This window comes from Quercus robur, chromosome 3 (assembly GCF_932294415.1).
Source record: "Quercus robur chromosome 3, dhQueRobu3.1, whole genome shotgun sequence".
Taxonomy (NCBI): domain Eukaryota; kingdom Viridiplantae; phylum Streptophyta; class Magnoliopsida; order Fagales; family Fagaceae; genus Quercus; species Quercus robur.
In genome coordinates this window covers 17,570,926-17,715,104 of record NC_065536.1, presented here as the reverse complement: position 1 = coordinate 17,715,104, position 144,179 = coordinate 17,570,926, and the positions used below count along the sequence as shown (strand labels likewise).

Sequence of the window (144,179 nt, the reverse complement as noted above, 5' to 3'; positions counted from 1 at the left end):
GAATTCCAAAATTTTTCCAAATCAATTGATTGGGCTATGAGAAACAGCGTGGAAATCATGTCCTATCAATTTCAAATTGTTATTTGTAGCCCCAGTTGGGTACCAAATCCCAACCATTTACTTTGTAATCTAAATTTCAGGGTGACAACGGTTTGGACACTCTGAAGTCTGAAACCTTAGTGGGTTCCACTTTAGGATTGGCCAAATTTATAGTTTGGTACATGTGGAAAACAAGAAAAATGGAATCAATTCACTTGGCTTTGAAAGTTTCTCTAAAGATGGATAGGAAAGCAGTACATTACATTCAGTTCAGCTCATTATCATTGTTTGTTTTTAAGATGAGATATGCATGAAGGGGATCGTTTCTTTTCTTTTCTTTTTAGTCAAATAGCAAAGTATTAAATAATGTCAGAGGAAGATAGGGATGAAAAATCGGTGAAAAAGCAGGGAATCTACTTTGCAAAATCTTTTGTAAGCCTTTACCAACAAGGAATTGCTACATATTTGTAATATTGCTAAAGAGCTTTAGACCAACACTGGAATTCATTTTTTAGCATCAAAGTTTTTTAATGCCTTGTTCTAACTTATAATAGAAATAATGTTTTGTTCAAAACCCCTTCCCACAGTAATTATGGATTTATCAAGAAAAAAGAGAGAGAAAACAAGTTAATAATAATCATAATCATTCAAATTTGATGTCTTTATTAAAAATTCTAAGCAATGTCGTTGAGTTACAAAACTCTTGGAAAAAACTTTATATTTTTTTTTTGATAAATACAATAGAATTTCAATTTATGGTGCAAGTCAAGATACTAATGAATTTTTGGTATAGACGGGATTCAAATTCAAGTTCTCTTATTTGATGACACAAGACTTTCCGTGGCAAAACTTGCCAAACAGACCATCTAGCTTGATTGCTTGATTGTGTAATTAACCACTTCCATTTCCGTGCATTTTGGTGGAAAAGAAGGCTAGTGCTTTGCTCTTACGACAAGAAAATTAGGCTGAAATTTTCCCTTATCAATCTTACAATAATGTCACAGTCCAATGCTATTGCTTGTGGGGCTTGTAGTCCTCTTAGTTGGCATTGCTTGTGGGGCTAATGGTTCTAACTGAGGTCGGTTTGACGAGTTTTCAGTTTTGGACTCTGGATATATATATATATATATATATATATATATATATGCGCATAAAAATTGGTCGGTAGTCTCGGTACCATTGGTATTTCACTTTTTGCTCCGTATCACTAGAAACCTCTATTTTTGGTTATGAAGCGGATCATTTCGTCAAAGAAATAATGCAAGACTGCATATTTTATCAACTGCATCTTAATACCAAACTTCTCAAGTGGTCTTTCGTTTTTAAATTTGTTTTTTTATTTTATTTTATTTTATTATGTAATGTAATTTTAAGTAATGTTACACTACACAATAACTTAATATAGAATTCATATTTTAAAAATCTCACCATTGTTATCTCTAAATTTGTCTCCAAAATTTTTTTTTTTTTTTCTAACCCTATGAAATCCAAATCCACTATAGCTTGCAGTCAAAATTTATTAGACACTTGACAGGTTTGTTTTTTTCCCTGGATTTGACCGGGTCATATATTAAACAGAGTTTGAAGTGGTGGTGTTTTATGGGTTTAATGTAAACCATTCCCTAACGCACTAGGAAAGAGCCTAAACTGGACCTTAAATCTTAAAACATATTTTTCTATCTCTATATTCAAATGCTGGACCTTAGTATTGCTTGAACGATAATTCTAGTGACATTGACCTTTTAACAATTTTTTCTTTGTTTAAATTCACAATTGCTGGGTAAGTATGTTGCATAAATTAATTACCATAATTGTGAGAAAATTAGGAAAAAAATTTTATATCCTTAGCATTATTCCTTCCTTTTTCCCTAATGTGAAGCAATGAAAGTATTGCTTTCCTTTTCTTTTTTTGTTTTTTCGGAAGATTACTTTTCTTGTTGATAAATTCATGGCTAAATTGTGTTTGTTTGTTGCGGTAGCATAGCCCTCTTTCAATCCTTTGAAAACTATGCCAATATTATTCCACGTGAATTGAATGAAACATTTTGACTCTCACCAAACAGGAGGTCAAGATTCCAAGTCTTGATAAAGACACTGAATGGGGATTAACTCTAGGCCTAGGAGTAGGGACCCCAACCTGCAGGGTGGATTGGAAGACAAAATCATTTGAGATTTACATGTACGATATATGATCTTTTTAGGTGTGAAAGTGTAACTTTAAGATGGTTCATCTTCATCATCTATTCACATTTTGGTTCTGCCTCCTCCTATAAAGATCATATACAATTCATAGTGTTCAGCCAAAAAAAAAAACAAAAATTAATCATGTTGAGCCGCCCATACACACCATAGGACATACATATATAATAAAGGAAAGGTGCTAACTGTGTTTCACACAACAAAATAAAAAAGTCCCATACATTACGAAAGCTGATTATATTTTTTTTTTTTTTTTGAGAAACAAAAGCTGATTATATTGGTTGATCATAAGTCATTACAAAAAATAAAGTAGAATAAGTTGTCCTCTCGCCAAGAGAAGAAGAAAAGGAATAGGTGGTACACGGCATATTATCTTAATTTTTTATGGATAAATCCTTTGCATAATTGGAAAAACATATCCTGTAATGATGGTAACATTCTGTTTGGCTATGTGGAATCTAGTGTATGTTTAATACGAATTATGATCTGACATAAAAGTGTTATGGTTTTTAATGAAAGATTTTTTGAGGATTAGTTTATAGAGCGGAGGCTTGGGCCGAGCTTGAAGAAATTTTTTTGGCTTGCTTCTTAGTCCATTGTGAATCCTTTGCGTGAGATATAAATATCGTTGTTTCATATTAAAATTTTGGTGTGTTGTTTTGAGAAAGAAAAACTATATTGCCGCATCTTGTATTTTTTCTTGAAAATAGTAAAATTATTGTAATTCTGTGGATGTAGTCAAATTACCGAACCACGTAAATATTGTCTTATATGATTTTTTTTTTTTTTTTTTGTGCACATATTTTCTTTTTTTTTGCCTTTCATGAGTCTGTGAAATCTTGTAAATTCCTTACACATTCCTATCACACCTATCACATGAGAGGTGCCTTACATATTCCTATTACACCATATAGGCATATATCCTTTTATATAGGTTTTTTTTTTTTTTTTTCATTTTTTTTATAATTCATTGCTTGAGGATAAAATAATTTTAATCTTAGATGTTTTTGTTGAAAATACGAGGAAATGACAGCCACTTAAACTACTACCCTCTTGTATAATTGGTTTTGGCTTATAAGAAATAAATAAATAAAATTAAAACGAAATGTAATATTAAATATTATGGTAAAATGCAAAATTGATTTTCTAAGTTTCTTTATATTTCATTTCAGACCTCTAACTTTACTTTTGTTCATTTTAGTCCTTTAACTTTCAAGTTTATTCAATTAAGGCTTTTTTTATCAACTTTTGTTATATGTTGTGTTTAATTTTTTAATTTTATAAATTTTTCTTCAAATTTTTTAAATTAAAAAAATTTAATTAATGATTGAAAAATATTTTTCAAATTTTTTTTTTCAAAAAATTTTAACAAAAATTAACAAAAAAACCTTAATTAAATAAATCTAAAACTTAGAATACTGAAAAAAAAAATCTAAAAAAAGGTTAGAAGATTACTTTTGCATTTTAGTCATATATTAGTACTCAGTGGTCAAAATAGTAGATAACCTAACTCACAAGTTACAAAAGCACCGACATCTCTCTCTCTCTCTCCCTATTCTTGTCCTGACTTGTGCAAATCCAAGTCTTTTTTTTTTTTTTGACAGCTGTGCAAATCCAAGTCATCATGTTAGCTAGCGGGTCATTCATAACTTCATGCACTGATGACTGATCTCTCTCTCTCTCTCTCTCTCTCTCTCTCTCTCTCTCTCTCATGTGAGGATTAGGTATAGAACTATAGAAGTATTTCCTCTAGAGTGGAGGGCTTAGTACTAGTGGGAAAAGAATATTAATTAGTTGCATAGGTATTTCAAGATAAGCATAATAATATATTAAACTAAATATGAGGATTGGAGGGTTTTTCCAACTTTTTTGTGGATTGTACATGCATATTCTATGCTTTGTAAGAAAGTGGGTTTTCATCTATTATTTTAATAAATTATTATCATTCATATAATATACTTAAATTATATTCTAAAATTTCAAATTGATCAAAGCTAATTCTCCATATACCAAAATCATTCAAACTAAAAATATAAAATAAGAGTAATAAAATAAACTTATATACTTGATGGGCTAGGTTAGGTCAAATTTGTCAACTCCTTATTCCAACTCAACCCATCTTAATGAAAACCAACCCAAGGCATCAGATTAATTTAGGTCAGGTCAATTTTATCGAGGTGGTGGGAACTACAAAATACTCAAAATGTAATTCCCCTTAGAGCCTTTTTATTCTTCTTGTTTTTTTATTAGTCAAAAGCTTCTTATTCCCTTTTTAATTATGAATTATCAAAATTCAAAAAGCATCTTGTTCATTATAAAGGAAAATCCCCAAAGGTGTTGAAAATAAATTTATATAAATAAAGTAAAGAATAGGCTATTAAGTGCATTTACTAACCTACTAAATATCCTGGTCCTGGACACATCTTGCGTCTAGCCTCACCCAAAATTGGACATGTGAAATGTTCCACATGCTTGATCAAGTGGCAATCACCAAAAAAAAAAAAAAAAAAAGGCAATCACAATGCTATGGCTACTGGCTAGAAGCATGCCTTTATTTGTTTCAAAGAGCAATTAATTAAAAAAAAAAAAGAAAAAAGAAAAAAAGAAAGAAGGCATGGATCATCTTCATCATTTTTCTACCTATCAATGATAAGCAAAGTTTTGAATTTCATTTCAAATGTTGTTCTGAAATGTTTACTTGAAAGAGAATATTTCGATATCAGTATAACGGTGTATCATTTTAAGATTATTATTATTTAAAAAGGTTTATAAAATCTCATACATAATTAAACAAATCAAATGGTCATAAAAATCTCTACATAATTTAACAAACTAAAAATTCATAAAATCTCTTTTTTTTTTTTTTTGGTATAAAAAATATTTTATACTAAACAAACCAAAAAGATTCCTAAAATCTTATAAAATATATATTTTTTCATTAAAAAAATTATAAGAAAGAAAGAAAAAAAAAATTTGGTCTTGAATGCATATTCCACCTAAAGGTCGAAATTGTGTCTGAATGGCCGGTACAAGCCAAAATTTTGACCTAGACATAATGAGGGGTTTAATATACCGGTTTACGTATCAAAATTGATTTTATTTTTATTTTTATTTTTTATTGGAACCAAATTTAAAACATTAGTGACAAATCCATTGTAAAAGTTTGCAACTTTCTGACCCAAATTCAAAGTAAATTTATTTTATTTTTATGATTGCAGTTTCAAATTCCCTAACTAGTAACTACACTAGTTTAAGAATACATCAAACAAGATCACTCTTTAATTACCACCACACATCTTTGGTGCGATAGTCACTCTATACTGCTTGTGGGATATGGGGGATAAGAGTCTGGGTTCAAGTTTTCAGGAGGGAGTATATACTTAGATTAGACTAGAGTAGAATTCTATCATGTAAAAAAAAAAAAAAAGGACCACTCTTTAATTTAGTAACGTGTTGCCTAGAGTTTTGTGGTTTTAATGATATTGTTTTGTCTTTCTATTGAAAATAATGTGGATGCAAATCCCCCATTCTTTATAAGGAAAAAAAAAATTGCCATGTAAATGATTGTAGTTATTTGGATCTAAGTATATTTTGGATTACCTTACTGATCAATGAGGTTATAATTTAAAAAAAAAAAAAAAAAAAAAATTGAAGAAGAAGAAGAAGAAGAGGAAGAAGACAAAACATAAAACACCTAACAAATTTTCTAATAGGCTTTACCACACATTGATTAGGCTGCAAATCAAGTTTGCATTCATTTCCCTTAGACCCCTTATCCTTGATACGGGTGAAATGCAATCTCACACACTAAAAATTAAAAAATTTTACCAATTGCAGGAGGTAAAAAGTAAAATACTTTGGAAAGAAAAAACAATGTTAGAATGGTGGTCGGTTTTAAACTACAAAAACACTAACACAAATTTTTGGAGTTCACTAATGACACTCTAATGATAAAATCAAGATAAGTTTAGATCAGTTTAGTGTTTTTTTTTTTTTTTGGGAGAAGAAAAGATAAGTTTAGTTCAACAAAGTAACGTTTCTTTGTTTATATAAAAATGGATGGACTATTTAGATATATCTACTATATCTAAATATTTAATTGTAACATATTTATTTTTTCTCGTGTCATATTTATTCATTCTTTTAAACTGAATAATTGACTAAACTCTGCTCAATTGTGTCTGTCTTAATGAAACAATCATTTCTGGCTTTGCAAGTTACAAACACATGTTCATGTTTGAATTTTTATCTCAAAATTCACCTAAAAAAGATTAAAAATAAAAATAAAAATCCAACCCCACTAGAGAGTTCTCAACAATCATTGTCACACTCACACGTCACACCCTTGGCTTGGTTGGTCAACTGTAATATTCTCCATTTGGCAATATTTAATTAGCACTCATTTCACAAGTTCACATGCACTTACTTTTCATTTCTTTTTCTACATTTATTTACTGTAGGTCCTGTTTGGTTAGTGGGAAATCGAATTCCAAACGTGGAAAAACCCGATTCCATAAATCTCATTCTAAATTTTAAAATCTTTGGTATATTCATAGGATATGTGATTCTAACTAACAAAGTAACAAGGCAGTAGCTAGGACTAGACTATTAAGAAGTAAGAACCTCGTCCCAGTTCTCATTCTCTCTCTCTGTTTCTGTCTTTCTCTCTCCCCAAACTATATAAATATTAGTACAATACGTGGACCAGTTTTTCTTGTCTTCTTTTTCACACAATCTCTTTTTCTCCTATTTTCTCTCAACACTTTTCTTGATTACCCATTTTCTTAAATCCTTCATTTCCCTCTCATTCTTCTCAGTTCCAATCATGGAGGAGGCCAATGGTAAGTTTCTGTACAACTATTTTTCTTTGTTTTAATTTATTCCTCCTCTTGTTCTACATGTAAAAATATGAACTTTCTTAACTTTGCAGTCTGTATTGGTTTTCATTCTCTCTCTTGAATTATAATCTAGAGTTTTCTTTTATGGGAGTTGCCATGTGGATCCATTATCATCAACATGATGTGTAACATGTATGTATCATGTATGCATGCATGATACATACATGTTTGTGTTTGTGTTTGTATTTGATTTTGCATTTGTGTATGTTTGTGTTGTTGTTAGGCACAATTTGTGATCACAAGCTATGGTTCTTTGGATTTTTGGAAATCAGGTGTTAGAATTTTAGTTGGGTCTGTTTTGTTTTCTACTTTTTCCAGCAAATCTGTTTCTGGGTATTAGCATAGATGATAGGCATGGTAATTTCATTCACCCTTTAACTTATTTGTACTTTTATGGTGTGTGTGTGGTAATTTCACTAAGGATCGTTTGGTTATCACTTTGAAAGTAATTCTCTCTCTTTGGAAGCAAAACTTGCTTTGATCATTTGATGAACCTCAAGAACACAAGAAAGTGCCTTTTGGATATTGCTTAACGTGTACCAAAATTAGTTTTTTCTTTATTAGTTTTAATTCTTGTTCCGAGAAGTGAGGGATAAAAGTAAAACAATGTGGTAAGCATGTTTGAAAACTCGTTTCTGATAAGTACTTTTTAGCATTTTTTTTTTTTTTTTTAATATGGCCCTGTATAAGAAAGGTCAAAGAGAAGTGTCCTGCATATTTTCTTCAAATTCTGGCGTTGGTTATCTAGTAGGTTGGAAACAATTGAAAAGGACATACTACAAAATATTTATTGATCAGTTGACTGAGTTCGTCCTTCAATTGAAAAGGGGGCCGTGTGGAAAAGAAATTCCATAAATAGTAAAAATTGGTAATGACATTATTATTGTAATTTGAAATGGGTGAGTTTCTGATATTTGGAGTGAGGGAACATAGTTTATGTGGTACTCCTATTATGGATGGTGCTACCATGAGATGGATGTAAAATTATGCAAATTGCTTCTAGTCTGAGAACAAATGACTTTGTTGGTGGTGAGAGATAGGAATATGCCAGTCCAAGGGATTCCTTGAGTCCTCTTAGTCTGTTTTAGGAAATTGCACACAACTACTGTTGTGTGTCTTTGTGAACTTTTCTTCCTCATGTTCCACCTAGCTATTGTTTTCTCCTCCTATGGCCGTTTGAGGATAATTTTGGCTTGTGTGTGTTTTTATTTATATATTGGAGTCTGCAAATGGTTAGACTAGCAGTCTTGGTTTTAATTGATTGTTAATTTTCCCCTCAAACTGTTTTTAGCAATACATATTGATTAAAACAGTATATTTATTGAAATTTGGAATTATTAGATGATGATACTTTTTGTTGATATATGTTTTATGCATATGGAAAACTTTTTAGTTGATGTTACCTACTGTCTTTTGCCCTCTTTCTGTTCATAGTGCTGGAAGCTAAAGATGGAACAATTTCTGTGGCTTCTGCATTTTCTGGCTATCAGGAAGGTAATTTCAAAGTTGTCTCTTATCTCATCTCCTCCCACCCCTGAAATGAAGATTTAAGAATTAGCGTATTTACGGCTGATCATATACTTTTTGGTGATCAAGTCAGTTGGTCTAGTTGCTATTTTTCTTTTTCTTGAATTATACATGACATCATACCATATTATAGTTTTACTTTTAGTCTTCATTACCACAAACTGACTCTATATGGAGACGTTTTCTGACCCTTTTTTGAGCCCATTTTTACCATTCATCAGCTGGTAATCATCTTTAAAGAGCTGTTTTTTACTTGATCAGTGTATTTGTGGAAAAATGTTTTTATAAAAGAATTATATCTTGACAAGTAATTTCATCAGCCTCATATGTAGTCTACCAACTGATTGGTTACATTTATTCTGTTTATTTCAATCAATAGAGTAATGATTTGCAAACTATGTACACCTAGTCTTGTGACATTATCATGGTGTCCTTTCCTTGTGATTGTCCAACCAGTTGTACAAGATAGAGATCACAAGTTTTTAACCAAAGCGGTTGAAGAAGCATATAAAGGGGTTGACTGTGAAGATGGAGGCCCATTTGGTGCAGTTGTTGTTCATAATGATGAGGTAGTTGTAAGTTGCCACAACATGGTTTTGAGAAACACTGACCCGACTGCACATGCAGAGGTTACTGCAATAAGAGAGGTTAGACTAAGAAATTATCCTGTTGGCTTGTGTGGGTTATTTGATTACTTGGAGTATGGTGGTGTCAGTTTTCTAGGAGTTTTTCAGTTGAAATTTTATGTTTATATTGAAGGAAAAGATGCTATTGATAATCAGATGAATTTTAAAAGCTTATTTAAAAATCTTCAGTTGATGGATGAAGTTGAAAATATCCTAGAAAAGAGCAGGTACTTGGTATTAGTCAACATATCCTTGCCATAATACCTTGTTTGTCTATCTGTCTATCTCTCACTCTCTCTCTCTCTCTCTCTCACACACACACACACACAAATGCGTGTTGCTATAATTGTTTAGAAGCATTTATTGGTAGATCTTCCATTTGCATTGTGCTTCAAATTGATTCTCATTTGATGATGTTGATGAAATGATGGTTTAGACTTGTAAAAAAGAAAAAGAAAAAAGAAGGGTATAGTCATATTGTTAGGAATAAGTGGTTTGTATTGCTTTGTTTCAAGTTTACATATAAATAATCTTGTTTATATTACAAATGCCTAATCATTAACATTTAGTTCAATCATTGTCATTCAGTCTCTCTCTCTCTTGATGTATAAATTTTGAGATTTTTGGAATTGTGAAATCATATTGTAATTCTCAAATGCATGGACTTGTGGGAGTAAATTATTGTACATACTAAATAGGAAAAAACAATCTTTGAAAATACGTTGTCTTACATTACCAGTGAATTAGGTCCAGCCCTTAACATGTTAGCATCTTCTTTGAGCACCTACATGCTAGAGCTTTCCCAAAATTAACCTTCATTAAACAAAGGTCTGAACCATGTGTAATCATTTTTTCCCCTTTAGTTTTTTAAAATGATGGTCAGTGAAGGAAACTGATAATAAATAAAGCATTTTATTGTTCTCATCCTGTTTGTTGGGTCTGTTATCCCTAACTTAAGTGACGCTGTGATGTTCAATATCTAAGAGTGTTGAGTGTTCTCAATCAGTAAGTTAGGGGAAATAAAAATTAAAAAAATTTGTGTTTGGTGGTTTGTGTTTTTATAGTAAGGTTGCCAAAACAATTACTTGATTATAAGCATGGGTATGCATATAATTGTGGCTATTGGAATAATGCTTATTCTAAATATGTTTTAAATTTTCTCTTTTTAAGTTTTTCATGCGTGCAATTCCTCCTGTTCATTCTGGACTTTGAAAGTCTATCAACTTTCTAGTATCTTATTTTGTTCTTTGACACAAATTGATCCCATACTTGGAATGGACTACTCCCTTAGGCCTGTAAAAAGCTGAAGAAAGTTGACCTCTCAGAGTGTGAGATATATGCATCTTGTGAGCCTTGTCCAATGTGCTTTGGTGCTATCCATCTTTCAAGAATCAAGGTCTAGTTTTTGGAACTCTGTTTATTTTTTTATGAGGATCACTGTCATTATTATTATTTTATTTCACATTACCTTACATTTCTGATATTTTCTTTTTAAGCAGAGGTTGGTTTATGGAGCAAAAGCTGAAGCAGCTATAGCAATTGGGTTTGATGATTTCATTGCAGATGCATTAAGGGGTACTGGATTTTATCAGAAGGCTAACTTGGAGATCAAAAAAGCTGATGGTTCTGGAGCTATTATTGCAGAACAAGTGTTTGAGAAGACAAAAGCAAAATTTACCATGTATTGACTTTTTTTTTAGTTTCCTTGACATTCAGAAAAGTCACTTACCCAAAGAAAACATTGGGGCAAAGCTATAATAATAATAACTAAAAAGCCAATTGTTGGTTCAACTGCCATGGGAGTTCTGCACTACTCCAGAGAGAGAAGATTCTAAAATCACAATCTGGTTTACCCAGTAGGGGCATAAAAATGATGTATAATCTACTATCCTTTGGAAATTTGATTTTCTAATTTATTTTTATGGTTTAATTTTTGGAGAATGAATTTGGTTCTATTATTTTATTAAGATAAAATGTTCTGAAAGAACTAACAAAATTCAAGCCATCAACATTTAGAATTGCATTTCATAATAATTTCATAACAAGTTTTATGTGGTAAGTTATTATTGGTTTTAATTTGGGTCTATTATTGACATTATTTTTTAATCCATTAACAATAGCTTGTCACTTAGGATACATGAAAATATTATTTATCAGAAAACACTTATTTTTCACCAAGTTATAAAATCAAATTCTGACTAATTTAATTTTAGTTCTGCTTATATAAATTGCAAAGGTAGTCAATTTTAGTTACTGCTATTGTAAATTGAAAAGGTGAGAACTAGGTTCCTTTTTACGGTGGCCTTGTAACAAGTATGGTGCCCCAAAGGCTAAAACTCAAACAACACAAAATGTTTGATTTTGAAGGCAATGCACATATGACATAACAAAAGCCTAACACACACACACACACACACAAATTGCTAAGACCAAAAGCACACACAATACAGGTTTATCAAGGCTACGCACATAACGAGAAAAATGCATAGCTCATAGAAACTGAAATAATATCACTGAAATGGATTGCAATATTCTTGTTGGTGTACACCATAAAAAAATTCATAGATAGGCCATAGCCATATTATAAATTGGTTTTGTTACTCACATTACCTCCTCCATTCATAAAAGCTAGGGTCCATTTGCCAAAGATTATTTTTGCTAACTTATTTTACTATTCAGCTTTTTTTTACTACTATTTATAGGTCTTACTGTATTACTTCAATTAACTTTTATCTTTATCTAAAGTACTTTCAGTAAAAAGTTTTCAGTTTTAACAAAATAAGTGGTTCCCAAATGGACATTTGTATTACGATATTCTACAATCGAATGGCCTTAGCTAAAACCGTGTTTATACAAGCGCCATTGATATGCAAGGGTGTTTAGTAAGGTATTTAAATAACGATTTTCAGTGTTTAAACAATATTATATGTATTTTAACATATTTTTTCACCTACACGTATTTCCAAAAAATACAAATAACATTACTAGAATAACATTACCAAACACCCTAAGCAATTACCAATTATGTGCAATTCTTATCTGTAAACAGGAGGATCTCTTGTTGTTTAAGCAAAATTTCAATCCAATTTTCTACTCTTCATGTTAAAATTATGTTACGCTGTTTTTTTTTTTTTTTTTTTTTTGAGGAACATATATTACACGGCTTAGTGCACAGTTTACGCTAATTGCTAATTTTTTGGCAATACCTCTGAATATAGAGAAGTTATCATGATTAGTGCATTTTCAGATTTATTATTTTTTGAAGTGGTATAAGATGATTATATATATATATATATATATATATATTTTGAATGCACGCACGTATGGAAATTCAAACACAAATGCACATATACATATACACACACGTATAGGATAAGATTCAAGTTATATTTGCTATAATTTATATCAATGTATACCATTTTATAATTTTTCTATTGGATGTATTTTTTTTTTAATAAAATCATTATTAGATTATATTTTTTCTTTATATTCTTCGTATTTGCAAAATATCATAATGATCAATTGTTTTAAGTTTTAAGGTTTTGTATTCTAAAATTATATACAAAACATGAATTTATGATTAAATAACATCTAATTAATGTGATATTTGATGTATGTTAAAGAAAAAAAAAGAACACATATACTATCAAATAATACTATTTTAAAATATTAATCCAATATAAAATTATTAAATTGTATAATGTATTGGAAATTAACTCTTAAAGATCATGCACGTTCGTGAATAATATGATGCAACCCTCAATTGTTGTGGCTTGATTGTTTTGGTTTTTTTTTTTTTTTGGATGGAGATTGTTTTGGCCTTGTATGCAGTAAATCATCGGTTTGAAATTTTAAGGGTCTGTTTGAATTGAAGGGGGGGGGGGGGGAGAGGGAGTGGAGGAGAGTAAAGTAGAGTAGAGTAGAGTTGGCTGAAAGTATGCTAAGACCAATTTCACTCTACTCTACTCTACTCCCCCTCCCTCCCTCCCTCTCCCTCCCTCCCTCCCCCTCAATCCAAACTAGGGTTGTCCACGGGTCGGTCAGGGTCGGGTTTGTGCCCAACCCGCAACCGACTCGATCTGAACGGGTGGAGAAGTTCCAGACCCATCGTCGACCGTGAAAAGCCAACGGTCGAGTCGGATCAGGCTCGAGTGGGCGTTGGTCGGCTTTGATTTCGACTGAAATACAGTGATCAAACACTAAACTTCAATTCTTGAAGAACAAAATCAACAGATCTACAAACCCAAAGAGAAGATCTACAAACCCAAAGAACAGATCCATAAATCCAAAGAACAAAAACAACAATAGACAGCAATTTCATAGATAACCGAACCTAAGAGATGAAAATTTCAAGGAGGCAAAGACGAGCTAGGGACGTTGAGGACGAAGAGCGAACGTCGACGACGAAGAGGTAGAGATCGATGATGGAGAGGCCGAGAACGACGACGAGCAGGATTGGCGATGGGTAGACATTGGCGAAGTGCAGATCGTGAGATTGAGACTTGGTCATATCTCGGTTCGGTCGGGTTTCTTTGGGTTTTGGGGAGAAAACCCACCAACCGACCCGCCGTTTTCGGGTTCTGGAGTCGAAGACCTACCGCCAATCGTCACCGGCATCGGGTCGGGCGGTTCTTGAGCCGGATCGGACGGGTTGGGCGGGTGAGTCGGGTCTCGGTTTCTGTTGGACACCCCTAATCCAAACAGATCATAACAGAGATGATGTGATATTTGTTTAACTAAGGGCTATTATTTTTTAGGCAATTTATATTCTCTTACAATCGTTTATATCCACTATTTTATATAAATATCTACAATTGATGTATTGATGTAAAAATTTTAAAAGCAAAAAAAAAAAAAAAAAAATCCACATTTAAAGCAAAATGGATGTGAGAATAAAAGCCTTAATTTTTATTGCCTAAACTATTGGTGTTCTAGACAAAATTGAGAATTTGAGATTAATCAGGCTGTAATTCAATTCACCTAATCCAACGCTTGGGCGTGTATAAGCTATACCTCTCAAATTTAGTTTTAGTTTCAAGTTTTGTAACTGATAGAGTAGTTATTATGATTATGATTATGTTCATGTAGGAAAATCATGGTAGATTGCCTTCAACGGTTCAACCCCTATTTTATTCGATTAAGGAAAGAATAAATAATCTCTATTTGCATGGATAATACATGATTTATTAATTATTGAAAAATGTGAATTCCTTTGGTGGAAGATTTTCATGCAAGGTTCTCTCCTTTGCTGCAATGGTTAAATCATCCCAAGGGCATAACGGGATGAGTTTATATTAGAACTCCAATCTATAACAAAAAAAACCCGGAAAAATAAATGTGAATATGTAGCCTAACATGCATTCTAGCTTGTAATTAAATTTACTAAAAGCAAGGTGAAAAACTCACCAAATGTGAAGCCTCCAGGGCTATATTCATGCATTACCCTGTTTAACTTCAAATTAAACATGAAGCTCAATTCTGGTAAATCATTGATCTGATATATAGTGATTTGAATAAATGATACATACTCATAATTTTTTAGAAATCTAGCGGGACAGAAGCTACATGGAGAAAATTGTACAGTACAAAGAAGGTGCTACAAATCTAGCGGGACAGAAAGCTAAGCTTTTTTTTTTTTTTTTGGTAAATATGGGACAGAAGCTAAGTTTTGTCCTTAAAATAAATTTTGCTTTATGATCAAGTTTTTTGACAGCTATATGCTAGTGTATACCGCACTCCGATTTGACATAAATGGACATGCAATCAATTGATGGATAATGGCAAATTTGATTTCCTAACATAAATATTAGGTGCATTTAAATTCTTTCTAAGTATGGTATATTCGTAATTTAATGGTGTAATTTTTACTAATTATTTTTAGGCCAATAAAATGAATACAGGTTAACTCTTATTTTGTGACAATTGTGATTTTAAATACAATTTTCATGCAAACAATGTGCATCAGAGACAAATTCAATGGTTTATTGCTATTTGAATTCTTACCAGAAAAAAAACATTTATTATGTTGCAATTTTTTGAAATTGTAATTATTTTATTATGTTACCAATCATGACTTTTACAGTAGATTCCAATTAGCTCAATTGGTAAAGTTTCTGGTAATTGAATAAGAGATTTGGGTTCAATCTCTGCTTACATAAAAAACTAATTACTGTCTTAGCTGATGTTAAAGAACTATCATTAGAAACGGACGTTATAAGTTGAAAATCTCACACAAAAAAAAAAAAAAAAAAAAAAAACAAAAGACTTCCACACATATTTTGTTGTATTCCTTCTTCTTTTTTTAGTAACCAAACACCAAATTCCTTTCTTTCAGATAATTTTTTTTTTTTTTGTTGGGGGGGGGGGGGGTTAAAAGATAACATAGCATGTGCAAGAATGTGAATTTATATTTTTTCTATAATTCAAAAGGTACACCTTCATTCTTTTTACGAGTGCGTCTACAATATTTTCTGATATTTTGGAACTCTATTTATTTTTTAATGAGGATCAATGTTATTATTATTATTTTATTTCACATTACCTTACATTTCTGATATTTTCTTTTTAAGCAGAGGTTGGTTTATGGAGCAAAAGCTGAAGCAGCTATAGCAATTGGGTTTGATGATTTCATTGCAGATGCATTAAGGGGTACTGGATTTTATCAGGAGGCTCACTTGGAGATCAAAAAAGCTGATGGTTCTGGAGCTATTATTGCAGAACAAGTGTTTGAGAAGACAAAAGCAAAATTTACCGTGTATTGACTTTTTTTAGTTTCCTTGACATCAAGAAAAGTCACTTACCCAAAGAAAACACTGGGGCAAAGCTATAATAATAATAATAACTAAAAAGCCAATTGTTGGTTCAACTGCACGAGCATTACCAATTGTCATGGGAGTTCTACACAACTCCAGAGAGAGAAGATCCTGAAATCACAACCTGGTTTACCCAGTAGGAGCATAAAAATCATGTATTATCTACTATCTATTGGAAAATTGATTTTCTAATTGATTTTTATGGTTTAATTTTTGGAAAATGAATTTGGTGCTATTATTTTATTAAGATAAAGTGTTGGGAATGACCTAACAAAATTCAAGCCAACAACATTTAGAACTGCATTTCACAATATTTTCATAACAAATATGATGTGACAAGTTGTTATTAGTTTTAATTTGGATCTATTAATGATATTACTTTTTTATTCATTAATAATAACTTGTTACTTAGGATATGTTGTGAAATTATTATCTAAAAAAACACTATTATTTTTCACCAAGTTATAAAACCAAATTCCGACTAATTCAATTTTAGTTACTGCTTATATAAATTGCAAAGGTGAGAACTAGGTTACTTTTTAAGGTGACCTTGTAACAAGTATGGTGCCCCAAAACCGAAACAATACAAAATTAGTAAGTCAAATGTTTGATTTTGAAGGCAATGCACATGATATGTCATGAAAAATGCCTGACACACAGTACAGGTAAATCAAGGCTACGCACATTCGAGAAAAATGCATAGCTCATAAAAACTGTAATAATATCACTGAAATGGATTACAATATTCTTGTAGGTGTACGCCATAAAAGAATCCATAGAGAGGCCATAGACATATCATGAATTGGTTTTGTTACTCACTTAAATTACGTCCTCCATTCATAAAAGCTAGTGTCTCTGTGTAAGTAACAGCGACGGACTCGTAAAATTGGTTCCCATATTTTGCAAATTTCCTTAGTTCTTGTGTTTTGCGGTCATATACTGCCAAGCTTCCATCATTTTTATGTAAAAGAACCAACCCATCCTCTCGAATTTCTAAAAGTCTATCACCAAAAGCAAGCCCAGATCCCTCGACCTTGAATTTCTTAGTCCAAGTCCTTTCAACACCAATTTCACTACTCATCACCCAGATATCAAACCAGTTGATATCTAGATTCCTAGTATCACAATATCCTACAATCAAGGATACAGAATCATTGATAACAGCAATATTCTGTCCTATGAAACCAGCTGCACGTGGTACTGTGGGAAGCGGTGTCTCTAGGAATACCTCATTACTCATGTCAAATGAAACTATGAACAAGCGAGTAGGCCCATGTTCAGGGAACAGCTTTCCCTTACGTCTAGCTTTCATACAAATCTCTGCAGCCTTCCAATGATGAAATCCATTTAGGTATGATGGAAAACTAGGAGAGTATATGTTATAAAGTTTGCTAAGGGAACTATCAATCACTCTCCAAGAATCGGTACAAAGGTTGTATACCTCAAATTGGAGTTGCTGGCGACCATAGAAGTCCACAATCCTAAGCACCTTGTAATCATTGGTGTTGGGATCAATTCCGAAGCCAAATTTGAAGCAAAATTTTTTTCCTGAATCATAACGACGGCTTCGCTTTATTTCGGGAAGCACCTTTGATTCTCTTGTGGCAGGGTTCCACAACACTAAATCCTCAACATTTTCACCCTTATATAAACCTTGCAGAAAAAATATTCCATTGTATGGACCATAAATACAGTGTAGGCCGTCAATCTTGTCTGGGAACAATGACAATAAATCTACATCTCTGGAAACCTCTAGGGTATCATTAGACAGCAATGAGACACACAGGTGTCCCTTGGACGTCCGATATTTAAAGACAACACCGCGTCCCAGATTGTTAGAAGTGGCAAATTTGTGGTGCTTGGTGATAAAATGATGGCTTCTCATAAGAGCATACCAGGATTTATGTACGCAGTTGAATCGCATCAAGGATTTCACTGGCAACCTTGATAGGATTTCCACTACCACATCTTGTGGAAGGTCGTGGCGCAACATTTTCTTGGCCTAGAATAGAATAGAAGAGAAGCTGCATGTGTATTTCAACGAGGATTATAAGGACTAATAACAAGTCAAGTTTTGTTTCAGATACTTGGATTGGAATGTGAGTGACAATGAAAATATTTAAAAAAGTATCCATCTTTCAACAATGCGTGTAATGATGACTTTGTCTTTGATAGTGTAAATTTTCAGATTATTTGAACAAATTATCCTAACACATAAATAGTAATTGAAAAGACTCCGTATGTTTGTTTAAGCCTTAAAATTAAAAACCCATCTCATATTTGAACCGCAAAAAAAGATCCCATCATTCGCAACCGAACAAATTAAGAGACAAACAATCAAAATTGTAATGGAAAACTTGAAGAAGATAGATGAGGGGAAAAACACTGACCTCGCAGCAACTTCCCGATTGTTGTTCTGCTTACTACTTTGGCGAAAGAGCAAATGGAAATAAATAAAATCAGTGGGTTTTTCTTTTGTCTTTTGTTTTTAATTCCAAGCGATTTTAGGTGAAGGTATTGGTCGGCCGGGGGAAAGAAATAAAGAGTCTCACACACACAGGGACGAAGGGGGAACTTTTTTGTTTTGCTAGGTATTTCGTTCCGCCGCGATAAATAATACGGAGTAATAGGTTTTCTATTATTATTTATAAACCTTTCTCCTTTGTCATTTAAAAAAAAAAAAAAAAAAACTTTCACAATTTTTTTTTTCCTTTGAGAAGAATAAACTTTTACCACGCCAAACAATATCTTTGATCATTTTAAGTACCAATTGCAAAACTAAAAAAAATTATCTAACAATTTTACTGAAACAAAAAATTTTACCCATTAAAAATATTTAAACAAAATAATTTTACCCCTATTCGACAATAGATGCATGTCAACTTTCCCTTTTTAATATGTGATTAATGATTTTGTATGTTTGTCTTTGTTGGTGATTTGTTAATACTAAACGGATGTTTACTTAGAATTTTATAATGATTTTTTGTTTTTGGGTTTATATTTTCACTCCTTTAAATTCAACTCCTGATTACATCCCTATGTTTCATTACAATGGAAATTTAGAAGTTATTTTTCTGCAATTAACCGCCCCTCACTTGCTAGTGGGGTGGTTATGGGTTGGAAAAAATCACCATCCTTACCTATAAAATAGAAGACTTGACACTACAAGAAGGCCCCTTCAACACAAAGCACAAATCATAATACATATCTAAGCACTAAACCATAGCACATTCAACCGCACTTTATAGGGACCAGTAGTGTAGTTTCTTAGGTTTTTTAGTCTCTTAGATCCTTAGGCATGTAAATAGTTCTTCAATCTTATGCTTGCAAGCTCTTGTCCCTGTAATTGTGAATATTGTGAAGCAAAAGGAATAGCTCTTATATATTTTGTGACAAGTATGATATTTTCTTCTTCTTCTTCTTATTTTTGAGTAAATGACAAGCATGATCTTAAATGCAATTTTTTATGCCAACAATGTGCATCGTGGATAAATTCAATGTTTTATTGCTATTTGAATTCTTACCAGGAAAAAAAAAAATTTATTGTGTCACCATTTTTATAAATATTTGTTTCTAGAAAAAAATTTATAACTATCTTATGGTATTACCAAGCATGACTTCCGCACTTCCATTAAAAAAAAGAAAAAAGAAAAAAAAAAGACTTCCACACATTTTTTGTTATATTACTTTCTCTAACATAATATACCATCTGTAAGAAAGTATAAGAGATCTGTAATTCAATCTCCTACACAAAAAATCGATAAGTATTTTGGTTTAATGATAAAAAGTAAAATCATCAAAACTAGATGTCATATGTTGAAACTCTATAAATTAAAAAAAAAAAAAAGTGCAAAAAGGTGAATTTATATTCGTTCTATAATTCATAATGTACACCTCCATTCTTTTACACCTCACTAAAATCTTATTAAGGACAGGATTATTCCCATTTCCCAGATTTATAACAAGAAGCCAAGAAATTTACGAATTGAAACAACTCACACACTTTAAATAATTTGTCCTTCCTTATTTTAGTTTCTGGATTCGGGTCCATATGGACCACCTACGTACAAACGTGTTACGCTGCATCTCTCCCAATTTTTTTAAGGCACTACAATTTCAATAAAGCTATAAGGGCAATACAATTTCAGTAAAGCTATTGACACTATAAGGGCGATTTTTGAGGCCCAGGCCCAACAAGCAGGCGATTCTGGCCTAGAAGACCCTCAACAATGAATTTGTAGAGAGTGGGTCACAGAACTAGGTCTTGACAGAGTAACGTAATTATTTAGTAAGCCATGCAACAATTTGGACGTGGAGATGTTTCATTAAGTTTCATGGGATAACAATCCGTGGGGCTGTATGAATGCTTCTTGTGCTCTGTTTACAGAATTCCTTTCTCTCTTTCTCTCTTCCTTTCTTTTTTCTCTCAATCTTCCTATCCCTTAGTCATGGGGATTTTCTTCTCTTATATAGCATCCTTCAATTGATAATGGCCCTACACTTGTTAACCATCCGGGCCTCTACTTGAGTGCCTGTCCCATAGGATATCCTCCTTCTTTTCTGTGAGTTGCACTGGCCAAGATAATACTGTTTTTCTGTCCTCTCTACATTAATGCGGCTGGAAAAGTAGCTTCCTTACATTTAATGCGGCAGCTGTAGTTGCCCCCTGAACGTCTAGCATTTCCCTTTGATTTGGGATGATTTCTCATCATGTAAAGGGTGTGAGTTGGACTCCCATTTGGTGCGTCCGAGGAGACACTCCTCCTCGGACGCTCCTTAAACAAGCCCGGCCCAACAGGATTGGGTTGGGAGTCCTCTAGCCGTGTCTTCACTTCCTGTTATGGCTGGGCTCCGCATGGGTACCAAGGCCCACTGTTGACTGATGAATTTTACCCCCACTATAGCCCCTCAAAATTCCGGCTCTTTCTTCTTGGTCCGAGGAGGAAAGGCGGGATTTTGATACCTACTGGACAGTTCGTTGTGGATTCCTACTTCACACGTGCGGGGGTGTGCCCTCACGTGCCTCATTAATGCTGAAGGCATTTAATGACCCAGGGGGAATTAATTGCAGCTTTTTGGAGTTTTACGCCCTTTCAATCCAACGGTTGGAGACCAGATCAACGGTGGACAATGTTTTATTTGCTCTAGGCGGGAGTGTGTCTGTCCAACTCCCTCTGAGTATATAAAGTTTTGAAGGCGTTCATTCCTCACTTTTGACGAACACTCCAGTACTCAGAACATCTCAGTGCCTTCTCCTTCAGCACGCTCTTACCTTTGCCGTCATTCTCTTGAAGATTCCGTCGAGTTTCTTACCCGTAAGTGCGCGCTTCTTCTTCGTTACTCTTTTTTAGGCAAACTGCCTTCACGTTGTCTAGGATTAGAGGGAATGGGTAGGCTTGAAAACATGGTAGACTCTCCGGCCGGTATGGCGGGCTTCAGGGCGAAGTATCGTATTCCATCGGAGGTAGGTTTAGAGTATTGCCACCAGGAGGAAATTTTGTTCAAGAGGAGAACAGGGGAGGTCGCAATTCCAATGATAGCCTTCGTGGAAGGAGGAATGACGATTCCAATGGGGAGAATAACTAGGGACCACCTACGTGGTCATAGATTGGCCCCCCACCAGTGCACCACGAACCTGTTCCGGATCTTGGGGTGCACAGACGCCTTAAACGACCAGATGAACCTCGGCCTTTCATGGCACGACGTGGTTCATCTCTATGAATGCCATAAGCTCGGTGACTCATACTACTTAAAGTCCAGGACCGACGAAGTGAGGTTGATATCCTGCCTTCCCAAGTCCAGCAAAGGCTTGAAGGACGACCATTTGATCGTCTCCGGACCATGGCACGACGGCATTCACTGTCCGACTAGGGCAGGAACGCCAGGTGAGGTGTCATAGAACTAGATTTCGTGGAGAGGACCTTAGTTTTGAGCTCTCCCCCTCTTCTTTCTTTCTTTTTTTTTTCTTTTAAATTATTGGTTTGGTTGCATGCCTCCTCGGACTAACGTAACCCTTTTAACGGTCTTTGCAGACAAGGAGCGAACATCCCCTCGGCTGAGCTTGGTCAACGTCCCGACTCTAAATTACCTCCTGAGATCTGAGATTTTCGTAAGCGAAGACGGACAATTACGGTCGGCTCCTTTGATTTTGGACTTTGTTCCCCTTACTCGATCCTTGGTAGACGCCGGTCAAGCTATAAGGGCTAGCAGTCCAAGATTGGCACGTATTGACGTATCCATACCAGGGTTTCTTGCTTCGACAGACTTACCTCCCGTTCAGCTGCCTGCCCAGCGCGCCCTTCCCGCAAGGATTGTCCCGGAGGAGGAGGCTGGTTCTTCGCATTCATCCCTAGAAGAACAAATAGACCAGTTTCAATTTACAGACGAGGGAGAGGTGTCGGCCAGGGTAGTAGAGCTCTCGGACTCCGACACAGATTTAGACCGTGCTTCAACAGCTCCTGACCTTGGTTTAGTCGTCGCACAAGTTGATACCAGCCAAGAGACTGAGGAAGAAGGAATAGCCTTGAAACCAAGGTCTGGCCTCAGGAGCCTTCTATCCAACAGGAACAAGGGGAAATCCTCTAAGGACGTCCAGAAGGAACAAACTGCCCCTAAGGCTCCTACTCCTCCTCTCCCTCCCACATCGGATGCGGCGCTACAACCTATGCCTAATTTAAGGCGAAAAAGGCCTGTAGAAGAGCCGGAGGAGGGTGAGATTGGCCGCGAAAAGGCCCGGCCACAAAAGAAGGGCAAGGAGATGAAGGAGCCCCGAGACAAGAGGACTAGGTCCGTCGATAGCCGAGATGAGGCGGCCATCCGGAGGGAACAACGAACATGGTCGCCACGGCTCGAATTAGACGGCGCTCCTATCTCCTAGGATGCGACCCTGTGGGAATCCCAACGAGGGCAGGCATCATTTTTGGCTGAGGCCTTGCAGCAGCCTCTTCTCTTGCCTCGTGATATGGAGGGTCTCAGAAATACTTGGCAACCAGACCTCTTCATGTCATTGAAGAGGGACATGGCCATGGTAAATGGAATCTTCTATCTCGTTCTCATATTATGTACCCTCTTATCGTCAAGTTTTAACAAGGTCTTTATTTCCTTTTGGGCGCAGGTCACTCAACAAATTTATATTGCTGAGGAATGGGCCAAGAAGGCTCGTGAGGACTTGCATAAGGAGGCTCAGTCCCGCTCTGCCGCTGAGAAGACCACTGGCGATCTCAAACAGGATTTTGATCGCCTGAATAATGAAATAAAGGAGGTGAAGAAGGCTCATGCGAGCGCGGAGGCCGGCCTTAAGAATGCCACAAAGCAGGCTAACGATCTGCGCATACAGCTCCGCCAATCTGAGGAGAAACTCACGACGGAGCAGCAGGCGGTTTCAACGCTCAAGGCTGAGCTTGCAAGAACCAAGGAGGAGGCCCGCTTGGCCAGGGAGGCTGCCGAGAAGGCTGTGGCGGCCTCATATGATCGTGGAGTCCATGATACTGAGGTCAGGCTGGTCGAGGAAGTGGCCACCGTTTGCAGGGAATACATCACCACGTCCTGGGGTGTAGCCCTGGATCGGGCAGCTGTCCCGGCAGACTCCGATCTTAGGAAGGCTGAGAACATCTTCTTCCCAGAGGACATACGTGAAATTCTTGACGAAGTTGCCTCCGTAGAGCCTTTTCCAATGGACTCCTCCATTCCCAAGGCTGGGGGTACAAAGCAGGCCACACAGGGCAAGTTACCCGAGGACAGCCTTTGTATTAGTGAGATCATTGCACAGGCCAAGGAGACTGCCCCGGGAACCCAAGCAGCAAATGATCAGTTCGCTCCTACTCAGGGCTCTTAGGAAAGTAGTGTAGGACTTTATTTGTTTTACCTTTTGTATTCTGTTTTGTTTTGCCTTGCTAATGTTTGTAAACAGAACCACTTTTGGGTTTTAATGATAAAGGTTATTTCCCTTCAAATATCATTGTTTTCTTCTCTTTTGCTTTCATCATGAATGGACGTCTATTCCGTCACTAACTGTTGAAAACCAAGCATAAGCGAATGAATACGTGAAAAGAACGATAGTTAATAATTAGGCGAAATGGCTGCGAATCTAAATTTCCCCTAAGTCCTTGGTCCGAGGAGCCTGGCAGGACTTAGGTTCTATTTAGCACTTAGTGAGAATCCCTTAATGGTTAATTTCTCCCAAGTCTATGGTCCAAAGAGCCAGGCAGGACTTGGGTTCTGTTTAACACTTAGGGAGAATGACTAAGCGATTAATTTCCTCCAAGTATGTGGTCCGAAGCGCCAGGAAAGACTTGGGTTCTGTTTAACACTTAGCGAGAATGGCTTAACGGTTAATTTCCCCCAAGTCTGTGGCCCGAGGATCCAGGCAGGACTTGGGTTCTGTTTAACACTTAGCGATAATGGCTTAACGGTTAATTTCCCCCAAGTCTGTGGTCCGAGGAGCTAGGCAGGACTTGGGTTCTGTTTAACACTTAGCGAGAATGGCTTAACGGTTAATTTCTCCCAAGTTTGTGGCCCGATGATCCAGGCAGGACTTGGGTTCTGTTTAACACTTAGCGAGAATGGCTTAACGGTTAATTTCCCCCAAGTCTGTGGTCCGAGGAGCCAGGCAGGACTTGGGTTCTGTTTAACACTTAGCGAGAATGACTTAACGGTTAATTTCCCCCAAGTCTGTGGTCCGAAGAGCCAGGCAGGACTTGGGTTCTGTTTAACACTTAGCGAGAATGGCTTAACGGTTAATTTCCCCCAAGTCTGTGGTCCGAGGAGCCAGGCAGGACTTGGGTTCTGTTTAACACTTAGATTAAGTGGCTGCGCAGTAATACGGCATCAAGAGTTATATCTTTCATTAATAGTAGTACCTTTTCAGGTTGTTTACATTCCAAGGGCGTGACACTACATGTTCATCCAAGTCTTCCAAAAGGTAGGCCCCTATGCCTGCTACGGAAGTGATACGGTACGGTCCCTCCCAGTTTGGTCCGAGCTTTCCCCATGCAGGGTTTCTCGCGGTGCCCAGGACCTTCCTCAGTACCAGATCCCCTGGCGCCAATGGTCTGGATTTTACCTTGGCGTCGTAACTTTGCTTGAGTTTCTGCTGATAGTAAGCCAAATGGACCATCGCACCTTCCCTTCTTTCGTCGATGAGGTCTAAGCTCTTTTCCAGAAGTTTGTCATTGGCAGCGGGGCAGAAGGCGGTAGTCCTCTGTGTTGGGAAGTTCACTTCCAGTGGAATGACAGCCTCGGCTCCATAGGTCATTGAAAAAGGGGTTTCCCCTGTGGACCTTCGAGGCGTGGTGCGGTATGTCCACAAGACATGGCTAGCTCCTCAACCCATCTTCCTTTCGCGTTATCTAGTCTCTTTTTCAATCCATTCACTATGGTTTTATTGACCGCTTCTGCTTGTCCATTACCTTGTGGGTAAGCTGGTGTGGAGTACCGGTTAACAATTCCCAGCTCACTGCAGTATCTTCTGAAGGTTTTGCTGTCAAACTGTACCCCGTTGTCCGACACCAGGGTGTGTGGGGTGTCGAACCTGGTGACAATACTTTTCCAAAGAAACTTCTTGACATCGACGTCCCTAATGTTTGCCAGCGCCTCAGCTTCCATCCATTTGGTGAAGTAGTCGGTGCCGACGAGAAGAAATTTTATGTTCCCTGTTGCCTTGGGGAATGGACCAAGTATATCTAGGCCCCATTGCGCAAACGGCCAGGGACTGGACAATGGGTTCAGCTCTCCACCAGGCTGGTGTATGTTCGGGGCGAATCTCTGGCACTGGTTGCACTTCTTCACATACTCCAGGGCTTCTTTATGCATGCTCAGCCACCAATAACCCAGCGTTAAGGCCCTGTGAGACAGAGACCTACCCCCCGTGTGGCTTCCGCAAATTCCTTCATGTAACTCTTCCAGGATGAGTTCAGTAGCCTCTGGGTGCACACACAGCAAATACGGCCCCGAGAACGAGCGTCTGTAAAGCTTAGAGTCCTCCGACAACCAGAATCGAGTAGCTTTCCTCCTGATTTTGTCAGCCTCAACCTTATCATCTGGCAAGGTGTCGTGCTTTAAGTACAGCACTATAGGGTCAATCCAGCTCGGTCCAGTCCTGATGTTATGTACTCCAATCCCATTGGCTTTCTCTGTTAAAGGATGGATGAGCTTTTCTACCAAAATGACTCGAGGAAGGGGCTGAGCCAAGGAGGTAGCCAACGTTGCGAGAGAATCAGCATGAGTGTTCCCACTTCTAGGTACGTGCGTCAAGCGGAAGTGATGAAAATGGGTTTGTAGGTACTTAACCCGAACCAGATAATCTTTCATTCTTTCGTCCTTTGCCTCTATGTCTCCATTTACCTGTCCCACAATGAGTTTTGAATCCGAGAACATGTCCACGGCTTTCCCCCCCATTTTCCGGATCATCCGTATTCCCTCCAATAGCGCCTCATATTCGGCTTCGTTATTCGTGGCTGAAAATCCGAGTCTCAATGACTTCTCTATGGTTATCCCTTCAGGTGAGAGCAGGACAAGTCCTAACCCTGAGCCCCTTTGATTCGCTGCGCCATCAATGTATGCTTTCCACCAAGTGGGTCCATGCGGAGAAACTGTGCTGATCACTCTCTCATCAGCCCCTAGTAATATCGATACTTCTTTTCCTTCTAGTGTGGGCTCCGCAAATTCTGCCACTAGGTCGGCGAGAACCTGGCCTTTTACAGTGGTGCGAGGCATGTATCTAATGTCAAAGGCGCCCAGAATCGTTCCCCATTTTGCAATTCTGCTTGTGTAATCGGCGTTGCGCAGGATGGACTTTAAGGGGAGTTGAGTTAACACTACTACAGTGTGTGCTTGAAAGTAGTGGGGAAGCTTTCGTGTGGCCTGTACGATGGCCAAGATAGCCTTTTCGAGGGGAAGGTAACGGGTTTCTGCCTCCTGCAGTGATTTGCTAACGTAATAGACTGGTTGTTGTGTGCCGTTGTCTTCTCGGATTAGCACCAAGCTTACTACATGTGGGGCTACTGCAATGTAGGCAAACAAAACCTCGTCGGCATCGGGACTAGACATAATCGGTGGTTGGGCGAGGTATTCCTTTAGCTGTTGGAAAGCTATAGCACACTCCTCATTCCACTCAAATCCTTTCCACTTGTGTAATAGGAGAAAAAATGGCCTGCATCTATCTGCTGAGCGCGAGATGAAACGGTTTAAAGCAGCTATCATACCAGTAAGCTTCTGGACCTCTTTAGGGTTCCGAGGAGGCTGCAAGCTATGGATGGCTCTTATTTGGTCAGGGTTAACCTCTATGCCTCTGTGAGTCACCATATAACCTAAGAATTTTCCTGATCCCACTCCAAATGAACATTTAGTTGCGTTCAGCCGTAGTTTGTACTTTCTCAGTATTTGAAAAACGTTACCGAGGTCTTCAATATGGTCGGGAACCAACTTACTTTTGACCACCATGTTGTTTATGTACACTTCAACGCTTTTACCCATCTGCTGTTCAAACATCCTAGTCATCATCCTTTGATAGGTTGACTCGGCATTCTTCAGGCCAAAGGGCATCACCTTATAATGATAATTCCCAACTGGGGTGACAAAAGCAGTCTTCTCCTGGTCTTCGGCAGCCAAGGATATCTGGTGGTAGCCCTGAAAGGCGTCTAGAAAACTCATTCTAGGGTGTCCGACAGTTGAATCTACCAACCGGTCTATCCGGGGCATAGGGAAGGGATCCTTTGGGCATGCCTTGTTTAGGTCTATGAAGTCTACGCAGACCCGCCATTTCCCGCTCTTCTTCCTTACCACTACCGTGTTGGCTAACCATTCGGGATAGAAGACCTCTTTGATAGCCCCTGCTTTCTTCAATCTTGCGACCTCTTCTCTCACGGCGTCGGTATGTTCTTTCGACGGTCGTCGAGGAGCCTGCCTCTTAGGGGTTATAGCCGAATTCACATTAAGGTGGTGGCAGATGAAATCTGGGTCAACCCCGGGAGCCTCATAGGGGTCCCAAGCAAACACATCTACATTCTGTGGGAGGAAAGAAATCAGTGCTGACTTCTCCTGGGGGCGGTAATTCTGAACCAATTTGAAAAAACCTCTTAGGGTCTGATCCGACGAGTACTTTCTCTAGCTCCTCACAGTTCACATCCACGGCCGGTCCTCCACTACTCGCAGTTGGGACTGGGGTCATTGATTGCTATAAGCCATTCTCGGCTGAAGTGGAAGGCTTGCTACTCGGCCGTTGTGAGATTGCCGACACCATGCATTGTCTAGCCATTCCCTGGTTCCCTATTATTTCTTTGATTTGACCTCCTGACGGATACTTCACTTTTTGGTGCAAGGTTGACGACACAGCCCCTAGTGCATGAAGCCATGGCCGGGCCACGATAGCTGTGTAAGGGGAGTATGCATCTACGACAATGAAGTTCACTTCTACCACATCCGAGTCTGTTTGCACAGGCAACCTAATCATGCCTCTCGGGATGACGATTTTTCCTTCAAAGCTGACCAGGGGGGAATCGTATGGCGACAGGTCTTCCTGCTTCAAGTTTAGTCCCTTATACAAATCAGGATACATTACTTCCACGGCGCTGCCTTGATCAACTAACACCCTTTTCACGTCATAACCTCCTATTCTGAGCGTGACGACTAGGGCATCGTTGTGGGGTTGAATAGTTCCTTGTTTGTCTTCCTCCGTGAACCCGATTAATGGCGTGGCATTCACTCTGGCTCTCTTGGATTCTCTGTCGTCTGGCTCAGTTGGGAAACTACTCACTGACATTACCTTGAAGGGGGCAGAGCCTGTCCTTCCAGGTGCGGCGAGAATGACATTAATTGTGCCAATGGGTGGCCTCAACGTACTTTGCCTGGTTTCATTGTTCGATGGTTCCTGCCATCCTTCAGGGCGATGCAGCAGATGTCTCAGCTTCCCTTCTCGGACGAGCCGATCTAAATGGTTCTTCAGGTTCCTGCAATCATCAGTGGTGTAACTTGGCTCCTGATGGTATGCGCAATACAGGTTCTGATTACGCTTCAAAGGATCACCAGCCATCTTGTTCGGCCACTGAAAGAAAGGTTCATACTTCACCTTCTCCAGGATTTTGTGAAGCGGTTCTCGGAATACAGCATGAACTGCCTGAGCCCCAGTAAATCCGGGCTGCTCTATATAGTCTCTTCTCGGTCTGTTACTGTTGTTAAATCATTCCGACCTGAAGTCCCTCCTCTTCTGAAGGACGACCTTCGCTTTACCCTTCCCCATCTGCTGGTCCTCCTCGACCCTTTTGTACTTGTCAATTCGGTCCATGAGTTGGCGCACGCTGGTGACTGGCTTTCCAGTGAGGGACTTTCTTAAGCCATGTTCTGTCGGCAAGCCCCTTTTGAACGTACTGATGGCGACGTCATCATAATTCCCTTCTATCTCGTTATACATTTCCCAGTATCTATCCGAGTAGGCCTTCAGCGTCTCTCCTTCCCGCATGGACAAGGATAGGAGGGAATCGAGGGGCCGAGGGACTCTAGTGCTGGTGATGAAACAGGAACCAAAGGCCTGCGTCAGCTGTTTAAAGGAATCTATGGAATTCGGCTGGAGGGCATCGAACTATCTCATCGCCATGGATCCCAAGCTAGATGGGAATATCTTACACATTAACGCCTCATCCTTGGAGTGGACGACCATCCTCTGATTGAATTGGCTTACATGCTCCACTGGGTCGGTCCGACCATTGTATATGGCAAACGTTGGTTGATGGAACCGCCGAGGAAGCACTGCCCTCTCTATTCTACGCGTGAACGGCAACTGGGAGATGCGATCCAGGGCCTTGCTCATGGCATCGTTGGCCAGGCCTTGGTAAGATGGGCTTTTGTGGCTGCGTTTGCGAGGCCTCTCTTCCTCGTAGGAAAAGGTCTCGCTCGGAGGGGTTCTTGATCTTCGCCGGTATTCGTTATCCTCGTCACTGCTAGTGCCCGAGCCAGGTGAAGGACGTTTCTGCTGTGCTCGGCGCAGCTTTTTCTTCAAATCATCAATCTCTTGTTGTAAAGCCTTTCGATCGTTTTGCTTATGGGATGCATGATCCTTCCCTTTTGAGCGGTTTTTACTCGTGTGAGAGGTGTTTACGCTGCCCTCTCGCTGATTATCTTGGTCTTTCCCTCGTTCAATATTTAAAAAATTGTCCTGCCGTTGAGAATCTGCACGTCCGGTTTGGCGCGGGCCTGATCCTTCCATTTCTTACTGTTTCACTTGTCAAGACACAAATTCTCCCCACAGACGGCGCCAATTGTAAGGGCGATTTTTGGGGCCCAGGCCCAGCAAGCAGGCGATTCTGGCCCAGAAGACCCTCAACAATGAATTTGTAGAGAGTGGGTCACAGAACTAGGTCTTGACAGAGTAACGTAATTATTTAGTAAGCCATGCAACAATTGGACGTGAAGATGTATCATTAAGTTTCATGGGATAACAATCCGTGGGGCTATATGAATGCTTCTTGTGCTCCGTTTCCAGAATTCCTTTCTCTCTTTCTCTCTTCCTTTCTTTTTTCTCTCAATCTTCCGATCCCTTAGTCATGGGGATTTTCTTCTCTTATATAGCATCCTTCAATTGATAATGGCCCTACACTTGTTAACCATTCGGGCCTTTACTTGAGTGCCTGTCCCATAGGACATCCTCCTTCCTTTCTGTGAGTTGCACTGGCCAAGATAATACTGTTCTCCTGTCCTCTCTACATTAATGCGGCAGCTGTAGTTGCCCCCTGAACGTCTAGCATTTCCCTTTGATTTGGGACGATTTCTCACCATGTAAAGGGTGTGAGTTGGACTCCCATTTGGTGCGTCCGAGGAGACACTCCTCCTCGGACGCTCCTTAAACAAGCCCGGCCCAACAGGATTGGGTTGGGAGTCCTCTGGCCGTGTCTTCACTTCCTGTTATGGCTGGGCTCCGCATGGGTACCAAGGCCCACTGTTGACTGATGAATTTTACCCCCACAGACACGATAAAGATTCACAATAATTTCAAATTAACATTCCACCTCATGCGTGGATCTACCACAATTTTCAATTTAATTTTTTTTTTTTTTTTAAGTTCAAGTTTGAATTGGTAAACTAATTTGGGAATGTTGTAATTATTTGTGAATTTTTGTTGTATATTTAAAAAGACTCGTATCATTTAATTGAAAACTTTTTATTAGATGCATTTTTCAATAATTCTATCATTAGATTACATAATTTCCTTATATCTTACATTTTTGTAAAATATCAAAATAATTAAAGATAAAAAACTATCTCATGAATGATCATTCATTCTACAATACACAAATTTTCTTTTAGGTACATATCATACCTACCTAATCTCTTCAGACAGATATTATAATAAAATATATATTAAATAAGGCAATAACATGTGTTAACAATTAAAATTGGGTAGGATATATATGAAAAAAAGAAAAAGAAAAGATAAGAAAAGAAAAGGACGAGGTCCGTATAGTACATTAAAAAAAAGTGTGTACTGTAGAATTTTCATCTCATCTATAAAAGGTTTCGAGTTAAGCACAAAAACATAAATTTATGGATTCGGTTATAAATAATATCCGATTTGTTAGGATTTTAGTTGGTTGAATCCAATACGTAGAATCTTGCTCAAGCAAGAGCTCTGTAACAACGAGCAGTAATAAACATAAGTGCTGCCTATGGGCTGCTCAAGCAATTGATGAGGCCTGCTAAAGCATGCTTGAGCAAGCCCTTCAGAATTTCAATTCCACGTAAAGTTTCTGAGGAAGCCATGGGAAGTTTAATTTCTTATAACGCATTCCACTCCACGAAAATCAAAATTTTGTCTCAAAATCTCCCCCTTTTTATTTTTTATTTTTATAATAATAATAATAATAATAATAGACATAACTCCTAACATGTACATCATACACCAAAAAAAGTTCATTTTCTTAGGAAACAAGGGGATGCAAGATTTTCTACCCTCTCATACATTGAATTCCATGGCTTTATATGCAATAATAGACGAAGAACGAATTTGTTTTTAATAAAAAAAATATTTTTCAGCAACTCAATTTACATCTCTCATTCTCTAAGAGTACAACTAATTTCAAAATTAACAAAATTACAATAACCTTTCATGAGGTTTTGAAAAATCAATAAAACATCATTTCATAAACAGACTATTCTTTGAGATTTTGATATATGTGACAGTTACATCTTGACATTTAAAAAAAAAAAAAAAAAAAATCTTTTTGAAGACAAAAGATACATTTCAACTGGACCATTGGGTGAGAAGTAAAAGCTATGCAATATTTAATTATTGTTGAAGCAGGCATATTCTTTTGGTAGAAGATTTTTATGCATGATGCTCTTGTTTGCTGCAACTGTTGAATCATCTCAAACGCATAATGTAATTGTTCGATATAAGAACTCCAACCTGTAACAAAAACCCAAAAAAAATAAATGTGAGGTATTTAGCCTAGCAATCATGTAATTGGATTACAAAAAGCAATATTAAAAACTCACCAAACTTGAAACCTCCAGGGCTATATTCATGCATTACCCTGTTTAACTTCAGATTAAACATGAAGCTCTATTCTGGTAAATCATTGATCCGATATTGTGATCTGAATGGATGATAAATATAATTTTTGAGAAATATAGATGGAGAGAAGTTAACATGGATGAAAACTGTATGGTACAAAGAAGGTGCTACAAATCTATTTATAATAATAAGAATTGTTTCATGCATGATCAAAGCTTTTGACAGCTATAGCTAGTGTATACTGCACGCCGGCTCTGGCATAAATGGAAATAAAATCAATTGATGGATAATGGCAAATTTGATTTCTTGACATAAGTGTTTCGTGCATTTAAATTCTTTCTAAGTATGATATATTCGTAATTTAATGGTGTATTTTTTTTATTAATTATTTTTAGGTCAATAAAAGGAAAAAAGACTAGTTCTTATTTTGTGACAACTATGATCTTAAATGCAATTTTTATGCCAACAATGTGCATCATAGACAAATTCAATGGTTTATTGCTATTTGAATTCAAAACAGAAAAGGCATTTTATTGTTTTGACATTTTTTACAATTGTTTTATCGTGTTACCAAGCATGACTTCCACGCTTTTTTTTTTCTTTTTTTTTTGGGGTCATACCATATCCTATTTTTTTTTTTTTTTTTAAAATCATTAAATACCATGTGCAAGAGAAGGTGAATTTATGTTATTTATAGAGTAAATGTTCTTTCAATAATTCATCATGTACAACTCATTCTTTTAGACCCTACTAAAATCTTATTAAGGATAGGATTGTGCCAAAATCTTTGAATAAAAGTCAAGAAGCTTATGAGTTGAACCTTGAAACAAGCTAAACACTTTTATGCTGTAATATTCAGGTGTAAATGATGTGATTAGTATATATAGAAGCTAAGTCTTATATTGGTCCAATACTCAATTGGAATCTCTTCAAGGTATTAGCTTAGCTTCCCAACATTTGAAATAGTCTCTTTTTAATTTTTTATTTTGTCAGATGGTGGTCAGGGACAATATCAGTATATCACTCACAATTTTTTTTTTTTTTCAAAAAAATAAAAATGTGTTAAGCTAAAATTGCTGACTTAGCTAGCTCAAATTGCCCAATTAGTGCTGGCCAACTCAATTAATCAACTCAACAAGCCCAATTAGTGCTTTCCAACTCAATTAACCAACTCAACAATAAATTGACCGAACCCAAAAACCCTCTCTTCCTCTACTTTACTTTCTTTTTCTTTTTCTTTTTCTTTTTTTAATCATTGTTGGAAATATATAACTCTAGATTGGGTTTGGTTTATCTTTAGTACTTTTTTTAATTGGACACCTCCTTTTGTTTTAAATAACAATAGCAAATGGTAACGGGTTTTAATCTCCACATTTTATTTATTTTGTGGGTGATGTGGCATTTTCTCATTAAAACAAAATGAGATTTTTTAAAAAAAAAAAAGAAAGAGCAGGAGGTAAGCCAAACCCCCTTAAATCTACTGAGTCTTGAAACATAAATCCCCCTACTAAAGATATCTTTGGCGGTCTTGTTCATGTGCGGTCTTGAAAGAAAACTCTTTGTCTGGGTTGATTTTTTCAAGAACTCTTTTGTAGTTTCTCTTTAACTTGCGGAGCTTATCAGAAAGCTGGTTCTTGTTGAACTCAACCTGAAGTTTGGACCTGATTTGATCGTAAAATTCTTTGGTGACATTGTAATTTGCAGACGTCATAGGTTAAAAATTTCTAAAAAAATAAAATAAAACTTCCACACATATTCTGTTGTATTCTTTTTTTTTTTTTTTTTTTTTTTAGAAACCAAACACCGAATTCCTTTGTTTCAGATAACCTTTTTCTTTTTTTGGTTAAAAGATAACATAGCATGTGCAAGAATGTGAATTTATATTTTTTCTATAATTCAAAAGGTACACCTTCATTCTTTTACGAGATGTGCATCTACAATATTTTTTGATATTTTGGAACTCTATTTATTTTTTAATGAGGATCACTGTTATTATTATTATTTTATTTCACATTACCTTACATTTCTAATATTTTCTTTTTAAGCAGAGGTTGGTTTATGGAGCAAAAGTTGAAGCAGCTATAGCAATTGGGTTTGATGATTTCATTGCAGATGCATTAAGGGGTACTGGATTTTATCAGAAGGCTCACTTGGAGATCAAAAAAGCTGATAGTTCTGGAGCTATTATTGCAGATCAAGTGTTTGAAAAGACAAAAGCAAAGTGATAGGCCAAGAATGTATTGACCTTTTGTGATGAATTAACCAATTAATTAGCCAAGTTAATTAATTAATTCAATTTGTATGTAAAAAGCGTGGTAACACAAACAGATCACCAATTAAATTAAAATACAGTGGAAAATAAATTGACGTAGTAATTTGTTTATGAATGGGGAAAACCTACACGGCAAAAACCCCACCGGGTGATTTTAAGGTCACCACTCTTAAGAATTCACTATTATCATAACAAGCGGTTACAAGTAAAGAAATCCTACCAACCTATAGTTCAACCTTTACCTCAATACCGGCCCAATTGGACTTGTTTTGCAGTGGTAATCTCTCATTTCAATGCACGGCTCCCAATACGTGACTATCCAATTAGATGTACGGATCTCAGTATGTGGCTTACACACCAACTTGAGAAGGATGTTGGTTGCAAAGTTCTTCAGTTCATCACATGATGAAGGTCACGAAACTCTTTGGTTATAAAACTCTACGGTGTACAAACACAGCAGCTTTTTGAAGAGAAAGATGAACTAGGGCATATGTCTCCGGTTCACAATATGCTTGTGAAAAACTTTTGCATTGAGGTGCATCAGCCGTGATGGCCCTTAAAATAATCCTTATATATGTTTAGGGTTGTGAGAAAAGAAAGACCAAACATCTATACAAGGATTGGATGAAAATCAGAACTGAAAATCTGATTTTCTTAAATCTCGATAGATACCCTATCTATTAAGCAGTTGTTGAGCATTGGGCTTAAACAACCTTTTAAACCTCGATAGATACTAGCTGTTGAGCTAGCTGTCGAGTTTTAAAATCCAGTACTTCTTCACTTGATTCTTGGATAGACTTGCATGGTTTTAACACTTGAACTTGAAACCTTATTTCTTGAAACATTAAACACATTCTAGACCTACCTAATAACAAGTAAAGTGCGTTTTGTCAAAAGATTAGCCAATACTATATTGACACATGTTCTTAACATAATTCACATATGTCCTAACACAAAGTTTACCATGTATTGACCTATTTTAGTTTCCTTGACATTCAGAAAAATCACCTACCCAGAGAAAACACTGGGGCAAAGCTATAATAATAATAATAACTAAAAAGCCAATTGTTGGTTCAACTGCACGAGCATTATCAATTGCCACGGGAGTTCTTCACTACTCCAGAGCGAGAAGATTCTGAAATCACAATCTAGTTTACCAAGTAGGGGCATAAAAATCATGTATTATTCTACTATCTTTTGGAAATTTGATTTTCTAATTTATTTTTATGGTTTAATTTTTGGAGAGTGAAGAGTGAATTTGGAGCTATTATTTTATTAAGATAAAGTGTTTGGAATGACCTAACAAAATTCAAACCATCAACATTTAGAACTACATTTCACAATAATTTCATAACAAACCTTATGTGACAAGTTGTTATTGGTTTTAATTTGGACCTATTACTGATATTACTTTTTTATCCATTAATAACAGCTTGTTACTTATAATATGTTGTGAAAATATTATTTCTCAGTAAACATTATTATTTTTCACCAAATTATAAAACCAAATTCTGACTAATTCAATTTTAGTTACTGCTTATATAAATTGCAAAGATGAGAACTAGGTTACTTTTTAAGGTGACGTTGTAACAAGTATGGTGCCCCAAAACTGAAACAATACAAAATTAGTAAGTCAAATGTTTGATTTTGAAGGCAATGCACATGATATGACATGACAAAAGCCTAACACACAGCACAGGTTAATCAAGGCTACGCACATTCGAGAAAAATGCCTAGCTCATAAAAACTGTAATAATATCACTGAAATGGATTACAATATTCTTGTAGGTTTACACCATAAAAGAATCCATTGAGGCCATAGACATATTATGAATTGGTTTTGTTACTCACTAATATTACCTCCTACATTCATAAAAGCTAGTGTCTCTGTAACTAACAGCGAGGGACTTGTAAAAATGGTTCCCATATTTTGCAAATTTCCTTAGTTCTTGTGTTTTGCGGTCATACACTGCCAAGCTTCCATCATTTTTATGTAAAAGAACTAACCCATCCTCTCGAATTTCTAAAAGTCTATCATCAAAAGCAAGCCCAGATCCCTCGACCTTGAATTTCTTAGTCCAAGTCCTTTCAACACCAATTTCACTACTCATCACCCAGATATCAAACCAGTTGATATCTAAATTCCTAGTATCATGATATTCTACAGTCAAGGATACAGAATCATTGATAACAGCAATATCCTCTCCTAATGAAACCAACTGCACATGCTACTGTAGGAAGCGGTGTCTCTAGGAATACCTCATTACTCATGTCAAATGAAACTATGAACCTGCGAGTAGGCCCATGTTCAGGGAACATCCAACCCCTATGTCTAGCTTTCATACAAATCTCTGCAGCCTTCCAATGATGAAATCCATTTAGGCTCCGTTTAGGAGGAGGGAATGGAATGAAAAGAATATTTTTAGAATATTCTTCCCTCTCTCTTGTTTAGGAGTTTTAACGGAGGGAATGAAAAATTTATTTCCTTGTTTGCGAGTTTAGGTGAGAGAGAATGGAATGGTTAAGAGGGAATGCTCATTCCCTCTTAAGCCCTCAAAATCTCAAATTTTTGTTCCCTTCAAATTGGGAGGAATAAGAGGGAATGGATTTAGATTTAATGAAAATTTTATTGAAATTCCTAAATTACCCCTTGAATCTTAGCCCTCTTTATTCTCAACCAACCGGACCAATATTTTTGCTCTCTCTTTGCTGCTCCTTTCTCATGCTGCTGCTAATCCCAACTGTGAGTTTTTCAATTGTTTTGATTTCATCAATTTATTTACTATTAAAAAGTTTTTCAATTGTTTCAATTTTTTTTTTGCTTTCATTGTTTCAAAAAAAAAAAAAAAATTTCCCTTTCATTACCTTGTATTCAGTATGCTGGAACATGGTATGTATTCTGTAAGTTACATGAAACAACCATGTGATATGACTAGATTGTTATCATTTTCGTGAAAGCTTCAAACTGATCTCTAAGCAAATGAGTGGGTGAAACTATATGCCCCTTACAAAAGATTGGGGGGGGGGGGGGGGGGGCTAGAGATTTTACTAAGCTTTGCTTCAAAGCACCCATGATAGCATCCTCATTGGCATCCAGAGACATTATTGGCCTTGCCAAACTTGGGAGGGCTGATTCAATCAGACAAAAGAAAATGCAAATATAGGCTTGGAAGCATATTGCACCCACAGATGATTAACTAAGATCAACTAAGGGAAACAATGCTGGACAAAAACTAAACCCAGGGTGCTACCATAAGCTAAACTAGCCAATACAGGTTAATAAAAATATAACTAAATCAAACAAATGGTCAATAGTTTGTACTTAGTGAATTCTTGTTTGCAATAATAAAAAGGGCATCCCAAAAAATGATGAGAAGTAAGCTATACAAAATTTATTAGTGTGAGAAAGGAGAAAGAAATTCCAGTAAATCTATTTGCGTCCCATTTCTTTGATACCAACTTCTCAATACTAGAGTATGGATGAATTGTTAGGCCAATTTTTCCTATAATATTTACGTCTTTTCTATTGCAGAGCTACAATGCTTGGGACTAGTACTGTGCTTATTTTTATCATGGTAATGCATAACATGAAATTATTGTGGGATAGTGTTACAATTTATCTCTTAAAGACATTAATGTACGTGTACTTTGAGAGATAATGTTATAATTTAACACTTTGAATCCCAAACAAAATTAATGTTTATAGTTTAATAGTTTTAGTTTTAGATAAGTTGTAACACATTCATAATTAGTTAAACTAATAACGTAACTATTTTTTTTAGAACATGTGCCCATAATTTTCTAAGTTGGACTAATAACATAAATATTTTTTTATTTAGATAAATTTGAATGATGAGGTACTTAAGACCATAATTTTTTCGGACTTTATGCAGAAACTAGCCTTGGTTCATGCTGCATGCCGTTATTTGTGTTACATTATCCATCAAAGGCAATGACTAAAAAGAAGACGTGTTCCCCACATTCCTACACAATCAACCATAGAAAGACAAAATGTTTGTGATGAAATAATGTCTCGACTTAGGAATAGTGAAAAATGCTATGATGTAATACGCATGGGTCCAGAAGCTTTTCAAGGTCTATGTGACATTTTGCGGAAAGATGGTGATCTTCAAGTCACACAGCGTGCCATAGTTGAAGAGCAAGTTGGGAAGTTTCTTCACATGCTAGCACATAATCAAACGACTCGTACAATGTCCTTTTTTTGTCGTTCAGGTGAGACCATTATTTGTCATTTTCATAACGTGTTAAGATCAATAATTATGTTAGAAGATCAATTCCTTCGACAGCTTGATGGAACCCAAGTGCCACTTGAAATACTACAAAGTAGTAGGTTCAACCCATATTTTAAGGTAAATATATCATGCATATAATTTATATTTGATAGCAATTTAGTACAAATATATTTTTAAGGTAAATGTTTATGAGAGATAATATTAATCTCAAGATTGTATTGGGGCACTTGATGGAACATATGTTCATGTCAAAGTGTCTAATGAGGATGCACCAAGATATCAGGGTAGAAAGGGTTACACAACACAAAATGTGTTGGCGGCATACTCATTTGATTTAAAATTCACATACGTATTACTAGGTTGGGAAGGAACTGCTTCAGATTCAAGAATAAAAAAGAGTGCTTTAATTAGAAACGATAACTTGAAAACCCCACAAAGTAAATTTAATTCAAATACGTATTAGGGTGTATTCTTTATAATTAAAAAATTTGTAGTATATAATTAATAGTTGTTATTTTTTATTAGGTAAATATTATCTTGTTGATACGGGATACATGAATAGAAGTCGTCTGATTGCACCTTATAGGAGAGTGCGTTATTATTTAAAAGAGTACTTTGTTCATCCCCTTAAAAATGTTAAAAAAAATTTTAATTTGCGACATGCGTCATTGCGCAATGTTATTGAAAAAGTATTTGGTGTACTTAAAAAGAGATTTCCTATCATAGCAAGTAGTATAGAGCCCAATTATTGTGTTGACACACAAAATGAAATCATTTTAGCATGTTGCATGCTTCATAACTATTTAATGAATGTCGATTCTGATGAAAGTCTTATTGCTGAAGTTGATGAAGATGTTTTGCATTCTCATCATAAACATGTGGCCCCTACTCCAAGAGAAGATGATGAGGATGCTAGGCAAGGAGATATTATAAGAGATTATATAGCATCAACCATGTGGCAAAACTATGTCCAAATGTGATAGCTTTTGGGTTTATTGTTGTCATATCATTTAAGACTATGCTATGTTTCAATTACTTAGACCTAAATGTTATGCATTCATGAAAATTCTTCTTCAATGTCTTTCATCATCTTCTCTTGGAGTAGGGGCCACACGTTCATGATGAGAATACAAAACCTCTTCATCAACTTTAGCAATAAGACTTTCATTAGGATCAACACCCATTAAATAACTATGAAGCATGCAACATGCTAAAATGATTTCATTTTGTGTGTCAACATAATAATTAGGCTCTATAGTACTTGCTATGATAGGAAATCTCTTTTTAAATACACCAAATACTCTTTCAATAACAGTACGCAATGACGCATGTCGTAAATTAAACAATTCTTTAGCATTTTCAAGGGGACGAACAACGTACTCTTTTAAATGATAACGCACTCCCCTATAAGGTGCAATCAGACGACTTCTATTCATGTATCCCTGCAACAAGATAATATTTACCTAATAAACAATAACAACTATTGATTATATACTACAAATTTTTTAATTATAAAGAATACACCTTAATACGTATTTGAATTAAATTTACCTTATTGGATTTTCAAGTTATAGTTTCTAGTTAAAGCACTCTTTATTATTCTTGAATCTGAAGCAGTTCCTTCCCAACCTAGTAATATGTATGTGAATTTTAAATCAAATGAGCATGCCGCCAACACATTTTGTGTTGTGTAACCCTTCTTACCCCGATATCTTGATGCATCCTCATTAGACACTTTGACACGAACATGTGTTCCATTAAGTGCCCCAATACAATCCTGAGATTAACATTATCTCTCAAAAACATTTATCTTAAAATATATTTGTACCAAACTACTATCAAATATAAATTATATGCATGATATATTTACCTTAAAATATGGGTTGAACCTACTACTTTGTAGTATTTCAAGTAGCACTTGGGTTCCATCAGGTTGTCGAAGGAATTGATCCTCTAACATAATTATTGATCTTAACATGTTATGAAAATAGTGACTAATGGTCTCATCAGAATGACAAAAAAAAAAAAAGACATTGTACGAGTTGTCTGATTATGTGCTAGCATGTGAAGAAACTTGCCAACTTGCTCTTTAACCGTGGCACGCTGTGTGTCTTGAAGATCACCATCTCTCCGCAAAATGTGACACAAACCTTGAAAAGCTTGTGGAACCATGCATATTACATCATAACATTTTTCACCATTCCTAAGTCAAGACATTATTTCATCATGAACTTTTTGTCTTTCTATGGTTGATTGTGTAGGAATGTGGGGAACACGTCTTCTTTTTAGTCGTTGCCTTTGATGGATAATGTAACACAAATAACGATATGCAGCATGAACTAAGGCTAGTTTCTGCATAAAGTCCGAAAAAATTATGGTCTTAAGTACCTCATTATTCAAATCCATCTAAATAAAAAAATAGTTATGTTATTAGTCCAACTTAGAAAATTATGGACACATGTTCTAAAAAAATAGTTACGTTATTAGTTTAACTAATTATGAATGTGTTACAACTAATCTAAAACGAAAACTATTAAACTATAAACATTAATTTTGTTTGGGATTCAAAGTGTTAAATTATAGCATTATCTCTCAAAGTACATGTACATTAATGTCTTTGAGAGATAAACTGTAACACTATCCCACAATAATTTCATGTTATGCATTACCATGATAAAAATAAGCACAATACTAGTCCCAAGCACTGTAGCCCTGCTGTAGAAAAGACGTAAATATTATAGGAAAAATTGGTCCAACAATTCATCCATACTCTAGTACTGAGAAGTCGGTATCAAAGAAATGGGACGCAAATAGATTTACTGGAATTTCTTTCGCCTTTCTCACACTAATAAATTTTGTATAGCTTACTTCTCATCATTTTTTTGGGATGCCCTTTTTATTGCTAATAAGAATTCACTAAGTACAAACTACTTACCATTTGTTTGATTTAGTTATATTTTTATTGACCTGTATTGGCTGGTTTAGCTTATGGCAGTACCTTGGGTTTAGTTTTTGTCCAGCATTGTTTTCCTTAGCTGATCTTAGTTAATCATCTGTGGGTGCAATCTGCTTCTAAGCCTATATTTGCATTTTCTTTTGTCATATTGAATCAGCCCTCCCAAGTTTGGCAAGGCCAATAATGTCTCTGGATACCAATGAGGATGCTGTTATGGGTTCTTTGAAGTAGAGCTTAGTAAAATCTCTAACCAATGAAAAAAAAAAATAATAAAACAATGGAAACAATGAAAGCAAAACAATTGAAACAATTGAAAAACTTTTTAATAGTAAATAAATCAATGAAATCAAAACAATTGAAAAACTCACAGTTGGGATTAGCAACAGCGTGAGAAACGAGCGGCAAAGAAAGAGCAAAAATATTGGTACGGCTGGTTGAGAATAAAGAGGGCTAAGATTCAAGGGGTAATTTAGGAATTTCAATAAAATTTTTATTAAATCTAAATCTATTCCCTCTTATTCCTCCCAATTTGAGGGGAATAAAAATTTGAGATTTTGAGAGCTTAGGAGGGAACCATTCCATTCTCTCTCACCTAAACTCGCAAACAAGGAAATTGACTTTTTATTTCCTCCATTAAAACTCTCAAACAATAGAGAGAGAAGAATATTCTAAAAATATTCTTTTCATTCCATTCTATTCTCTCCTCCCAAACGGAGCCTAAATCCTCAACATTGTCACCCATCATATATAAACCTTGCAGAAAAAATATTCCATTCTATGGACCATAAATACAGTCTAGGTAGTCAATCTTGTTCGGGAACAACGACAATAAATCTACATCCCTGGAAACCTCTAGGGTATCATTAGATAGCAATGAGACACGCAGGTGTCCCTTGAACCGATATTTAAAGACAACACCGCCTCCCAGATTGTTAGAAGTGGCAAATTTGTGGTGCTTGGTGATAAAATGATGGCTTCTCATAAGAGCATACCAGGATTTATGTACGCAGTTGAATCGCATCAAGGATTTCACTGGCAACCTTGATAGGATTTCCACTACCACATCTTGTGGAAGGTCGTGGTGCAACATTTTCTTGGCCTAGAATAGAATAGAAGAGAAGCTGCATGTGTATTTCAACGAGGATTGTAAGGACTAATAACAAGTCAAGTTTTGTTTCAAATACTTGGATTGGAATGTGAGTGACAATGAAAATATTTAAAAAGTATCTATCTTTCAATAATGCGTGTAATGATGACTTTGTCTTTGATAGTGTAAATTTTCAGATTATTTGAACAAATTATCCTAACACATATATAGCAATTGAAAAGACTCCATATGTTTGTTTAAGCCTTAAAATTAAAAACCCATCTCATATTTGAACCGCAAAAAAAGATCCCATCATTCGCAACCGAACAAATTAAGAGACAAACAATCAAAATTGTAATGGAAAACTTGAAGAAGATAGATGAGGGGAAAAACACTGACCTCGCAGCAACTTCCCGATTGTTGTTCTGCTTACTACTTTGGCAAAAGAGCAATTGGAAAAAAATAAATAAAATCAGTGGGTTTTTCTTTGTCTTTTGTTTTTAATTCCAAGCGATTTTAGGAGAAGGTAATGATGGGGGAGAGAAATAAAGAGATTCTCACACACACAGGGACGAAGGGGAACTTTTTTTTTTTTTTTTTTGGATCAACGAAGGGGAACTTTTGTTTTGCTAGGTATTTCGTTCCGCCGCGATAGATAATGCTAATAGGTTTTTTCATTTATAACCCTTTCTTCTTTGTCATTTATTATTATTATTATTATTATTATTATTATTTTTCTTTAAAAAAAATTAATGAGCTTTCACATTTTTTTTCTTTGAGAAGAATGAACTTTTACCACCGCAAACAATATCTTTGATCATTTTAAGTACCAATTGCAAAATTAAAAAAAAAAAAAAATTATCTAGAAATTTAACCCAAAACAAAAAATTTTACCCATTAAAAAAATTTAAACAAAATAATTTTACCCTTATTCGACAGCAGATGCATGTCAAGTTCTCCTTTTTAATAAGTGATTACATTTTAATGTGCTAATAAATAATGAATTTGTGTCTTTGTCTTTGTTGACAACTTGTTAATACTAAATGGATGTTTATTTAGAAATTTATAATGATTTTTTTTTTTTGTTTATATTTTCACCCCCTTTAAGGTCAACTCTTGACTACATCCCTATGTTTCATCACAATGGAAATTTAGAAGTTATTTTTCTGCAATTAACCGCCCCTCACTTGCTAGTGGTGTAATTATGGGTTGGAAAAAATCACCACCCTCACCTATAAAATAGAAGACTTGATACTACAAGAAGGCCCCTTCAACACAAAGCACAAATCATAATACATATCTAAGCACTAAATCATACATTCAACCACACTTTATAGGGACCAGTAGTGTAGTTTCTTAGATCCTTAGGCATGTAAATAGTTCCTCAATCTTATGCTTGTAAGCTCTTGTCCATGTACTTGTGAATATTGTGAAGTGTGATGTATTTTATACCTATTTGTAGCGAGAAACAAAAGGAATAGCTCTTATTTTGTGACAAGTATGATATTTTCTCCTTCTTCTTCTTCTTAAATGCAATTTTTTTGCCAACAATGTGCATCGTGGATAAATTCAATGTTTTATTGCTATTTGAATTCTTACCAGGAAAAAAAAATTTATTGTGTTACCATTTTTAAAACTATTTGTTTCTAAAAAAAAAAATTATAACTATTTTATGGTATTACCAAGCAGGACTTCCACACTTCCATTAAAAAAAAAAAAAGACTTCCACACATTTTTTGTTATATTAATTTCTTTTAATCATTTGTAAGAAAGTATAAGAGATTTGTAATTCAATCTCCTACACCAAAAATTGATGAGTATTTTGGTTTAATGATAAAAAGTATAATCATTAAAATTGGATAACATAGGTTGAAACTCTATAAATTAAAAAAAAAAAAAAAAAAAAGTGCAAGAAGGTGAATTTATGTTCCTTCTATAATTCATGATGTACATCTCTATTCTTTTACACCCCACTAAAAACTTATTAAGGATAGGATTATTCCCATTTCCCAGATTTCCTACAAGAAGCCAAGAAATTTATGAATTGAAACAACTCACAAACTTTTAAATAATTTGTCCTTCCTTTTTTTAGTTTTTGGATTCGGGTCCATATGGACCACCTACAAACGTGTTAAGCTGCATCTCTCCCATTTAATTTATATTAAGGCAATACAATTTCAATAAAGCTATTGACATAATAAAAATTCACAATAATTTCACAAAATTTTCAAATTAACATACCACCTTAAACATGGATCTACCACAATTTTCAATTTAATTTTTTTAAAGTTCAAGTGTGAATTGGTAAACTAATTTGGGAATGTTGTAATTTTTTGTAAATTTTTGTTGTATCTTTAAAAAGACTCATATCATTTAATTAAAAACTTGTTATTAGATTCATTTTTCAATAATTCTATCATTAGATTACATAATTTCCTTATATCTTACATTTTTGTATAATATCAAGATAATTAAAGATCAAAAACTATCTCATGAATGATCATTCATTCTACAATACACAAATTTTCTTTTAGGTACATATCATACCTACCTAATCTCTACATACATATATTATTATAAAATATATATTAAATAAGGCAATAACATGTGTTAACAATTAAAATTAGGTAGGATATATATGAAAAAAAAAAGAAGAAGAAGAAAAGATAAGAAAGGAAAAGGATGAAGTCCATATAGTACATTAAAAAAAAAAAGTGTGTACTGTAAAATTCTTATCTCATCTATAAAAGGTTTCGAGTTAAGCACAAAAACATATATTTATGGATTCGGTTATAAATAATATCCAATTTGTTACGTTTTTAGTTGGTTGAATCCAATATGTAGAATCTTGCTCGAGCAAGAAATGAATCTGCTCAAGCAAGCTCTGTAACAATGAGCAGTAATAAACATAAGTGCTGCCCATGGGCTGCTCAAGCAATTGAGGCCTGCTTTTGCTTGCTCAAGCAATTGAAATTAAAGCATGCTTGAGCAAGCCATTCAGAATTGGATTTAGATCCTCTAGGAAATCTAGAGGATTTGAATCTATTTGGTAGATTATCTTAGAAAATCTAGAAAATCTGAATTCTTCAAAATTTCAATTCCAAGCAAAGCTTCTTGAGGAAGTTGTCGGAAAGTTAAAGCCCGTTTGGTAATGTTGTACCAATAACGTTATTTAAATATTGTTGAAATATATGTGAGTGAAAAAGTACTGTGAAAATACGTGTTGTGTCGTTTAAACAACGAAAACTGTTGTTTAAATAACACTAACAAACAGCCCCTTAATATCTTAAAATGCATTCTACGCAAATCAAAATTTTGTCTCAAAATCCCCCCCCCTTTTGTTGATAATAATAATAATAATAATAATAATAATAATAATAGACAACTCCTAACATGTACATCATACACCAAAAAAAAGTTCATTTTCTTAGGAAACAAGGGGATGCATTATTTTTTACCCTTTCATACATTAAATATTTTTTTTATTAAAAAAAAAAATTCATTCTTCGTCTATTAAAAAAAGTTCATTTAAAAAATATATTTTTCAGCAACTCAATTTAGATCTCTCATTCTCCAAGAGTACAACTAATTTCAAAATTAACAAAATTACTAACCTTCCATGAGGTTTCGAAAAATCAATAAAACATCATTTCATAAACATACACTCTATTCTCTGAGATTTTGATATATGTGATAGTTACATCTTGACATTTAAAAAAAAAAAAAATCTTTTTGAAAATAAAAGATACATTTCAACTGGACCATTGCATGAGAAGTAAATGCTATGCAAAACTTTATTTGCATGCATGGCTATCTAGTAACGATTTAATTATTTGTGAAGTAGACATATTCCTTTGGTGGAAGATTTCTGTGCATGATGCTCTTGTTTGCTGCAACTGTTGAATCATCCCAAGCGCATTATGTGATGGTTTGATATAAGAACTCCAACCTGTAACAAAAACCCAAAAAATATAAATGTGAGGTTTTTAGCCTAGCATTCATACTAGCAATTGGATTATTACTAAAAGCAATATTAATAACTCACCGAACTTGAAAGCTCCAGGGCTATATTCATGCATTACCCTGTTTAATTTCAAATTAAACATGAAGCTCTATTCTGGTAAATCATTGATCCGATATTGTGATCTGAATGGATGATAAATATAATTTTTGAGAAATCTAGAAGGAGAGAAGCTAACATGGATGAAAACTGTATGGTATAAAGAAGGTGCTACTAATCTATTTATAATAATAAGAATTGTTTCATGATCAAATCTTTTGACAGCTATAGCTAGTGTATACCGCACGCCGGCTCTGGCATAAATGGACATAAAATCAATTGATGGATAATGGCAAATTTGATTTCTTGACATAAATGTTAGGTGCATTTAAATTCTTTCTAAGTATGATATATTCGTAATTTAATGGTGTATTTTTTTATTAATTATTTTTAGGTCAATAAAAGGAAAAAAAGACTGGTTCTTATCTTGTGACAACTATGATCTTAAATACAATTTTTATGCCAACAATGTGCATCATAGACAAATTCAATGGTTTATTGCTATTTGAATTCAAAACAGAAAAGGCATTTTATTGTTTTGACATTTTTTTTTTACAATTATTTAATTGTGTTACCAAGCATGACTTCCACGCTTTTTTTTTTTTTTTTTTTGGGGTCATACCATGTCCTATTTAAAAATAAAAATCATTAAGTATTATGTGCAAGAGAAGGTAAATTTGTGTTATTTATAGAGTAAATGTTCTTTCAATAATTCATCATGTACAACTCATTCTTTTATACCCTACTAAAATCTTATTAAGGGTAGGATTGTGCCAAAATCTTTGAATAGAAGTCAAGAAACTTATGAGTTGAACCTTGAAACAAGCTAAAGACTTTTATGCTGTAATATTCAGGTGTAAATGATGTGATTAGTATAGAAGCTAAGTCTTATATTGGATACTCAACTGGAATCTCTTCAAAGTATTAGCTTAGCTTCCCGACATTTTAAATAGTTTCTCCTTCTTTTTTAATTTTTAATTTTGGCAGATTGGGGTCAGGGACCATATCAGTATATCACTCAATATTTTTTTTCAAAAAAATAAAAAAGTGTTAAGCTAAAATTGCTGACTTAGCTAGCCCAAATTGCCCAATTAGTGCTGGCCAACTCAATTAATCAACTCAAAAAGCCCAATTAGTGCTTTCCAACTCAATTAACCAACTCAGCAATAAATTAACAGAACCCAAAAACCCTCTCTTCCTCTACTTTACTTTCTTTTTCTTTTTCTTTTTCTAGTCATGGTTGGAAATATATAACCCTAAATCTACCCTCAGGTCTTGAACCACGGTCCACAAACCCCCCTACTAAAGATATCTTTGGCTATCTTTAATTTGTAACATCTTCTACAAAACCTCCGAGAGAGACTATGAGACAAGGAGGGCTGGGAGATTGGGATAGTGAGCGTAACATAGAGCTTCAATATTCCGTCCATGAAGTCCAACACCGCCTTCTATGGGTCCCTCTCGCGGGTGCATGGAGTCATTGCGTCGGCAATGCTTCGAGGAGGGGGATCAGTGCTAGTGGCTTCACTCCATGGACCGCATCTAAAACCGTGTGTATGGGATCTCTCTGTTGCGGTAAGGGCAGGAAAAATCTGCGTAAGCTAATGCATGAAAATAAAAACAACCTGCTTCAAATTAGCCTTAAATTGTAACTTGGACACGATCTTTGGATGAATACTTGAATTCAATGAGTCTAGCTAATGCATGAAAACAAAAACAACCTATGCATGGGATGATAATTAATTGGGCAAATTGTATCCAAACAATATTAATATGACCATACTATCAAATTTCAGAAATTATTGTTAAAAAACTATTTTAATAAACCCAGTAAGGATATATAAACCAAAAACTCAATTATTTCTTGCTACGTGCACTATCAACTAGTGACCAATCACCAAGAAAAATTTGTGAAAAAAGTAAAAGCTTAAGACCCAAAAAGTCTGCATATGTTCGGATTCAAACCCGAATATATCCTCCATCAACCTCCCATAGACTTCAATTCCTCCAATGTTGCTTTAATCTGATCCTGCACCAACTCCAAACGCTTTGAATAAACCTCCAACTCCTTAATCTTTTGCTCCTTCCACTTCTCATCCACCGCTTCTCCACTCTGCATATTCGTCGTCGACACCCCATCAGGACTCAATTGCGTTGGACTCAATGCATTGCTCAACAGCTCTTGAAACAATGGTGATAAACTCTTCACCGTATCCTCAATCAAGCTCGCTACGTCATTATTCCCATTTTCAATGTCATTTGGCAAAGTACCATTGTTCGAAACGTGCTTCTCATTGATTTTCAAACTTGACAGAGACTTTGGTCGCTTCCATGGCCTAAAATCACCCATAACTTCCTCATCCTCCACCTTAACATTGACAAGATTAATGTCATTAAGGCTAGAACTCGGTTCATCCTCATCCAACATGTTATCTTCAACGCCAATTCGGCCAACAATATCACCCCAGATCTTACGAGAAATTTCAAACCTGGCTTGTTCATGTGCGGTCTTGAAAGAAAACTCTTTGTCTGGGTTGATTTTTTCAAGAATTCTTTTGTACTTTCTCTTTAACTTGCTGAGCTTATCAGAGAGCTGGTTCTTGTTGAACTCAACCTGAAGTTTGGACCTGATTTGATCGTAGAATTCTTTGGTGACATTGTAATTTGTGGAGCCACGCTGTGTTGTGAACTCAAGGAAGCCTCGTAGGAGCTCAATCTCATCCTCGTTAGTCCAAATCCGTTGAATCAGTCTCCGAGAACAGTCCACATGCCTTTTCTCTTCCTGCATGGCCCATGCATCGTTCTTGTTCTCATTCTCAACACGCTGTCGTTTTGAATTCACAATTATGGTAGTGGTGGTGGTGGTGGCTGTGATCGGAGGGTTGCCTAGAGGGGCGGCCGCGGCGGCAGGAAGTGCAATTGTGACTATAGGGGTGGAGCGGACGGCGATTCCAACTGGAATTTTGGGATCGTCAATGGATTCATCAATGTTATCGATAGGTTTAGCAGAAATGCTGTCGTTTTTTGTGTTGTCATCTTCTTTTTCGTCGTTTTGGGAGGAAGAAGAGGAAGAGGAAGAAGAAGAGGGTATAATCCAGCCAACCAATGAAGAAAGCATTTTCATACATTTTAATGAAAAGATATGAATTGTTTTTATGAATAAGGGTTGGAACTTGTCAGCAAAAAAAGAAAAAGAGTTGGTATGGACGGTTCAGCAAACTTCTAAAAGGTATTAGTGATTTGGAACCAGACAAAAATAAAAGTTTGTTGGAATTTTCTATTTAAACAAGACTAGAATTCCGGCCACAAAACATTGCACACCATTGGTTGCAAAACAAAGGAATCGAACACTTGTTAGCTACTATCTGTTTGTGGTCCACGTGCGATTCGCCTCAAAAAGGCTTTATATACTACTAGCTAATTATTGTCATACATATTATAGTTAAAATCATGTTTTAAAAATAAGATTTTAGTTACAATATGAAATTGTAAAATTATGTGCAAACGCAATTGTGTAATTGTACAATTTTAGTTAATGAAAACACGATTTTAACTACATGTCCCATAGAGACAGTGTGTAACTATTATCACATGTACTAATAATTATAATTGTACACAAGAATTTATATGCAATGATGTGGAAGTACTATGTGAACTAATTAACATGGCATTTAATTATTATAAGTGGATTGTGACGATTTTAGAACAATGATATGAATCTGGTCAAAACAGATTCACATAAAAAAAAAATGGTCAAAACATTCAACATAGCTAACACGTAATTCATCTTTGCTTTCTTTTGCTCTGTGATTTTATTAGCGTTAAGGTGAAGGGAAAGAACAGTTTGGACCTCCTATAATTCGGCTCAAGTGTAGCGTGGAGATTTGGAGCCATAGTTTTATGCTGGTCTGATTGTCAAACCAGTACTGGAAATGGAAATGGTAACAGAAACAACTTTTCCATTGGGAGATACTGAGCTATATATAGCCTGAAGTGACTTTTTCTTTTTTCTATTTTTCTTTTCTTGCGGTAAATACTAAAGGATAAGGTTTGGTTTAGTATTTAATTAATTACACTGAACTTATCAGGATGATGATACATGTTTGAAAGTAGACACATATTATCATCTGGATGAGTTAAATGTGACTGAACATAAGACTCAAGCCAAGTCCAATACTAAATACAACAAAACTGTGTCCAATTTTTTGGTTGGCGTTAGACTTGGCATTTGATTAGCATCAAAGAAAAAGAATGACAGGAGCTTATACCTAAAACTACTAAGAATTACTAACAGGGTAGTTTTTTAGAGTTAATCTAACAGGGTAGTTGGGACACTGATTTGGAATGTTGTTTGATTGGTCGGCTTGGACTTATGCAAACGAAAGTGCTTCCTTGAAGAAAAAAAAAATCCATATCTGTATAATTTTTAATAACTTTGGAACTTTTCACTTGGCATGGCGTGCATAAGCAACTTTCATATCTTAGTTGACTAGTATGACTGTATGAGGTATCTAGAGAAGACTTCTAGAAATTTTTTTTCTCTTTTTTTTTTTTTTTTTTTTGGGTTGATAATTCGATAGTTATAACGTAAAGGGAGGTTCGAATCCTGAATGTCTCCTTTCAATTGTTATTATTATTGGGAAGGAGAGTTCGAATCCTAGATATTTCTATTAGAAATACTAATAGATGCCAACAAATTGTACTACAAAACTCTTGGCTAATTAAGGAGACTTTTTCAATTGTTGTTATTTTATTATTATTTTTTTAAAATAAAATCAACGGAACTCTTTCTTTTCTAGGGATGGGAAAAGGAAACCATTTCTACAGTTAAACGTATTGTGGATTTGGGTATGAGTTTGGACGTGTCTTTAGAGTTTTTCTTTTGATAATTAGTACAAAGCTTCGAACCATATCGCCTTGGAGAGTCTAACAAGTATATTGCACATCGGTTTAAATATATATATAGCACATCATTCTACATATTAAATTCCATGTAACTATATAATGGAAACACTTGAAAGTTGAAAGCAATTTGCTTCGCCAACTCTATTTATAAAAATAAAAAAGTATAATTAAAAATGTCATGTGATCACATGCTAAACATTTATTACAATAAAACCAAATATCTTTTTTTTATTATAAAATGTTAGAACTGAAACCAAATAACTAATATATAAGAAAATTAATATGTAGAATGATATGCAGAAAGTGTGAGAAATAGTAGCGTCCAAAGACTCAGTATATCAGGCATTGAAATTTCTAAATCTAGCCTATTTATTATATTTTAGATGAGATGGCTTTTTCTTTAGCTTCTTTTCTTATATCTCTCAATAAAATTTAACTGAAATTATACAGAATGTTTAGGCTACACACGCTCACTTACTTACCTTCTTCTCAATCAAAAAAAGAAAAAGAAAAAAAGAAACCTACGTCCTACACGCCTTTAAACTCGTATTCTTTGAGGGCAGCAATAAAAACAAAACAGAACTGAGTAATTCACACTCTTATTACTACTTTTTAGTGTAAAATGAAAATATTCATCCTACAGAAATTTGAGAATAGGAGTGTGAATTAATCATCAAATACAACAAGTCTAAACCAATCTGTCCAATCTAAAGTCTTGGATTTGTTATCATGGCCGGATTGAGTATTGAGTTCCCAAATTATTTTGAAAATTGGATTGGGTAGAGAGCTCGAGTTGACAAATTTTCAACCCAAGTAACCTGACCCAACCTAGAATATTATTTTTGAAGTTTAGATTTAGTTTAAATTTGTTAGTTTAATTTATTTTGATTTTTAGTATATAATTTGAAAAAATTGAAATATTAGGCTAAATTTCATAAATTATAAATAATTTATTGAATAATAGACTAAAATAATTGAATGAAAACCCAAATTTCTTATTGGATATGACAAAATTAGCCTCAATTCAGTGACCCATCTTACTTTGTTCGGTTGAAGATTTCTCAACCCAACTCTACCCATGCCCTCCAACTAATAACTCTTGACATAATTCAAAAAGCCAACCCCAGTGACCTAATCCTACCTTGTTGGGTTGAACATTTGTCAAGCCAACTCTACCCATGCCTTTCTTGGTGAGAGAAGTGTTATAAACTAATAACTCTTTCACATAATCCAAAAGGGAAACTGACTTATATGAGGTTTTTATTTTTATTTTTTTATGGGAAAGGTTTGCTGTATATTAGTATGCAGTAAAAAGAAAGCAATTGCACATGACTCTTGGATATATATATATATATATATTTTTTTTTTTTTTTTAATTTCATGCCACATAACCCATTATGTAGCAAAATTTTCCCATTTTTTTAATGAATGTTATGAGTTACTATAGACTTCTAAATCAATTTATTGATTTATTGTTTTGGTTAGAAAGTTTGGTTTAGAAAGAGCTAAGTGGCAAGAGATTTTTAGGGCTCAATTGGCACAACTTAATATATTCAATAGAAACATGTAGGGTTCAAATCCGTCTAATATTAATTTTTTTTAAAACTCTTTTCCTCTTCAATCAACTAAAATGTCACCAATGGTCTAAATTAGTGTTATATATTACACCTACTGTGTTTCTTTGTGGAGGTTATCACTTTTTAAACTTCAAAAGGGACGTTATTTGTGACGATGCATGAGAGATCAATGACACATGTTCAACTCGGGCTTAGGACAATCCACTTAAATGAAATACTAAGCTTTTCCAATGATTAAGTTAATAACGGTAAAGTTTATGGATAACAAAAGGTGTGTGTGGTGTAATTTTTCATACCTCTCAAGCTCCTAAGAAAGACCATATATTTCATGCAATTTGCTTGCTTCACAATTTCGAGAACTTCCATGATTGAGGTAGCGAGACATCTCTGAATGTTGTGGGTATGATTCATGGGAACCTATACCACGATTTAGCAGAAACCTAAGTGTAGTCCATTTTCTTCCAAAGATTTAGCCCACATATTTTTTGGGCTTATGCCTCCCTCAATTAGGAAGTTGTCCATTCATCGAGCTTATCTCATCATGATAATGCTTGTATGCTTTTCTTTTGTCTGATAATTCGATATTTACAATATAAAAGAAAATTTAATCCCTAAATATAATGGACATTTCAAGAAGTATAAGGGCTTGTTTGGTAACGTTATTTGTATTTTTTAGAAATACATATAAGTGAAAAAGTGTGTAGAAATACGTGTAATGTTGTTTAAAAACTGAAAATTATTGCTCAAAATCACATACCAAACGGCCCCTAAACCGCTTAAATTAAGTGGGTTTTAATTAGTTTAACTGGTAAAATCTCTAATTATTAAATAAGAGATTTGTGATTCAATTTTCGTCTATACCAAAAATCAGTTGGTGTCTTAATCTGATGATAAAAAATTATTATTAAAAAAAGCAAACGTTATAGATTAAAACTCCCTCTCTCTAAAAAAAAAAAAAAAAAAAAAAAAAAAAAACCCACTTAAATTAAAAATCAATTGGCTAGGTGAGAATACTTAGGATAAGCTTATTCCCAAGAATTTATAATGGTTGGAGAATTTTTTTTTTTTTTTTTCTTTGAGAAACAAATATACACACAAGGAAAAGAAAAATGAGTTCTAACACAAAAACACACCACAACTCCACTCAAGAGACATGGTTAATGTTTGGAGAATTTAAGGACCATAACCCAAATATTAAAGTACATAATATTGCAATGATATTGTTAAAAAAATAAATGGGATTCATTTAATTTGATCAAAAAATGTGATTGCTTGTACCCTCCGTTCATTCCTCATCAAGAATGTCGAATTCTGCACTCCTCCACCTATTAAAATTCTGAAACGTTCGATCTAAAAGTTGACTTTTGACATTTCATTTTACACCAATAAATTATAACATTTAATAAAAAAAAACATAATAAATAAATAAATAAAAGGTAAACGAGATACAGTGATAGTACATTGTCATTCTCATCATCATCAATCATCAACGAGAGTAAAAAAGAAAAGAAAAAGGGTTTGTTACAGGAGTATATTATTATTAAACAAAGTACAGAGAGAAAGGCTTTGAAATCTCTCCCATAATAGTTAGTCATAGTCACACATCCAATCCGTTCAACACGTATACGCGTGTGTGACTTCATAGGTCTGGTCCCAACCCAATTCTCCACTCCCCAAATTAACCCATTACCTAGTCCACCACGCAACCGTAACCTTAGCAAATACAACGAAGCCACTTCTCTCTCTCTCTCTCTCTCTCTCGCCCCCCTAACCCAACCACTCTCGCCCAACCTTAGCCCCACAACTAGTCCAAACTCCAAACCCACCTTTAAAAAAAAAAAAAAAAAAAAAAAAAAATTTCAAAGCCCCCCCTTTCTGTGTCTCTCTCTCTAAAAAAAAAAAGGTTTTATAATGGCCTCGGAGGAAAACGACACCGTCTTCGCCGAAGAAGACTTCGATGACGACGATGACGAATTATCAGAAGAGGAAGACGAAGAAGAATTAGACGACGACGAAAACGACGACGTTCTCCCCGATCCAGAGGACGATGACGTCATCAACTCCGCTTCTCCCTCCACGTCATCCCCTACCGTCACCGTCGCCGTCCCTTCCTCCTCCGTCTCCAACGCCATCGTCGCCGTCGAACCGCCAATTGCCACGTCAGCAATCACCACGACGGTCATAACAACCTCCGCCGCGGCCGCCGCAGCCGCAGCCGCAGCCGCAGCAACAGCAACCACCACGCCTTCCCCGAAACGACAGCGTATCACTATCGAGCCACACCTCGAGGAGAAGAAGCCGCAGCCAATTCCTATCGACGATTCGCGGAGACTTTTTCAGAGGCTGTGGACCGATGAGGACGAGATCGAGCTTCTCCAGGGGTTTTTGGACTACACGACGTCGCGTGGCTCGACTCACCACAACGACACCGCTTTGTTCTACGATCAGATTAAGTCGAAGCTCCAGCTCGATTTCAACAAGAACCAGCTCGTCGAGAAGCTGCGTCGTTTGAAGAAGAAGTACCGAAACGTTGTCGGCAAAATCAGCACCGGCAAAGATTTCTCCTTCAAGAGCCCTCACGATCAAGCCACCTTCGAAATCTCGCGCAAGATCTGGAGCAATAGTAATATCAATAACAATTCGAATAATCGCTTCGCTGTGGTGGTGGATGATTCGGTTTTCGACGACGAAGATTCGAAAAACCCTAATTTGTTGGAGGAGAATGCGAATTACAACAATAGCGGTGAGAAGAAGCCGAATTCGTCGCGAAAAAGGTCAAGATCGCGGGTTCGGACCGAGGAGAAGGCGAATAATGGGAATGAGAATGTTGTTGGGAGTGGCGGTAGCGGTGGCAGTGGCGGCGGCGGCGGCGGCGGTGGTGGTGGGAATTTGGGGGGAATGATAGAGGAGACGGTGAAGAGTTGCTTGTCGCCGCTGTTTAAGGAGTTGTTGAGCAATGCAATGGGGGGGAGTGGATTTGGAGGGAGGGGAATTGGGTTTGGAGGGATGGGAATGAATGCAATGGCGATGAACGCTATGCCTTTGAATTTCGGGGGAGGGGAGAGTGGCGGTGTGGTGGATGAGAAGTGGAGGAAACAGCAGATATTGGAGCTGGAGGTGTACTCGAAGCGGTTGGATTTGGTGCAGGATCAGATTCGGGCCGCCTTGGAGGAGTTGCGGTCAATGGGGGGGTGATTGATTGGTTGATTTGATGATTCTATTGGGGAGAAGGAATTGGATGTAAGTGGGTTGATTTTACTGTTTTTAGTTGATGAATATTTATTGGTGTTTATTGGTAGTGTAGCTGAGTTAATTGCTTTTGGATTCTTATACTTTTTTTTTTTCCTTCTTTTTTTGGTTTTTGATAGAACAGTTGTTGAATAATGATTTCTAATTGTTTAGTGTCTCCCATATTTTGTTCATAATCTTTGGATAGTTGTAGATATTAGATTGAAATGAATGAATTGGTAGCATAATGACACGGTTTTATGTTGAGTTTCTGTTTTTTTTTTTCTTTCAATAGTTTTAGAGAATCTGATGCAATCTTGTGTGAATAGTTGTAACTTGAAATTTTATTGTGTTCTTCATGTTTTTGGGCGTGATAGCGGCCGTGAGGCAAAATTAGGGGATTTTGGGATGTGGGGTTTGTTGGTTTGTTATATTTTATTGAGATGATGAAGGTTGCATTCGTTTCATTTTCAATCTGAAAGATGAGTAGCAATGATGTATTCAGGCCGTGGCTGTATTTTCATTTTTCAAAGCTGGATATAATTTCATTGATTTTTTGCTTCCCATGAGCATGAATTTTTGTTCTAAATGTTTTTGCATTAGGCAAGCTTGTTAACCTCTGTACTGTTTGAGAACCCATTCCTTTTTTATACTTTATGCCCAAATGAAGGGTTTACGTTTCATGGTTATAGGTGGGTGAAGAAAACCCAAGGGAGTTATTGTTTATTCTGTGTCTAAGAGAGAGAGAGAGAGGAATGGTGGAAATGGAAACAGGATTATTCTATTACAAATGTGTGATTCTCTATGCAACGACATAGAATAATTAGACTTTTGGACACAGATTTATTTTGGTAGACGATTCTGATTATGTGACTCTGAAAGCAGATCAACCATATTTTCCTTTCCTGCACATTTAAGCACAAAGTATCTTTTCTCTGATATTATAGTTTACTGTTTGACTAAACAGGTAACAGAAATTAGATAAAATCTGAACTAGAGCAATTTGAGTGAATGACCTAGATACGTATTTGAAAACTTGGTCTAGTTGTCTGGGTTTTATGTGGGTTGGGGAGAACTTAGGTGGATCTTACACTAGATTTGATTACCTATTTTTTATGCCCTTAATCTTTAATTCTCTCTCGCCCTCTCTCTCACCTTACTCTATGATTATATGGGCAAAAACGTGAAATAAGATGTCATTTCATTGAGCCGAGAGGCTACTAAAGATTCATTATGCTCTTCCCTTTACTTTGTGCATGAGGAATCCACTTTTCTCCCAATTAAATTTGGCTATCTGAACTACCTTCGTGTTATTGATGTTCTTTCAATCAAATCATGTGTGGGTGCATACTAAAAGCTAGTGATGGTTGATGTAATTTATTATGTATAACAACCATTAAGGCGTGCTGCTTTTTGTTAACTATTAGCACTAGAAACTGAAGCGTACACTGAAATGTATTATTTTTTTAATGGAAAAGAAGACTTTATTGAAAAGAGAAACATAATACACTGAAATGTATTATTTAGTGATGGTTGATCGGGTACGCGATATGTATTATAGTTGGAATTAGTTAGACATTAAAATATTACCTTTGCATATAAGAGGTAGCAATTTCATATTAGAATCTATTGGAGTTTCCTAACGCCAACAACTACAACCCCTCACGCCCCACTTTTCTTCTGTGGGTGGATGGTTGGTATGGAATTTCTAGCAACTGTACTTAGGAGTTTTAACAGATGGAGAGCCTTTGGGTGTGTTGGGATCCCATGGGCATTCTTGGAATTTTGAAATGTTACTAAGTTTGTCAAACCTGGACCGGACCGGACAGTCGTACCCGGGAACTGTGGCCTAACCCGGTTCTTTTGCAAGTGACAACTGGTATAGAACCAGTGACCTTCGTCCAGCACATTAACTACCGAACTAATTAGCTTAATTGTGTCACATATGGAATTTATATTTTATTTATTTTAATTTGCTAAATTTAGTTGTGTTCTAGAATTTTGCTTTTACATCATTACATGTGAATATGAATTTGTAAAATTATGTTAAAAATGATTTTATTTTAATTAAAATGTTTTTTATTTGAAAGATTAATAAACGCAAAATTTTAAAGTTTTTTATTTTTTATTTATTTATTTTTATATTTGAAAGTTGTTTAAATTGCTTTATATTTTTTGGGGGTAAATTTCCATATTTTTGTACATTTGATAAATTTATTTATATTTTAACTAATATTAAATTAATTTTGATGTCATCACAGTTCGATCTTGGTTAAATTTCGGTCCAATTTTAAAATCTTGAACCTTTTTCTTTTTCGGTTCTTTGAACCGTCCATGTCTAAAAATAATGAATGTTACCTCACTAGTTATGTTACATGCAATTAGATTAGCTAAGCCATTTACACTAGTAATGAAAGAATTGTCTAGCAGGAACCATCTATGGGACTAAACTTTGCACGAATGTTTGTGAAAAGTTTTAGCTTTTCTAAATGCTAATCCCTTTGTAATCTACTATTAGAAAAAAGGGACTATATTGCATTGTTACATTAGCTAGACAGTATGCATAATGCTGAGTAGTGGTTCGGGCTGGTGAGTGCTTTCATCATGGTTCTTTTAGTGCAAATACTCAGTTGATGGTAGATGGTGATGCATGTTTGCACTTTGCACTACTGGTTCCTTGACTGTGCACAACATACCCTTCCACTTGCCACCAAACGTGTTTTTGGCGTGCTTGGTATGTGTTTCGTGAAGGGTTGCACTTAATTTGTCATTTTTCTATTCTCATGAGTTAGAAAACTTTGAATGGGGGACATTTGTGGTGGGTCTGTCTGCTGGTCTCTGCCTGCGTACATGAGCCCCCAAGCCCTCTCTTTTTTTCCTTTTCTTTTTGCTGTAGCAAAGGGTTCTCAAAAACAAAACAAATAAAGAAAAAACGCAAAAAAGTCATGAGGTTGGAGCATTAGACAGCACTACTGCTTCTACTAAGATGCGAATCAAACTATGGAGGAACTGTTCCTGCAAAGGTGTTCAGAGCCCCGTAAGCAGGTTTATGGGTGGCACTATGAGAAGTTCTAGGAGATTGTCTCACTGATTAGAGGATTAGCCACCACCCGTTTGCATCACTCAGCAACGATAGCAAATTGTTTGTATTAAAACTCAAACTGAATGAATGTAAATTCTCCATCAATTATCATGTCATCCCAACCTGATTGTTAACTTATAAGGCTGGTGGGGGTGGAGCAAGTCTTAAGAGCCATGGCTTAACCACTTCTGGTTCATTGGAGAGAAACAAATTGGAGGCATGACATGAGTACCCTTGCATATTAATTTTGATGCTAGTGTCTTGTAATATGCATATTGCTGATAAATCCAATTGTTTGGGTCTGATTGATATAGACCCATTTTTGAATGGGCTTGGGTCTAGTGCTCCAAAGCACTGGACCTTGCCCATCCATTTTAAACAGATCAAATGGTTGAGTTGTTTAAAGGAATACATTGTATTAGATATGTGGGCACTTTCATATAATCATATGTATTACTAGCACCGACTTCCAATTACATAAATTAATAGTTCAAATTGCACTCAAAGGTAGGGCATTTCTCATTTTTATAAACCTGTCAGGTTTATTATTTTATCCAATTTTTGTCACGAAACATTCTATTGGATTCAGAACCCTTTTTTTTTTTTTTTTTGGAGGGGAAGGGGGTGGGGGGGGGGGGGGGGGGGGGGGGTGGGGGGGTGTTTGCAAGATGTGAAAGGAACTAAAAAAATATTGATTTATCCTAAATCTTAATTGTATGAATAGGCAAACCCAAATGACGATTAAAATATGTGAAAATGTTTGGACTGAGACAATAAGATCAAGTAGTATGGCATGGAGGTGGTATCTAATGTTTTAGATACATTTAACATTAGACTTACTATATGCGGGTTTCACAGGTGAGTGTTGTGGGTTTTACATATTATTAGTGTGATGTTGTATATATTTGAAACATTAGATACATTTTTCTTGTGTCGATAGTAGAACAGATTTTCTACGAAGATCAAGACCAAGAAGTCCTTTTCAACTTCTCTAGCAGGGTTTCCATTAAGTATTTTTCCCCCTTTTCCTTTTGAAAATAGTTTACATTAAAGTCTTAATCATAGTTCATTTGGTACTTCGGTTATGTTTGGTCTGCACGGGTTCTTGGACTTTGGTCATGATAAACCTCATATAATATAATCCTGGTATATAGGTTTGATCAATTGGTTTTCCAGTTAGTCTTGGTCAAATTAGATTCTAATAAAAAACTTGTTAGACTAAAATGGATTCCTTTAGCTTTTACCCGGTCTTTGACAGGTTGGGTTAACTTAATATTACTCATATTTCTTTTTAAAATACCCACATAATAATAATAATAATAATAATAACAATAACAACATACTTTCTAAACCCTTTTTTTTTTCCAAAAAGTGTTTTACAAATCACATTCAATTCATTCAAGTACGTCACAAAGAAAACATACGAGAAGAAGAAAAATGCATCAAAACACAAATAACGAAATTTACATTGAGTAGAGTAAATTACAATATATTCTTACTTAATAAAAAACTTTAAGCCAAGTAAGGTAACTTCCGTTTGAGGTGAAGCTACCAATCATGTGGTAACACAACAAAAGCTGCCATCAGTATTGTTGGGCCTATAGAAGGATGACAATGCATGAGGGTAACAATCACATACAGAGTAATTTTTTGAAGGATAAGCAGAATAGCTTGCAAGGGCTTCCATTGCTCAATGCACCCTTGTGTACTTTATTTCACCCTTGTCAAGAATGATTTTGTACTCTTTAATTTATGAAGTAGCTAATAGGAACTAAGAAACCTTAATTCACACATTATTCTTCACTTGATTGATTGAATTGCTAATTTAAACTATTCATTAAAATAGAATCCGGACTTTAGTACAAAATAAACAAGCCGAAAATGCATTTTTGGTCTCTATATTTTGGGCCTATTCTCATTTTGGTCTCTAACTTGATTTCATGCCTATTTCAGTCCCTAAAAACAAAAACCATGACCGTTTTGGTTCTTGTTGTCAACCTGTGGATGCCCCTCATAAAATTTTGAGAAGAAAAATTTTGGGTTTCGTCACACATTGGGTCCTTGGTGATGTGACTCATGTGCGCTTGTGTCTCTAGGGTGGGGTGTGTGTGTGTTTGTGTGAGTCCCTTTTTCTTACTTTTATTTTAAGAATCGCTATCAACCATTAGTTTTGTATTAGGTGTGATTAGTCACATAGATATCTAATTTATTTTAAGTTACCTAATTGACTAAACCAAATTTTAAAGGTTCATTAATTAAGGTAAACCAAAAGTCGTTAAACCAAAGATCTTGGACTCGGAAGTTTGATTATGTGTGGGAAATGTGTTACGCACCCAATAATGCCTATTCAAAGATAGTATCTCATTTTAATTTATTTTAAACATTAACTTTTAATGAACAAATAGAAAACTTGTCATTTTGATTTTTTTTTTTTTTTTGAAAAGGTTTTTGCAAACAATATACATATGTTGTTGGGTTAAAATAGATTGACCTCGATTAATTAATTTAATTATCCAAATTGATTAATTAGGTTAAATTACATGCAAATTGTGGAGGCACCAACAAATCACCAAATAATCTAAGTGCAACGGAAATTTAATTGACACGGTGATTTGTTAACAGATGGGGAAAATCTCTCGTAAGGCAAAAACTCCACAGGGTGAATTTAAGATCACCACTTCCAAGAATCTACTAATCAGTAACCAAGTGGTAACATGTATGAAAAATCTTATCACTACACTAGTCTATCTCAAAATATTAACCTACAGTTGAACATTTGCTCTAATACCCAATTGGATTTAATTTTATAGCAAACTTCTTTCCTTTTTTTGTACAAATTTCCAATCTCTGACTAGCTCCTTTGCAAGGATCCTAGTACAGGACTAACTCCAGTAACTTGATTGATTGTTGTTGGCTGCAAAGTTCTTCACTTCATAAACAATGAAGATCAGAGTATATGAGTTCTAGATTTTTGTTTCCATACTTGATGACTTTTAAAATAATCCGTATATATGATTGGGGTTGTTAGAAGAGAAACCCTAATAATTCACGTCATAATGGGCAATTTCAGATCTAAGATTTCTGAAATCGTAAATCTCAATAGATCGAGCTTGTGTCAAGTTTGTCCATTAATCCTCGATATTAGCTTATGTCGAGCTTTAATAAAACAACTTTTCTTCACTTGATTCTTGGATCAACGTTCATGTCTTTAATAATACCACTTGATATGTTTGAACAATATACTTCTTGATACATTAATCCCAACTTAGATTTACCTAATTACAAGTAAAGTGCGTTTTGTCAAAGGATTAGCCAATTATATAGGAAATATGACCCTAACATATATTCATCTAAATAAATATTTATGTATAACTATCACATGAATAATAACTCTAACAATATATACAAGCAAAAAATGTGAGATATATACATAGGTATCATGTGAGAGAGAGTATACAAGTATACTATACAATAACATGTGAGTATCTATTTATTATGTAACTATGTGAATACTAAAAACTATACAAAAACAAACACAACGTAATAGAAGGAGAGGGTTGAAAGAATAGTACCTTGTTGTAATCTACCATTTCCTCATTTTTACCCATGTAAAAAGATGACAAAAAGAAATTTGTTAAATAAAAGTAATGCTACAGGCACAAATTATTTTACAATATTTTTACAAAATATTAATGTGACCAATTTTTTATTGGTTTTAACTAGACCCACCGTTAATATCACTTTCATTTACCAACTTGAACCCTCCCACAACAAACCCTGGCTTGACTTCCCTTCCATCTACAAGCTACAACCCAAGCCTTCAATTACAGAACTCCCTTCTCATCATGCATCTAGACTGAAGCTCAGCTGCTGTCAACTTTCAAGACTGCCAGCTGGTCGTTTATGTATTTCGGTAGTCTCTAAATCCACTCATAATATGAATTTACATGTGGCTACTTATTGATTTGTTATTATTCAACTTTTGCTGAAAAAATTTGTTTAATAACGTTGGGGTAGAGATAGAGCTAAAAAATTCGAATATGGTGAGAATGGCTTAAACAAGCCGATCTGACTGTATACGGTTTTTTTTTTTTTACCTCAACTGTATACGCTTAGTTGTTAGGTGTTTTTATTAGATATCTCTATAAAAAAAAAAGTATTCTTAATTAATGTTATTGTTACCCCGTCTATCTTCACAGGGCTGGATATAATCAACTAATTAATATTATATATATAATCAGACACCTCATGCGGGAGAGCATGAAGTTCTGCTATGTGATGCTCTCTTTGAAAAAATAATTGAAATAATCATTAAAGCCTCAAGATAAGAACAAAAAGATAGAGACTTTTGATTTTTTTGGTTCAATATTTCAAGACTTCTCCTATTAAAGAATAAGGATTCTTTGTAAGACTCTTTGTTTTCTTTGGTTCAATGTTTCGAGCTAAAAACTTCTTGCACTTCTACTCATTTATATATACATGCTTATAATCCTTCATGTCATCTCAAATACATCCCAACCAAGAATGAGGTCATATACCTTCAATCTTTCTAAGACACCTACCTAGCACCAGCTCCCATCATCCCATCTAATCTTAACCCGTATTAGTTGGCTATAACCAAGAAAGATAACCTAGTTTTTTTATTGAGTCACAACGATGACTTATTTTTTTCATGTTGAGATTAGATATTGTGGGTTCTATAAATGATGTGATTAAAAAGTCATAAGTTTTAGATTTCTTTGTAATTTTCTATTGCTATTTAGTGCAATATCGATATGTGCTATGATGATAAAATTGAAAGACAATGATGATTTTAGAGTATTTTTCGTGTTATTTTTAAATGTTTTATTTTATTTTATGTGGAAGCCTATCTAAAGGCCATTAAATCTTTATAAATGGAAATGTTTTTAAGCATTTTTTTCCTTCATTTTATTACTGTTGACGAAAATTGTTAACTAATGTTTAACAATAATTGTTATATTATGTTTAACAAACGTTGTCAACTTATTTTTAACAAACGTCGTCAAATTATGTTTAACAAATATTGTTAAATCATGTTTAGCAAACATTGTCAAATTCATCAAACATAATTTCACTCATAGGCCTTTTGGCTTATGAGTTTTATTGATGTGAGTAATGCCCATTCAAGATAATGTATCTCTTAATTACAATCTCTTATTTCAAGGGAAGACCTCTTAATTACAATCCCTTATTTCAAGGGAAGACCCTTTGATTCCAACCATGTCATCTTTGTACATGGGTTTATTTATTTTTATGTTTAAGGGAATATATGTTTTTATTTATTTGTGGCTGCACCTAATAATTTATTTAGGTTGCCTACGTACCCTTGGCGGGGATCAAGCCACTTCGTAATTCTTAATTTGAGGTTTTAGATTCAAAATCCTCAAATTGATTTTGCCCAATTTAAATGATGGACATTTAAGTCAAATACTTTGTAATTAATTAAGTATCAACTTAATTTTACTTTTGGGCGAGATAATTGGTTTTAATCTCAAGGATAAGACCATGTTTTCATGGAAATTGAATCAAAGATTCTCTTTTTAAGAAGTTAAAGTTCCAAGTAATTTTCCCTTTCTTTCATTTGCTTCTTTGTAGGAATTTTAATAATAGTTTGATTGAGGTTTCTAAATTAAATTAAGGGAAAGAAAAACTCCTTTGAAGCAATTATTATTTTTTATGAATATTGGGGATTAGAAAGTTTCCTTAAATCAATTTTTATGGTCATTTTATTTTGAGAATTATTAATTTCAATCTTGATTAAGAGATTACAAATTCCAAAGAATTTGTCATATTGGAATTTGAAGGAATTAGAATTTCTCATTTTATTCAAGGGAGTCGAGGATTTCATTAATGTTGATTGGGTAGAGTCAAGGACTCCAATTATGGGGGTAGAGTCAAGGACTCCAATTAAAAGAAAAGACATTACATCACAACTTGAGAGAATTTTTATTTGGTAATTTTCAAATAGGATTTAAGAGTCAGGGACTCTTGTATAAAGCTTCATGTATGGAGTTAGGAACTCCTCATGAAACCCAACCCTATTTGTTTTCCCAAACAAAAATTATTTGAAGAAGGTTGAGAGAAAGATTTTGGTAGTGAGAGAATTTTTATTTGGTAATGTACAAATAGAAGTTATAAGTGAAGGACTCATATTTAAAGCTCCATGCATAGAATTAGGAACTCTCCATGAAACCCAATCCTATTTGCATTACCATGCAAAAATTCAAATTTGAAAATGAGGGAGAAAGAGATTTAGAGAAGAAAGGGACTAATGTGAAATCCCATATAGGAACCTATGATGCGTATTTCTCTTCTGCTTGATGTTGCTCTCTCTGTCTGTGCCTCTCTTTTTTGTCTTCTTTCTATGTCTTTGTCGTGTGTGAGCACTTGTTCTCTTTTTTCTTTTTCTTTTTTTCTCTTTCCCATTTTTTTTCCTTTGTGTGTACCCCTCTATTTATAGAGAGATTCCAAAGAAGTTGTTCCCTTATTTTTCTCCCAACTGATCAGATCATGGAGCAGTTTTCGCCAGTTTTTCCTCCACAGCTCCTAATTTTATGTTGAGCCATGACCCTTTTTTCAGCTTCTTTTCTCTTTTATTTGTTTCGTTCCTTTTTAAACTCCCCCTTTTTAGCTTATGACACCCCCACTTTTCAACTTTTCAGGTCCACTTTCACCAAACCGTGTTCCTTACTTTCTGGTGATGCCACTTCCTTATTCACTTTTCAGCTTTTGTTTTTTTGTTTTTGTTTTACTCGTTTTGTGTCTATCTTTTGCTTTTGTACTAGGCAGCAGGCTATGAACGTGGCTCATATATAAATATATATATATATATATATATATATATTGTAGTATTAGCTAGATGCCGACCATACATGACCACATTTTTTTTTTTTTGAACCTATGCTATTGTTTAATCCTAGTTGCCATGTACATGCAAACCTTTTTATAAAGTAATTTTTTAGTTTCAACAACTACATTCTCTATATGCCAGTACTAACAAATACTTTCCTTTTGTTGAAATAATGAAATGGGTGTTTGAGATTTGTGGGTCGGTATTTGGTTGTGAAAATTGAGTAGTTGAGGACGTGTTTGGAGGTTTCTTGAATTTTTGAAATTTTAGGATATGAACATATTTTATACTTTGAATTTGAATTATAAATTTCAAAATTTGAAATCATTTAATCAATTTAAAAAATAAAGTCTACATATAATATAATATGTTAGTCTCCTAGAAATGTCCAAAAATCTTGACTGTTCCAACCATAGAAATTTAGATCAGTAGAGCAATTTAACGCTATATTTAAAAACCAATTCTATGACAAATTTTTTATTGTATAAAATATGAATTAAGAAAATTGAGTTTCAAAACATTTAGCAATATTATGGTAAAACATAAATATTATACAACAAAATGAGTATTATAAATAGGTCTTAAAAAACATAAAAATTATTTCAAATAATTTTGCAAAGTGCTTACACATTGTGCGAGAAATTATCTTGTTGATATTAACTCAACTTCTCAGCCCTTTTATTTTCACGCCTAAGCTAAACTTTATATTTTAGTGAAATGGAGAAATATTTCGAAACGATGTCGAAATATTTTGTTTTCTAGCCAAATTGAAATAGAATTCGGTACAATATTAACTCCCTTGAGCCTAGCCCAAGACATCTTTCTCTTTAAAGTATCACCTACTTTCACCAAAATAAATAAATTAATTAATTAAATTAAATTAAATTAAATAATAGAAAGAAAACTTCACTCTCATTTTAAGAACCCATTTCATTTTCAATGGTCAAGGGTCAAGAACAAATGAGCTGCATTTTTAATTTATATGATTTATTTTGCATTTTTATGGCAAAATAGTAGTTGCACGTAGTGGTGTGCATAAGCTAGGTTAGGTTGGGTTGGGTTAAGGGGTTTTTTCAACCCAACCTACCATGGTGGGTGTGACGCAAGGGAAGGAATAATGGAGTCACCACCTAGTTATATGGCCTAGGAACCATGAATATAGCGTCTTTTCGAGGAAGGACCTTTGATCGAACTATTAGAGTTTGGGTTCAGAATTTAGGTATGCTCTTGGGAAAATGTTAAGCACCCAAGATTGCCCAACCCTAAGGTTGGCCTCCCATCATTGTGTCCTATATCTTAACCCTATTAAAAACTACTTAAATACTTGTATTCTAGACTCACACACACACACACACACACACACACACACACACATACACACTAACATACATCTAACAAACAATCATGGCATCATTCATCCCAAAACAAAGCATACTCATCTACCTAACCAAACAAAAAGAACCAAACATATAAAAGAAACCCTAGCATTCATCTAATATGTGAAAACCCTATCATGCATCTAAACAAGGTTGTAGCCTCAAACATGGCAGCAAGCATATAGTCAAACAATACATATAAAAAACAAAACGTTAACACATTAGAAACCCTAATCATACATCTAAAAACCCTAACACAAATGCGTGAACATTGCTAATGCATGACTTACCATTTACTTACCTCTTAGCAGCACAGCATCTATGGTATCAATGCATGAACATGTTAATGAACGGCATTAAAACTAAGAAACCCTAAATTAAACCCTAATCTAGACATGTGATAACAAACAAGCATGTTAAAAGGTGAGCAAGCATTTTATGAGTTTTAAAACATGTGAAAAAGAGGCTATGCAGACAAACATGTGAAGGTAGCAATAAAACAAACAAAAATTAGGGTTTTTGGGTAACAGCATCATGCACGCTAGAACAAGTCTGTGTACGCATGAGTTTAGCCTGCGTGCGCAGGCTAAGTCATGTGTACATAAATCCTTACCCAGAAACCCTAATCAACACAAAAACAAAGCAGAAACCAAACAAAACATAAAATCTAGCAACCTAACACACTTGAAGACATAAAGAAAACCTAAAACTAACCTAAACTAACATGTGTAAGCATCAAATAAACAAAATAAATGGATTAAAACAAATATTAAAGGTAGAAAATAAAAAGAAAAGTTTAAAAGAATTCTTTAAAGCTAAAGCTCCTAGGCTTGATTTTTTACCGTTCCACTTAGTCAAATCTATCACAATTCAATAAAATGGCAATTAATATTCTTAAACTCAAAGGATTGGGGCTAGAAAGGTCCCAATCAAATAAAAAGAGACTTAAGTGTATTTTGTGAAAAAACTCCCTTTTGATTTACTATTTTCTAGTGAATATTAGGTCTTTCCTGTGTGATTGTGTGTTTTGAAAATGTATCATGTAAGGCTTTTTATAGTTGAAAAAATGGGGTTTGGAACGGCTCCCAGATGATGTGAGATTCATTCCAAACTTTAGCCATTATTGTAGAAAACTTGTCTTTCTTATGCTTCTGAAACCCTAACTGCGTGCACAGGAATGTGCCTGCGTACACATGCATTGGCTCGCATATACAAGTTGCGACTCACTTGCGCAGGCTAAGGGTCACTTTGGTCATTTTATTTCCAAAAATAGATTTTTGCTTATTTAAAATGTTGTATTTTCCATTTTAACACTCCTCAAGTCAATTTAATATCTGATTGGACTCTAAATAGGCCTTGAACCTTAGAGTTCGAGCATCATTGGGGAACATGAGCCCAAGCTGTAAGAGGTACAAAATACGATGTCTACAGTGGGCTTAAAAAAAAATCCAACTCAACCCACGTGGACCGGGTTGGATTGAGTTAAACTTATGGGTTGGACAATTTTGTTTTTATTATTATTATTATTATTATTATTATTATTATTAAATTGTGCACTAGAACACCACCACAAATAAGAGCAAATTTATAACTAAATAATTTAAGCATAACACCAATCCAACACAAACTATATGAGGACACTTAGGGTTTGGGTTTTATTTAGGAAGAGGGATAAAAATGTAAATAAAAAAATTGTATAATATAGCTTTAAATATATTTTTTAAAGTTGAAATTTATATTAAATATAGGTGAATTGGGTCAAGATAAGCGGAATTGTGAATCTTATGATCCGAACCCAACTCGCCCCACTATAAAAAAAATTAAGGAAAAAAAAAAAAAAAAACTCTCAACCCTATCCAACCCACCAATCCCTAAAATCTGACCCAATATAGCGGGTTGGGTTAGATCAAATTGATTTTGTTAGATTGACTACACACCTCTAGCTGTCCATTTGGTAAGTATGGTCACATGTGAATAAAGTTCAAGAGAAATGTTATTATATATATATATATATATATATAAATATATAATAGTTAGCCTACATGGGCTTAGACCCATTGTACTTCTTGTTGTACAATGTTCTACGCACAATATATAGACTTTACAAGTTTATTCTCTATCTATGTATTCTTAACAAGATATTAGAGTCATTGCTCGAATCTAGTCTTTTTACTCATCAAACCGCCAACGCAGAGGTGCAAGAAGCTTCTGCAAATTAACTCACATGCTCACAGGCCACCTCGCACCACCATCTAATCTCACGTGCCACCACGTGAGATCTCCTGATCAATTAATAGAGTTAATTATTGATATGATCATGGTAATTTGACATAAAAGTCAAGAATCATAAACTGATTATGACTTGAAATTTATGAAATTCTTTTTCCTAGCTTGATGTATCTCAAACCAGGTGGTCAATATTAATGTTTTTTTCTCTCAAAGTTTGTCAGATTTAAATAATTCTCAATTGTTGTGTAGTTGTGCAACTGGACATTTTATTCCCTTTTCCTCTGAATTCCATCTAATGTCCATACCATTGTGACGGATGCGATCCTAAACAAAATCTCTCTTATATTCTCGATTTTTCTAAAAAAAAAATTGTCGCAAACCCTGAGTCTGAATAGACATGGATTTGGTGAGACTAATTTTGGAAATTGCCTCTTACTTTTGCACCTGCACAATCGACCATGCAAACTACTTTACCAATCTTCGAACGAATCTTTCGGAATTATCGTAATGTCAAGAATGAACTCGGGCACCACCGCGAAGACCCAAGGACAAGAGTTGAATGTGAAGAGAGACAACACATGATGACATGGAGCGAACGCGTGAATGGCTGGTTGTAGAGCCCAGCTCTCTTCGGAAGTGAAGTGGATGGTATTTTACAAAGTAACGAGTAGGAATTACAGAAGATATGTCTCCTCAATTGGAATGACAGTATAAGTGCTAAGCTCAATGAAGTGAGACAAGCAATAACCGATGGAAATTTTGATGTTGTTGCTTACCCGTTGCCACGAGCTCTAGTTGATGAGATGCCTGTGGAGAAAAATACGACCGCTGGCCTGGACTCAACACTTGAAGTCACTACAAAACGCGGGGGCCTTGGGCCGCGTTTTTTAAGCCGTGGCTATAAAAAACGCAGCCCAAGATAGACTGAAGCCACGTTTCATAAAAACGGGGCCATAGACAGGTTCTTAGGCCGCGTTTTTTAAGCGGGGCCATAGACGGGTTCTTAGGCCGCGTTTTTTTGAGCTAAAAACGCGGCCTAAGGACCTCCGTATTTTATTTTTTGGCAAACTTTTTTTTTTCTTTTCCTTAACTGTGGCCGCATTTTAAAAATGGGGCCATAGACGGGTTCTTAGGCCGCGTTTTTTTGAGCTAAAAACGCGGCCTAAGGACCTCCGTATTTTATTTTTTGGCAAACTTTTTTTTTTCTTTTCCTTAACTGTGGCCGCATTTTAAAAATGGGGCCATAGACGGGTTCTTAGGCCGCGTTTTTTTGAGCTAAAAACGCGGCCTAAGGACCTCCGTATTTTATTTTTTGGCTAACTTCTTTTTTTTTTTTTTTTTTTTTTTTTTTTTTTTTTTTCTTTTTCTTTTCCTTAACTGTGGCCACATTTTAAAAACGGGGCCAGAGACGGGTTCTTAGGCCGCGTTTTTTTGAGCTAAAAACGCGGCCTAAGGACCTCCGTTTTTTGAGCTATTGCCGCATTTAAAACACGCGGCTATAGGACCTGCGTATTTTTTTTTTTTAAATCTCAACTAGCTAAAGCCGCATTTATCAAACGTGGCTTTAAGTTTTGTCTGTAGCCGCGTGTATAAAACACGGCTTTAAATTAGGAAGTGGCCGCGTTTATTAAACGTGGCTTCAGATGGCCCCTATAGCTGCAGGTTAAAAACGCAGCTTCAGGAATTATATAAATACTAAACTACAAACCTTTTCACCCCTAGCCTCTTCCATCGCACATAGCCTCCATCTCTCAAGCCCGATCTAGCTCAACCCTCACCCTCCATCAGAGCAGATCTTCCTTCGCTTCCCTCATCTCCTCCACCACCATCTTTGCCGACCTCCACCAGGTCCCTCCATCCGGCACTCTCGTCACCACTCTCTTCCAAACCACCGGCGTCGTTTCGATCCCTACGCAATCATCAAACGCCACCGTGAGTCTCTCTCTCTCTCTCTCTCTCTCTCTCTCTCTCTCTCTCTCTCTCTCTCTCTCTCTCAGTATATTTGGTTTCATTTTGTGTGCGTGTGTGTGTTTTTGGCTTTTTAGTTCATCATCTTTGCATTTGGGGAAGTGGGTATTTCAAAAGTCAATGCTTTTTTTAATTTTTGGTTTTGTTTGAGAGATTGGGGTGTGTGGGTTTTTGGGATTTGTTTATTAAGTGACCTGAACTAATAAAAGAAGAACTAAAATCACAAAATCGACTATATGGGAGAGGTTACCGTTAATTGGGAGAGTTTTTTTTGTGGTAGTTTATGGAGTATATGACATTTCAAAAAAAAAAAAAACAATTCTACTCTTAAAAATGAGAAACGTTCTCTACTCTATTGGTTTTTTTTTGTTACTTCAATTAATTTCTAATTGTCATGCTTTGTGGTTGTTTTCATGTTCTGTATGAAGCTTCTAATTGTATTGTAAAGCTGAGTTTTTGACTTTTTTGGCTAATTTGTGTGCATCTGAGAGTTTGGTTTTTGTTAGATTAACAATAATCTTTGGAAGATTTGGTATTTAATTTTGTACTTGATATGTAACTTGTTAATAAAGGGTTTACAATTATTTCATTGTTTGCCTTTTTGTGTTCTAACAAGAGTTCACTTTTTGTCTTAATAACATATCTGTAGATTACAAGATGGATGGTTATGATCTCAGGAACAATAGCAGATTTTATTTCTACCTATCACTAGCTGTTTTTACTATTTTTGTTGCTCAAAATTTTGAGATTTTCATTTATTATCTATAACAACTTGAGTTTGCTTGTCACTACTAGAACCTTGTAAAATACTAATTAAAATTGTTTTTGTGGTTTATAATTAAATGTGTTGTCAATGTTGATGCCAGTGCTTTAAGCCTTCTAGCTTGGTTTAAAAAAATAAAATAAAATTCAGGACAGAGTTACCTACTATCTAGTGGTTACTGCATGGCATCACATCAGGGAAAACTATCCTTTCATCAAGCAAACATATCACCTTCTACGGTGAACTCAAGGCATGCCCTTTGTACTCTCTTATTGTTGGTGGTCATTTAATGGGTATGGTATGAGCTGATAGAAATAAAAGAGATAAAGAATCTAAAGTCAGCTTGTTATGTACAATGGAGAGTACAAAAATCCTAGGCTTTGGATTGTCAATCAAAGTTCGCACACACCTTGTGAAATGCAAATAAAAATACTGGGTGCCAACAATAAATTAATATTATTTAAGATATTGTAATGCTACATATAAAATAATTGTAATTTTAAGCCTCAAGAATCAGAACCCTCAACTTATTTTCAGCCTTTTATTATTATTATATACTAATGCGAATATTTATCTTGTCTTGGAGATATCCCATGAAGCAATAGTGCCTTGGTCCAACTCTTTTTCAGGTTAATTTGGTCTACAGTTTGTAGGAAAACTCTTACAGATTTTGGGGTGTTTCAACTTTTTTGATGGCAGGGCTTGAAACTATAGTACTTGTTTCCATTTCCATAAATCTTAGGTTCTGGTATATTTTTCACCACATGTTTATGACTTAAGAATTGTTTTTTGGTATAGTTAAGGAATCTATGGTTCTGCTTGAAGTGCTTTAATAATGAATTTTGTTAATTTTTATGAAATAATTCTTGAGATTGAATATGTAGAAGGATATTCTTACCATTTTATTATCAGCATAAGTGCAATATATGGTACTGAGCATTGAGAATGAAACTGACTTGCTTTTTTTTTTTTTTATACTGACTTGCATTTTTTATATTAGATACTCTGTTTTTTGTTGGCTGAATCACTCAGTGCAATATATGGTACTCACTTGCATCATTGAGGTAATGATGCTACTTTGATTGTTTTTAGCAGGTGAGATTGAATTTATTAATGTAATTGTTCCAGCAGTTTTTTCACTATTTGTGGATTGAAAGCTAGAACGTTTGTGAGTTCAAATTACAAGTTCTTGGTAAGTTCATTTGCCTTTTAATTTGTGTTATGTCTCTTTGCCATATTCACATGAAGTGGGTTTTGATGTTGTGATTGCATTTAAGTGGGTATTAGCTTGTTTTAGTTTTCATTTCTTGAATGTGCGTTGTAGCTGTCAATATATTTAAACACAATCAACAACTCTAGCATAGGTAGTTCTATAAATGGTCTTACCAATACCAAAACCAAAGAATTTGGATAAGAAAAGAAGAACAAGGAGAAAAGCCTTAACACTTCTCTGTCAGTTTGCCACTTAGCACCTTATTACTTTCTATATATGTAGAAATGACAAGAAAATTAAATCATTGGTTGATCACTAGGTTAAATATGTTGATCACTGGGAATTAGAATTTAGAAGAAAGGGGTTTTCAATGGCTCCAGTGCTGAATAGAAGCCTAGCTACTGCTTCTCTTGATTCACTTCCCTCATCCTCCTCATTTTATGTCTTTTGTGATGTTGCCATCAACACAATTAGTAATTAGTTGTCAAATTTGCTTTATGGTATGTGATATTATAATAAAACATGCTCATTAAATAAATGTATTTGAATTGTGGATGTTTTGATTGATGTGCAGTATGTCAAGACAATGCATATGACTATGGCTTTTACTTATTTTGGATAGTTGCTTTAATTTCACCTCTTACTTAAATCATAGTTTTTTCTGGTAAGTCAATAAATCATAGTTTTTGTTTCCATAGTAATGTCTCATTTCCATAAAAGTAGATGAGAAGAAGAGGCTTATTGGTGGGCTTGGCATTAACACCTGTAACTGTAAGCCTCATCTTTTGTAGTTGAGTACTTGTTTCCATTGTTTTTAACATTGCTCTTACTAATATAAAAACAATGGATACCAAAGATTAACACCTGTAATCTTTGGTATTCATTGTTTTTTTAGCTAAAACTTTGGTATCCAGTTATGGGAACACAAATATTGTTAAATTGTTTGCTGATGACTATGATGAGAGATCATGATGTAGAAGAATTAGGAAAGTGTAAAGGGACTGTTACTATGAGGGATATTGTCTTCATAAGTTATTTTCCTGAGAGTGTTGGATTAGCCAAAAAAACAAGTCTGTTTTGAGGATGAGAACTTTAGGTAAAGCTTTCAATATATGCTTTAGATAAGGATATAGCTTTCAATTTGTTTCTCTTTGTTGTACAGATCCAGGCCTTTTTATTTTTTTATTTTTAGAATCTTTTGGTACTTATTCCATTGTATGATGCAGGTTGACAGTGCAAACAAACATGGAATACTTCTCGAAGTTGTACAAGTCCATACTGACCTTAACCTTATCATAACAAAAGCTTACATATCCTCTGATGGTGGATGGTTCATGGATGGTAAGATTCTTTCTTTTTAGAATCTTTAAAATTGCTTCTATGACTTTAAGGAGAATAGTTTAAAAAATCTATACCATTTTATGTAAAAGACAATGCATTAAATGATATTTTCTTAAATTTTTTAAACAAAATTAAAAGAAAAATATAAGATGAATCTAATCATGTAGACATTGTGGTTTGAAAGGACCCATAGATAGATTTCATTTGTGGATGGTTTTAAACCTAAGCCCAAGTTTGAAGGCATTGATTATTAACCTTTAATGGTGGCTAACCTGGTACCTTTTCTTTATATCTACTTATTAGATTTCAACTCTCAAAGATTTAATTTTGGAGCATAGCAGTAGAATTCTTGATGAGGTCCATTCTAGAAAAAGCACTGGAAGAGTAGAATCCTTAAAAGACTAAAGGTCCAACTATGGAGAATTGCAGTAGGAGCACTTCCTCTAAACATAGATTTGGCCTCAAGATTAAATTAAGATTGAAGAAGAAGACATGTTCCCTTTGCGGTCTAGAACTAGAAACTAAAGCTCATCTATTTAAGAATTGTATAGTTGCTAAAAAGATTTGTTTGGATGGTACTTAGGTTATGTATCATATGGTGAACATTTTGCCATGTCTTATAACTGAATATGATCAATTGTAAATCTTTCCAACTATTGATCTTTGGGTTTTGATGTCTTTGGAAATTTACTTATGATTTTATTGATGGAGAAAAATTCAAGCATGTTATTTTGTTGCATTCAATCCTGATAAGAAGCGTTTGTAGAAGAACATTTGTCATCAGGCCTAGAAAGGAAGAAAAAAAAAAAAAAAAGGCTATAGCCACGTTTTAAAAATGCGGCTATAGTTCTAACAACCTATAGCCGCGTTTTAAACGCAGCTAAAATATGTTTTTGAGACTGTCAACCAAGGGAGCTATGGCCGCACTTTTTAAACGCGGCCTAAGGGTCTGGTCTTAGGCCACGTTTAAAAGATCAGATGCTTAGGCCGCGTTTTAAACGGGGCTATAGGACCTGGTCTTGGGTCGCGGTTAAAAAGTGCGGCCATAGGACCGTCAGTCCTATAGTCACAGGTTTTAGGTCACATCAGAAAGCGCGGCCTAAAAAAACGCGGCTATAGGCTATAGCCACGTTTTTTTTTGACATATAGCCACGTTTTAAAAACACGGCCATAGAACCTTTTTTTTGTAGTGAGTGGTTTGGCATTGTATTGAAGATGGAAGTGTGGGAATTATTGGGTTATATGGTATAAGGGGTGTACACTACTAAAATCGGTAATTTAAGCTGCGTTTTTGAGCTGCGTTTTTAGAAAACGCAGCTCTAGGGTCGAATTTTGAGCTGCGTTTTCTCTAAACACAGCTTCAGGATGCAGTTTGAGCTGTGTTTATTAAACCCGACTATAGACCAGCTCTGAAGCTGCGTTTTTTGATGTTAGAGCTGCGTTTACCGGGTAGGATTGAAGCTGCGTTTTCAAAAACGCAGCTTTAGTTCCAACCTGGGATTTTTTTTTTTTTTTTTCAATATATCTGAGAGCTGCGTTTAACAAACGCAGCTTCAAAACTTATAGAGCTGCGTTGTTCTAAACGCAGCTCCAGACATGTCAAAGCTGCGTCTAGAAGAATGCAGCTCTAGCTAGTAAGTGGTAGAGCTGCGTTTATTTGAACACAGCTCCAGACTCATTTATGCCGCAACTAGCCTTCCTATAAATTCAAAAAACCCCTAAAATTTCAACCCAATCAATCCCTAAATTGAAAAACACTCAGGAGACACTCAGGTAACACTTCTCATCCCATCGCTTTCTTCATTTCTGAATGTCAAAATCCCCTTTTCTTCTGTTTGATTATTCCTTCAAATCTCAGTTGGAAGAGATTCGTCAAAAGAGAGCAGCTGAGAGATTGATCAAAACTTCTTCCGGACCAGATCTCACCCAACCTTCCTTTCACAATGGTTCGCACCATCTCTCTCTCTTTCTCTCATGGTCAAATTAATTTTTTTTTAAAATATATATATTTTTTCTGTGCACAGATTTTGTTGGAATGAAAAAATCAGAGAGCGGAAATCGACTCACAGAGGTAGGGAAAATAATTTGTAAATAATCTCAATTTGGAGAAATTTGCACAAATTTTAATTTTTAAGCCTTAGTTTTTGATTGGTTGATGAATTGCTGTTATGTTTTAGTCTTTCTTTTGTTAATATGGTTTCTAATTGATGTGAGTAGATACACAACAGAAGTAAAGAGATTTCGCTCACCCGTGAGTAAACGCGGCGAGTAACTTGAGCTTTGGGATATTTTCCCAAAACTTTTCTCGAGAAACAAACAGATAAAAATAAAAATTCAAAAGCCAAAATGGGTTTGTGGTATTGGAGAAAGATCTTCCTAAATCACCGTCTGATCAGCTTTTTTTTTTTATTAGAAAAATGTTTTTTTAGGTTAAAGATTATTTTTACATATACATATACATATAATATGTATGTGTATATATATAATGGTTAAGAGATGCGGTCAAAGGTCTCTTTCTCAATTCTACTGCTACTTTTTGTTTCTATTTGAGAACCTTTTTCTCATCAAGTTGTGCTGTTGGTTTACAGGCTCATCCAGCCCTGTAATATGTTGTATGTGTGGCCATTTTTCTTTTTTTTGAATTTTTCTTTTTTTTTTAAGTTTGATAGTTACAGCGAGAAATGAAAGATTAGAACCTATATATTTTTTTAAAAACTACTAAGCTGTTGGGGATTTATATTGATATTAATTATTTTTTTTAACCATATATTTTAGGGGTGATTTAAAATTAAACCATCTAATTTCCAAAAAAAAAAAAGTTGCTGTCTTGTAGCACAAGATTTTAGATTCAATAATTTGAAATACCAACACATTGGTAGGTTGTCATCAGTGTTTGCTGAATCCTTTTTTTTCTTTTGTTATTATAAAGAAAACAAAATTTAGTTACATGGGTTTTCATGATCCTTAATCTTCTTGCTATTGTCTTCAAGGAAGAAAATAAAGGTCTGAGAGGTTGTTATTCTGGACATTAGCATATGTACTGATCAAAATTATTGTTGCAATCAATGAGCTGTATATTTTCAGCCTTCTTCCTTTTCAATTTATTGTGTCCCTCACGAGGCCTTTGTCACTCATTGATCATATTTTTAGTTAATTGTTTGCTCAGGAATAGAACGTGGTTTTTATTTTTTGGTTCCAGGCCGATGTTAGTGGTTTGGTATCTCAGCTACAAGACCTACAGAGGAAGAATGCAGAATTGGAGGAAGAGAACAATAAATTGACTTCAAAGGTAACAAAACTCCTTTAAATTCTGTGTGTGTGTGTGTTATTGTTTTGTTTATAATATACAACTAAGGAAGCTTTTTTTTTTAGTAATGAATTATATGATCAATTACTGATTAGTTTGATATTTTTCTGTTTCAGCTTCAAACTAGGGAAGCTGAGAATGATGTGCAACAAAAGCGTTTGACTAATCTGGTAATTGAAAGCCATTCATTGTTCTTCACTATGTTTTGTTACCTTTGAAGGCACACTTGTTCCACAACGCTTATGTGGCGAGTTGTGGTTGATGGAGGTTGCCGGTGTGCCGTTTCTACCGCATAAATTGTGCATTTTGTTGTGTCACTGGACTTTTTCTTATTTGAGTGGACTGATATGCCCCTTTTGTTTTCCTTAAATCCAATATTAATGCTCATTTTAGGTTTTTTTGCTTTGTTTTTTATAATCATAATTAATGGCAGGTTCATTTTTGGTAAATTGGTTTAGTTTAGTTTTTGTTTTGCCTTTTAGGGTATGGTTTTTTTTATTTTTTATTATAATGGCAGGTTTATTTTTGGTAATGGCTTGCTATTGTTTAAATTGGTTAAGGGTGTATTAGGATTCAAATTATCAAACCCACTTAAATATCCTAACCCAACGTGATTATATACTAAATTATTAAACCAAGGGGCACTCAAGTGGTAGGCTTAGAGCCCATTTGGTAAAAGATTTTTAGTATTGTTGTTTAAATTTTGCGAAAATATATGTGAGTAAAAAAATGTTGTGGAAATACGTATTGTGGTGTTTAAACACTGAAAACTGTTGTTTAAATAATAGTATCAAATGACCCCTTATTTGTCTAAGATGTGAAATGTAAATCTAAAAGTTCAAGGTTAAATCTATCATACTATTGGTCTATTAGATTTTTAGTGTATCTCATAAGTAAGGAATGAAATAATTTAGTCAACAGTTGAGACATCACTTTCTTATACACAAACAAATCTATCAAAATATCCCCACTATTAATTTTATTTACACACAAAACTAAAGTTTTTATAACTAAAGTAAGTTCATTTCTCCTTCTATCTTAAGTGATTGTTTAATTTATTTAAAAGTGCTTACTAATTCTTATATTTTGATAGTAGTTCCTTCTTGAACATGTTTAAATCTTGCAGACACAACGTTTTTGTTTTGTTCATGCCTCCATATGTGTATGTGCACAAATGTACATAAAAGGAGAAATAGTTTTGTTTTTTTATTTTTTATTTTTTAGTTTCAACTTATGGCCTTAGCAACTAAACACTGTCGGCTGTTTGCCATGCAAGATCTTGTTTACTGATACATGGCTTTCATTAAAATAGATAAAGAGAGAAATCATCCAAGGAGGCCTATCTATTATATATGACATTATTACTATATATTTTCCTGTTGACTTATTAGTAGCATCTTGATTTTAGTTAATTATTTTATCCTAGCTTCATTTCAGTCAAAAAAATGATTAGTACCTCACTAGCTTTGGCAATTTCATCCAAACCTATACTATTCTAGCAAGTTTTTTTGCAGTCCCGAAGAAGTGTAGGATGGGGATGGATTTTGGTCATGAACTTACCATTATGAGTTTATGACTATTAGAAAATTTAAAATTTAAAATTTATTTGAATTGGAATGTTTGATATATTGAGATTTTGTATTAGAGACAGTCATGATTTGGTCTTACTTCGCCTTATTATCACTCATAGTTTAATAATTTTAACAAAACTTAAACTACTTAATAATCTTATATTGGATCAATAATTTTCAGTAGGATATTTGAAAAAATAGTATGATATAGAATAGAAATGAATATGATATAGAATAGAAATGAATTGAGTGGCCCTGTAAATTAATTAATATTTTACTATAAGTAATGGCATATGGATTGATGTCTCTTCCCTAAAGTAAAGAGCTTCTTTTTCAATTCCAATGATGCAATATCTTATCAAACACGGACTTCACTTTGATTTGTTAAAGTAAATTTATTAAGATCATCGACATACTTGTAGATAAGGGTAATGTATTACTTAGTTGGAAACAATAATGCATGTATGAATAAGCATGCAGCATGTTAGGCGTGATGCCTAGACAAAGAAAGAGAGGAAAAAAAGTGTCTAATCAATGTTGTTTATAATTGTTGAAGAGAAGGAATTAATTATGTTTTTACTAAATAAAAAGTATTTTATGTTAGGTTATGTTACAGAAATTTGTTATGTTCCAGTTGGAAAAATAAAATAAAATCATATTAATAGCAAACAAAAACATCAAGATCCACCATCTTATAAAAATAATTGGAAACATGTTCTTGAAAAATCAACCCATTCCAATGAGTTTTGGAATGTCACCCAAAATCTTATATTCATGGCAAATTTTATTCAGTCCTAGACCTTCACAAATTCCTATCAAATTTAGTTAATTATATATATCGTACTAGTGCTATCATTTTCAATTTAGTATTAGTATTTTTTTTTTTTTTTTAATCTATGAGGCCTATTTTATCATCTTAGATGTATGAGGCCTATTTTCCATCTCTAAATAGGAAGTATGGATTTATGCGACCGTTGAAGAATGTTTTCTGATTTTGTTTAATTAACCTTGTATGTTACTTATGTTCCATCTCTTTTTCTATATACAGGTTAAGAATTTAACAGCTTGATTTGGTTATTGTGAATTGGCTACTGCAAATTTTTCTGGTCGACTGGTTCCACAACTTGGTCAGCTTTAAAATCTGCAATACTTGTAAGTCATCTTGACATGCAGGGCAAGTTGTTTGACCGTATTTTTTTTATTTATTTATTTTTTTTGTGTTGCATGAGTTAGTGCCAGGATATGTCCACACAAGAAATAGACTTCACTACCCATAAGAAATTCTTAGGCTGCTTGTAAAACCCCCACCTCCTTGATTAATTATAGTTGGGTCCTTTTCTCATTTGAAGTTCATCTTCGCATTTAATGCTGGCATGGCTGGTATTATAGTTCTAAAGGGTAATTATGCCAAAGAAGCATTTATTCAACAGTTTGAAAACAATCCCCTTTTTCACAAATATTTAATCAAGAAAAGAAATAGATTTCCTTCCAACACAATCCAATATGCAGTAACTAATTAGCAACTCTTAGAGACTAGAATCAAACAAAAAAACTAATTAAACGTTTATATGCTATAACTATGATGAGGTAGAATTGATGAACACCATTTTTTTCATTAATAAAATGTTTGGTAGGGCCTGTGAAACGATCATGTTTATTGAAGGTGAACGATCAGCAATAAGACAGATCGATCCAATAGGATCAGGTGGGAACTTTGTGATGTTTTTATTTTGTGATGTAAAAACCAAAGTTTGTTGGGAACTTTTATTTTATATGTAATTATTTGGATATGTAATTAATCTTTTGGCAACGAACTTAATTGTTTTGTTTATGTAAAATTATCGTTTATGTAATTAATATTTTGGTAATGATTTGATACTATATAGTATCAAATATGCAATTTGTTTTGTTGGTTCAGTATTGTTGCATTTGAGTGTTGGCAGGAATATGTATGTGGAATTACAGGTTTTGTTTTGGACAGTAATGTGCTTAGGAAGAAAAAAAATATTTAAAAAAAAAAAAAAATCCTATAGCTGCGTTTTGGGCCCCTATAGCCGCGTTTCTACACAGCATATAGGTGCGGGACCTATAGCTGCGTTTGAAACGTGGCTCTAACACATAGTATAGCCGCGCTTTAGACATAAAACGCAGCCCAAGCCGACCTATAGCCGCGTTTTCTAAAAAACGCAGCTATAGGTCCTGAACAATCCACTGTGTAGAACCCGGCTATAGCTGCGTTTCAAATGCAGCTCTATGTTGCATCTATAGCCGCGTTTTTATAGAAAACGCGGCTATAGGTCCCTCACCTGGGAGCATAAAAACGCGGCTCTAGGACAAAATAAACGCGGCTATAGATACCTTTTGGGCTGCGTTTTTGTAGAAAACGCAGTTATAGGTCCCGCATCTAGGTTTGTAAAAAAACGCGGCTCTAGTATGTCTGAAACGCAGCTACAGACGCCGGTTTGGGCTGCGTTTTTAAAAACGCAGCTCTAGGTCCCCGCAAGGGGCTATAGCCTCGCTACATAGGCTGTGTTTGGAAACGCAGCCATAAAAACGCAGCTATAGCCTATAGCTGCGTTTTTTATTGGCTATAGCTGCGTTTTGCAAATGCGGCTATAGCCTTATTTTTTTGTAGTGGTAGGAAAGAGTAGACTACCCTCTTGAAGGAGATTAATAATAAGTTCCTAAACCGTACCAAACCCATAATTTTGATGTAGTAATTTGGGTGGTGGCTTCCAGGGAAGTGAATTTGGTGAAGATTCAAGAAGTAATTAGAAAAAAAATTACAAATTCCTGATTCTATATGGGCTGGTAAAAGCGAGGAAGAGAGACCTTCAGAGATATTAATGTTGTTGAGAACAAAGAAGTTTATGCTGAATGATTGATGATATATGGGAGCAAATTAATCTAGTGAAAATGGGCATTGATGATCAAAATGAGTCCACAGTAGTATTTACAAGTCGATCAAGGGACGTGTGTGGCCTAATGGGAGCTCAAAGGAGGATAAAAGTGCATTATCTAGCATGAGAGGAAGCAATAAATTTGTTTCAAATGATGGTGGGTGAAGAGACTCTAAATTCTCATCCAGATATACCAAAGCTTGCCAAAGTTGTTGCTGCTGAAGAGTGCGACGGTTTGCCCCTTGCACTTATCACTGTTGGGCGAGCCATGAGTAGCAGGATGATTCCTGAGCAATGGAACCATGCAGTAAGTGTATTGCAGAGATATCCTTCGGAATTTCTAGGTGCAGATGTCTTTCCTGTTCTTAAATTCAACTATGATAGTTTGCTTTATGAAAGGGACAGAAATTGTTTCCTTTATTGCTCCATGTTTCGAGAAGGATATAATATTAGAAAGGATGAACTAATCAATCTTTGGATTGGAGAAGGGCTTTTAGATGAGTACAGAAACAACAACATACATGTAACCTTCAATCGTGGAGAATTTATTATTGGAACTTTGAAGCTCGCATGTTTAATAGAGAGCGATGAATCTGAAGAATTTGTTAGGATGCATGACGTGATCCGGGATATGGCCTTATGGGTAGCCAATTCAAGTGGGTGGAACAGAAGCAAAATTCTTGTACTGCATGGTTCTGAAGAGTTTTTAGGATGCACGACATGATCCGTGACATGGCCTTGTGGTTAGTGTGTGGGGATAGGATAGACAAATTTTTGACACAGCTTGTCAATTCTATTAATGCACACCGAATCGAAAGATGGGAGGAGGCAGAAAGAATATCAGTATGGGGTCATCATAATAGTATAGAATGTTTCATTGGAGAACCAGTTTGTCCCAAGCTCGACTTTGTTGGTCAAGGATACTATGTTGAAGATGTTCTCAAGTCAGTTCTTTCACTCGATGCGTCTCTTGAATGTTTTGGACTTGTCAGGTAATTGTGGCTTAGTTGAATTACCAAAGTCAATTAGTGAATTATTCAACTTGCAATATCTTAATCTGTCAGAAACGGCTATAATGGGGTTGCCATCAGAGCTCAAGAGGCTAAGAAGATTGAAATGTTTGCTATTGGATTATACAAAGAATCTTATAGAAATCCCAAGGGAAGTGATATCAGGTCTGTTGCACTTGCAAGTGTTCAGTATTGTAACAGATGATTGTAGTCCCTCTCACAGTACTGCATTGTATGATGAAGAAGGCTTGCTGGTGGAGATGGAGCGCTTGGAAGAGTTGGGTGACCTAAGGATCACAATACGATCAGCCAGTGGTGCCAAAAGAATATCAGTCAACCAAGTTACAACAGTGGTGCCAAAAGATGGAGCACTTGCTTTTCTTTGAACATTCTCAGTCTATCATTTTCTTCTCTGACAAGAATGAAGCATCTAGCGAAGCTCGAAATAATGTTTTGTGAACAATTGGGAAAGTTGGAAGTTTCACTCGATGAATATCAAATCTCTAACAATAGGGATTTCACAACGCATGACTTCTTTCATAGCCTTATTCGTGATATGGTGATTTGGGGTTGTGGTTTGTTAGACGCGACATGGCTCATTATGCTCCAAGGCTTCAAAAGCTTACAATAGTTGAGTGCAATATGGAAGCAATATTATCAGATCATTATCATCAGGACATTTTCTCAGTCTAGAAACTCTTCACTTGCAAACTTTATCCAATCTATGAAGCATCTGCCCAAAAGCCCTGCCCTTTCCTGCTCTGATTGATATCCATGTAAGTCAATGCCCAAGTCTAGAAAAGCTCCCTCTTAATGCCACAAGCTCAAATGGCCTAAAGCAAATTAGGGGAGAGGCAAGCTGGTGGAACTGGTTGCATTGGGTGGACATGGCCACAAAGGATGCTTTCAGATCAAAATTCACAGAAGTCCCAAATTATGTGTGAAGAAGAGAATTAATTTCAGACTTCCTGGTAAGTATCGAATTTTTATCGGAATTTTTTTTTTCTCCAAATAGAAATGGAAACTTGTCTTTTCTTTTTTGGCCATTTGTAACAGTAATGCACTAGGGTTCATTAACACTTTTCTCTGCTTTTTAGTGAACTCAGAAAATAATGGAGAGACATAAACCTCGAATCTCTTATAATTTATATTCTTCAACCTATTAATTTCATATGGTGTTGTATTTACTCTTGCTGTGAACACTGTAGACGATGACCATAAATACACCACCTTCTTTTGTTTTGTTAATCTATCCTTCTCTAATATTACTTGCTTTCCAGTATTAATTTGATTTTGATTGTTCTATTGTTTTGCACATTAATTGCAGTGTCTTAAAACATTTTCACGATGTAAAAACAAAAAGAAAAATGTTTTGAAAATTTTCGGTTTTGGTAATGTAGCTCATATATACTAGAGGAAGATTTACGGGTTTATGTCAGAAAGGTTAATGAGAATGACAGAAAAGTGCTAAATTTCTAAAAACATTAATTGAAATCTAATACTTCTATTTTCACTTATAAGATCCAAGTAGTTGTTTTGATTAGGTGAGTTATGTATCTTTTGATAACAAATTTGGTGATCAATGATCATGTTAAACTGAGTTTCTAAACCTTTTTTTTTTTTTTTGCAGGAAAAGCGTGGGAAAATTTACATGGGACTATCTCATGCAAGTGTGTTAGGTACTGGCTTTCCTTGATGATCTTTCGCGAATGCTAGATGGATTTCGCATTATATGCCCTCAAAAACTCAACTGTTTGCAGTATGTTTGTTTCGGTAATTGGTTTCATGATGTCCGTTGTGTTTTGTTGTTCTTCCCTCGTAGTTTGGCTTCTAGCTTTGGTTTGGTGCTACAAATACACTCAAAAAAAAAGATTTTGTGGTCTTGTTGGTATGATGTAACGCCCCAGCACAAATAAAAATAAAAAAATAAAAAATAAAATAAAAAAGAAGAAGAAGAAGAAGGAAGTTAGATATTTTTTTAAGGAGCCACACATGTGACTCACCTACTCTACTCCCATTAATTATGCTACTTACTGGGTTTTGTCTCATTCTATTATTTTACAAACTTTTTCAACTGATGGAGATAATTGATGATGTATAATTTAGAGTAGACTTGACTCAATTCTTTTGTATCTAATAGTAGTTACGACTTTATTTTCACTAATGAGACAAGTTGATGATATGTAATTATTTATTCAGACCTTCATTCTTTTGTGGTCAAGAGTCATTGTATTTATTGCATAGAGCTTTGACTTATCTTGGGAGTATATTTAATGAAATTATTATGATAATTCTTGATGTTGATAATTGATATGATTTATTTGAATTAAATTGTCAAAAAGGAAAAAAAAAAAAAAAATCTACAGATACCTTTGAAATGTTTTTCTCATGCTTTGAACCCTTTCGAGTTTGAGGCATGACATGTAGTTTCTATTTTAGTATTTTGTTTATGATGTGTATAAACTACTTTTTTATGTTGTGGGGATTTCAATTTTTTGCTGTGTGATCCAAAGTTAATAAAATTGTACTGAATTTGGTGTGCTTCTATACGGTGTGCGTTGGTTGAGTTTAATTCAACAAATTATTTAATTTAAATTCTGATTTCTGAGATTAACTTTTAATTTCTCCAATCAATTTTTCTAATCTTTAATTTTATTTTTCCCGCTTTTTATTCTGATCATTCCTTATTGAGCAGCAATATAAAAGTGTTGCATTTATGCAGCATCATATTTAACATCATGTTATTCTCAAAAAAAAAAAAAAATATATATATATATATATATATATACACATATTTATTTATTTATTTAACGTTATGTATGAGACATGAGTACGTGCATCCAAACAGTTGTTATTTATTTTATTTTTTTTCTTTTAGAGGAAAAAAAAAAAAAAAAAAAACTTTAACCCAGCACCAGCGGCCTTTATGTTACATAACTTACATCCTCTATGTTCGTGTTTGCCAACAGATTAAAACTCTTATAAAAAATTTAATATTCCATGGAGTTTACAAGTAAATAATGCTTTAATAAAAGCGAAAGAGGTGCTAATGCTATGCAAGTATGAGTATGACAAGATGTATACAAAGAGCATAACACAAATAGAAAAGAAAGAAAAGTTAAAAGAATATGAATGAAAAGTATAATAGAAAATTAGTGGAAGCTCAAGGAATTCAAAAATTCTAGGAGCCTTACGACAAAAGATGTAGGAGATATCAAAGTCCATTCATATCCAACATACTCCCAACCCGCACGAACCTATGTCAAAGGAAGATCCCACTGGACCCAGCTTGTGCAATCTGTAATCAACATGATGAGACGGTGGCTCACGCTCTTTGGGGATGCCCCATGGCTAGAAATGTATGGGCAATGGTGGCTAGAAAGTTGCAGAAACCGAAGCTTAGCTGCAGAGGACTTCTATAGCTTGGTGTGAAAACTGATGGCTGCGTTGACGACAAATGAAGTGGAGGTTTGGGCTATAGTATCATGGGCCATCTGGAACGCACGAAACAGGTACCTATTTGACAGAAAACAAACCCATCCCAGTGACATTTTACGAGGCGCAATGACACTGCTACAAGAATACCAGAGGCTCAACTAATAATGATTTACACCAGTGGTTGTTTTCTTTGTATGCAATGCTGTCTTTAGTGTGGCCAAACGGCTTTTTCCCAAGCATACCCATGCCAAGCCAATCCTTCAATATTTTGTATTACGTGGGCCTGGCATTAGTTTTTTGTACCTCTATACTTTTGACTCAATAATATTTCTATCGTTGCTGTCCCAAAAAAAAAAAAAAAAAAAAAGAGCTCTTTTTTGAAATAATAATAATAATAATAGTTATAAAAAAATTAAAATTTATACCCAAAAAAAAGCTCGAGTGGTTGCTGCAAAGTAGCACAGCAAGCTGATTGGTCTCTTTTGGCAATATTTTTATTTAATAGTTTTCTAATTTATTTGTTTATTTACAATTACTAAATTAGCGTTTTAACAAACTTTCAACAAACAAAAAAGGGTAAATTCCATAAACATAGCCTGAGGTTTGAGCTGCCAACTAGGTTTAATGAAGACTTTTCAAAACTAACTAATTTGAACCCTAAAATCAACTTAGTCCTTAAAACAATTAAGAAAAGTAACTAACTAACCTCAATGTTTAGGAACTAACTTAATTTTCTAAATTGATTTTTATTGGTTAAATAACAAATATTAAAGTCCCAATATATAGCAATTAATGAAAAAAAAAATTGAACAAAGCGATTACAATTTCTTGAAGGTCTCAATTGTTAAAAATAATCAAATTAATTAAGGATAACAAACCATTTTTCGAAGCTTTCATATCTCGCTAGAAAGAGAGAGGTCGAATAAAAGAAGGCCACTCAGAGAAGAAGAAGCAAGAAAATGCAAAATTAATCAACACACAAACTAATTAATATGTGGAGTTTCTCATACTAGAAATAGAACGGTGAGGTTAGAGTAGCCGAATAGTAACGAAATCTGTCAGCCCCAACTCTAAACTCGTTGAAGATAGTTGAAGGCTTGAAGCCTTTAGTTCTACTTATATTCACTTTCACATACAAGAATTCCTACCTTCCGCCATTAATGCTAATGGTCTAAGTAACCATGGTTGTTTGTAATTTGTAATTTTTGCTCTAGTAAAAAAAAAATTATTTTTGCAAAATGCGATGTGGGTAATTTTTGGGCATTTTTAATAAATAGTTTTATCTATTATGCATTTTTATGGGTTATATATAACTTGATGAGATTGCTCTTTATAACCGGACAAGAATATATGTAAGCGTAACTGCAAATTCTACATTAATTTCTACTATCCATCTAACTAAACAGTTTAGTAATAAAAATCATCTTTCCCATTCATATATATATTCTTCCAATTGCTCATTATGGGGTCATCAAAAGACTACCAACCTCCAATCTCTTCATATGACTCTGTTTCTCATTTTCAATCAGATAATCCTCCCAATACAATAAAGTTAAAGTGATTAAAAATAATAATAATAATAATAAAATAAATAAATAAATAAACCTACAATCACTATTGTCACGCCCCGAACTCAAGTAGAGCTAGGCACGTGACAATAATCACACACTTATTAAGTTTACACCCTATAAGTGTGTAAGGCCCTCTTAACAATTAAAGAATTATCTTCAAGAAAATTTCATCAATAAATTAAAAATATCCTCAATAAAGCAATTCTCAAAAGATCTCCAAATAATAATCTTTCAACATCTATTAAAAATAAACTAAATCCTTTAAATCAAAAGGACTACACAAATAGTAATCTTAAACATAAAAGTTCAAATCTTATTCCATTGATTTCTTAAACTTCACTCATGCGCACATTCCAGCAGAAGCCCAAACATATGCTACTCTTCTTGATCAAAATCTGAAAAGAGAAAGGAGGGGGGAGGGGGGTGAGTTGACAACTCAATAAGTAACCAAAATCCGAATAAGTTCTATCCCACAATAAATCTGTAAAGTAATAAGATGTAATATGAATCTTTAAAAGTTATAATATGCAATTGTTTTCCAAAAAAATAGTTAAAGGAGTTTCATAATCTTAAATTAATACTTTGCAAATAGATCACATACTTTAATCTTACAATTGTATCATAGATGGTTTAGAAAGTAGTCAGTTTTTCATATATCAAAAGTTATAACTTACAATAGGTTCCAAAAATACATAAACAGTTTTAATGACTCAAAATAGTTAAATATTCAAATGTAATTTATATTTTTAACAATCTTATGACTATGATCACGCTATATCCCCGTGACTGGGCATCAAAGTACTAATAAATAACCCTCATTGGTTAGGTATCAGAGTACCAATGAATAACCCTCATTGGTTTAATTTAGGTATCAAAATACCAATGAATAGCCCTCATTAGTTTGGGTATCAAAATACCAATACCAATGAATAACCCCCATTGGTTTAGGTATCAGAGTACCAATGAATAACCCCCATTGGTTTGGGTATCAAAATCAATTCATAGTCAAACTGTCCATAATCATATGTATAAAATCATAGTTTCTAACAAAAATATATCTTATTCAAATACGTATATATAATCATATATTCAATAATCAAATATATTTGTGATATTTCTATATTCTTACTTTAAATCAATATAGCTAACAAATATCAATTAAATAAAATAAATCTTATATTCAATGCTCATATGTATTTGTGAAAATTCTTTATTTGTTACTTTGAATCAGTATAGCTAAAAACAATTAAATAAAATACATCATATATTTAGTAATTAAATATATTTGTGATAATTCTTTACTTGAAATCAGTAATACAATAGAAATAAAATTGTAATAACTGTAAACAAATTTCAGGAGTTAAAATACGCAAAATAAAGCCAATTAGGATAAGGTTACTTACCTCAACTAGCTCACCACAAAGAACTTCTCCCTAACACTGTCTCTAAAATCCTTAAATATCACCTAACAATTTAAAGCACCATTTACCCAATAATCAAATAATAAGAATAACCTCAAGTTACTTGACCAGACGAGAAACTTCTAAAGTACCCACTAATTTCTCACTAGTAATTCTCCTACAGTTTTTCTATGGCTATATTCCATATTCTATCATTTGTATTAACTCCAATTAAAATTTGTTTCACGCCAAATCCCAAGCATTGTGTAATATGGGACTCACCTCACACAATTATTTAGGCTAAAAAGTTGAATGCATTCATAAAGATTGAATACTCTGTAAAGCTGAGTACAATCTCTAACAAAAAAAAAAAAAAGTTTTTGGGTTCGTTTGGATTGAACTTATTGTTACTGAAACTGAAAACTAAAAATACTGTAGTAAAATAATTTTTAAATGAGTGAATAGTATCGTGAAACCCATTTTTAATATTTTTTAGTACGTGAACAGTGCTGTAAACAGTGATGAACAGTACGTGAACAGTGATTTTTGTCTCCTGCACAAAGAACCCATGTGATATTACTATTCACACACAGGAAAAAAAAAAACTGAAAATGCAGACGCCCACTCCAAACGGCATCTTTGTCTCTAATCTCCATAGACTCTAAAGTCTAATGGGCTATTGGACTAATGGTGGTCTAACCAATAGTCCACTGTTTCTTATAATTAAATATTCACAAAAGAGTATTATACACCCAAAGCAACTCCATGCCCAACAAAACACCAGTATTAACAATATTACAAAGAAAGCAGTACCACCAAAAAAAAAGGATTTTATCGCCCAAACCCAATTCTTCTCTGTTTATACTTACGTCATAAAACCCATAGAAATTTTAGATAATTATGCTACTAGCCAAAACTACCAACATAAAATATACTCTAAATCCTAGCAAAGCTTAGATTTGACAAGAAAGAGATTTATAGACTCTTACCTCAATTGTGTAGTAAATCCTTCTTTACTTCAGTCCTTTGAGTAGTCTCCTCTCTCAAATATCTCTGCCAGTATACGCTGACATAAAATTAGACTATATAAACTAGGATTTCAACCTTATTTTCTAAAAACCCCTTAGTAATATTAGTTAAAAAAGTTGACCCCATAAACAAATTTACTTAAATACCCCTCATTTTATTTTTTTTATTTTTTCCGGGTATTACAACTATATTTGCCAACTATGAGGGTTGGTAAAAAAATTACCAAACACCAAACCGAAGATCCAACTTGCTAAGAAGATCGAGCTATACAAATAATTTTTCTGGACCACCTAGAAAAGTATTTTGCAACTAAAATAGGGTGTTTTAGTAATTTTCTTTTAAATATATCAAAAGATTGGCCAAAATGGCCCATTAGCATTAATTTTTGAAATATTTAGCAACAGAGCACTGTTTCGGAAATAATTAGGGAAATACCACTTTTTCTGGTACTCGAGCATGGTGAGCTCGAGTACCATCTTTTCATTGGTCAAACATCTTCTCAAAAAAAAAAAACGCCGCTATAGGGCCCGAAAACGTCACTATAGGGCTTAAAAACGCCACTATAGGGCCCCTTGAACCTGTTATGGGACTTATAAAAAAATTTTGCAGGAAAACGCCGCTATAGGGCCCAAAAACGTCACTATAGGGCTTAAAAACGCCTCTATAGGGTCCCTTGAACCTGTTATGGGACTTATAAAAAAAATTTTGCAAGAAAACGCCGCTATAGGGCCCGAAAACGTCACTATAGGGCCCCTTGAACCTGGTATGGGGGCTTAAAAACGCCGCTATAGGGCCCGAAAACGTCACCATAGGACTTAAAAACGCCACTATAGGGCTCCTTGAATATGGGGCGATGGTAGATTAAAAAAAACATGGTACTCGAGCTCCCCAAGTTCGAGTACCAGAAAAATTAGTATTTCCCTAATTATTTCCGAAACAGTGCTCTGTTGCTAAATATTTCAAAAATTAATGCTAATGGGCCATTTTGGCCTCAAAAGATTCCATTATCTATTTATTTACTATGCTTTACAAGTTAACGAGGTATTGGCTCATTTTCAATAGTTATCTAGAAATGGAGAATTGCAAACTATCTCATAAATAAAAGGGAGAAAGGGTCATTTACCCTTTTTTTTATAAAGAAAATATATCTGAAAAAAAAAAATACTATCTGAAGAAAGAATTCTGCCACGTGGATTTGAATAAAAAGATTCTAAATAAATAAACACAATATTATAAAAATGGTATAATATTTTAATTACATTATTTTTCCAGAAATGAAGAGGTTCTTGGGCTTTTCCTCTTTTGGGCTGATTGCACTGGCTAATTAGGTTCAACTCCTCGAGTTTGACTCAGCCGAAGCCAGCCCATTACCAAAACATCTACTTCGCAATCAAATCTTATACCACCTCCCTACCTTATCCAACTGCGTCTCTTTCAAGTGAGCATATGCTCTTCCATGGATCCCCTTCAATTCTCCTCCACCCAGATTAACAAAAGCAACTAAAAAATACATACAATCCCAGTAATTCATTACTCTCTCTCATACACTTCCAGCAAAAGAGAGAGAGGAACAGGAGCCACACAAACACAAACACAAACATAAGTAAACACATACACAAAGACATTACTTATCATGGCTTGTGCAACAACAAGACCCACCTTCTCTTTCCACCTCTCAACCTCTTTCCCCCAAACCTCAGCTCCAAAACTCAAACCCCATTTCACCACCACCCCAACTCTCTTCCCCAAACTCTCACTTCTACACAAACCATACAAACTGACTACGCCACACTCCATTGACATCTCCAAAGAAGACACCCCCACCTCAAGCCAAGAAACCACTACACCTCCTCCTCAAGAGCCTCTAGAAGAGCCTCAAGAAAATATTGACAAGCGCCGCTTAGAAGAGAAGTTTGCAGTGTTAAACACAGGTATCTATGAGTGCAGGTCTTGTGGGCACAAGTTTGATGAAGCTGTGGGAGACCCTTCATATCCCATAGCTCCAGGATTGCAATTTGAAAAGCTGCCTGAGGATTGGAGGTGCCCAACATGTGGGGCAGCTAAGAGCTTCTTTGAGAGTAAGAGTGTGGAGATTGCTGGGTTTGCACAGAACCAACAGTTTGGGCTTGGTGGGAATGCATTGACTTCTGGGCAGAAGGCTATACTTATATATGGAAGCTTGTTGCTTTTCTTTGTGCTCTTTTTGTCTGGTTACTGGCTACAATAGTTAAAGAGCTGGGGAAGGAAAGAAATGAGTAATAGGTAATAGTTTTTGTAGCTCTCTTTCTTTTTCCTTTGAAGTAATTATTGGTGGTGTTATGTTTATGTGATATCAATGTGTATTTATGATATGGGGAAATGTTATAATTCGGGTTACTTGAGTGATTTATAAATGGTATATTTTGTTTTTACTAGTTCTCTGTCCAAATGAATTATGAATGTGTAAACATAGTAGCATTTGAAGAACTGCAATCCGACTGTCTGGAAAGTATGTCAGTTTTATTGAGTAATTGAAGCAAGATTTTGAACCATTATTATTTTATAAACTATAACTGTGGAAGGACTTTGGTTGTAAATTTGTAATGGCTACCTAGCATCCCTAGAATGCAGGGTATTCTAAGATTGAACTGATGGCATGCAAGAATTGAGGAGTGAGATCAGCCTCTTATATCTTTGGTGAGCAGAGAATAAGAAGAAGTTAAGGAAGAAGAAGTCAACAAGGGTTCTGTAATTTAATAGGTATAAATTTATCCTAGCCCCTTTCTATATGAGAATGAGAGTGTGCTTGTACAAACATCCTCATGGCTAGAAGTACATTCCTGCTTTTAAGATGTCTCGTAGGATTTAATTTGAGTAAGTAAATCACATTCGTCAAAAGTACTCATTTATTTTATCCCTATCATCCTGAACTAATGATAAGTTCTTCAAGGTCTCAATTGTTACAAATAATCAAATAAAGATAACACACATTATAATTATATCTCCTGGGTAGAATTTCTTGTTCCCTATTCTTAAAGCTTATCGATTCTAAAACTCAATATCTGTCCACATCTTTAACAGCGCATCTACCACTATCTATTCAGGTTTCAATTTTATCAATAAAAACATATTGTCAATTGGTAGCAATTGAATTGATTATTTGGTGATATTTGCTCCACTGGTTGGCTGAGTTACAAGTAACTTGAGCTAAAATTGTAGAGAAAAGGATTGGAAGGTTCTCCAGCTGAATTCGCTGAATTTCTACTATTCGATGTGTAGTGTTTTGAAGTCTAGAATTGGTTGGGCTTCTGGATTTTGGTTGACTCTGTTTCCTTGTTATGTGATTAACTTTCTCTTTTTTGTTTCTGGTAACACAAATTGTGTCAAATCATTGGAATTTTCTTTTCAGCTTCAATTCATGTCTGTTTTAGGCTAAACATTGATACCTTGTGTTGGAACATCCACAACTTCTAATGTTTGACTCTCTAATGCCCCATCATGACCTTTTCTTTTGGTGGAAACATCAGGAAAGCCAAAAAGTATTTAATAAATAACAAAAGAACAGTCAGACTTCTATACAAATTCTAGCTTTAGAGGTGATAATGCCCATCCAGGTTTAGGAATTCTCTTTCCAGCTTCCTTGGCCCAATCTGCTGCTCAATTTCCCAAACAAGGAGCCAATGTGCATTTTGAGTCTCAATCTCTGCCAATTTTATTATCTCTGATGATGGAGCTCAATCCCCATTTCCCCTCCAAATAGCTTCTATTCATAACAAATAGTTGTTTAGAGTTAGTTTCAACAAAAAGTAGTTGCTTCCTTTAGCCATCAAGCATGCCTAGTTAACTACTAAATTCTAATGCCTCAGTTTTAGCTTTCCCATCCATAACAATTACTGTGGTCTTTGACTACTTACTCCTTTTCTAGCTTGCTTTTTCAAAGGGCTTTTCATCCTTTGAAAAAGCACAGCATTGTATTTTAGAGTTCCAAGAGCTGGTGGCAACCAACTTTGTAGAGTAGGCTGACCTGTGAATGTAGGCCAAGATCTATGAGGTTGTTATTTTTCCACTCAAGCTGACCAATATCCTGTTGCTGCCTCGGATATGGTAAATTTTTCTGATCAGATAAATATTCTATTCTACACTTCACTTCACTCCTGGCTCTTTAGAAATGCTAGAGTCTGAAGGCCATTTTAATCTTTAAGCTTGAACTTTCTGAATTTAACAGTAGAAACAGAGTTCCACACATGGCTGAACACACAGTAGCATTCATAGAGTATCCAAAATTATATCTAAACCAGACAGCTTCACCCATCTGCAAGGTAATGGTTCATGTTTGATTGTCTCTACATGTTTCTTACAAAGAGAGCATAATGCAGAACTACATCTTTTTTAGTTCTTTGTAAAGGTTTTCTACTGTTGCTTGTGCACTAAAACAAGCTCCTCATAAGAGATGCTTGATTTTGATCTGTAGCATATTAATTTTTATTCCTTAAATATTTCACCACACACATTGTATTACATCTTGAATTATTATTATTATTTTTTTATTTTATTTTATTTAAGAACAAACTATATATTTTTTATTGATGTAATTGTCATCCATACAAACATTTCTTGCAATGAAGTCTAGAATTTCATTCAGCCAGATGTTACATTCATCAAATCTACTGGGTATGTCTAAGAGATGTGCTACCATATTTCAACTCCAGTTAATATGTTTTATACTCCTCTGCCTGAACCTCTCAAGTGTGTCTCTTGCCTCATCTATTAGGTATCCAAATTTGGAAGGACTTGCTTCCTTTGATTTTAAATTTTAATGCTTGCATGATGGTCAGCGTGTTTCCTTCCAGTATGAGGTTTTGTATTCTCATGTTTCCTGCCATTCGAATGGTCTGGATCGTTGCCAGTGCTTCTATTTCTTCTATTTCAGTGCCTCCCACTTCATGTCTTTTCCGTTGTTAATAGTGTTTTGGATGTCTGTTTCTTGTAAAAAATTTTGCTTATACTCTACAGCCATACTTGCTAGTTGCTATCAGTTGGGGATCTTTTCTTTTGTCTCCATGATAGCATTCCTCTGATTTCAAATGTTCTCCACTATTACCAGAAACAGCTCCAATTTGGATTCTAGTGCTTGATCCATAATGTCCCAAACCAAGGCCATAGAACTTGGTTGTGGTTGGAAAAAGCTATGTTCTTCACATTGGAGATGAACAGGATTCCATACCTTATCTGCATATGTGCATTCACTTAAAGCATGAAGTATGGTTTCTTTGTTGCCCCTACACAACCTGCATGTCCTCTACCACCCTTTTTATCCAAATCTGCATCTGCATGGAACGGATCCCTCCCTCTACTTGCCCTCCTGGAAAAATTTTCAACATTATTCAGTACTTTTTACTTCCAAAGTTTCTTCCAAAAGGCTTTTCTGTGGCGTTTGACATGTTAGAGCACTCTCCTATGCTTATGTTTATTTGTCCTTCATTTACCACACAGTAAACACTCTATAGACAATACGCATGCCAGTTGAATTACCTGTTCAAATCAGTTTGTCCTCAGGTACATGAGTGCTCAAGGGTATTCATTTAATTGTTTCTTAGCCTCATCTAGCAATCCCCCCCACCCCCCCCCCCCCCCCCCCCCCCAAAAAAAACCAATCCTTTCTATCTTCATTCATCAGTTCAGTTACCCATGCTTTTTTGGGTATGACATGTTTTGAAATATATAACTTTTTATAGGTTGTGGATGTAGGTAGTCACCTTAACAAACCAACCCCCCCCAAAAAACAAATCTCTTAAATGACTTTTCTTGCATCCAAAATACTTTTACAATCATGATGAACTCTTTGATATTTTAAGCTTCCAACAATGTGCATGCGGGGGAAACACTTGCTTTGAAGAGTTAAAAGGGAAATTGGATCTGGGCTTTGGATATATTTCGTAAGTTAAAGGTATTCCTTTGGAAGTATTGTTTTGTATCCACTACTTAACCACCCCCCCCCCCCCCCCAAAAAAAAAAACAAATCTCTTAAATGACTTTTCTTGCATCCAAAATACTTTTACAATCATGAACCTCCTCGGCACAGAATTTGCCTCGGGTTATCCTTGTTGAAGACTTGTACAAACCCATGGAGACAAGAAGAGAGACAGCTCAAATTCATCAAATTAGAGCAGGGCCGAGTTGGATGGACTCTATAATTCAATTCTTGAAGGATGATACTCTACCTGAAGAAAGGACAGAGACTGATAAAGTACGAAGGAAGGTCTCAAGGTTCTAGTTATCCAAAAATCAGAGGTTATATAAGCATTCTTTTTCAGGACCCTATTTGTTATGTATTCACCCTGAGATGACTGAATCGCTCTTAGAAGAGTTGCATGAAGGAATCTGCGGAAGCCATACTGGTGGCAAATCCCTAGCATATGGAGCTATCACTCAAGGTTATTGGTCGCCAAATATGCAGAGAGAAGCTCAAGAATACGTCAAGAAGTGCGACCAATGCCAACGGTTTACGCCGAGCATACACCAACCAGGAGGAGTTCTTAATCCGCTATCCAGTCCGTGGCCATTTGCTTAATGGGGCTTAGACATTGTAGGACCATTCCCCAAAGCTGTGGGAAACAGGAAATATCTCCTAGTTGGCATAGATTATTTTACGAAGTGGGTTGAAGCTGAACCCCTAGCCAACATCAGGGACGTGGATGCGAAAAGATTCATTTGGAAAAACATTGTCACTCGGTTTGGGGTTCCTCGTGTGCTTATCTCGGACAATGGCCTTCAGTTCGACAGCAAAACATTTAGAAGTTATTGTGGCGAGTTGGGGATTACAAATAGGTATTCTACTCCTGCCTATCCCCAAGGAAACGGACAAGCAGAGGCTGTAAATAAAGCTATAGTAAATGGGCTAAAGAAAAGGCTAGATGACGCAAAGGGCAAGTGGGTGGAAGAACTACCACATATTCTTTGGACATATAGAACCACGCCTTATAGATCTATTGGAGAGACCCCCTTCTCGATGACTTATGGGGCCGAGGCTGTTATCCCTTTGGAGACTGGTTTTCCAATATTGAGAAGCAGTTTATTCAATCCAAGTGATAACGATAAGCATCTAAAAAGGAATTTGGACTTGATTGAAGAGAAGAGGGAAAACGCAATGGTCCAATTGGCCTACTACCAGCAAAAACTGAAACAAGGTTATGATGCCAATGTAAAATTAAGACCTTTAACTCCTGGTGATCTGGTGTTACGTAAAGTTGTGGGCACTGCAAAGAATCCAGCTTGGGGAAAGTTAGGACCAAATTGGGAAGGACCTTACCGTATCACCTCGGAAGCTGGCATTGGAGCTTATTTTCTATAAGATTTGGACGAGCATGTAATACCACGTCCTTGGAATGTAAACAACCTAAAGAGGTATTACTATTAATAAATATTTTCATGATCAATTTATTTATTCGTTATATAAGAAGTTTACACTTTTTACTTTTTAGTTCTTATAAGTGTTTAAACTTAAATTCAATCATGCCTGAAGTCCTCGGACCAGATGATTTGGGTTAGTTAACACATGTTCATAGTTCTCAAGTGTTTAAACTTAAATTCAATCATGCCTGAAGTCCTCGAACCAGATGATTTGAGTTAGTTAACACTCGTTCATAATTCTCATAAATGTTTAAACTTAAATTCAATCATGCCTAAAGTCCTCGGACCAGATGATTTGGGTTAGTTAACGCTCGTTCATAATTCTCATAAGTGTTTAAACTTAAATTCAATCATGCCTAAAGTCCTCGGACCAAATGATTTTGGTTAGTTAACACTCGTTCATAGTTCTCAAGTGTTTAAACTTAAATTCAATCATGCCTGAAGTCCTCGGACCAGATGATTTGGGTTAGTTAACACTCGTTCATAATTCTCATAAGTGTTTAAACTTAAATTCAATCATGCCTAAAGTCCTCGGACCAAATGATTTTGGTTAGTTAACACTCGTTCATAGTTCTCAAGTGTTTAAACTTAAATTCAATCATGCCTGAAGTCCTCAGACCAGATGATTTGAGTTAGTTAACACTCATTCATAATTCTCATAAATGTTTAAACTTAAATTCAATCATGCCTGAAGTCCTCGGACCAGATAATTTGGGTTAGTTAACGCTCGTTCATAATTCTCATAAGTGTTTAAACTTAAATTCAATCATGCCTAAAGTCCTCGGACCAAATGATTTTGGTTAGTTAACACTCGTTCATAGTTCTCAAGTGTTTAAACTTAAATTCAATCATGCCTAAAGTCCTCGGACCAAATGATTTTGGTTAGTTAACACTCGTTCATAGTTCTCAAGTGTTTAAACTTAAATTCAATCATGCCTGAAGTCCTCGGACTAGATGATTTAGGTTAGTTAACGCTCGTTCATGATTCTCATAAGTGTTTAAACTTAAATTCAATCATGCCTGAAGTCCTCGGACCAGATGATTTGGGTTAGTTAACACTCATTCGCAGTTCTCATAGGTGTTTAAACTTAAATTCAATCATGCCTGAAGTCCTCGGACCAGATGATTTGGGTTAGCTAACACTCATTCGCAGTCCTCAGACTGAATGATTTGAATGGGTTAGCATCACAATGCCATGCTTATAGATATTTATATAACTTTGAAGTTGCACTTGGATACCTTGGGCTATTTATTGGATTTGAATTAACTTGTAGTATTACCCTTGGTAAGATCGAGGTAAATTGCTCAATAACTTGCCTAAATTGCAACAATGTTCATCAATATCCCATTAAAGTTACTTGCCTGTTTATAGGATGCGGCAGTGGATTTTGTTCAAGTTAAAGTGGCAAAAGGTCATCATACTTTGACAATGAATCTCATAGCACACATTATAAAGATGTATGAAATAAAAGAGAAATTTCTTCATTGATAATAAAAAATGTGGCACATTCCTTATAAATGAAAACAACAACAGAAAACATATAAAAACAATAAAAATTCCCTAGCCTAAGCTTTTGTCTTAGAGACCACTGGGTCAACAGTTTGGCCGAGCTGGGGGGCAACAATATCAGGGGCTTTCTTTGTGGGATTAGAAGAATTTTTCTTCTTATCCTGATCTTTATCCTTGCCCTTGAGAGTTTCAGTCTTTTTTCCTTGGCCACCATCTTGGTTGAAGTCTTTTGGAACTTCCGAGGGGGCAGGAGGGACTTGGTCTACCTTTGACTGCACAGATACCTGTGTGGCTTGTTCAAGGTGAGAGGAGTCAAGACCTGGGAGCTCGTGAATTTCTGGATCGTAGTAAATGCTCTCAGGTCACCTCAAATCAAAGCCCACAGGGACCCCAGCAGCATCAAGGGCTTTACCCCAAGAGATGTAGCAGTAATCTCTGCATACAGCGGTGAGTTCCTCTATGAGTCTGGCTTGAGTCTCCTCCACCCCAAGCGTGTAAGCAGCCTGCTTCTCGGCCTCAGCTGCCTCCTTAACCAGTTGGACAGCTTCCTTGGCCTTCTGAAGTTCTTCGCAAAGCTCCGTCACCAATTGCTTTTCTCTCGCCAGATTGATTTCAGTATAATGCAACTATATACGTAGATCTTCCGCTTGCTTCTCAGTAGTCTTAAGACCTGCTTTAGAGCTGTCCCTTACCCTAACTACCTCCTTCAACTGCTCGGCCAGTTTGGATTGGTTTTCTTTTAGGGCGCCCAGCTCTACCTCGACCTCGGACCGAGCATCGAAGGCTGCCCTGGCCTTGCTGCGGGCATCGTTAACCCAATCCTCGGCCACATAAACCTGTTGGGTAATCTACATGACGAAATAAAAGTTTTATTTTTAGTATAAAACATAGAGCAAAAACTTATGAAAATAGTCAAGTGTTTAGGTAGGGCAATAGATTAAACTACTTACCATGGCCAGATCCCTCTTAAGGGATAAGAAGAGCTCATGTTGATTGAAGCACCCATAAGCCTCCATGTCTTTTGGAAGGAGGAGGGGCTGCTCCAAAACCTCGGCAACATGACCTGCATGCCCCCCGTGGTAATGTCTAATGGAGGTATCCCAGGCAATGGGGACACCATCCACCTCCAATTTAGGAGACCATATGCGTGATGGATGGCGCACTTGAGCCACGGGAAGATCTTCTCGGCTTTCAACAGAGTTGGATCTCCTACTTCTTTGGTCCTGGGACATCCTCTGTTGTTTGTTTCCCTTTGGAGTGCCTATCTCGCCCTCCTCAGGAGCCTCACGTTGCCTCTTTCTCCTCAGTTCAGGATTAAGCCCAAGATCAGCAGGGAGCTGAGGAGGGGAAGGAGGAGGGTTCACTGGGGGCTTGGACTTATTAGCTTCTTGGGGGGTAGGCGTCGTGTTCCTCCCCTTCATAAGCTCTCTCAAACTTTTGCCGGATTTTGGAGCCATTTCTTCAGCTTTGTTGTCTGAAGAGTCCTCCACGTAAGTGATTATAGGAGCAAAGGTTTGAATGCACGAGTACTCGTCAGTTTCTTCCTCGGCCTCCGATATAACAATGGCTTCTACTCCTTGCGTTCCTTCTTCTTCAAATTGGAACTGGTCAATTTCTTCCTCAAGTGAAGAGGAAGATGCAATTCCTTCCTAGGCTACAGCTTTTCCAAGAGGTACTTACTGAATTGGCTGGGCGGCCAAGGGAATGCCCTGTGGGATTGGATGATCAACTGGTGGAAGGTCGTGTGGGGCTAAAAAGTGAGGCTGAGACACGTTTATACGAGCTTGACGATAGTCGTTTGCCCTAATAGCGTTGTCGACGTCCTGAAAGGATCTTGAAAGGGGTTCGTAGTCCAAAACTAGATGGGCAGCTCGAAGATGTCCGTCGTCATTCACAAAAATTTGAGATCTCAACAGATAGTTGAGCGCGGGTACGTTGATTAAGCTAATCCGAGGATTTACTTGCTCTTTATCTATTACACAAAGAAAAACTAAACAGTTAGAAACTTGTTCACTATAAAAAAAAATAAATAAATAAAATAAAATCTTTTCGACATAGCAAAGCAAAGCCGAGGACGAATAACTTAAATCTAATGTTAGAAAACCTAAATCTAAGGTACCCCACCTGGCTCTCCTAGCTGGGTTGGGCAAGGGAGACCATAATGCCAGGGGCCTGATGCAATTAGGTAGTCATCCTTCATCCCCTTGCTAGACTTGGGAAGACACGAAATGAGCCTGACAGCATCAGACCAGGATTTAAGGTAAAATCCCGCCCCTTTTTGTTTATGACCCTCGTATAGGTGAACTACGTCGTGCCAGGTTAGCCCCAACCCTAAGTGTCGATTCAGAGCGTGAACTGCTCCTAGAATCCTAAAGAAATTAGGTGCGCACTGTTGGGGGCAAAGCCTATGGTTACGCAAGTAGTCTCTTGTGATCCTACCCATGGGGAGAGTCATTCCTCCCTCTATGCAGGCTATCATGGGGAATGTGACTTCTCCCACCTCTCGATCAAATACTAATCCTTCCGGGGAACAGTATCGCAATGATGCCTCCTGGGGTATGTGATATTTATCTTTGAATATTTCTATCAAAGCAGGGCTATCCACTAAATACTTAAATCTACCCATTTCGAATAAGAGGAAAAGAGAAAACGCTAGGAGTGACAACGGGGTAATGAGGAATGATGGGCCGAGGAGACTGTCCGAGGAAATAAAGAAAAATTCGTAGAAGCTAGAACTTACATGAACTAAATCAGGAACTGATCAGTGAAATTCTTAAGAGGATTTTTAAAATTTTTGAGGAAATAGGATAGATGATCTGATAATCGGTGTGAGATTAAATGTTTGAGTGCGCTGCAGATTCTGAACTATAGTGAAGAAAAGAAAAGAACTCTCCCATCAGGCTTTATATAAGGGACTGAAAATGAGTGGGATTTATCCCGCCCAAATCTTGAAGGAAAATGTGGTCCGTTGGATCAAAGCCCCTCCGTTGGATGCCAAAGACACAGCGCTGTCCAAAGTAATTAATGACGCTTCACGAATTCTGAAGCGTCAAAAGCAATGGTGAAATGACTTAAATCACATTTCTACGTGCGTAAATTTGGACACTACTACAGTTTTAACCACGGTTACTGTGGCAAGTCAAAATTCTATTTTTTCTCCTCAGATAAAAGGGAAAATTAAAATTTTGAGAGACTACTGTGGGGGCAAAAGCTCAAATTTGTACGTTGTGCCTTAAGCCCTATTTGCTAAAGTGGATACGTCCGAGGAGGAGTAAATGACCGAAGAAGCCCTAGAATAGCTAATCGTGTAAGGAAAGGGTGGAGGGCTGAAGTCCGAGGAGGTTACCCTCCTCGGACCGGACGAATATCAGTCAAGTGGGCACCCGGGTGACTTAGGCGACCTTCCAGGAGCCTCCAATGATGAGGATAGACTTCAGGCACGTACGGAGAGGATAAGAATACAGAAATATCTAAGGGAAAAGCTGCTACCACCGCATTAAATGCACTGCAGCAACTTTGCTGGCCGCATTTACGTGGAAAAGACCTCTGAATGGTGTAGTCTCAACCACCACCATTCACAGAGAGCCAGGGAAGATGATTGATAAGACACATACTCGAATATAGACTTAGATGATGAACAAGTGTACGATAGAGATGACCTAAAAAAGTTTATATAATGTGGAAGACCCTCCATAAAGAAGGGATCGGAAAAAGAGAGAAGAAGAACTACTGTAGCCCTAAAACATTGAACTCTCTCTCAAATAGAGATTTGATTATTAAAACATCTCATCGGACCTACATTTCATCCCTAGTTACGTGTGGTTCCATACTCGGTTACACTTGAAATCTTAGCTAATCGTTGCTCAATTCGCTAAAAGCCTAGTTCTTTCACCCACTCTCTACAAATTTATTGTATTGGGCTCATACCCCAATTCTTCTGGGCTAGGGCTACAATTTGTGCTCTTACAATTGGCGCCGTCTGTAGGAAGAGCTTGTGCTTCAGTGTAGTATAACGGTCATGGCGGGATCAAGATCACACCAAACCAGTCTGCACCATGAGGAATCCGCCAACGTTCGTCAACAAGATGAACTCCTCAATCTTGAGCGTGAAAAGGATCTGGACAACTATCAGGAAGGCAGCTTGCAAACGCTTCACACAGGTGGAAGCGGTTTTCGAAGGAAAGGTCATGCAGTTCATGAGCAAGGTGATGAAAAAGCCATTCAACAAGAGAATGATGACTTAAAGAGGCAACTTTGTCGAGCACAACGGAAGCAATCCCCTCCCAGCTCTGATGTTTCTTCTAATGACGAAGAAGATACTATCTGCAGACAACGGTCAAGAACTCCACCTAGCGAGTCTTTTTCCTGTGAGAAGGAGTATCTTCACAAAAGGAAATGCAGGAGTCCATCTTTCAAGGTAGTAGGAATTGATGTTATGAAGAAAGCCTTGAGCCAGATTTCTAAATCACCCTTTACACGAGGGATAGAAAAGGAAAAACTTCCCAGGCATTTCCATCAGCCAACGCTCGCCATGTATAATGGTCGAACGGATCCTGTAGAGCACGTAAGTCAGTTCAAATAGAAGATGGTTGTCCATTCTCAGGACGAGGCTTTGATGTGTAGAGTATTTCCATCCAGTTTGGGACCAATGCCGATGAGATGGTTTGATGGGTTAAGAACAAATTCTATCAGTTCCTTCAAGACACTCACCCAATCATTCTGTTCCCGATTCATTACATGCAGTAGGGTTCCTCAACCTCTAAACTCTTTATTGTCCATGTCAATGAGGGAAGGAGAATCCGTGAAGGCATATGCTGAAAGGTACTGGGAGATGTTTAACGAGATTGATGGCGATTTTGATGAGGTTGTTGTTAGAACTTTCAAGATCGGTCTCCCATCCGAGCACGGTTTGAGGAAATCTCTGACAGGTAAGCCTGTCACTAGTTTACGCCAGCCAATGGACCGAGTTGATAAGTACAAGAGGATTGAAGACGATCAACAACAAGGAAAAGGGAAAACTAAGGTTATCCCTCAAGAAAGGAGGGATTTCAGGTTGGACCAATACAACAATAACCGGCCGATAAGGGATTATGCAGATCAATCAAGGTCAAACAATACTCAGGTCGTCGGTGTAGTCTTCCGAGAGCTGGTGCATCAAGTATTGGAAAAGATAAAAAATGAACCATTCTTTAAACGACCAAATAAGATGATAGGAAATCCCGAAAAGCGAAACCGTAACCTCTATTGCCAATATCATCAGGATCATGGGCATACCGCAAAGGATTTAAGAGTTTATGGGATCATTTGGACCAACTCGTCCAAAAGGGAAAATTAAAACAGTTGCTACATCATTCTAGTGGCTAGGGGAGCCAGGCGAATTCCAAGTCCAGAAGGGATATTCCTTCGAGGCCTCCCTTAGGAACTATCAATGTCATCTTTGCTACACCAGGGAGAACAGGATCATGCCCGTCTAGGGTAATGTCTGTAGCTCATCTATCCTCAGGAGACATCAATTAGAATTCGAAGAGGGCTAGAGCAGAATTGTCGTTAGTCATGGGCTTTTCTGATGAGGATAAGATTGGAACCATTCAACCCCACGACGATGCCTTGGTGATCACCCTCCGAATTGGGGGGATATGATGTGAAGAGGATAATAGTGGATCAAGGTAGCGCTGCCGAGATAATGTATCCCGACCTTTATAAGGGGCTGAACTTAAAAGCTGAAGACCTAACCCCCTATAGCTCCCTCTTAGTGAGTTTTGAGGGGAAGATTATCATTCCAAAAGGTCAAATCAGGCTACCTGTTCAGACTAGCTCAGAAGTAGTAGAAGTAGATTTCATTGTCGTGGATGCATACTCTCCCTACACAGCAATTGTCGCCAGACCTTGGCTTCATACGTTGGGGGTAGTTTCTTCTACCCTACACCAGAATGTTAAATACCCGTCAGAGGGTCAGATTAAAGAAATACTAGGGGATTAGTCTATGGCAAGGCAATGCTTGGTGGTAGCCATCTAGCATAAACCCGAGGCCGAGTCCTCGGCCCATGAAGAGAAGGGCTTGTAGCAATTAAAACCCCCGTCGTTATCCGTTGATAAGCCAGCCAAGGAAGCGAAGTGTGAGGACTTCGTAAAGATTATTATAGGGGACGATCCAGAGAAGTTCTTTCAGATTAGATCCCAATTGCCTCATCATGAAAGAGAAGGTCTGATAGAATTCCTTAGAAGGAACACTGACGTTTTTGCCTGGAATTCCTACGAAGCCCCAGGAGTAGATCTAGAATTCATTTGTCACCATTTGAAAGTTAATCCGTTAATCCCACCTAGGAAGCAGTCACCTTAACGCCCGTCCAAAGAACACGCTGAAGCGGTGCGAGAGGAGGTATCTAAGCTTAAGCAAGCAGGAGCTATGAAGGAAGTGTTTTATCCTGAATGGTTAGCAAACACTGTAGTAGTAAAGAAGAAGAGTGGGAAGTGGCGAGTGTGTGTAGATTTCACAGATTTGAATAAAGCTTGCCCCAAGGATCCGTTCCCTATGCCCAAAATAGATCAACTAGTAGATTCCACTGTTGTTCATCCTCGGATGAGTTTCTTAGATGCCTTTCAGGGCTATCATTAGATACCTTTAGCCTCGGACGATTAGGAGAAAACTGCTTTTGTGACCCCTATCAGGAATTACCATTATAAGGTGATGCCATTTAGTTTGAAGAATGCAGGATCCACCTACCAAAGAATGATGACGAAGATGTTTGAGTCATAACTGTGGAAGAATATCGAGGTCTATATTGATGATATAGTGGTGAAAAGTAAAGTGGTTGTAGAACATTTGGAAGACCTTGGAACTATTTTTGAAATTCTTCGAAAATATAAGCTGCGTCTAAATGCTTCTAAGTGCTCATTCGGTGTGGGGTCGGGCAAATTCTTAGGCTATATGGTCACTCACAGAGGGATTGAAGTTAACCCCAACCAGATTAAGGCTATTAATAACTTGCAATCACCTCGGAATCCCAAAGAGGTCCAGAAACTGACCGAAATGGCCGCCGCTTTGAATAGTTTCATCTCTCGATCAGCAGATAGATGCAAACCTTTCTTTTTGTTGATCAACAAAAGGAAAGGATTTGAGTGGAATGAAGAATGTGCCATGGCTTTCCAACAACTTAAAGACTATCTCGCTCGGCCACCGATCATGTCTAGTCTTGAGCCAGATGAAGTATTGCTTGCCTATATTGCTGTGGCCCCCTACGCTGTAAGTTTAGTACTGATACGAGTTGATTGTGGTGTACAGTGGCCGGTTTATTATGTGAGTAAATCATTGCATGAAGCTAAGGTGCGATATCTACCCTTGGAAAAAGCTATCCTGGCAGTAGTGCTTGGCACACGTAAGCTGCCCCATTACTTCCAAGCACACGCAGTTGTTGTTCTTACTCAACTCCCGCTTAAAGCCATACTCCGAAGCGCTGACTACACAAGAAGAATAGCCAAGTGGGGTACCATTTTGGGGACTTTTGACATCAAATACATGCCTCGTACCTCCATAAAAGGACAAGTCCTCGCGGATTTGGTGGCCGAATTCACTGAACCCCTAATGGAAGAGTTGGAACCGGCAGAGAACACTCATGGAAAGTTGGTTGGCACAATCTCCCAACATGGCATTTTGCCCTGGGAAGTATACGTTGATGGGGCATCAAATCAGAAGGGTTCAGGGATTGGACTAGTACTGATATCCCCTGAGAAGGTCATTGTTGAAAAATCTTTAAGGTTGGGCTTCTCGGCTACGAACAATGAGGCCGAGTATGAAGCTCTGGTGATGGGAGTAGCAATGGTTCAGAAAATGGGTGGAAAGTCAGTAAAAGTTTTCTCAGACTCAAGGCTCGTTGTTGACCAAGTAAAAGGGGAATTCGAAGCGAAAGATGAAAGAATGCTGGGATAGTTTAGCGCAGGTACGTTGATTAAGCTAATCCGAGGATTTACTTGCTCTTTATCTGTTACACAAAGAAAAACTAAACAGTTAGAAACTTGTTCAATGTAAAAAAAAAAAAAAAAAAAAAAAAAAAAAAAAAAAAAAAAAAAAAAATCTTTTGACATAGCAAAGCAAAGCCGAGGACGAATAACTTAAATCTAATGTTAGAAAACCTAAATCTAAGGTACCCAACATGGCTCTCCTAGTTGGGTTGGGCAAGGGAGACCGTAATGCCAGGGGCCTGATGCAATTAGGTAGTCATCCTTCATCCCCTTGTTAGACTTGGGAAGACACGAAATGAGCCTAACAGCATCGGACCGGGATTTAAGGTAAAATCCCGCCCCTTTTTGTTTATGACCCTCGTATAGGTGAACTACGTCGTGCTAGGTTAGCCCCAACCCTAAGTGTCGGTTCAAAGCGTCAACTGCTCCTAGAATCCTAAAGAAATTAGGTGCGCACTGTTGGGGGCAAAGCCTATGGTTACGCAAGTAGTCTCTTGTAATCCTACCCATGGGGAGAGTCATTCCTCCCTCTATGCAGGCTATCATGGGGATTGTGACTTCTCCCACCTCTCGATCAAATGCTAATCCTTCCAGGGAACAGTATCGCAATGATACCTCCTGGGGTCTGTGATATTTATCTTTGAATATTTCTATCAAAGCAGGGCTATCCACTAAATACTTAAATCTACCCATTTCAAATAAGAGGAAAAGAGAAAACGCTAGGAGTGACAACGGGGTAATGAGGAATGATGGGCCAAGGAGACTGTCCGAGGAAATAAAGAAAAATTCGTAGAAGCTAGAACTTACATGAACTAAATCAGGAACTGATCAGTGAAATTCTTAAGAGGATTTTTAAAATTTTTGAAGAAATAGGACGGATGATCTGATAATCGGTGTGAGTTTAAATGTTTGAGTGCGCTACAAATTCTGAACTATGGTGAAGAAAAGAAAAGAACTCTCCCATCAGGCTTTATATAAGGGACTGAAAATGAGTGGGATTTATCCCGCCCAAATCTTGAAGGAAAATGTGGTCCGTTGGATCAAAGCCCCTCCGTTGGATGCCAAAGACACAGCGCTGTCCAAAGTAATTAATGACGCTTCACGAATTCCGTAGCGTCAAAAGCAATGGTGAAATGACTTAAATCACATTTCTACGTGCGTAAATTTGGACACTACTACAGTTTTAACCACGGTTACTGTGGCAAGTCAAAATTCTATTTTTTCTCCTTGGATAAAAGGGAAAAATTAAAATTTTGAGAGGCTATTGTGGGGGCGAAAGCTCAAATTTGTACGTTGGGCCTTAAGCCCTATTTGCTAATTTGGATACGTCCGAGGAGGAGTAAATGACCGAAGAAGCCCCAGAATAGCTAATTGTGTAAGGAAAGGGTGGAGGGCTGAAGTCCAAGGAGGTTACCCTCCTCGGACCGAACAAATATCAGTCGAGTGGGCACCCGGGTGACTTAGGCGACCTTCCAGGAGCCTCCAATGATGAGGATAGACTTCAGGCACGTACGGAGAGGATAAGAATACAGAAATATCTAAGGGAAAAGCTGCTACCACCGCATTAAATGCACTGCAACAACTTTTCTGGCCGCATTTATGTGGAGAAGACCTCTGAACAGTGTAGTCTCAACCACCACCATTCACAGAGAGCCAGGGAAGATGCTTGATAAGACACATACTTGAGTATAGACTTAGATGATGAACAAGTGTACGATAGAGATGACCTAAAAATGTTTATATAATGTGAAAGACCCTCCATAAAGAGGGGATCGGAAAAAGAGAGAAGAAGAACTACTGTAGCCCTAAAACATTGAACTCTCTCTCAAATAGAGATTTGATTATTAAAACATCTCCTCAGACCTACATTTCATCCCTAGTTACGTCTGGTTCCATACTCGGTTACACTTGAAATCTTAGCTAACCGTTGCTCAATTCGCTAAAAGCCCAGTTCTTTTACCCACTCTCTACAAATTTATTGTATTTGGCTCATTGGGCTCATACCCCAATTCTTCTGGGCTTGGGCTACAATTTGTGCTCTTACAATAATTATCTTGTAAAAAAAATATAATAAGTAATACTTCACCGCAAGCTAGCATTTCTTGATTTAACCGCAAGCTGGATTTTTTTTTTTTTTTTTTGAAATAAAAAGAGTAGAATCTTAGAAATAAGTCACTTTCCACTATAACAAGTTAAACCCCCACACTAGATGGCCTTGCCAACCCCAGTATTAATGCTTCTAGCACGAACTGAACTGATGCAATAAAGCGAGGTAGGTACTTGATCATATTATTGTTACTAAAACTTATAGTCTGACTTATTCTACCTTGTACAGTTAATGATAATACACATACACACATGAATGATAATTTTTAATTCATGTTAAGAGTAATGATATATCCATAATATTTTTAGAATAATTTTATAACAAATTCTAAATGTTAAGCTATTATTGGAGGATAAAAAAGTTATGTCAGTAATGACCCAGATTAAAACTAATAAATAACAGCTTAATGCCTCATATTTGTTGTAAATTTGATGTAAAAAGATTGTGCATATAGCATTAATCCATCGTTAAGAGTAATTGCAAACTAGCTAGACAAATATTTTGAAAAACGGCTACATGAGTAATTGCGAACTATGTACTAATATATTCATAGGAACACCTTCCCCACACCTCCCACAGTCCCATTACTACTGAACTATTCTCCTCGATACCCAACTACCCAATTCGCCATATCCCAAGTCTTATAACCACAAACACCCTTGAGATTTTATCATCTTCAATGAAGCTTGGCTGTTTCAACTTCCCAACATTGGCAACAACTCCATTGCGTTTGATTGATTTTGGTGGTCCCTAAATCACTCAAAAAATGATATTTTACACATGCCCACTCATTGATTTGTTATTGTCACTTTCCTAAATATTTGAGTCATTTATTGTATATTTAACCGATAGAATTTGATGTTGGTGTTCTTGGATCAGTCGATCTTATTCATAGACAGGCCTTTTTACATTCTTGGACCTTAAGTAAACATTTGAGCTTCATAATGACTAGACTTATTTGTTTTCATGCCAAAATTTTAGATCGACACTGGGAAAGAGATAGGGATTTATATTCCCCTATTTGGATATGTTTTTATAGGGTCCAAAGGAATTGAGGGACATTGAAATGGCATTTTCATTTTTCCTCCAAACCTTTCATTTTCAATTCTCCAAATAGGGGGAATTTCAAGTGTACATGTTTGGGGCTTTATTAAACCATATATCTAACAAATTTCTCTCACTCAAGTCAGGGCCATCTCAACCCACTAGGCAACTTGGGCCATTGCGTAAGATTCCCAGCCGAAAAAGGCCCATGTATATGTATGAATCAATAAAATCTTTAAAAATAAAATGCACAAATATAACTCAATAAATTCTTTTGAAAAAAAAAAAAAACTCCAATAAATTCTTTTAAAACAAAATCACAAGCATATAATCTGAACAAAAAGGTGGTTGAAAATTTTTGGCTATTAATTTTCCTGTAAAAGTATTAATTAAGTTCCAAAATTTAGTCAATGTATGAAAATCTCTAAATGAGTAAGTGTGCAATAAATGTGATTAATGGGTTTCAACTACTTTGACAAAAAAATGGTAATAAATGTGATTGATGGGTTTCAACCACTTCTGTACTACAAATTTTATTATATACATCTTAAAAGTTAATGTGACAATAAATGTGATTGATGGACTTAACCATTTTGTAATGAATATTTAAATTACTTCTATGTGACTAATAACACATTAGTTTGTAAGCCCAATATGTAGCTCTACTCTTTTTATAACCACGAAAGTACAAAAAAGACCATATATGCCTCCCATAAAAAATAATAAAAAGAAAAGAAAAAGAAGACTATATATGCCTTATACTTTATTTTTACGTTCTCATTTGGGAACAATATATTTATGCCAAATATGTGACGTGGTATTGTGAAACATCTGCTAAATTATGTCATATTTATTTTATGTAGCATAATATGTCAAAAATTTATCACAATTATTTGGTATAATTTCGGGAGAAAATTTTTGGGTCTTCAAATTGTCAAATACTGAATTGAGATTTTTTTTTTTCGAATAAAAAATAGTGAAAATTTCAGGCATATGTAAATGGCGTAATAACATTTATTGTAATCATAAAGTAAAAAACTAATTTAGAATTAAAATAATTATAATGCTTTTGGGCCCATAAGAAATCTAGGTGCTACGCAGCCTAGCTAAACTGTAATCTATTGGCCCAATTAATGGACATTTACGGCTTTATATGAGAAATTATTTAATACATCGGACAGGATTAAAAAAGTTCTATGAGTTTAGTAATTCAAACAACTCCTTCACAATCACAAGTAATATCAACTTTAAACTCGCTAATTACATTCTGTTTAGATCTATGCTCCAAAATAGCAAAGTAATTCAAACAAGTCCTTCTCAAGTATTATGCTTACTGCAAAAAGTGTGTATGTTTGTTTGCACTAAGGTAAAAAACTCCTCATATTCACTCTCCCAACATAGAACAATTTGTACCAAAAATAATTATATTTTTATAATAGAAAGTATGTCAAAATAGTCAGTCACTGACAAGGAATTAAGTCGTTCAAGAAAAATAACTAGTGAACCCTTGTGTCCAATTTGAAAACAACAGTTATAGACAATAGCACATATGTTGTTATTTATGCCGTTTTAAAAAAATTTAAAAAAAAAAAAAAAAAAAAAAAAAACCCGAATCTGACTATAAAAAAAGTGTGGGGACTAGTCAATCAACAGGCCCATTAAGGTGAGGACCTGTGGCCCATCTGAGGATGCAAATCCGTCCGAGGAGGCCCAAGTCAAGTCGTAAGGGTAATTACCGAGGGGGGGGGGGGTAGTCAATATCACGAAAGTAGAGTTCCGTATTCGTCCGAGGATACCATACTCCTCGGCAGTATGCGTCCGAGGACGATCAGGACGCGGTCTTGTTACAATCGGACCTCGGAATTGTGTCACCACTGAAGATGGGATAACAGACCAAAGGTAAGAAAGAAAAGGCAAACAAATATCTATAATTACAGCTGCCTCCGCATTAATTGCCTCTCAACCAACTCTCTGGCCGCATTAATGTGGAGGTGATACTTGAACAGTAATGAAGCAGCCTTACAGCTGCCCATAGGAAGTTCCAGGAGGCGCTAGATGGGACAGAAAGAAATCCCCCGAACCCAACCTACACGTGTATGGTGAGGATGGAAAACAGAGGGTGGTATATAAACTGAAAGAAGAACATGCAGAGGGGGGGGGGGGGGATCGGAACATATAAAAAAAAAAAAAAAAAAAAAAAAAAAAGGAAGAAAAGCAAAGAATAAAGAAGAAAAACAGAAAAAAGAAAAAGAAATGTATCTATTACAAGAAAAAAACCGATTGTTGTGCCAGTTCTGAGCCTTCAATATACGTGAGGGTAAATCTTTTCATTCTACGAAAGTTAATCTAGTTCTTAATACCCACGCTCTACAAATTATATTGTTTGAGCCTGTTTATGTGCGAACCTAATATCCTTTTTGGGTCGTTACAGATCGAGTCCTTACAATTGGCGCCGTCTGTGGGAAGAGCTTGTATTAACTTAAAGGACTTCCAGTGCAACGTTTCTGATGGAGGAAGTGGGTCCACATCACCACGCGGTGGGACCGCATCAGGAGGATGCCAACCCACACTAGGCAGAGTCAAGGGGCTCCCAGCATGGTGATCCCCGAAGGAGTACCGAACGGAGAGAAGGCCATGAGGGGAGTGTACGTACAACTTATACCACCAGAAGCCACTCTCGTGGGAAGAGTCATGTCTCTCACGCAAAGCATGATGGGAATCTGCAACGTGAGATTGCCAATTTGAAGAGAGAGTTGCGCCATGCCCGGCGGGAACGCTCCCCACCTTGCTCTGAATCATCATCTGAGGAGTCGAATGAAGCTAGTTATAGGCGGAGATCAAGAACTCCGCCAAGCGAAACTTTCTCCTATGAGGAGGAGCATCGCCATCGACGAAAGCGTAGAAGTCCACCTAGCAGGGGCTTGGGTAACGATGCCATGAACAAAGCCTTGAGTCAAATTTCCAAGTCGCCCTTTACGAGAAACATAGACGATGCGGTTCTTCCTTGGCGATTCCATCAGCCTACGTTCTCCCTGTATGATGGCCGGTCGGACCCGGTAGAACATGTAAGCTATTTCAGCCAGAAAATGACTATCTACTCTAGAGATGAGGCTTTGATGTGCAAAGTTTTTCCATCGAGTTTGGGTCCGACGGCGATGAGGTGGTTCAATGGCTTAAGGACCAATTTTGTCGAATCTTTCAAAACACTGACCCGGGCTTTTGGTGCTCGCTTTATTACATGTAGCAGGACTCCTCGGCCTTTGGGATCTTTGCTGGCTATGTCTATGCGAGAGGGCGAGACTCTCAAGAATTATTCGGATAGGTACTGGGAAATATTTAATGAAATAGAAGGAAAGAACGATGGTGTGGCCATAACCACTTTCAAAGCTGGCCTCCCAGCCGATCACGATTTAAGGAAATCCCTGACGAGTAAACCTGTTACTAGTGTGCACCAATTGATGGACAGGATAGATAAGTACAGAAGGGTAGAAGAGGATCAACTTCAGGGAAAAGGGAAGGCCAAAGTGATCCCTCAAGAGAGGAGGGATTTCAGGTTGGACCGTTATAATAGCAGCCGACCCCGGAGGGATTTTGTTGGGCAGTCGGGTTCGACGGACGCCCAGATGGTTAATGCAATATTTCGAGAGCCAGTGCAGCAGGTTTTGGAGAAGATAAAGAACGAGCCATTCTTCAAATGGCTGAACAAGATGGCGGGAGAGCCTAGGAAATGCAACCCGAACTTATATTGCCACTATCATTAGGATCATGGGCATACGACGGATAATTGTAGGAATTTATGGGACCACTTGGAACAGTTGGTCCGTGAAGGGAAATTAAAACATCTATTGCATCACTCCAGTGGAAGGGTGAGCCAAGCAGGTTTAGAGGTGCGTGGGGACGCTTCATCAAGACTCCCTCTGGGTACGATTAACATTATCTTTGCGGCCCCGGGAAGGACTAGATCTTACCCTTCCAGGGTATTGTTGGTGGTTCGATCCCCAGCCGAGGATCATTCCCAAGCATTGAAGAGAGCCAGGGTGCATGTCCCCCTGATTCTGGGCTTTTCGGATAAGGACATGGTTGGGACCATACAGCCCCATAAGAATGCTTTGGTGGTAACACTGAGAATTGGCGGGTACGATGTCAGAATGGTGATGGTTGATCAGGGTAGCGCTGTGGATATAATGTATCCAGACTTGTACAAGGGGCTAGGTTTGAAGCCAAAGGACTTAACAACCTACAATTCTCCTCTAGTAAGTTTTGAGGGAAGGATGGTCGCTCTCAAAGGACTAATCAGGCTGCTTGTGCAAGCAGGTACAGATGTGGTGGAGGTGGACTTTATTGTCGTAGATATTTTTTCTCCGTACACGGCTATTATGGGCAAACCTTGGCTTCACACCCTTAAAGCGGTCTCATCTACTCTGCATCAGAAGGTGAAGTACCCGTCCGGAGGCCAAGTGTTGGAAATAGTAGGGAGTCAGGTGGCTGCTTGGCAATGCCTAATAACGGCTATACAGCATCGGCCAAAAGCAGAAACCTCGGCTACGGCCGACAATGAGTTATAGCAATTAAAGTCCCCAGCTTTAGGCTTGGACGTACTAACCGATGGGGTAGAGTGTGAAGATTTGGAGAAGGTAATTGTTGCTGGTGATCCGGAAAAATTCTTCCAGGTTGGGGCTAAATTGCCTTTGCAAGAGAAGGCGAGGTTGCTGGAATTCCTCCGAGCCAATATGGACGTTTTCGCATGGAACCCGTACAAAGCCCCAGGGGTGGACCCGAATGTCATTTGTCATTGACTCAACGTGAATCCCGCCATTATGCCCAGGAGGCAACCTCCTCGGCGACCATCGAAGGAACACGCTGAGGCGGTTAGAAGTGAAGTTGCCAAGCTCAAACAGGCTGGGGCTATCAAGGAAGTTTTTTATCCTCAATGGTTGGCCAATACGGTGGTAGTAAAAAAGAAGACTGGAAAATGGCAGGTGTGCGTGGACTTCATGGATCTCAATAAGGCTTGCCCCAAGGATCCATTTCCCATGCCGAAGATAGACCAGTTGGTGGATGCAACCGTGGGTCACCCTAGGATGAGTTTCTTGGATGCCTTCCAAGGGTATCACCAAATACCGCTAGCCATCGACGATCAGGAAAAGACTGCTTTTGTAACCCCGATTGGGAACTACCATTACAAAGTGATGCCCTTCGGCTTGAAAAACGCTGGATCTACCTACCAACGCATGATAATGAAAATGTTCGAACTGCAACTGGGTAGAAGTATTGAAGTTTATATCGATGATATGGTTGTGAAAAGCAAAGTGGCGTCCGAACATGTGGAAGATCTCACGAGTATCTTCGGGATACTGAGAAAACATAAGTTACGCTTGAATGCTTCGAAGTGCTCCTTTGGTGTAGGTTCCGGGAAGTTCTTGGGGTACATGGTGACCCATAGAGGAATTAAGGTGAACCAAGACCAGATTAAGGTCATTAATGATTTGCAAGCACCTCGGAATCCAAAAGAAGTGCATAAATTGACTGGAATGACTGCTGCGTTGAACCGGTTCATCTCCAGGTCGGCTGAGAGGTGTCGTCCTTTTTTTCGTCTGTTGCATAAGTGGCAAGGATTTGAATGGACCGATGAGTGTGCTGTAGCGTTCCAGCAGTTAAAAGAATACCTGTCCAGGCCACCTATCATGTCTAGCCCTGAGGTGGATGAGGTGTTGTTTGCTTATCTAACGGTTGCCCCTCATGCAGTTAGTTTCGTCTTGATACGAGAAGACAATGGCGTCTAAAGGCCAGTTTATTATATAAGTAAATCCCTCCATGAGGCCGAGGTGAGATATTTGTCATTAGAGAAGGCCATATTGGCCGTGGTCCATGCAACACGCAAACTTCTGCATTACTTTCAGGCCCATACCGTGGTTATCTTGACCCAACTGCCTCTTAAGTCCATACTCAGAAGTGCTGACTACACTGGAAGAATTGCTAAGTGGGGCACGATTTTGGGTGCTTTCGATATCAAGTACATGCCTCGCACCTCTGTGAAAGGTCAAGTCCTTGCCGATCTAGTGGCTAAGTTCGCCGAATGCCCGAAAGAAGTTAATGTGAATCAAGGTCACATGGATGAACAATCGGTTGGCCTAATATCCACACAAGGTGGGTCCTTTTGGAGGGTGTACATGGATGGGGCCGCAAACCAACGGGGAGCAGGATTGGGATTGGTGTTGATATCCCCCAAGGAGGTCATCATCGAGAAGTCGTTAAGATTAGGGTTCTCGGCTACTAACAACGAATCAGAATACGAAGCTTTGATAATGGGGATGAGTATGGTCCGAAAAATGGGTGGAAAGGTAGTGAAATTATTCTCAGACTCGAGATTGATAGTCGGCCAAGTGAGAGGAGAGCTGGAGGCCCGAGACCCAAGGATGCAAGGGTATCTGGACCAGGTTAGGCGTATGCAAACAGAGTTTGAGTCTTTCGACTTATTGCATATTCCTCGAGGTGAAAATACACACGCTGATTCTTTGGCAACCCTTGCCACCTCCTCAGTACGAAATTTTCCTCGGGTGATCATCGTTGAAGACCTGTGTACCCCCACCTCACCAGAAAAGGATGTTTTCCAAATCAATCAAACCAGTCTGTCGCCAAACTGGATGGATCCCATATTAAAATTTCTTGAAAGTGACATATTGCCCGAAGATAAGGTGGAAGCTGAGAAAATACAAAGGAAAGCTCATTGGTATTGGCTATCTGAAGATAAAAAGTTGTACAAACGGTCCTTCTCTGGGCCATACCTGCTCTGTGTGCCTCCTGAGACTGCAGAATCAATCCTGGAAGAATTGCATGAGGGCATTTGTGGAAGCCATACAGGAGGAAGGTCTCTATCATGTCAAGCCATCACACAAGGATATTGATGGCCAAATATGCAGAAGGAAGCGCAGGAGTACGTTAGGAAATGCGATCAGTGCCAAAGATACACTCCAAATATCCATCAACCGGGAGGAGTTCTTAACCCTCTCTCCAGCCCTTGGCCTTTTGCCCAATGGGGGCTGGACATTGTCGGCCCTTTTCCTAAAGCCCTAGGAAACAAGAAGTACCTGCTGGTCGGCACAGACTACTTCACTAAATGGGTCAAAGTTGAGCCCTTGGCGAACATCAGAGACGTAGATGTGAAGAAGTTTATTTGGAGGAACATTGTTACGCGATTTGGAACTCCCCGCACCCTTGTCTCAGATAATGGACTCTAATTTGATAGCAATGCCTTTAGGGAATACTGTTCAGAACTGGGTATAAGAAACAGATATTCCACTCCGGCTTATCCACAAGACAATGGGCAGGCTGAAGCTGTAAACAAAGTAATAGTCAATGGGCTTAAGAAGAGACTGGATGACGTGAAAGGAAAGTGGGTGGAAGAATTGCCACATGTTCTATGGACATATCGGACAACACCCCGACGTTCAATGGGGGAAACTCCCTTTTCCATGACCTATGGGGCCGAGGCCGTCATCCCTCTGGAAATTAGATTCCCGACATTAAGGACCAATACATTCTCTTTGGATAGTAATGATGCAATGTTGGAGAAAAGTTTGGACTTGATTGAAGAGCGAAGGGAGAGCGCGATGGTTCAACTAGCTTACTACCAACATAAACTCAAGCAGGGCTATGATAGTAATGTGAAGATGAGGCCGTTAGCCGTAGGAGATCTGGTGCTGAGGAAAGTTCTGGGGGCTACCAAGAATCCAAATTGGGGAAAACTGGGACCTAATTGGGAAGGGCCATATCGGATCACTTCTGTAGCGGGAATAGGAGCCTATTGTCTGGAAGACCTAGATGAAAAAACTGTACTTCACCCTTGAAATGTAAATAATCTCAAGAGGTATTATTATTAATAAAAGTATTTCAATTCAAATATTTCTTTTAATTTACGTCAGCCATACATCTTGTGCTCCTGCGTCCTATGATGTATATTGAAATGTTAAACAGAAACTAAGTTATGTCAGGTTCTCAGATCGCAAACTTGGTGGAAATTAACGTCCTATGATGTATATTGAAATGTTAAACAGAAACTAAGTTATGTCAAGTCCTCGGATTGCAAACTTGGTGGAAATTAACGTCCTATGATGTATATTGAAATGTTAAACAGAAACTAAGTTATGTCAGGTCCTCGGATCGTAAACTTGGTGGAAATTAACGTCCTATGATGTATATTGAAATGTTAAATAGAAACTAAGTTATGTCAGGTTCTCGGATCGCAAACTTGGTGAAAATTAACGTCCTATGATGTGTATTGAAATGTTAAACAGAAACTAAGTTATGTCAGGTCCTCGGATCGCAAACTTGGTGGAAATTAACGTCCTATGATGTATATTGAAATGTTAAACAGAAACTAAGTTATGTCAAGTCCTCGGATTGCAAACTTGGTGGAAATTAACGTCCTATGATGTATATTGAAATGTTAAACAGAAACTAAGTTATGTCAGGTCCTCGGATCGCAAACTTGGTGGAAATTAACGTCCTATGATGTGTATTGAAATGTTAAATAGAAACTAAGTTATGTCAGGTTCTCGGATCGCAAACTTGGTGAAAATTAACGTCCTATGATGTGTATTGAAATGTTAAACAGAAACTAAGTTATGTCAGGTCCTCGGATCGCAAACTTGGTGGAAATTAACGTCCTATGATGTATATTGAAATGTTAAACAGAAACTAAGTTATGTCAGGTCCTCGGATCACAAATTTGGTGGAAATTAACATCCTATGATGTGTATTGAAGTATTGAACAGTAACTGAGTTGTGATAAATCTTCTGATCACAAACTTAATGGGAATTAACGCCCTGTAACACTTATTGGAGAATTAGAGAGAAATCTATGGACGTCAGTTGGCATACAATCAAGGTACTGAAGGCATAATTTTATTTAGTTTATGAACTTTCGTGAAGAATTGCAATTGATTAGAAAGAATACGTGCATATCTAAAACGTCTCCCTAAGACCCCGTTGTATTAATGCTTATTGCCTATTGCTAATTATCAATTGACAATGTGTGTAAGTAGAATTGCCCCATACAAGTAAAAGATAGTTGAAATGAACCTGTCCAAATTACAATAACACAGTGAATGAGTACAGAAATAACATAAAGCAGTAAGAGCGGTAAGAAAATGAGCAAGGGAGTCCCCTACTAAATGTCTAGTTAGACTACAAAACAAGTTCTACTTTTTCAATTTCAATTGGATCTTTGGGTTCTGGCCGGTAGATGTGTCTGCCTCCGAAGTGGCGATTCCCTCTTTGGTTTTAGTAACGCCCCTAGTTGGTAAGACTGTGGAGGCCAAATCCTGTTGAAAACCTTGGGAGGCCATCTCTGCCTTCGAAGCGGTGGTGGTCTTGTTTGGGGAAGCTCCTGGAGGGGTAAGTCCCCCTTTAGCTGATTCCGGCTGGCCAGGGTGAGGAAAACTGTGAGGCGAAACCTCCTCGTTGAGGTTAATGACTGAAGAAGGAGCATTAGCCTGATGGGGTAGAAGAACTGAGGGGTGGATCGCCTCGGGATAGAATACGTTCTCTAGCTTACGTAACTCAGATGAAGCTTCAACCCCAATACGGTTAAGGGCCTCATTCCAAGTTTTTGTGCAGTAGATATGGCATACCTCCGAAACTTCGGCTCTCAAAGCCTTCTCAGTTTCAGCTATACCGACCTCGTAGCCTCTCTGCTCAGCTTCGTTCATTGCTTGTTCGGCATCGATTTTTGCTTTCTCGGCTTGCTCCTTGGACTTTTCAGCTCGCTCCCTTAGCTTTTGAGTTTCCTCCAAATGCTTCCTGAGAACTAGGACTTGTTCCTGAGCCTTCTTCAGTTCGGCATTCGCCTCACGCAGACGATTCCCTTGGTCCTCGGCCTGCTTTTGGTAGCCTTCTAATGCCAACTCGACACTCTTGCGAGCTTGCTCTTCGACCTGTAACTTTTTCCTTGCATCGGCCAAGCCCTATTCAAATTTGGACAAGGTCTGTACAGCCGTTGTCCGTCTTTTCCTTTCATTGTCTAGCTGATCGGAACAGGCGTTGAGCATCTCATCTAGCTTGAAAGTATTTTGGATGATCTATGGGAAAAAGGTTAACACTATAGTCAATGAAAAGTGCATATTGGTGAGTAACAGTCACAGAATGAAAAAGATAAAAAGTTAGCTCCTTACCATGCCCAAATATCGTTTATTGTCGAGGACGAGTTCATTCTTCCTCATATTCTTTATTTCGGCCATATCTTTCGGGAGCAATAAGGCTTCCTCTATGGCCGAGGCTACGTGACACCCTATGCCGCCGTTGAAGTCCCTTATAGATGCATCACCTCGCAGGGGCTCCTCACCGTGCATAGGTGCTGGCAACCATGCTTGTGGTTCAGAATGTTGGGAATCAGATTTCTCTTGGCCCCGCGCGGCTTGGTGTTTGGTTTTCTGCTGCTTTGCAGCTCGTTGGGCATCCTCCTCGCGAATAGGACGAGACTTGCTCGTGTCTGCCACCTCCTTGCCCTTCTGTTCCCTACGCCTTTTTTGCTCGGCAGCGTTAGGAAGCGCTGGCTATGGTGATGGCCGAGAAGGTTGACGAGGAGCAGGAGGAGGAGACCTAGCGGGAAGAGTTGAAGCTTAGGATGGTGTTGATTTTGCAGGCGCACTCTTTCCCAGCTGACCTTCCAACAGCTCCAGCCAGTTTCACTGGGGTTTTCTTTGTATCCCCATCTCGTCAGGATCTAACCCGGGGCTTATGGGTTGATCAAAAATCCCGAAGTCATCCGAGGACTCAGAGACTGCTACAACCTCTTCCTCGTCTTTCTCCTCTTCTTTTCTCCCTTTTATTTCCTTTTCCCTGAGGGTAGGTAGGGATGAAGAAGTTCCTGCCGAGACGCTGGCTACGAAAAGAGGCTCTGTGCGAGATGTGTACTGGGGAAGCGGAATGTCCTCTGGAACAATGAACCCTTCGTAGGCAACACTGATATGGTGAAGCCGAGGGTCTCGGGCTCTAATCACGCACTTCAGCGCCTGAAAAGCAAAAGACAGGAGGGTATAGCCGAGAATTAAGTGTACTGCCCGGAGCTGACCGTCAGCTTCGTTCACGTATATCTCGGCTTTCAGTAACTTATCCAAGTTCGCCTTATTGACTAACTTAAGATTGGGCTTTGTGTAGCGTCTATCTACAAAACCGTTGAGTCGAAAATGAAAATTGTTGGAGATAAAAATAATTAAAAAAAAAAAAAAAAGGTAAACGAAATGTGCTTGCAAACTAAATATTATAGATCTATGGCTACACGCCCACCTGGTGTTCCCTCTACTGTCGAGTAAGGCAGACCATCGTGCCATTCCCTAGAGAGAATAAGGAAATCCTCCTTCAGGTTCTTGTTTGAAGTGGGAAGGCACTGAATCAGCCTTACCTCAGGGTATCTCGACTTGAGATAATACCCCTGACCGGTTAAGTGATGGAGGTTGTACACCCAATTCACATCATGATGGGTTAACTTTAGGTCCATTCTCTTATTCAAAGTATCTATACTTCCCAGGACCCTAAACATATTTGGAGCACACTGGGTGGGGGATAGCCTAAAGAAGTTGAGGTAACTCCTAGTGATACTACCCATGGGGATAGTCATCCCGCCTTCTATAAAGGCAATCATGGGAATAACTACTTCCCCAGTTTGTCTAGCATCAGCCCATTCCCCTTGGGCTGCGTACCTCATCCCCACCATTGAGGGGATTTTATACTTAGAGTGAAAGTTTCTAATACCTTTCTCCGATTCAACTAGACATCGGAATGGATTCTTTTGTTTCCCCATGTTTCTAAAAGACTTAGCAAAAAAAAAACTGTTGGGTTTGAAATAAAAGTGGTAAAAACTTCGAGAAGACTTACAGGTTCAAAGGAAGGACCTCGGACAAAGTACGATTATTTGTAGTCGCCAGGAAAATAATGAAAATAGAGAAAGACAGGTTCAATGTATGAACTCTGGAACCACGTAATCATCGAAGGTAAGATACAGAGTTAATTTGAGAACGCCTTTATAGTCATAAGAGGATTGTGAGCGGAAAAGTTCCCGCTCACAAAACAAGGGAGGCCCTTTGCCGTTTGATTTATATCTCACCATCAAATGTAGGAGACAAGGGCGTTGCCAAAATCGGGATGCTGAAGCGTCAGGGGCATGCCCCAAAACACGCATAGGTACGGGCTTATGACGTCAAAATCCACCTTCTCTCCCGAGTAGTCGAAAAGCAGGATTTTGAGGGGCTATTATGGAGGCCAATCAATCAACAGGCCCATTAAGGTCAGGATCGTTGGGCTTGTGGCCCATCCGAGGATGCAAATCCGTCCGAGAAGGCCCAAGTCAGGTCGTAAGGGTAACTACTAAGGGGGGGGGGGGTAGTCAATATCACGAAAGTAGAGTTCCGTATTCGTCCGAGGACACCATACTCCTTGGCAATATGCGTCCGAGGACGATCAGGACGCGGTCTTGTTATAATCGGACCTCGGAATTGTGTCACCACTGAAGATGGGATAACAGACCAAAGGTAAGAAAGAAAAGGCAAACAAATATCTATAACTACAGCTGCCTCCGCATTAATTGCCTCTCAACCAACTCTCTGGCTGCATTAATGTGGAGGTGATACCTGAACAGTAATGAAGCAGCCTTACAACTGCCCATAGAAAAGTTCCAGGAGGCGCTAGATGGGACAGAAATAAATCTCCCGAACCCAACCTACACGTGTGTGGTAAGAATGGAACACAGAGGGTGGTATATAAATTGAAAGAAAAACATGCAGAGGGGGGGATCGGAACATAAAAAAAAAAAAAAAAAAAAAAAAAAAAAAGGAAGAAAAACAAAGACTAAAGAAGAAAAACAGAAAAAAGAAAAAGAACTGTATCTATTACAAGAAAAAAACCGATTGTTGTGCCAGCTCTGAGCCTTCAATATACGTGAGGGTAAATCTTTTCATTCTACGAAAGTTAATCTAGTTTTTAATACCCACGCTCTACAAATTATATTGTTTGGGCTTGTTTACGTGCAAACCCAATATCCTTTTTGGATCGTTACAAATTGAGTCCTTACAAAAAGAAAGAAAGAAAATTTCTTATTCCGTGGTTGCCAACTTAATGCTTCCAACTAAAATTTTTCATCTCCACCCAAGTTCAATCATTGATACAATCGTTGAGATTGAAAGTTAATTAAAAAAAAAAAAAAAAAACTTTCGTCTTCAACCATTAGATTAACTATATTAAAAAATATATATAAAATAATTTATAAAACAAAAGTGGATTAATTACATCACGTAAAATACCCTGTCTCAATCCCTCTAACTCTGTTTCTATCTCTGTATGTTTATGTTTTAGTAAATTATGACTCATAATTTATGATAAAGCACAACTCCGAATCATTATTTTATGAGTAATTATTTTATGATAAAGCACAGCTCCCACGAAATTGTACCTAAACTCTGAATCATTGATAAAGCACAACCCAAGGTTACTCATAATTTATGAGTAACCTTACCCACCAAAACAATAACAAATAATGTTGATAACTGTGCATTTGCCTTCAAAGGATACCTATGATGATCTACTTGAGTTGTGCTTTACAGCTTGGCGAAAATGGCCAAATGGCCATAAAATCCTAACTATATAGTTAGTAGTTTCGGTTCCTAAACAATATTATTTATTAGCATCTCGAGTTTAAGAGACTCGATTTTGGCCTATAAATCGAGTCTCAAAAACTCGATTTCCATGGTCTGATGTGGCGTTTTTGTCCTACCTGAAAATTGAGTCTCTAAGGCTCGATTTATAAACCAAACAAAATTAAAAAAATTTGAAGTCTCAAGTATCTCGTACAAGCCGAAATACAAAAAAAAAAAAAAAAAAAAAAAAAAAAAAAAAAAAAAAATCAGAAATCCAGAAACGCAACAATCAAATCAGAGGGAGAAAGAATATAGAGACTCAGATCGCCACGCGACCTAGGTCACAGCGTCGCGTGCTGCGAACCAGGTCGCGCGCGATCTAGGTCGCACACGGTGCGCGGCTTGGGTTCTTCTTTCAAGTTCTGGTTCTTCTCTCTTTCTGTTTCTGTTTTTTTTTTTTTTTCCCTCTAGGTTCCTCTCTGATATTTTCTGCTTCTCTGATATGTTCTGTAGCTTTATAAGATTATAAATCGAGTCTTAGAGACTCGATTTCCATGTGGTTGCCACTTGAAAAAATATGCTACATCGGACGTGATTAGACCATAAAAATCGAGTCTTTGAGACTCGATTGATAGGCCAAAATCGAGTCTCAAAGACTCAAGATGCTAGTAAATAATATAATTTGGGAACCAGAACTGCTGACTATATAGTTGGAATATTATGCTTAGTTTCCCATTTTCGCCTTACAGCTTTCACTTTAAGTTTTAATGTTTTAATAATATTAAATTTTCTATTATACTAGTATATGTGTAGTGTTTTCTATTATTTTAAACTTATATATATATATATATATATACTTGTAAGTTGTAACAACTAACTAAATTTTAGTATTCTATTATTTTTATTTCATATTTAGTTATGATGTTTTGTTTATCTGATATTTTTATTTCATAATAATGATTTGATTAATTAAACTGAATTATTTTTAAATGCTTGTTTATTAGATAATTATATTTATTGGTGCATATTTTAAGTTTAAAAAGTGTTCAAGAATTAAAGTTGTTTAATCCTCTATCTCAAATCTTGAAACATTAGATATTGAACCTTTTAAAAAGTTCAAAGTGAACTAAAAAAATTTGAACATTGTTTCCTTAGAATGTGATCATAAATTTCAACAACTAATATGAGAATATTTTAATAATCAAGAATTATGTCATGAAAGTTTGTTTTTGTTAAATCTTTATTTGACCTCTTTAAAGAAAATTCCTGACTCTACCACTTGTCAACAGACCTCATCTTTAGAACTTAGAAGCATAAAACTTGAATTGAAGAGTGGTTATTGCAAGCAAAAATCACTTGGAAAAAAGAAAAACAAAGAGCAGTGATTAATATGACAGTTCATTAGGCGTGCAATTACTGTTGCTGATCAATTGGAAAACAGGAAATGCATTTTTTTTTTAATTATATAAAACATATTAGATTATCCATGGTGGAATAATGCTAAAAACAGATAAGATGTTCTTGAATTTTATTAGAAAAATACTAAATAAGTAAAGTTTTACTACATAAAATTTACAAACTAAAGTGACAATAAATGTGATTGGTAAGTTTCAACCTTCTTATAACTGAATATTTGCATTGCTTATTTATGATTGGTAACACGTCAATTTGTAAGTTTAATATTATAAAAATGTAGTACATTTAGCACTAGTCGAAAACAGCCCTCAAGCTTGGTTTCTACCTCTCAAGGACCAGGTAAATGTTAATAAAAATAGAGTTTTTCTTGCTAATACTGGAGTGAGAGCCAGGGAAATGGTAGTCAAAGACCATAGTGGAACATTTATTGCATGATTTGCATCCGAGATTTTCCCAAGTTCAACTCTAGAGGTCGAAGTTTGGCCATGAGAGGAGCAGTTTGTCTTCTTCAATTTATGATTATCTTTTTTTATGCGAGGAGTTATATATATCCTTATTGCATTTGTCGCTTATGAAAAAAAATAAGGTTTATTATATTGATTTTTATATGTTTAGCATATAATAAAGTGAATTTTATTAGTTGAATACTTGAATAAAATAATTCAGTTAGTGTACATAACATTCAGAGAAACTTTTATATGATAAGAAAAAGAAAAACAAGAAGAGAAACTTTTGTCTACGATGTTTGATTTGAAATTGTACGGACTATACGGGAATAAACGCAATATTTTAATCTAAAAGTACAATTCGTGTTCTTAAAAGTTAAAACGGTGCTGTCAAATAGTTTTTTTTTTTTTAATCATTAAATCAAATAGTTAATTAAGGAACTTAACCATATAAGTATATGAAATATTTTCTTAATGAACAAAGACCTATACAGCTAATTAAAGCATGCAAGAAGATTTTATTTTATTTTTATTTTTATGGTTCTTTAAATTCAGATATTATTATTCATGTGATTAATAATATATTGTTTAGAGTCTTTTAACTCAATTAGTTGACACATTTTAGCTTTTTCAAGAGATTTAGGATTCAAATCACTCTTCCCAACTATTGATTACCAATATTACATGAACACATTACACAAAATGGAATAATAACACCTAAAACTTTGTCTGTCACAATAATGGATTGTATATTAATTTGGTTTCCCTTATGAAGAATGTCCCATTCATGTTCCTTGGCCTATTCGAAATGCAGTAAATTATTGGAAAATGGTACAAGGTGATGAGGTTTGTCAATTTTGCCCGACTATATACATCATACATGTAGCATATGTGCTTTCTCCTGACCTTAACACATACATGCATACAAACATATATATATATATATATATATATATATATCTCTCTCTCTTAAATTCTATATTTTATTTTCTAGTCCAAAAAGGAAAAAAAGTTTATACCAGTCTTTTTCTTCAACGTTTTCACCCTTATATCAGTCAAGAACAAGATATATATAATGTCATTCGAATTCATGGTAGGTTGTGGATTATAGTGGGATTTAATTGTGTGGATTTGAAATTAAGGTAATTATAATATTTACAATAAATGTTAGGTAAGTCTGCGGTTTAGTGCAAGAAATTAGAAATGTAAGTACTTTGCACTTCTATACGGGTTAAGGTTTGGTTTTCATTTCATAAAAAATAAATAAAAAGTTTGATTTTCAATTTTGCTAAAAGGAGAGTCATAAATGTTTGAATGTCAACATCAGTTTAATGTTCATAGCCTCTGCTTGGTAAGCGCATTTTGTGTGTTTCTCAACGGAAACGTTTTTTCTTGTGGCTCTCGTGTACTGTTCATGGGACCCACAAGTACCATATTCAACAACTTCTTTTTTAAACCTGGGTCCCCACGGCATTATTTATACATTTAAAAATTATTTTACTATAGTGTTTTTAGTTTTTAATTTTCAGTTTTCAACAATAAGCAGTATCCAAACAGACCCATAATTTCACAAAAAAACTCTACCGAAAGAGAAAAGTTATCATGTTTTGAGTCTTTTAACTTAATTAGTTAACACAATTTTTTAATCTTTCCAAGAGTTTTAGAATTCAAATCACACCTCCTGATTATCGATATAAAAAAAAAAAATCAATATTACATAAACACATCACACAATATGGAATAATAAGACTTAAAACTTTATCTGTCATAATAATGGTTTGAATATTAATTCGGTATCCCTTATGAAGAATGTCCCATGCATGTGCCTTGGCCAATTTTAGAAACTGGCTTGGCCTATTCGAAATGCAGTGGAAATCGCACAATTAATTGTGGGAAAGTGGTACAAGGTGATGTGCTTTGACAATTTTGCCCAACTATATTCATGTAGCATGTGCTTTATTTCTCCCTGACCTTAACACACACAGACACACACACACACACACATATATATATATATATATATATATATCTCTTAATTTCTATACTTTATTTTCTTGTCCAAAATGGATTCACCCATAAATAAGTCGGGAAACGATATATAATGTCATTCGAATTCATGGTAGTTCGTGGATTAAAGATTTAAAGTGTGATTTAGTTGTTTGGATTTGAAACTAAGGTAATTTTAATATTTACAATAAATGTTAGGTGAGTCTACGGTAAGTGAAGGAAATTAGAAATGTAAGAATTTTGCACTTCCATACGGGTTAAGGCGTGGTTTTCATTTCATAAATAATAATAGTAATAAATTTTTTATTTTCAATTTAATTTACTAAAAGGGAGTTGGTAAATGCTTGAATGTCAACATGAGTTTAATGTTTGTAGTTTCTTAGAAAAACTCTATCCAAAGAGAAAATTTATTATATATCTAATACATGTATTTATCTTCTCATATGGGGTAATGAATTTTACAAGTGTGGGGTCCACACCCTCATATCATATGAGAGAATAGATACATATATCTAATACATGTAATACCATCACATTTTAGAAGTTGAGAACATTTTATTTTCTAATTTTTAATTATATATATATATATATATATATCTAGTGCCATAAAAAAATAAAAATAAAAATAAGCTAGTGCATTTGGATAATAAAACAAAGGAGAGAGAAAGTTGGTATCTTGGTGAGAGCGAAAGAAATCAGATTTTTCTGGGTCATTAAATCAAATAGTTAATTAAGGAACTTAACCATATAAGTATATGAAATATTTTCTTAATGAACAAAAACCTATATATCTAATTAAAGCATGCAAGAAGATTTTATTTTACTTTTATTTTTATGGTTCTTTAAATTCAGATATTGTTATTCACGTGCTTAATAATATATTATTTAGAATATTTTAACTCAATTAGTGGACACATTTTAACTTTTCAAGAGATTTATGATTCAAATCACTCCTCCCAACTTTCGATATAAAAAATATCAATATTACATGAACACATTACACAATATGGAATAATAAGACTTAAAACTTTGTCTGTCACAATAATGGATTGCATATTAATTTGGTTTCCCTTATGAAGAATGTCCCATTCATGTGCCTTGGCCCATTCGAAATGCAGTAAAAATCGCACAATTATTGGAAATGGAAAGTGGTACAAGGTAATGAGGTTTGTCAATTTTGCCCGACTATATACATCATACATGTAGCATATGTGCTTTCTCCAGACCTTAACACATACATGCATACAAACATATATATATATATATATATATATATATATGTATATCTTAAATTCTATATTTTATTTTCTAGTCCAAAAAGGAAAAAAAGTTTATACAGGTCCTTTTCTTCAACGTTTTCACCCTTATATCAGTCAAGAACAAGATATATAATGTCATTCGAATTCATGGTAGGTCGTGGATTATAGTGTGATTTAATTGTGTGGATTTGAAATTAAGGTAATTATAATATTTACAATAAATGTTAGGTGAGTCTGCGGTTTAGTGCAAGAGATTAGAAATGTAAGAAATTTGCACTTCTATACGGGTTAAGGTTTGGTTTTCATTTCATAAAAAATAAATAAAATGTTTGATTTTCAATTTTGCTAAAAGGAGAATCATAAATGTTTAAATGTCAACATCAGTTTAATGTTCATAGTTTTTCAGAAAAACTCTACCAGAAGAAAAAAGTTATCATGTTTTGAGTCTTTTAACTTAATTAGTTGACACAATTTTATAATCTTTTCAAGGGTTTTAGAATTCAAATCACACCTCCTGATTATCGAGATATATATATATATATATATAAATAAATAAAAAACAATATTACATGAACACATCACACAATATGGAATAATAAGACTCAAAACTTTATCTGTCATAATAATGGTTTGCATATTAATTTGGTATCCCTTATGAAGTATGTCCCATGCATGTGCCTTGACCAATTTTAGAAACTGGCTTGGCCTATTCGAAATGCAGTGGAAATCGCACAATTAATTGTTGGAAAGTGGTACCAGGTGATGTGGTTTGACAATTTTGCCCAACCATATTCATGTAGCATGTGCTTTCTCCCTGACCTTAACATATATATATATATATATATATATCTTAATTTCTATACTTTATTTTCTTGTCCAAAATGGATTCACCCATAAATAAGTCGGGAAACGATATATTATGCTTAGTTTCCCATTTTCCCCTTACAGCTTTCACTTTAAGTTTTAATGTTTTAATAATATTAAATTTTATATTATACTAGTATATGTGTAGTGTTTTCTATTATTTTAAACTTTTATATATATATATATATATATATATATACTTGTAAGTTGTAGCAACTAACTAAATTTTAGTATTCTATTATTTTTATTTCATATTTAGTTATGATGTTTTGTTTATCTGATATTTTTATTTCATAATAATGATTTGATTAATTAAACTGAATTATTTTTAAATGCTTGTTTATTAGATATTTATATTTATTGGTGCATATTTTAAGTTTAAAAAGTGTTCAAGAATTAAAGTTGTTTAATCCTCTATCTCAAATCTTGAAACATTAGATATTGAACCTTTTAAAAAGTTCAAAGTGAACTAAAAAAATTTGAACATTGTTTCCTTAGAATGTGATCATAAATTTCAACAACTAATATGAGAATATTTTAATAATCAAGAATTCTGTCATGAAAGTTTGTTTTTGTTAAATCTTTATTTGACCTCTTTAAAGAAAATTCCTGACTCTACCACTTGTCAACAGACCTCATCTTTAGAACTTAGAAGCATAAAACTTGAATTGAAGAGTGGTTATTGCAAGCAAAAATCACTTGGAAAAAAGAAAAACAAAGAGCAGTGATTAATATGACAGTTCATTAGGCGTGCAATTACTGTTGCTGATCAATTGGAAAACAGGAAATGCATTTTTTTTTAATTAGATAAAACATATTAGATTATCCATGGTGGAATAATGCTAAAAACAGATAAGATGTTCTTGAATTTTATTAGAAAAATACTAAATAAGTAAAGTTTTACTACATAAGATTTACAAACTAAAGTGACAATAAATGTGATTGGTAAGTTTCAACCTTCTTATAACTTAATATTTGCATTGCTTATTTATGATTGGTAACACGTCGATTTGTAAGTTTAATATTATAAAAATGTAGTACATTTAGCACTAGTCGAAAACAGCCCTCAAGCTTGGTTTCTACCTCTCAAGGACCAGGTAAATGTTAATAAAAATAGAGTTTTTCTTGCTAATACTGGAGTGAGAGCCAGGGAAATGGTAGTCAAAGACCATAGTGGAACATTTATTGCATGATTTGCATCCGAGATTTTCCCAAGTTCAACTCTAGAGGTCGAAGTTTGGCCATGCGAGGAGCAGTTTGTCTTCTTCAATTTATGATTATCTTTTTTTATGCGAGGAGTTATATATATCCTTATTGCATTTGTCGCTTATGAAAAAAAATAAGGTTTATTATATTGATTTTTATATGTTTAGCATATAATAAAGTGAATTTTATTAGTTGAATACTTGAATAAAATAATTCAGTTAGTGTACGTAACATTCAGAGAAACTTTTATATGATAAGAAAAAGAAAAACAAGAAGAGAAACTTTTGTCTACGATGTTTGATTTGAAATTGTACAGACTATACGGGAATAGACGCAATATTTTAATCTAAAAGTACAATTCGTGTTCTTAAAACGGTGCTGTCAAATAGTTTTTTTTTTTTTTAATCATTAAATCAAATAGTTAATTAAGGAACTTAACCATATAAGTATATGAAATATTTTCTTAATGAACAAAGACCTATACAGCTAATTAAAGCATGCAAGAAGATTTTATTTTATTTTTATTTTTATGGTTCTTTAAATTCAGATATTATTATTCATGTGATTAATAATATATTGTTTAGAGTCTTTTAACTCAATTAGTTAACACATTTTAGCTTTGTTAAGAGATTTAGGATTCAAATCACTCTTCCCAACTATTGATTATCAATATTACATGAACACATTACACAAAATGGAATAATAACACCTAAAACTTTGTCTGTCACAATAATGGATTGTATATTAATTTGGTTTCCCATATGAAGAATGTCCCATTCATGTCCCTTGGCCTATTCGAAATGCAGTAAAAATCGCACAATTATTGGAAAATGGTACAAGGTGATGAGGTTTGTCAATTTTGCCCAACTATATACATCATACATGTAGCATATGTGCTTTCTCCTGACCTTAACACATACATGCATACAAACATATATATATATATATATATATATATATATATATCTCTTAAATTCTATATTTTATTTTCTAGTCCAAAAAGGAAAAAAAGTTTATATACCAGTCTTTTTCTTCAACGTTTTCACCCTTATATCAGTCAAGAACAAGATATATATAATGTCATTCGAATTCATGGTAGGTTGTGGATTATAGTGGGATTTAATTATGTGGATTTGAAATTAAGGTAATTATAATATTTACAATAAATGTTAGGTAAGTCTGCGGTTTAGTGCAAGAAATTAGAAATGTAAGTACTTTGCACTTCTATACGGGTTAAGGTTTGGTTTTCATTTCATAAAAAATAAATAAAAAGTTTGATTTTCAATTTTGCTAAAAGGAGAGTCATAAATGTTTGAATGTCAACATCAGTTTAATGTTCATAGCCTCTGCTTGGTAAGCGCATTTTGTGTGTTTCTCAACGGAAACGTTTTTTCTTGTGGCTCTCGTGTACTGTTCATGGGACCCACAAGTACCATATTCAACAACTTCTTTTTTAAACCTGGGTCCCACGGCATTAATTATACATTTAAAAATTATTTTACTATAGTGTTTTTAGTTTTTAATTTTCAGTTTTCAGCAATAAGCAGTATCCAAACAGACCCATAATTTCACAAAAAAACTCTACTGAAAGAGAAAAGTTATCATGTTTTGAGTCTTTTAACTTAATTAGTTAACACAATTTTCTAATCTTTCCAAGAGTTTTAGAATTCAAATCACACCTCCTGATTATCGATATAAAAAAAAAAATCAATATTACATAAACACATCACACAATATGGAATAATAAGATTTAAAACTTTATCTGTCATGATAATTGTTTGAATATTAATTCGGTATCCCTTATGAAGAATGTCCCATGCATGTGCCTTGGCCAATTTTAGAAACTGGCTTGGCCTATTCGAAATGCAGTGGAAATCGCACAATTAATTGTGGGAAAGTGGTACAAGGTGATGTGCTTTGACAATTTTGCCCAACTATATTCATGTAGCATGTGCTTTCTCCCTGACCTTAACACACACACACACACACATATATATATATATATATATATATATATATATATATATATATCTCTTAATTTCTATACTTTATTTTCTTGTCCAAAATGGATTCACCCATAAATAAGTCGGGAAACGATATATAATGTCATTCGAATTCATGGTAGTTCGTGGATTAAAGATTTAAAGTGTGATTTAGTTGTTTGGATTTGAAACTAAGGTAATTTTAATATTTACAATAAATGTTAGGTGAGTCTACGGTAAGTGAAGGAAATTAGAAATGTAAGAATTTTGCACTTCCATACGGGTTAAGGCGTGGTTTTCATTTCATAAATAATAATAGTAATAAATTTTTTATTTTCAATTTAATTTACTAAAAGGGAGTTGGTAAATGCTTGAATGTCAACATGAGTTTAATGTTTGTAGTTTCTTAGAAAAACTCTATCCAAAGAGAAAATTAATTATATATCTAATACATGTATTTACCTTCTCATATGGGGTAATGAATTTTACAAGTGTGGGGTCCACAACCTCATATCATATGAGAGAATAGATACATATATCTAATACATGTAATACCATCACATTTTAGAAGTTGAGAACATTTTATTTTCTAATTTTTAATTATATATATATCTAGTGCTATAAAAAAATAAAAATAAAAATAAGCTAGTGCATTTGGATAATAAAACAAAGGAGAGAGAAAGTTGGTATCTTGGTGAGAGCGAAAGAAATCAGATTTTTCTGGGTCATTAAATCAAATAGTTAATTAAGGAACTTAACCATATAAGTATATGAAATATTTTCTTAATGAACAAAAACCTATATATCTAATTAAAGCATGCAAGAAGATTTTATTTTACTTTTATTTTTATGGTTCTTTAAATTCAGATATTGTTATTCACGTGCTTAATAATATATTATTTAGAATATTTTAACTCAATTAGTGGACACATTTTAACTTTTCAAGAGATTTAGGATTCAAATCACTCCTCCCAACTTTTGATATAAAAAATATCAATATTACATGAACACATTACATAATATGGAATAATAAGACTTAGAACTTTGTCTGTCACAATAATGGATTGCATATTAATTTGGTTTCCCTTATGAAGAATGTCCCATTCATGTGCCTTGGCCTATTCGAAATGCAGTAAAAATCGCACAATTATTGGAAATGGAAAGTGGTACAAGGTAATGAGGTTTGTCAATTTTGCCCGACTATATATATCATACTTGTAGCATATGTTTTTTTTTTTTTTTTTGCTAAACATACATGTAGCATATGTGCTTTCTCCAGACCTTAACACATACATACATACAAACATATATATATATATATATATATATATATCTCTTAAATTCTATATTTTATTTTCTAGTCCAAAAAGGAAAAAAAGTTTATACCAGTCTTTTTCTTCAACGTTTTCACCCTTATATCAGTCAAGAACAAGATATATATAATGTCATTCGAATTCATGGTAGGTCGTGGATTATAGTGTGATTTAATTGTGTGGATTTGAAATTAAGGTAATTATAATATTTACAATAAATGTTAGGTGAGTCTGCGGTTTAGTGCAAGAGATTAGAAATGTAAGAACTTTGCACTTCTATACGGGTTAAGGTTTGGTTTGCATATTAATTTGGTATCCCTTATGAAGTATGTCCCATGCATGTGCCTTGACCAATTTTAGAAACTGGCTTGGCCTATTCGAAATGCAGTGGAAATCGCACAATTAATTGTTGGAAAGTGGTACAAGGTGATGTGGTTTGACAATTTTGCCCAACTATATTCATGTAGCATGTGCTTTCTCCCTGACCTTAACATATATATATATATATATATATCTTAATTTCTATACTTTATTTTCTTGTCCAAAATGGATTCACCCATAAATAAGTCGGGAAACGATATATAATGTCATTCGAATTCATGGTAGTTCGTGGATTAAAGATTTAAAGTGTGATTTAGTTGTTTGGATTTGAAACTAAGGTAATTTTAATATTTACAATAAATGTAAGGTGAGTCTACGGTAAGTGAAGGAAATTAGAAATGTAAGAATTTTGCACTTCCATACGGGTTAAGGTGTGGTTTTCATTTCATAAATAATAATAGTAATAAATTTTTTTTTTCAATTTAATTTACTAAAAGGGAGTAGGTAAATGCTTGAATGTCAATATGAGTTTAATGTTTGTAGTTTCTTAGAAAAACTCTATCTAAAGAGAAAATTTATTATATATCTAATAAATGTATTTATCTTCTCACATGGGATAATGAATTTCACAAATATGAGGTCCACAGCCCCATATCATATCAGAGAATAAATACATATATCGATACATGTAATACCATCACATTTTAGAAGTTGAGAACATTTTATTTTCTAATCTTTAATTAAAAATATATATATCTAGTGCTCTAAAAAAAATAATAATAATAAAATAAGCTAGTTCGTTTGGATAATAAAACAAAGGAGAGAGAAAGTTGGTATCTTGGTGAGAGCATAAGAAATCAGATTTTTCTGGGTGACACCCGTTGAGAGAGGAAAAAGTGGGTCGGATCAGGTCAATAAAATTTTTTTTTTTTTTTTTTTTTTTTCAGTATAGGTCAATAAAAGTTAAGTTGTTGTGCCATGGTCACCTACCCTAGTTAAACACTGTCCACACCAGCATGTGTATATATAGAGCTCAGTGTCTAAAGCTTTGTAGCAGAAAACATTGGTGAGGTGAAAATGATTGCCAAAATGTTTGTGTTCTTCCTGCTTCTCATTTGCTTCCCTGTTTCACACAGTACTGAAAAGGAGTTTGACTACTATAAGCTTGTCCTTCAGTGGCCAATTTCTGTCTGCAATGTGAGGCGGAGCTGTTTACAGCCACCTTTTTCGGAGTTCACTGTGCATGGCCTATGGCCATTTTTGGCTCCTGATTCTATGGTAACAGAGTGTTCTAAAGATGTACTGACAAAGAGCAAGGTTCGTTAATTAGCTGAAAATTAACTTCTATGTTTGAGAAAGTGCTCTATTATTTATTTGATTTTTTTTTTTTTTTTGGTTGAATTTGGTTTGTAGGTGAAGGATACTATAAAGGCTCTGCGGAAGTACTGGCCAAGCTTTGTCGATCGAGACGATTTTGACTTCTGGTCTTATCAGTGGCTAAAACATGGCACATGCTCTGGTTTAGATCCACTACCATACTTCAAGTTGGCCATTAGTACCACTATTGAAGCCAGACAGCTTCTTGAATCACTGAATAGAAAAGGTTTGTTTTATGGGAAAAGTTTACAGATGTGTATTAGTTTAGAAAATACGTTTAAAACTTTTTATTGAAAAAAGAAAAAAACACTAAATTTTTTTGACAACATTTTATATTTTTATAAAATTAAATTTTTTTTTTTTTCAAAATGATTCATTACCAAAAGTCATCAAGTACTCGTTAACTAGATGTTTATTTTATTTTATTTTATTCTTAATGTATTGCAAGAATAGAGAATTTTATGAGAATGGAGAAGAGGTGGAATCATTGGTGCTTTTTTTTTTTTCCTACCAATATATGTCATAATTAATGTGGAAGTTTAGACTTTACGGAAGAAAAAAAGCAAAGTTTTGTGTGTCTTCATAAAATATTTTCCATGCGATAAAAATTGCAGAAAATGAGAATTTTAAATCGACTGAATCATAATTGCCCACCCTCAATTAAATGAACTTTCTTTGGTTATTAAAATCTGCTCGGCAATAAATAGTTAAATATACTTCTAGAATTTATAGGTGCAGATTTAGCAACAACGAAGATACAATATTCATGTTATTATTTTTGACATCTAAATAAGATTATTTTTAAAAAAATTCTACCTTTTTGTTTGTTTTGATCTATATTGTATTTTATCATTTTTCTTCCGCCATCCTCAGCTTATACACCCAGATTCAAGCCCTACCAAATGAACGACCTCTACGACAATTTTAAAGCAGCGCTAGCGAAAAAGCCGGAAGATAAAAAAGTTATACAATTCAAGTGCAATAAAAAAGACGGTAAGTTTCAGCTGTTGGAAATTTACATCTGTGTTGACAAAAAAGGAGTTGCTTTGGATTGTCCAACACCCAAATTCATTGAATGTGGCGACAATGAAATGGCAGAAATTCGATACCCTGACAAGTGAACTCCTCCCTCTGCTGTATGTTTTCTTTTAGATATTTTGCTTATTTCTTTTAGTTTTCTTGTGTATTTCTTTTTCTTCAATTACTATAAAATCCTTTTTGCAATCTCTAATTTTGTTTTTGTTACCCTACTTTTTCTGCAGGCTTAAGGTGGAATTAAAAGATGCATGACATGCAGAATGAAGAACTAATTAACGGTCTTTCTAGAAAAGCAAATATATCTATCTACAATAATTTGGTAATTAAGTGGAATTATATGTATGTTGTGGTTGGAACTTTTGGGTCTATAATGTTAATGTGTGTTTTGCTTCGAACTTAAATAAATACACTTACTGGTGTGCATGGTTGGAACTTAAATTTTGTTTTAAATATTTACTGGAAATTTGCTTTTGTATATCTTCATCTTTGTGTACACACACAAATTAAAATATACGCGCCTTATCATGAGAAGGGCTCCCTTGGGTATTTATTATCATTATCAATAGTTACATTTGGTGAGAGAAAGCAGACTCACAGTTGAATATAATATAAGAAACACCCATATATATGACTAAAGACATTAATTGATTAGTGCCAATTAGTCAGTTACAATTAGACAATTATGACTGTAATCTTTGAAAGGAATCGAAGTGCTTGTAACTTTGAACGAGAATGAGTTTCAATATTGGAAATGTTGATATTGAAGCAACTAATACCATGGTGGGCAACTTGTCAACATGAGAATCAATACAAGTGAATCGGCCGGTTAGGGATTAGAAGCCAAAACTTATAATTATAGTTAATTTTGTGCCCTAACCTCAATCGGTTTTTTTTTTTTTGGTGAGAGATGCTCTGATCTAGACAATTATAAATTACTGAAAGAGTTTGAGCTCGGTTATGCATGTCTTTTTCCATTATGAGAAGCCACAACTTTGGTGTTTTGGATTTATGATTGCTGCAAGGAAACTCTAAAGAAATAAATCAATAATCAATTTTGTATGGTTGGAAGAAATAGAATCCCCAAAGCTGCTTCATTAAAGGGGTGCACTAAACGGGGAAGAATTAATCTTGTACTAACACGATATCACTTAACCTATAGCATTAGCACCAGTGCCCTTTAAAATCCATGGAGAACACTAAAACATTTTGGTTTAATCCTGCCAAAAAGATGTTTATATTGAATGTCTCACCAGAAGGGTCCAAAACTACTCTTTTTTTTCTTTTCTTTTCGTTTTATTAAAAGAATGTTTGTATGACAATTAATTGTGCCCTATAATTTTTTTTTTTTTTTTTCATATTATGTTTGTATTAATATATCGGACTTGTAATCAATCTAAACAAGTATCATCCATATGCATATGCTCACCCCTACTTTGAAAATGAATTCAAATAGTAAGTAGATAATTGAGTGAAGTTTTTGGGTGAAATTACAGCCACTGCCAATTGGCATTAAAAACCAACAATAGTAAATAGATAAATTGGTGTCAGATAAGCTTTTCTGTTATCAAGAAATTAAGAAATTGGTGTCAGATAAATGATCCAAGCTTGTAAGTTTAATTCGCATGCTCCAACTCATCATATGACGAGTTGTGACTTGTGCGTGATGGAAAAAAAAAAGTAAATTCATGTGAATTCACACATCTCTATTACTCATATTTCACCACGTAACAAATTGTGATAAAAGTCATATAAAATATTGTGGTACTAGCTAGCATTATCAAAGTCATTTTTAGAACCATCTTCCTTACATCAAATATGTCAACTTTTTTTTTTTTTTAAGAAATACGTCTATTTTATTGAAGCGAAGAAGAGTACATAGCATCATGTAATGTAGAGGGCTCAATAAAGGAGGGGGTTTCCTCTAACCAAGTTACATAAGAATCAATTCCTTTAGCAAAATTTGCTAGGAGATGTGTTGGTCTATTACCTTGTGTTTTAACATATGAGAAATTAAAAGTATGGAATCCATGCATCTTATGGTGAGTGCTGGCAATGATGTTGACAATTGAAGCGTGGGTAGGAGTGGAGCCCATGAGAGTGAGGTAGACAAAATGTGAGTCACCTTGGAGCCCATGAGAGTGAGGTAGAAAAAATGTGAGTTACCTTTGAAGATAGCATCCCTGATACCAATATCTGCTGCAAAGAGGGCTGCTTCATCCATGGCTTTGGCTTCGGCTTGCAGTGGACCCAACAGCAATGGTAATTTTTTGCTTAAAGCAACAACCACCAAACTCATATGATCACGGATCACAACTCTGATGCCAACTATTCCAGTTTGTGAAAAAACAGCGGCGTCGGTGTTTATTTTATACCACGGTATGTTGGTGGGACCCAGCAATTGTCCATGGCGTCCTTGAGTCGAGGTGGTCGATGATGAGCAAGCTGGAATTCTTCTAGCATGAAATGGCTTAAGAGAGGATCTCCTAGGGTTGTTTCTGTGGACTGCCCAGTCTAATTCTATTGCGGTTGAACCACATGCACCATGAAATCATAACAATTAGCTTAAGGAGGTCCTGACCGAAGTGTTGGATGAAGATCAGGTACCATAGGAGGTCAGCAAAGGTCCTATGTGAGACACGGGTTTTGACAAAAGGGATACCCGATATGTTCCATGTTTCTTTTGCCTTTGTGCATTCCCAAAAGAAGTGTCTGCTAGTTTCTTTAGCTAAGTTGCATGCTTTACAGGTGGAGTCATTGAGTACGTGTCTGTGGCAGAGATTGGCTTTAGTGGGGATGATATTGTGACAAGGTTTCTAGGTGAAAGTCTTAAATTTGTTTGGAACACGAAGCCCCCAAATGGTGCACCAGAACAACCTGTGGGTGTCTCCATCGGATGATTACGTCGTGGCCAAGCTGCGATTCATTGAAAGCGCAAGCTTGTAGGCCCTGTTCACTATGAAGAGTCCCCGTGGTGTGTAGGCCCATATTAAATGATCTCTCGGCTTAAAACTTCCTAATGGGATGCTCAAGATGGTGTGGACGTCGCCAGGGAGGAAAATCTGCTTCAGTAGAAAGGTGTTCCATTCTTCTATTGTAGGGTGCATGAGGCTGGATACTTTTGAGTCCGAAGGGAGGAGACGTGGTGTGGAGATGATTTGGAAGTTTGTGGGTGTAGGAAGCCATCTACCCATCCAGATGCCCACTGTCGCACCATCATTGATCTGCCATTTACATCTAGATTTCACCACGGTTTGGGTAGCCATGATGCTGCGCCATGCATAAGCAGGTTTTGAATCTAGTTCAGCATGAAGGAAATCTGTACATGGGAAGTAGCGGGCTTGGAAGACACGGTGGATAAGAGAGCCATGATTATTTTGTAAGTGCCACCCTTGTTTTGCCAAAAGAGCCAAGTTGAAAGCTTTTAGGTCACGGAAGCCTAAACCACCCTTTTCCTTAGGAGAGCACATTTTTTCCCAACTCAACATGCCATTTTATTCTTTCCATTGGACTGACCCCACCAAAAACTGCAGACCAGGTAAGTTTTTCCTTGTTTGAGTAGTTTTTCCTTCCATCCTGAGAGTTTAGTAATGAGCCTCTCCTTTAGAGCATGGAAAATGTTCATCTTTGATCCTCCTACTAGGGATAGGAGACCCAGGTAAGTTTCATTTTACCGGATAACTTTTGCCCCAAAGCGGTTTTTAATGTCCTCTTGGATGTCATGTGGAGTGTTCCTGCTGAAGAAAAGGGAGGTCTTTTCTCGATTCAGCTATTGTCCTGAGGCGTGTTCATATGTAGTGAGGATGTGATTCAAGTGATTGCATTGTTCAATGGTGGCTTGGCAGAAGATGACACTGTCATTAGCAAAGAATAAGTGGGATATATGAGGGCCTTAAGGGCAGACAGCAATACCTCGAAATAGGCCATTATCCACGGATTTGTGTATCATAGCTGAGAGTCCTTCTACACAGAAAAGAAACAAGAAATGAGATATGGACTCCCCTTGTTTTTAACCCCTTATGGGGGTTATATGACCTCGAGATGTGCCATTAATCTTGATAGAGTCGGTAACAGAGCTAACACATTGCATCATAAGATCCACCCACCTATTATTGAAACCCATTTTTATCACGATCTGTTTAAGGCATTCCCACTCTACACGATCAAAGGCTTTGTTCATGTCAAGTTTTAAAGCCATCTCCCCTACACGACCATCTTTTTTTATTAAGGTAATGCATGGTTTCAAAAGCTACTAAAACATTATCAGTAATGAGACGGTCAGACATGAAGGCACTTTGATTTTCACTAATGATAGAAGGGAGGAAGCGTTTTAGGCGGTTTGCTAGGACCTTGGAGGTGAGTCTAGAAATGACTCTACTAAGACTTATGGGTCTGTATTGTGTTATCTTTGTGGGGTTTTTTTATTTTTGGGATGAGGACAATATGTGTTTCATTGAATTTAAGTGGCATAATACCCAAGTTTAGAAAATCCAGCGCAGTTTTTATGACACACTCACCCGTTAAAAACCAAAAGTGTTGATAAAAGAAAGGGGGCATACCAGCAGGACCAGGAGATTTTTTTGGGTGCATTTGTTTAAGTGCTCTGTGGACCTCATCTGGACTGAACTCACATGTCAGGTAGTCATTCATAGCTTTGGTGACAATCGATTGGACAGCATCAAGGAGGTCTGCCATATCAGTTGTGTCATTTGAGTTGAAAATTGAGGTAAAATAATCCAAAATGATGCCCTCAACAACTTTGTCATCATCCTGCCAGTCCCCACCTGAATCGTAGAAGCCATGGATAACATTCTGTTGTTTGCAATTGGATTATTTCTAGTGGAAAAAATTGGTGTTTCGGTCTCCATCAGTAATCCACATGCTCCGTGATCATTAATGCCACATCGTGTTCTCCGCATCAAGCCAACAGTTCAAAACTTTGCGGACTTCATGAATCTCATCATCATTACTGATAGGCTGTCTCTTTAAGTCTTGTAACTTTTTAGTCAGTTTATCAACCTGCCTCCCAATGTGGCCAAAGTCAGTTTTATTCCACATAAATAGCCTGGCCAAAATGGCCAAATACCACAAATGTTTGAAATATTTTGTAAAAAAACATTGTTCCGGAACTATATAGGGAAATACCACTTTTTATGGAACTCGAGTTTCTTAAACTCGAGTTCCTAGGAGTTTTGTCACCGTGGCACTGTTGAGATGGAAATTGGGCCATTAAAAAAAATTATGTGGTACTCGAGCATGGTAAACTTGAGTACCATGCAACACAATACTCGAGTATACCAGGCTCGA

At 35.9% G+C, this 144,179-nt stretch overlaps 12 protein-coding genes, 1 long non-coding RNA gene and 1 pseudogene across 14 annotated transcripts; 10 read left to right on the top strand and 4 right to left on the bottom strand.

The window, feature by feature from the left end:
• Positions 1 to 6,799: 6,799 nt before the first annotated feature.
• Positions 6,800 to 16,159, top strand: LOC126717320 (guanosine deaminase). Of its 2 annotated transcripts, none has more exons than XM_050418911.1 (5): positions 6,800 to 7,079; positions 8,571 to 8,630; positions 9,120 to 9,310; positions 10,581 to 10,685; positions 15,862 to 16,159. In XM_050418911.1, the coding sequence occupies exons 1-5, from the start codon at positions 7,064 to 7,066 to the stop codon at positions 16,048 to 16,050; spliced, it is 561 nt and encodes a 186-aa protein (XP_050274868.1). In that variant the 5' UTR covers positions 6,800 to 7,063; the 3' UTR covers positions 16,051 to 16,159. The 2 variants fall into 2 exon arrangements, with proteins under 2 accessions (XP_050274868.1, XP_050274867.1); XM_050418910.1 differs by lacking the exon at positions 15,862 to 16,159 and adding an exon at positions 10,789 to 11,234 and having other exon boundaries at positions 6,815 to 7,079.
• A 608-nt stretch (positions 16,160 to 16,767) lies between these two features.
• LOC126717319 (F-box/kelch-repeat protein At3g23880-like) lies at positions 16,768 to 18,687 on the bottom strand. Its single transcript, XM_050418909.1, has 2 exons — positions 18,492 to 18,687; positions 16,768 to 18,125 (listed from the first exon to the last, which is right to left on the bottom strand). Exon 2 carries the CDS (start codon positions 18,092 to 18,094, stop codon positions 16,913 to 16,915), a length of 1,182 nt encoding a protein of 393 aa, XP_050274866.1. The 5' UTR covers positions 18,095 to 18,125; positions 18,492 to 18,687; the 3' UTR covers positions 16,768 to 16,912.
• A 6,663-nt stretch (positions 18,688 to 25,350) lies between these two features.
• LOC126719345 (uncharacterized) lies at positions 25,351 to 29,128 on the bottom strand. The gene is made up of 3 exons (XM_050421915.1): positions 28,862 to 29,128; positions 27,880 to 28,137; positions 25,351 to 27,225 (listed from the first exon to the last, which is right to left on the bottom strand). The coding sequence occupies exons 1-3, from the start codon at positions 29,126 to 29,128 to the stop codon at positions 25,351 to 25,353; spliced, it is 2,400 nt and encodes a 799-aa protein (XP_050277872.1).
• Positions 29,129 to 40,200: 11,072 nt separating this feature from the next.
• LOC126719344 (uncharacterized) lies at positions 40,201 to 41,299 on the bottom strand. The gene is made up of 4 exons (XM_050421914.1): positions 41,167 to 41,299; positions 40,998 to 41,080; positions 40,797 to 40,904; positions 40,201 to 40,569 (listed from the first exon to the last, which is right to left on the bottom strand). Exons 1-4 carry the CDS (start codon positions 41,297 to 41,299, stop codon positions 40,201 to 40,203), a joined length of 693 nt encoding a protein of 230 aa, XP_050277871.1.
• Positions 41,300 to 49,069: 7,770 nt separating this feature from the next.
• LOC126719343 (probable transcription factor At5g28040) lies at positions 49,070 to 50,348 on the bottom strand. The gene has a single exon (XM_050421913.1). The coding sequence runs from the start codon at positions 50,346 to 50,348 to the stop codon at positions 49,212 to 49,214; it is 1,137 nt and encodes a 378-aa protein (XP_050277870.1). The 3' UTR covers positions 49,070 to 49,211.
• Positions 50,349 to 55,347: 4,999 nt separating this feature from the next.
• Positions 55,348 to 57,207, top strand: LOC126717317 (probable transcription factor At3g04930). Its single transcript, XM_050418908.1, has one exon. It carries the CDS (start codon positions 55,624 to 55,626, stop codon positions 56,905 to 56,907), a length of 1,284 nt encoding a protein of 427 aa, XP_050274865.1. The 5' UTR covers positions 55,348 to 55,623; the 3' UTR covers positions 56,908 to 57,207.
• An 18,012-nt stretch (positions 57,208 to 75,219) lies between these two features.
• On the top strand, positions 75,220 to 85,515 carry LOC126719342 (disease resistance protein RPS5-like; annotated as a pseudogene).
• LOC126717316 (uncharacterized) lies at positions 77,086 to 82,578 on the top strand. The gene is made up of 7 exons (XR_007652521.1): positions 77,086 to 77,556; positions 77,642 to 77,729; positions 77,808 to 77,854; positions 78,983 to 79,072; positions 79,207 to 79,260; positions 81,710 to 81,813; positions 82,296 to 82,578. It is a non-coding gene; the product is annotated as an uncharacterized LOC126717316 (long non-coding RNA).
• A 7,914-nt stretch (positions 85,516 to 93,429) lies between the features above and the next one.
• On the top strand, positions 93,430 to 94,423 carry LOC126717315 (uncharacterized). The gene has a single exon (XM_050418907.1). It carries the CDS (start codon positions 93,643 to 93,645, stop codon positions 94,234 to 94,236), a length of 594 nt encoding a protein of 197 aa, XP_050274864.1. The 5' UTR covers positions 93,430 to 93,642; the 3' UTR covers positions 94,237 to 94,423.
• An 11,070-nt stretch (positions 94,424 to 105,493) lies between these two features.
• LOC126719341 (uncharacterized) lies at positions 105,494 to 106,243 on the top strand. Its single transcript, XM_050421911.1, has one exon. It carries the CDS (start codon positions 105,494 to 105,496, stop codon positions 106,241 to 106,243), a length of 750 nt encoding a protein of 249 aa, XP_050277868.1.
• A 9,053-nt stretch (positions 106,244 to 115,296) lies between these two features.
• LOC126719340 (uncharacterized) lies at positions 115,297 to 115,779 on the top strand. The gene has a single exon (XM_050421910.1). The coding sequence runs from the start codon at positions 115,297 to 115,299 to the stop codon at positions 115,777 to 115,779; it is 483 nt and encodes a 160-aa protein (XP_050277867.1).
• A 315-nt stretch (positions 115,780 to 116,094) lies between these two features.
• On the top strand, positions 116,095 to 116,583 carry LOC126719339 (uncharacterized). Its single transcript, XM_050421909.1, has one exon. The coding sequence runs from the start codon at positions 116,095 to 116,097 to the stop codon at positions 116,581 to 116,583; it is 489 nt and encodes a 162-aa protein (XP_050277866.1).
• A 516-nt stretch (positions 116,584 to 117,099) lies between these two features.
• LOC126719338 (uncharacterized) lies at positions 117,100 to 119,865 on the top strand. Its single transcript, XM_050421908.1, has 3 exons — positions 117,100 to 117,762; positions 117,919 to 118,886; positions 119,277 to 119,865. The coding sequence occupies exons 1-3, from the start codon at positions 117,100 to 117,102 to the stop codon at positions 119,863 to 119,865; spliced, it is 2,220 nt and encodes a 739-aa protein (XP_050277865.1).
• A 17,672-nt stretch (positions 119,866 to 137,537) lies between these two features.
• LOC126719337 (intracellular ribonuclease LX-like) lies at positions 137,538 to 138,958 on the top strand. The gene is made up of 3 exons (XM_050421907.1): positions 137,538 to 137,777; positions 137,874 to 138,063; positions 138,705 to 138,958. The coding sequence occupies exons 1-3, from the start codon at positions 137,538 to 137,540 to the stop codon at positions 138,956 to 138,958; spliced, it is 684 nt and encodes a 227-aa protein (XP_050277864.1).
• Positions 138,959 to 144,179: the final 5,221 nt, after the last annotated feature.

Bases quoted from the DNA above. Each gene is read 5' to 3' on its own strand.
- LOC126717320 (XM_050418911.1), top strand. The intron at 8,631-9,119 runs GTAATTTCAAAG...TTGTCCAACCAG, and splicing joins ATTTTCTGGCTATCAGGAAG to TTGTACAAGATAGAGATCAC. The intron at 10,686-15,861 runs GTCTAGTTTTTG...CTTTTTAAGCAG, and splicing joins TCCATCTTTCAAGAATCAAG to AGGTTGGTTTATGGAGCAAA.
- LOC126717319 (XM_050418909.1), bottom strand. From the start codon at position 18,094: ATGTTGCGCCACGACCTTCCACAAGATGTGGTAGTGGAAATCCTATCA.
- LOC126719345 (XM_050421915.1), bottom strand. From the start codon at position 29,128: ATGGCTGGTGATCCTTTGAAGCGTAATCAGAACCTGTATTGCGCATAC. The intron at 28,138-28,861 runs GTAATGTCAGTG...TACCGCCCCCAG, and splicing joins CAGGCTCTGCCCCCTTCAAG to GAGAAGTCAGCACTGATTTC. The intron at 27,226-27,879 runs GTAAGGAAGAAG...CTATTACACAAG, and splicing joins GGTTAGCCAACACGGTAGTG to TGGAAAGGATTTGAGTGGAA.
- LOC126719344 (XM_050421914.1), bottom strand. From the start codon at position 41,299: ATGGTTCCACAAGCTTTTCAAGGTTTGTGTCACATTTTGCGGAGAGAT. The intron at 41,081-41,166 runs GTACAATGTCTT...TAATTATGTTAG, and splicing joins AGCACATAATCAGACAACTC to AGGATCAATTCCTTCGACAA. The intron at 40,905-40,997 runs GTAAATATATCA...TGTTAATCTCAG, and splicing joins GGTTCAACCCATATTTTAAG to GATTGTATTGGGGCACTTAA.
- LOC126719343 (XM_050421913.1), bottom strand. From the start codon at position 50,348: ATGCTTTCTTCATTGGTTGGCTGGATTATACCCTCTTCTTCTTCCTCT.
- LOC126717317 (XM_050418908.1), top strand. From the start codon at position 55,624: ATGGCCTCGGAGGAAAACGACACCGTCTTCGCCGAAGAAGACTTCGAT.
- LOC126717315 (XM_050418907.1), top strand. From the start codon at position 93,643: ATGGCTTGTGCAACAACAAGACCCACCTTCTCTTTCCACCTCTCAACC.
- LOC126719341 (XM_050421911.1), top strand. From the start codon at position 105,494: ATGGTTGTCCATTCTCAGGACGAGGCTTTGATGTGTAGAGTATTTCCA.
- LOC126719340 (XM_050421910.1), top strand. From the start codon at position 115,297: ATGTCTATGCGAGAGGGCGAGACTCTCAAGAATTATTCGGATAGGTAC.
- LOC126719339 (XM_050421909.1), top strand. From the start codon at position 116,095: ATGGTTGGGACCATACAGCCCCATAAGAATGCTTTGGTGGTAACACTG.
- LOC126719338 (XM_050421908.1), top strand. From the start codon at position 117,100: ATGAGTTTCTTGGATGCCTTCCAAGGGTATCACCAAATACCGCTAGCC. The intron at 117,763-117,918 runs GTTAGTTTCGTC...CATTACTTTCAG, and splicing joins TAACGGTTGCCCCTCATGCA to GCCCATACCGTGGTTATCTT. The intron at 118,887-119,276 runs GTCTCTATCATG...CAATGCCTTTAG, and splicing joins GGAAGCCATACAGGAGGAAG to GGAATACTGTTCAGAACTGG.
- LOC126719337 (XM_050421907.1), top strand. From the start codon at position 137,538: ATGATTGCCAAAATGTTTGTGTTCTTCCTGCTTCTCATTTGCTTCCCT. The intron at 137,778-137,873 runs GTTCGTTAATTA...TTTGGTTTGTAG, and splicing joins ATGTACTGACAAAGAGCAAG to GTGAAGGATACTATAAAGGC. The intron at 138,064-138,704 runs GTTTGTTTTATG...TTCTTCCGCCAT, and splicing joins TGAATCACTGAATAGAAAAG to CCTCAGCTTATACACCCAGA.